We start from the raw sequence: 144,179 nt of genomic DNA on the forward strand, positions 1-144,179 counted from the left end.
TATGTCTTATGAGTAAACTTAGCACGGAGGTTTGAATGGTGCAGCCATAATTGTCCTACCTTGTAATGTTACGAAGGTAAAAAGAGACATAAGCCTTTAAATGTCATAATGTGTCTTTTTTTTTATCAGGTCTTGTTGCAACCTTATGGAGGTGCCCACTCCATGGACACCCGACATTTGTCTCCTTTTTTGTCAAGGAATTTGTCGCCTTTATCCCCATTAGCCTCATCCTTCAGAGTGACCACAGCTGACAAACTTTTTTCCGTTCTTTGGCTCTCCTGAAAAGTTGCAAAAATGGCATATGTCGCACTTTTATTTATGATAGCCGAATGCTTTAGTGGTTTTGGGCTGTTATTAAGTTAAGCTGAGAAGATCTATGGAAGCATTCCTTATATTTCAAGCTATGAGGTTGCAATTCCATTGGGTTTATTGTACCAGCCATTGTCATAGAAATCTTTCTTACTTCTCAGCAAAATCATTTAAAAATAACTGCCGGCGAGCGTTGAGAAGCGATGCGAGCGGTAGATTTTTTACCTAACGTTGGTGCAAATTAATCTCTTATGGTACGATTTTGTTTGAAAAAGTGGTATACATCCTCTTAAAGCGTTGGTAACGCTGGTGGGTTCGATAATTTCTCGTCATTCGCCTGCTGATTCCTTTTGTCGACAGATCGTATGTTGTGACTCTTGTCGAGGAAGTTTGCCTAACCAGCCTAAAAAGGCCGTTCCTACCAAGGCTTTCTGTATCCAGGAGTGATAAGCTCTAAGTCCATGAAAGAGGACAGGTTGTAGGTGACTTTCTTGCGTTATATTAACCTTTTCGTCGGTAAATGTTTCCTTCTGTTTATTTCATAATCCAATATTGACATTTCTCCCAAAGAATCTCAGTCTGTCATACGATTTGAAAGTTAAGCACGGTCCAAAGCACCACGTCTTCCTGGCAACCGTTTTCTTAGATTGGATGCCGATAACTAGAAAAGCAAAGCTAGAACAAATTTAATTTCTCCTTTCATAAACACGAGGAGGCGAAAGCCTTGCTCCCAGTATTAAAGACTACATCTTTAACTTTGATCTTGATTTAGTTCAGAAAGCATGCAACGAATACGCAAGTCCTTGTTGACAGAAAGAGGAAATTGTTTCTAATTTTCAATCACATTATTAAAAGAAAATTTTTGAATCTCTAGGAACTTGTTTTTTCCAGTTTTTAAATCCTAAGCTGTTAACAAAGCTTAGGGTTTATAGTTTTTTAATCCCAGAATTTATAGTTTATTTTTAAATTACAGAAATGAGAATTAATTATTTTTTTCAATAGCTGCTCTTCCATTAGGATGAAACAAATTACGTCTTTTAATAAAGTTTCAAAAGAAATAATCATTGGGAAGCAATATTTTTAAAGGTTAAAATTATCAAGCATATTATTTTTTGGGAAGTCTGCCGTAGTTATTGGAGCTCTAGTACGAAGGGTATTTGAAACACGTGGTAATGCTAATTGTTAGGAATAAATAAAAGCTAAATATGGAACCTATTTTTTTAAGTGCTATTAATTACAAAAAAAAGTTCCGAAAAAAAAGTCTTTAAAAAAAGTAAAGACCATATTAAACTTAAGACCAGCAGATAAAACTACCTTTTAAAATTAAAACAGACAACGACCAGAAATTACTAATAAAGAACAAATGAGACCCAAAACGAACAGTAATTAAATAAACAATCATAGCAAAAAAACATACAACAAGTACAAATATAAATGAATATGTAAATCTTACAACGATTAATGCTTAAATTGAATATGCAAAGAAAGCTTAAAACGAAAAAAAAATTCTATTGAAGTTTAAATGAAACCCAAAACGAACAGAGATTAAATAAACAATCAATGCAAACATACATACAATAGATACTCATTTAAATGAATTAATAAATCTTAAAAAGAGTGGAAATTAAATTGAATATGCATATCAAGCTTAAAACGAGCAAAAAGCACTACAAACAAGAGTTTGGGTATCGCCTCCTTCTCTCACTGTAAAAGTCTAAAACCTACTAAAAGTCTAAAGAATTAGGCAAGTTTTTCAATTTTATAATGATAAATATGAAGGTCAAATGTCCTCGATATTTGCACCCTGGTGAGTCTGAAAGGACCCCCTGCAGATTATGCTTTGTCCTTTATAAATTCGGGTGACAGATAGTCCATATTATGTTTAAGATTAGGCTTATGGTCTGACGAAAAACATTTTTGGGAGCGCTGTGAGGGGATTTTTGAACCGTGACTGGGCCTTGGGAATCAATTTATTCATGATCAAACATCCCCCCAACCCTACTCCTTATTTTTAAAGAATCACATATGTAAACTAAAAGTAAATCTAAAAAAATACAATCTTGTTCTGTCCTTCTTTACTTAGCTACCACTTTGTCTATTCACAGAACTGTAGTGTGCTCAATTTTGGGGTTAACCTACTACAACATAAAATTTTAGTCATTATAAATCCAAATGTGGTAAATCATTCTAATGATTAAACTTATGAATAAAAAAAATGCGGAAAAAGAGCTTCTCTTGGCATGTCCCATCAATAGTTCTACAGTTTTCTGGAAAAATACGTGAAATGTTGACAGTATTGAATAATTTGAGCTTTAAGCACAAGAAGGAGCTAACAAGCTCCCTCTCATTCGGATTATGTTTAGAGGATAACAGTGATAAAACTCATGTATGCAAGACGCAGAAATTTACAGAAGAAAGAAAAGATCTGCCCTGACACTGAAAACAAGGAGATATGAAAACAAGAAACTAAATCTTAGAAATAACAATATTTTTCTATATAATAAGACATGGTAGTACCAATCAATTTAGCCAAATACTAGGCTAAAATCTAAAAGTTTCATCCGCATATGAATAAGATACAAGACGAGTATTTCCAAGAGTTTTTTTCTCAATGAAAGGTTGATAAGCCAATAAGCTAAAAAAAAACTTTAGAAAAATGACTTAACTGTATTTTTAGGGACCCATTGGGGTTTGGGCAGGTATAGGTCCCCTTTGATTCATCATGTTTTCTCTTCATTTGATGCTATAATCTCTTATAAGAGGAAATACTATTGAAGCTTCTTAAGTCTTCGTCTTTCTTTGGTTTTTAAATTTAATATTGGAAACTACTGTCTCTTACAAGAGAGTCTGTTTTTCTTTGCTCCCATCTATCGTTTCCCCAATCCACTCTTTTCACCATAAATTCATGTGTATTTTATCATTAGTGAGATATGTCAGAGAGTCTACTTAGAAAGTTAAATGATGTCTAATCCAGTTGAGAAGTTATTGTAAGAAACCTGTTCTGATAGTACATTAAGCTGTTATTCCAACCTAAATCATGCAGATTTTTAAGTTCTGAGGAGTTTGACTTTCATGAGACGGTAATGGACATTTTCTAAAAAGCCTTCACTGCTTTAGAATGTCAGGTTTACTGCCATACGTATATATACTTTATGTAAGAGTGGTTAAAAACAAAAAGTCATTTTCACAGCTTAAATGCCATTTTGACGAAAAGAAGAATAAACGCATTCATCATACGTTTTGGTTTCTGTGGATTTTTTATCTTTCTGAAGAAGAACCTAAAAAGAACAAAGTAAAATATTATGAAATGTCAGGTAATAAATTGTATTTTAAGTAAATTGTTCTAAGCTGGAAGTTGTTACCATCCTAAGAACTAATGATGTAAAGTCACAAAAATTAACCTTTATTTTTGCAAATAAGTATCCATGGTTACTTTATCCTTAAACCCAGGGACCAGGGGCGCCAATTAGGGGGGCAGGGGGGGGCCTGCCCCCCCCCCTAGACTTTGAAAATTATCTTCTTATTTATATTTCACAGCTATTTTCTATTTTAGCTATGTGCTATATTAAACCAGCAACTGGTCCAATAAATACAACCAACAAACTGGTGCCCTAATTCTATCATTAGGAGACAATCTTGTTTTGAAATGTCAAATGTCTAAGAGCGCGTCTCCATTCACGCATCTACACTATTATATACCTGAGTAGTCATTCAAAACTAAGCTTCATGTGGTCCAGGGTTGCCACCGTCAGTAGGATTTTACTAGATCTAGTAAAAACAAAAAATCTAGTAAATTTAGAAGATCTAGTAAATTTCACGAAATCTAGTAAAAACTAGTAAAAAGTCACGATTTATAGTAAACAAAACATTCTTTTATTTTCCATGAATTCAGGGAAAAAAATTATCGTAAGCATATGACAATTTACAATTTTTGCTTGTCTGTTTTACAATTTTGAATTGTGCTTGTCTGTCTCGGAGAAAGACAAGCACTCACCTTTTTTCATAAACAAACACTTCACTTCCGGCGTCTAAAGGTCGACAAAATCAGCTGTCTGTGTATCAAATCTTATCAACTATTGGAATCTATTGGAATCAAAACAAAAGCCAGCCACCCAAGGTGATTAGGTGAATTTCTTCAGTTTGAAAATTTTTATTGAGGAAAAAGAAGCCTGCTGAGAGAAATTAAAAGTAAGTACTTATATATATATATATATATATATATATATATATATATATATATATATATATATATATATATATATATATATATATATATATATATATATATATATATATATATATATATATATATATATATATATATATATATATATATATATATATATATATATATATTTATATATATATATATATATATATATATATATATATATATATATATATATATATATATATATATATATATATATATATTTTTTTTTTTATATATATATATATATATATATATATATATATATATATATATATATATATATATATATATATATATATATATATATATATATATATATATATTATTTCATATAGCTTTATTTCATTTTTTAAGGATAATTTAGACGAGGTTCCGTGCGCGCACGTAAACTCGTCTAAATTAACCTTAAAAAATGAAATAAAGCTATGTCGACTTTGCATGGTTATTGTATATTGAGCAACCTCCACTGTCTCTGATTGGTCCCTAAAAATGGGTGTTGTCTAAAAAACCAGTCTGGCTGAAAAAATGGAGTTTTCGTACTGCTCACTTTTTGCAATGTGTAGGAACCCGTGGGGGGATCCCCGCTCGTTTGGAAAGGTGCCAAGGAAAGGCATGCAAATAGTATGTAGATTCAAAACGTGTTCAATCACGTTTCTTGAATGAAGTATCTGTACTGTATATTCAAGAGGTGAAATCAATAAAGAATTTGTTACTTACTTACAAATATTTTTATAATTTCTTGAATGAAATTTTCGTATTGCGTATCCAAGAGATGCCTACTAGAAAGAGATTGTTACTTACTGAGAATTTTTTCATAATTTCTTGAATTAAATTTCTACATCGTGTAGCTAGGTGAAAATTGTTTGTGATAAAGAGAAAAAAGTTACTTACTTGCGATTTTTTCATAATTTCTTGAATGAAGTATCTGTACTGTATATCCAAGAGGTGAAATCAATAAAGAGTTTGTTACTTACTTACAAATATTTTCATAATTTCTTGAATGAATTTTGCTCTATGTTTGTCCCTGAGACACGATGTGGCTTTCCCACTATTACTCTATGGCCGGTTATCGACACTACCTAGTGTATTGCATGTATTAAATCAGTATTTTTTACATAGTGGAACGATAAACACATAACTAATATCTCTAAAAGAGTCAATATGAAGCATTTTAAGAAAGTGTGTTCACATGATAATGTTATTGTAGCATTGAATGCTGACAAGGAGAAGTATTTAAACTATGAAATAAGTACAAGTGGTAGTACTATCGGAAACGTATGCGTGCGTTGTCATGACAGTAAGGAATTGAATTTCTTTGGAGTACCAAAAAAATTCAACTTTTATGAGGGTGGATATGCGAGATTAAGATCTCCGGAGATGATTACACTCAAAGAGAGTGCCAACATAAAAAATAATAGTTGATAAAGAGGGGCATCTTCTTGCTCGTGCTTGTGGTAACATGTTACCCAGTGTTAAACCATATCGTCAGCTTTCGGGTATTAGCATTCAACTGAAAGCAAAGACGAAAAGAAACGTCTACTCTTCTACTAATATCATAAACCAAATCCTTTCTACGTACTGGAACAATTACCTGTGTAAAAAATAGTGTAATAATAGACAGTGACATTTCTAGAAAAATAAAGATGACATTGGTGGAAAGTATCAATAAGGAATATAAAGATTAATCAATGAAAAGAAAAGTACCAGCAAACATTGCTGCCACTGATCAAACCGTCAATGAATTAAATAATACCAAAGACAAAAAGTATATTGACCCTGTCGATGACACACCTATATGTGTATGAGTCAAAATGGAATAATGATTATTCTACTGATTACGAACTAAGAGAAGACAATAGCTATACTATCAAGAGAGTACATGGTGAAGCATTTTATGGAACAGATTCAAAATGTCCAAAGTTGTTCAATTCTACATGACATTATTTCATTAAAAATATATTATACCTTACATTGTCACGTGTTCATTATTTTTAGAGTAAGCTAGCATATCGAACTTTTAGAATGTCTATTTAAACATCGGAGATGTAAGAAAAGGAATTTACATACATCATATATTGGATAGATAGGTTAACATAGAGAAAATCTAGGTATAAGAATGAATAAATTCTCTATCGACATCTATTGACAGATAGTTGGGATAGCATTGACAAAATCAAAGTATCTTAAGTAGCAAACTCTTTCTTGAATTCAACTCATGGGATTTCTCGAATTAAATATCAAAACAATAAAGAGTTTATTACTTACTTGCGATTTTATCATGATTTCTCGAATTAAATATCTGTATTGTGTCCAGGAAGCGAATTCAAGAAAGCGATTGTTACTGACAATTTCTTCACAATTTAATGAAAAGAATAGAACTATTCTAAAGAATAAAGACGGGTTAAGCTTAAAGATATTTATTGCTTAAACGTATTAACAGATTTTTTTTTTTTGAGAAAAAAAAAACACAACAACAAATGTTTACATAAGAAATAGTACTTAGAGTTCACTCTTAAACATCCACAAACGATGGTCTCATGATATAGAATAGTTTTTACCATGTCTTATGGATTTATCACGATCATGCATGTTCTTAGGTATCCACTGTCCAAAGAACCTAACCTCGTCTTCAGGACGCTGATAACCCCCTTCAAATTTAGGACACTTAAACTCTTCTAGATTGAAAAGTGGAATCCTAGGATCAGACTTTTGAATTAAAACTTTATCTGTAGGTACATTGCCCTTTACGTAGAGTGCTTCAACCCCGAAAAAGCTGCAAATTTCGCTTTTTGAACGAACACCATGTAAAGAAAAAATCACACGGAATAAAACGACAGAGCCCCTCAAACCCCGTAAAGCTATTTTAAAAGGTATAACAATTATTTATTTAACAGAAATCCTCGTTTTCAATTGAACGGAAAAAATATAAGAATTATTTATTTAACAGAAATCATCGCTTTTTGAACGAACACCATGTAAAGAAAAAATGGTACAGGGGCCTTGGCAAAGGTGTAATGCTTCGTAGACGTATTACCTATAGGACCGGTAGAAATGTCTTCCTATAGGACCGGTAGAAATGTCTTCCTATAGGACCGGTAGAAATATCTTCTTGCTATATGGCTGCTAGAATTCCATAGATGTATTCTACTATTATGAGTGTTGTATATTGCCTTTTTTAGTAGCTGGGAAAGGAAATGCGTTCTAGGGTTTCAAGGGGATTTTGGTCAGCAAATTCTTGACGATGTTGAATAGTTTATGGGATGACTAGTCCCAGTGGAATGTATGGGACAGGAAATGTAAGTGATTGGTTTATGAGGTTTCTAAGCAGGGTTTCTAGTTTCACCATGGAGTATGGGAGTGATTTTCTAAGTGAGTTTCTACGTGTTTGTTCAGTTCTCCTCTTTCCCATACTCCATTCAGTTCTTTTCTTCAGTGTCTGAGTGAAGTCCTTGTCAACTACACGTTTAACTGCATCTATCTTAAACTACTGTACATAAACTTAGTACAATAAAACACATAGTTTATAGTGGAAGAGACTCTTCTGCCTCCTCCACGAAAACCCATAACTCTGAATGATTCGGCAACGCTTACCAAAACACTTATCAAAGTAAACCCGATATCAGCAGAGAGCAAGGTTTACATCGTAATCAAACTATGAGTAAAAAGCGATAACAAACTTTGAATTTTTTTTCGGTGAAAATGCGGAAGAAAAATGAAGAAACTTTAGTGCAAGAAACTGGCAATAGTGTCAGCGCCCAAAGTGTCGGGTTAGTTGAGATAAATTCCCCCACCTGTGGCAGAATTTCGGAAACAAGCGGAACAATAAATGCCTCAGGTCCACATGAAACTTCGGTCTGCATCGCCTAACCCCTTGCGAGTTCCAGTAGCAGTCAAGAAGCTCTCTCAGATATCTCTAGGATGCGTCACGACAAACCAGCTCAACCTATTCTTGAGAGATATCCGACTTCCACTTCTAACGGAAGGAAATTCAGGGCACATTACTATAAGACTTATGAATGGATTGAATAGTCAAAAACTTGAATTCCGTGTTTTGTTTTGCTTGCCGCCATTTTTCTATGGGGAATCTAAAGGCGGGAGAAACTGCTGGAAAAAGGGCTTTCTTTGAGTCAGGATTTTGCAAGTGGAAAGACAGTTTTGCTCCATTAAAGCAACATGATGGTTCTGAAAGACATAGGCATTGTATGTCAGCATGGAGGAAATTTAAGATAATGAGTAATGATACTTCGAAATCTATAGCGAATGCCTTAATTCAATCCAGATCTCAAGAGGTTCAGGAAAATAGAGATCATGTGAAGTACATTTTTCGCGCTATTTGCTTTCTTGGCCGCCAGGGTCTTGCTTTGATGGGTCATAACGAATCACAAACATCTGCAAACCGGGGTAATTCGGTTCAATTTATGGAGGAAATGTCTAAGGGCGATTAAAAGCTGAAGGTCAGGTTACAGCGCCTATATGGTCACTATTGCAGTCATCAGTACCAAATTGACGTAGTTACACTAATAGGAAATGCCTTGCGCCAAGACATTATTTCAGAAGTAAAATCAGCAAATTACTTTGCTATTCTTGTCGACGAGCCAAAAGACGTCTCTAGAGAAGAACAATTAGCGATCCTACTCAGGTACATATCAAATGGAAAAGTAGTGGAGCGACCAATCGGCTGCTATCACATGCACAAGTTAGACGCCGAGAGTTTATCCACCTCGATTTGTGAAACTATAGAAAAGCTTGGTGTAGATTCGATGCTGAGTATTGCCCAATGTTATGACGGCGCATCCGTTATGAGTGGGGAATTTAACGGAGTTCAAGCAAAGCATAGGGAGAAGGTGCCTCATGCAGTTTATGTACACTGTCACGCCCACAGATTAAACTTGATTTTGACTGACTGCCTAAAAAATATCAGCGAACTTTCTGAATTTTTCTCTGTGGTGCAAAGACTTTACGCAATTATATCATGCAGCAATACTTGTCACGAGCTATTTGTGGAATCCCAGCGTATTAGCGGGCAAAATATCTTGGAGCTTGAGAGGACCGTTCACACTCGCTGGTTTTACGCAGTCCGCTCTATTTCGAAGGTGAGGGCCAGATTTGATTGTATTGTTGCTGTGCTTGCCGCAGTCTCTGATAGTTCCAAAGGCAAGGCAGCATGTGAAGCAAAAGGACTACTGGACAAAATCAACTCTGCCTCTTTTGTTTCTACTTTGCACATAATGGAAAAAGTATTAGTCATTGTAAATTGTTTGTCAGAGCAACTTCAATCCGGAAGTTTGTTGATTTATAAGGCACTTGCACTGAATTGGTACACATGAGACACTCCAAAAGCTGAGAAATGATAACGAATGGAACAACTTAAGCAAAAACATATCTGAATTCTTGGCTTTAAACGATATCCAGGAATCAAAATCTCCACAATCTAAAACCATTACTCGAAGCAAGAGAGGTCAAGCCATTTCCATTCGTCTCAAAGACTTTCTTTCAAACTCAACAACCGGTAAACGCAACGCCAGTCAGCCAGTTGAATCTGACTGTGGTAAACTTCTGTACTTTGAAGTAATAGACCATTTCACGAGTGAGATGGACCAACGTTTCATGCAAAATATGCCTCTGCTCGACGCTTTGTCTGCCTTCGACCCCTCAAATTCCGATTTTCTCGAATTTTCGAAATTGGAAAGAGTCATATATCAAGAGAATCTCAGTGTCGATGACCATGCCATAGAATCCCAGCTTTCTCTTGCAAATCTGCATCTGTCAAAAAGTGATATTCCAAAAATAGTTCTCCTTCGAGCTATCGAAATCTTATCCGACCTCCCAGTTGTCTATTCTGCAGTGCTAAAACTAATGAAGCTAGTTGCTACTTTGCCTGTGACCACTGCCAGTAATGAACGATTCTTCTCGGCATTAGGGCGTGTGAAAGACTATCTGCGGTCGACGATGGGAAACGACAGACTCAGTGATTTCATGATAATGGCCATTGAAAAAGAGGAGATAAAGAAACTGGATTCGGATAGATTAGTCGACGATTTTGCCAAGCAGTGACCTCGCCGCTACCCCCTGTTTTAGGTATGTTTGCTCAATGTCGTTCTTTTTTTGCATATTAATTTTAAAAAAAATCGAAAAAAATCCTTGCCCCCCCCCCTACATTTTCGTAAATTGGCGCCACTGACAGAGACATGGGCGCCCATAAAGGGGTGGGGGCGCCAGCCCTCCTTGGCTGAATGACGGTGTCATATATTTGTATTAGTTTAAAAAGTTTCCACAGCATAAGTTTTCAAAGAAAAACAAAGAGCTTTATTAAGCCAGAAATGGGCAGAAATAAAATCGAATAATCTTCCAAGCGTAAAACTACCACAAATCACTATCAACAATTAAATGAAACTAAAAACGAACAGAAATTATAATAAATAGCCAAGTCAAACTCAAAACGAGCAAGAATTAATATTACTAGGGCCGACGACCCCCATGCCTTCTCAAGACCAGAACATAAATTAGGCTTTAATGAAAAAAAAACCGTGGATTGTCAGTTGAATTTACCTATATTGATATTTATTCCTTAAAGTAAAAAAGGGGTAAAACGAAGTGAGTAACAAATTTTTTTTTACTCATTTAAGTAAAAAAAAAGTTTAAACATTTAAACATATTATGTTTTCAGTAAAGCGCAAATTATGTTCTGGTCTTAAGAAGGCATGGGGGTTATCAGCCCTACTAATGTTAGTTTCTGCTCGTTTCGAGTTTGACTCGGCTATTTATTCTAATTTCGGATCATTTTAAGTTCCATTTATTTATTGATAGTGATTTGTGGTAGTTTTACGCTTGGATGATGACTTGACTTCAATTCTGTCCATTTTTGGCTTAATGGAGCTCTTTAGTTTTCTTTGAAAAACTTGTTTTGTGGAAAGTTTTTTTAGATGAATTTCTGTTCGTTTTTTATTGACAAAGTCATTTTCATAAAAACATTATAATATTTTACATCTTTTCGTTTTTTTTCTATAAGAATTCATAGTTTGGGATAATCGTGGTGGGTTTGACATGCCCAATATCATTAAAGACATAGTTGCTGGACCGTTCTACTATGCTGAACAAAATAGTTGTCTGAAAATTTTTACTAGATATTTTTGGAAAATAAATCGACTTAAATCTCTTTTTACTCTTAGAAAGGACCCTAGAACTTTAATTTTGAATCGAATTAGCTTCTTTAAATGTTTCAAAGATATTTATAGCTATTATAGAGTGGTGCTGCCTATGATATTGCTTATATGCCTTTTTGAAAACCTGCATGTACAGTTTTTTCGTTTAATTGGAACGCCCCTTAAATACTTCCTAGAAGTTTTATTACGATACCCTAAGTTTTATTATTTACAGTGACTGTATTTGTAGTACAAAAAATATGCACGTATTACCGTTTGGCTAGTTCAAACTCCTCCACAACTTGTTCATAAAGATCTAACTTAATAATATAAATTGTTCTTGAGATATTGCTTTGTCACTACTTTGAAAATTCACATGCTCATAGTTTGTTTTGTTTTAGTTCAACGTCCGCCTAAATATTTCTTATATTTGATTACTGAAGACATTGTTATATTCTCTTTGGACTATTGGCTACAAAATGACTGTCTCACAATTTTGATCGAATGTGTTTGGGGAAAAGAAGATATCAGGGAGAGGGGGAGGGGGCTATTTTCTCTCCATCACGCTTGACTCTTAAAATGGAACTAGAAGTATGCATTTCCAATCAAATGAGCCTCCACTAAAGTTCACAAGACCACCTCTTCATAAAAACCTTACACCTCCCCGGGGTATAACTTAAAATCCTTATCCCCATACTTTGGGTGTTTGTGTCAACCCCAAATACCTTGTTATGAGATCTTTGGACTAGTTTTGAACAAATGGCTATCTTAAAATTTCTATCCGATGCATTGGGGGAAAATATGGCGTGGGGGTATAGCTGCCCTCTGATAAACATGATTTTTAAAAATGGCTCTTCAATTTCCAATTTCCAATCCAATGAGCCCCCTCCAAAGTTTATACGACCACTGTTTCCATAAAAACTTTAAATTCCCTCGGGGCATACCTTACAACCCTTGCCTTGAGGACTGAAGGGGGGTTCTCATCCTCAAAGACATAATTTCTGGACTTTTAAACTAAGTCAAACAAAATAACTATCGCGAAATTTTGACTGGAAGTGTTTGGAGAAATGGAGGGCGAGAAATATAGCGTGGGGGTATAGCTGCCCTCTGATAAACATGATTCTTAAAAATGGCTCTTCAATTTCCAATTTCCAATCCAATGAGCCCCCCCCCCAAGTTTATACGACCACTGTTTCCATAAAAACCTTAAATTCCCTCGGGGCATACCTTACAACCCTTGCCTTGAGAACTGAAGGGGGGTTCTCATCCTCAAAGACATAATTTCTGGACTTTTCTACTAAGTCAAACAAAATAACTATCTCGAAATTTTGACTGGAAGTGTTTGGAGAAATGGAGGGCGTGGGGGGGAGGGGCTGCCCTCTAATCACTCTTGAGTATTAAAGAAGGCACTAGCCCTTTGAATTACCAACCGAATGAGCCCTTTTCGAGGTTTCAACGACAACAAATGGCCGTCTCAAGATTTCTGTCAGATGCTTTTCTGGAAAATACGACGTATGTGTGTGGGGGGGGGGGATATTTGTCTTCTGATCACTGACTCTTAAAAACAGCTCTATAACTTTTGATTACCAATCCAATGAGCCCTTTTTGAAGTTTATACGACCACCATTTCTATAAAAACCATATATACCCCCAGGGCGTAACTTATAACCCATGACCAGACGGCTATATGGGGGTGGGGTATCCTTAAAGACATAATTTCTGGTTCTTTTAACTCCACTAAACAAAATGGCTATCTCAAAAAATTATGATTGAATGTTTTTGAGGAAATGATTGGTATATGCAGGGGGGGGGGGCTGGATGACCTCCAATCACTTTTACTGTTAAAAAGGCCGGTAGAACTTCTGATTACCAATCAAATGACCCTCTCTGAGGTTTATACGACCACCCTTTCTATAAAAAACCTTATATCCACACAGGGCATAACTTACAACCCTTGCGCTGAGGGTTATGGGGGGAGGGGGTGTCATTCCAAAAGTCATAATTTCCGGACCTTGAAACTACACTGAACGAAATGGCTATCTCAAAATTTTTATTCTGTGTTTGGGGAAGTGACTGACGTGGGGAAGAGGGAGCTGGTTGCCCTCCATGAGCGTTTTTGAAGTTCCTATGATATTTCTTTCTATAAAAAGTGCCTGGTCTAAAAAAAACAATATATTGTGCCCACATCGCTCTTTACTTAGGCAGCACTATAACGCTACCTTAGATATTTTGCCTTGATGTTTCAATTATACAGCACTGGAAGTGCCAATCAGACAAGTTAAGCCCCCCCCCTAAAATTCAGTCTATGGGTGCCCATGTACAGAGAGACACTATTATGCCGTTTAATTCATGAATTTTCTTAAGATACCAGAATCAGCAAGCTGTTATGCCGATTTCAGACATCTTGAGTTGCCAAATTACCAGCTTTTGTCTTGATTTTAGATCACAAGTAGCATTGATCTTGGTGCTGAAATCACTACTTTAGTGAGAACCTCCAGGACTCTCGGGCCAGTGGTGGATTCAAGATTTTTTTTTAGGGGGCGGGGGGGCAAAATAGGTTGATCCGATAAACTTGCGTTAGAAGCAAGTTTAATTAACGCAAACTTGCGTTAATTAAGTAAACTACACTACTTTAGACTTTGTTAGGGTGCGTGCGCCTCCCTCGCTCCCCATGGATCCGCCACTGTCTCGGGCCTATTGACTTGCATAGCTCAGCATTCTTTTTGGTTGAAAGTAGATTTCCCTACGGGGAAATCTGGGGAAATCCAAACCAATCCCTACGTGGATTAGTTGCACCAATTTTATTTTATTGGTGGTGGTTTTATTGGTTTTTAGTTTTAGTTTGTTTTTTTATCTTGTTCTTCTTGTGTTTCTCTTGTGCTGAAGACGCCTTGTTTTGATACAGGCGAAATATCCGCGTTGTTTTAAATTTTTCGTCTTTTCTCTCCACTGGCCTCAGTCTGGTTTTTTTTTTTTTTTTATTGAGTTTCTTTCTCTCTGTTGGTTTTTGTTCTTTTTGGTTTCACCTCTTTTTGGGGCCGTTTCCTTTTGTGTTAAAACCATACACATTGGCATATGCTAAAAAAATTGTACTGTTAAATTTAAAGTTAGTAAATACTAGGAACAATCATAAACAGTGTTTTTAGACAAGCGGGGTTAAAATTCGTATTTTTGGAGTTGTGGTTTCTTCTGACACGAATCAGTCGTATTGATTGCTCTGCGCAAGAATTTTAAAATAAACAATTTGTCCAAAAAAATCCAAAGTTCCTTCAGAAGAGAGGCTACATCAGGGACTTTGATCGTGGTCTAATGTCTAGAGTTATCATACGCATGTTTAAAAGGTCACGTAAGTAAAATTGTTCTGCACAATTTCCAGAATTAACAGGAACTTTTTTAACACACGTACGAAGTTCTTTTGTATAGGTTAAGAGTAAGATTTAATTTGTTGAAAATAAACGTTTTCAATACAAGGATAGATTTTTTTTTTAGAAAATTTTAAACATTTGTCAAAGATTTGAAGTCTTTTTGTACCAATTAAAGTTTTTTTTTTTAAGTTTCGGTATTTTAGCAGTTCGACAGACTCGTATATTTGTATACTTCGGTGACTTTTTAGATTTGAATGGTTGACAGTATTTGAATATCAGAAATACAACTAATAGTTTTGACATATTTCCCTCGCTTGACAAGCAAACCAAGATAAAAGCAAGCAGACTTGTGGAAATACTTTTCGATTGACAGGAAAAGTCAAATAGACGGGTGACAAATAATATACTGGATATATTTTCCTAGAGAATTCAGGCTGAACATATCCTGGGGATATCGTACGCTAGTTTGCACGAGCTATAAAAAAACATTATTCGTGACTTATCAACCCGTGATCCCAACAATCAATATTTTTTTTTGCTGAGGGATATCCTAGAACCAACTTAAGATTTTGGCCGAGGAATCAGAGTGGACTATCGCTATCTACTTCGTGCCTTAGAGTTTCACAATTCCTTGAGAATCTAGCTCTATGTTTGTACTAAGTGATTTTCCTTCGTATGTTGTGACTTTCAAATTCAGTGCTGCAACTAGACCCGGCACCATGCCGGCACATTGACCGAACGCCGCCAACGAAAGGCCCGGTTGACCACCGCCGATGCGTCGCAATGCCGCCGACGCGCCGCACGCGCGCCGCCGGTACGGCGTTCTATCGGCGGCGTTCGGCTTACTCTGAATAAACCTTACGGCAATTCTTTATTGCGTCTACCGCGAAGTCGGAGCTTTTCTTTTCTCGTGTGGTTAAGTATTTCGATTTCCTGATTAGGAATCAAGCAGGGATTGTACTATCCCCGAATTTTCAGGGGTTTCCCCAAAAATCTGTGTCACCCCGAAATTTTTTTTTCCGAATCCCCGAAAATCACCCAATCACGGTGCCACCCCTAGTGATTTATCACTAGTGACTATCCCTGCCAAATATTACTTTGTATACCATAATAATTCTTCACTACTCTCTTGTTCGTTAATTTTCGCCTCTTGTGTTACTTTGCATATAAACCAGACAGATGCAATTGCAATATACACGATTCTTCATGTGTTGACAAAAGTAACGTCTTTATGAAATTAAATAAAAAAAAAACAAGTTTTTTTAACCGAAAGTAAGGAGCAACATTAAAACTTAAAAAGAACAGCAATTATTCCGTATATGAAAGGGGCTGTCCCCTCCTCAACGCCTCGCTTTTTACGCTAAAGTTTTTTATTGTTTTAAAAAGTAGAGTGGTGAAAAAGAAGCTAACTTTATCATAAAGAGCGAGGCTTTGAGGAATTGACAGCCCCGGTCATATATGGAATAATTGCTGTTCGTTTTAAGCATTAATGTTATTCCTTACTCCCAGTTAAAAAACTTTTTTTTTTTTGTTTAATTTCTGAACATTTTTCAACTAATGCAGGTTCGATTTTGATTCACCGTGCATGACAAATTAAAACACAATTTGCGTATTAATTTTGGCAGATTTATTCCGGATATAAAGAGTCCCCCCCTCCTTAATACCTTGCTCTTTGCGCTAAACCTGTTAGCACTTTTAAAAAAGCTTCCTATTCTAATCGAACAGCCCCTGTGTTTCAATTTTAGTAAACAGTCATACTTTAGCGTAAAGAAAAAGGTATTGAGGAGGGGGCAACCCTTCATATATGGCATAATTTCTGTTTGTTTTCCAAATTATTCCGGTAAATCTGGCTCACCCTCTATGAAATATACCCCTCCCCCTAAAGGAAAACTCCTCCATGGAAATTTCATTAAATGTAAAGTGCACTCCCCCCTCCGTCATATTCCCTCCAGACAGTTCCTTCCTCACTGAGAATCCCCCCCCCCCTCTCTCCATGATTCACCGATTCACCCTGAAAATTTCTCGTTAAAATTTTTTAATCGGAATAAGACTTCAATCTCTAATTGGTTTCTCGATCACTCCAGAAATGCCCCCTTCCATGGAAATTATTTCCCAGAAAACAAAACGCGCGGAAAAAAGCCCTCAGATAATCCCCTCGGAAAATCCTCCATATAAAAAATTTGGCAAAGCGAATGTAGCACAATTAAAAAGAATTTCGTATAGTAATTCTGTCAAAACCACCCAGTGCAACATTACCCCTAGAATATTCACTCGTCAGAAATTTCCTTCTCAAAGGAAAATTTTCCCCTTAGAAATCCACCCCAAGCACACCCCGCCCCCCCCAAAAAAAAAAGGTGGTATGCTTCCCAATAATAAATACTATTTGTAAACAATGGGCAAAGTTCACAACTTGCAGCCCTTCCCCCGGGGACTGTGGCGGGTCATTTTACACCTAAAGACATTGCTATTAGATTTTCCGACTGTTCTGACCAAAATAGCTATCTCAAAATTTTGATCCGGTGACGTTGGGAAACATATGAGCGTGGGAGGGGGCCTAGGTGCCCTTAAATTTTTGGGTCACTTAAAAAAGGCCCTAGGACTTGTGATTTCCTTTTGAATGAGCCATCTCGTGATATTTTAGGACCACTGGGTCAATACAATCACCCCTGGGAAGAAAAAAAACAAATAAACACGCAGCCGTGAACCATCAGATCACAGTGTGATTTTCATTAAGATTCTGTGACTTTTTGGGGATATTTTCCCCCTTTTGGGAAAATAAGGCAAATATTCTGAGGCTCGTAACTTATGATGGGTAACACCATACAGTGGGTAACACTTAACTTGATGAAATTTATATATTTTAAATCAGCATAAAAATCCAATTCTTTTTATGTATCTATCGGTATCAAAATTGGTATCCATTTTTTAGAGTCTCGGTTACTATTGAGATGGCTTGCTCCTTACATTAAGCTCGTTACAATGAACTGTTTGATGAGATTAAACCATTTCAAATGCAGTTTCCCAATTGCTATAAGATTGTTACATCTTTCGTAGCCAAGAATTTTATTCTTAAGTTGAACGGAACGCATACACTATACAGGTTCAGTTGGATTTTGAAATTAAACTTGTTTTCTTTTACTATTTTTAGATACATTTTATTAATGTTCAATACACAATTATTGAAAGCCTGATAGATCAAAGAAAATACAATCTTCTTTCTGAAAAATTTTTATCCCCGCCCCCCCAAAAAAAAAGCCTTCTATTGAGACAAAATTTAGCTATAAACTATATATAAGGTTGGGGAATTGAAGATTGAAACGGAAGTGGCCCCAAAATATGATTTATAAAAAAATGTATGTTATTGCCTATAGGGGGGGGGGAATATGGGGCTATCATTTTTAAATGATAATACCTTATTTTTTTAATTGAAAGCAGGGATGCCAAAAAGCTAATTATTTGTTTCATTTAAAGCGGAGACGGAAGAAAATGATATCAAATTCCCAGGTAAACCATAGAAACATTTTGATAGACCCAGGGAACCCCATTGGGACTTGATCTTTGTCTAGGGTATTTTTGGATTTCTCATAGGCTATTGGCCTAATTTGGCCTTTGTGTGTGCTCCCTTTTAATTAGATTCCTTGGATCTTATTGAATGCCATGGCCAATCTATTATCTATTATTTCAACTATTATGCAAGGGTTCTGAAACGCCACAGCAATTTCATTTCTACCAGATTTCTACTTCTCTTGTTGAATAACGAAGAAGACCAGCGCCCAGCCAGCGATTTGCGAAGTTTTTAACTCATGAATAGGCCCGAATCTGTGGTAAATTAAAGTTGGGATTTAAGAAACCTGATGAAAGCATTAATGTTTGCGGTTAAAATTGTTCGCACCGGCGGCACGCCGCCGACATCTCACCGGCAGTGGCACGAAAAAATCATCGGCGGCGCGCCGGGGGCGCGCCGGCGCTGTTATTTTTTGCCCCGCCGCCGCCAGCCATCCCTTATCGGCGCGGCACCGGGGTCTAGCTGCAACTACAAATCTTCCTGGAAATTATCATTGTTACCTGTTTAAAAAAAAGGAATGCTTTTAATGAGATTTCCCTGTCGGTTGAGTTTAGTTCAATAATAGGCACTTACAGGCATTGTGAATAATTGCTAAATTCTGGAGAAGTGCTTCAAAATTGGCTTCGAGGAAATTTAATCTGCGGATATCCTTTGATAACTTAGCCTATATAAACTCTCTACTAACCTTTTTTTTTTAATGACAACGCCCATTCAATTCTGCATGAGCACTCTTAGTTGTATATTGATTTAGGATTTAAGATTTTTGAGCGCCCATAATGCAGTTCTTCAGATTTTGCATCGGGGAGCTACCAAATGTTTTATTTAATGGAAAAGACATTGGAGCCTTAGAAATCCTCCAAGTCTTAGACAAAATAAAATCTTCGACCTTGGAGATAATTTGCACGTATACTGTCACGATAATAGTGGAAACCCAAAGTAAATTTCTGAAGTGGCCGTAGTGTTATGCAGTGCTCCCTCGGCGTCAATAAAGTTAATAAACCTGCTCACCAAATTAATAAACCGTATTCCTCGCTTAACTTTGTTGGCTTTATTGCTGTTGGAAAAAAATGGACTATGTCATTGATATAAGTTATTTGCATAGGATGGTATATTTGCAAAAATATGTATTTTTTGTTATCTAACTTAAAAATGTAATTATAGATATAGGCAAATTTTTAATTTATTAAATCGATACTTATTTGTAGTTTTGTCTATTGTTTTTATTTCATTATTTTATACCTTATAGATATCGCTTCTTGGAAATAATTCCACCACTTTTTCATCCTGGCCTCACCATCAGACAGTCCAACAGCTGACTTAAATTTCGAACTTGAAGAAATTTACGAGGGCCTTCAAAAATGGACTAACCTTCGAAATAACCGATTTGCTACTCGACTTGATGATCTTTGTAAGCAGACCAGTTTTACGAAGAGAGAAATAAGGATTTTATATCGGGGCTTTAAACAGGTAAATTTATCTTTGTTTTGTCTTTTTTATAAACCACAAAATATAGTAATTAAATTGCAGCTGTACAAAAAAAGAACATAATTAAGTCTTTAAAAAATGGATGCTCATTTTCTATCTACTATGGTAATATGGTAAAACTTTCAGAGAATGGGTGAAGGAGGCGTTTTATGACATCAAAGCACACTGTGTGAATGCAAGTTGTCAAAACAATATCTTAGGAACGGCTTAGAATATTAAGTTGTTACTTTCAGGGTATGTGAAGGGGATTGTTGAACTAACCTAAAGGTACTATATGCATTTTACTGCTACTGCTTCTTCTACTGCTACTCCCAATACAACTACTTAGGTTAAGGGTATTAAGGAGAAATATTTCTGAAAATATTTAGGGGAAATTTGAATTAAATCAAAATACACTATGTGCATGCAGGTATTAAACTATATCAGACGGTTTAGGTATATGCAAGTTGCCAAAATTTCATAGATTCAGTGCCTAAGGAATAGAACAGGGTATTAAGTTTTTTTCAGGGATTGTTCAGGGATTGTAAAATTAAATCAAAAGATTGTATGATTATGCAGATTGACAAGAAGGTGTATTTGCAATATCCCAGTAAGAGCTATGGATGTTATGTTGCAACTTTTAGACCAAATTATTGGAAACTCTTAATTAAATCATAACATACATTATGTCCAACCAAGTTTGTCATAAGGACGTATCTGCATTATATTAGGAACGGATAAATGTACTAAGTTGAAGCTTTCATGTCATGTTGAGCGGGGGGGGGGTGTAACTAATTATAGATGTTAAAAGGGTTCATCTGAGATTTGTCTGGAATGGCTAAGTACATTAAGATGAAGCTTTCAGGGGCATTGGGATGTATATTGAACAAAATCAAAACGCAGTATGTGCATGCAGGTTGCCAAAGATCGTACACGCGATATCTCAGGAACGCCTGAGGGTACTAAATTGAACCTTTCAGGGCCAGTACAACAACTACTGCTACTTCTAATACAACTACTACTAATACAAATACCACTTATGGTACTTCTTCTATTTTTTAGAGAAATATATATTTATAAAACCAAAGAAAACAAAAACAGTAATAACAGCCACCCCGAGAAGTAAAAAAAACTTGTCCGAGGGGGTGGCAAAAATACATTAGAAAATAATACAGGACAAAGAAAAAAAAATTTAACCCATAGTAGACCTAATCGACACCAAAAACCTTTCAATAAACAGATTCAACGATACTATTAAAATTATACCCCGAGAGGCCACAATAAGGTACTCAATTATTTATTTACACCCCCCCCCCCCAAAAAAAATAATTATAGTTCGTATTTAGTAAAAAGGTTTTCTTTTATATTTCTCTTGAAAAAAAAAATATTACTATTATTTTTAAAACTCTGGTGTTGATGATTCCAACTTCTAATCCCCCTATGAATCACAGAAAACCTCGACCGGGTCAAAACAATATTCCTTGATCTCTCCAGAAGATCGAGTGTCATAACTATGGATTATGGATCTTAAATTAACTGAACTGTCAAAACATGAAAGATTTGTGCCATCATGTAGCCTAAAAATAAACAAAAGTGTATATAGCTCTCGTAGTCCAGAAGCTGGCAGTGTCCTTATACACTGGTAGACGTTCCGCACCGAATACCTGGGTTGTAAACCAACTAACAAACGAACAACATTATTTTGAAGAAATCGTATGGGCCGGACAACGGAAGCAAATTTACCAAGCCAAACGCTATTACAATACAGAATGTATGGATGGACAAGGGGAAAATAAAGTAGGCGTAGGACATGGGTAGGGAAAAAATGCTAAAGTTTTCTCATTATACCTAGGTTGTGAGACAAAATTTTGCTCACAGAATGTGCATGACAGTTGAATGATAAAATCTCATCAATATAAACCCCAAGGTACTTAAGCGATACAGCACGCTTTAGAACTCCACAATGTGTTTCAATTTCATAAATCCAAGGATAAAAAACAGGACATCGGGAAATTGACGAATTTTGACTTACCAAGATTAATCTTAATCCCATTTACCCTCAACGAAGAAAGTAACCTATCCACATTATCGTTCGTCGATGTCAAGAGTAATTCTTCTGTCTTTGCAGTGCTGATGGCGACAGTGTTATCTGCAAATAATAACATAGTTTGATTCCGGAGAATTTTAGTCATATAACGCTAAAACAACAATTATGGAAATAATTAGGCACATCATTAGTAAACGAAAGGAAAAGAATCGGGCCAATAAAAGATCCCTTTGAGACACCACGAATGACTGAGCGCAAATCAGATTTTAGATAATTCATTTCTAGAAACTAGCACTGGTTACTGAGGAAACTCCGTATAAGATGAAGAGCTTTACCTCGAATCCCACAAACTTTGCACTTTTCCACTCAAGAAATGTGGTTAACCGAGAACTAAAACATTTTTCAATAAGACGAGAAATAGCTGGCAAAACTGATATTGGGCGATAATTTCCAAGAGTAGACCATGGTCAACTGTATTAAAAGCCTTTATTAGGTCTAGAAATACTTGACCAACATTAAACCCTCTGTCTAAAGCCATATTAATAATACTTGTCAAAAATATCAATGCGTCCTCCGTCTTCCTATTTTTCCAGTATCCAAACTGATTATTATTCAGAAGATTAAACTTCTTAGGAAATGTGGTTAACCGAGAACTAAAACATTTTTCAATAAGACGAGAAATAGCTGGCAAAACTGATATTGGGCGATAATTTCCAAGAGTAGACCATGGTCAACTGTATTAAAAGCCTTTATTAGGTCTAGAAATACTGCACTAACCTTAAATCCTCTGTCTAAAGCCATATTAATAATACTTGTCAAAAATATCAATGCATCCTCCATCTTTCTATTCTTCCGGAATCTAAACTGATTAATATTCAAAAGATTAAACTTCTCAAGAAATGTGGTTAACCGAGAACTAAAACATTTTTCAATAAAACGAGAAATAACTGGCAAAACTGATATTAGGCGATAATTACCAAGATCATTTCTGTCACCACCTCTATAAACCGGTGTCACTCTTGCACATTTTATACAATCTGTAAACTTACCATGTCATAAACAATCATTAATTAATGATGTTAGAATGCTAGATATAGATAGAAAAATACGTTACAGAATTTTAAAACTAATCAAGTTACTACCAGACGAACTATTATTCATGGCATATATGGTATCTCTTAGCTCGTCCACGGTAATCCTCTTTAAATGCAACGATACATCGATAGGGGGCGGTAAAGTAGATCCAAAAGGTGGATTTTCCGGTAATGGGAAAATGGTAGTAGAAATGACCCTATAACTCCGAACAGCACACCATATATGGGCATAGAGTCCCTAGGGAGAACACGTTGTTAATGGGGTCAATGACCTCTTTTTCCAAGGTCGATGTTGTTGTTGTTGTAAGTGCACGCTCTCAGCGAATGCTATGCCGTCCAGGAATTTGGAACACCTGTGCTGTCGACCTCAATTCACTTATCGTGAATCAATAATTCCCCTTAAAAACAAAAAATTAATTCCCTTTTCTTGACAGATCAATCAACCAATGACATCATCTGTCAGACTTTAAAAATTTTTGCCTAGAAACGATTCTCCAGGAATATATCCAAGTCATTAATGTCTTTGCCTCGGAAACAACTCTTTTGGTCGAACTCCAAAGGATATTAATAAACATTGCCATGGAAACAATTCTTCGAGAAACATCTTAGCGATGAATTGTTTTAGCGCGGGGAGCAGGTTTCCAAATAATTTGCAATAAATGAGCGGAGAGATGCCAAAAACCAAAGGAACACGCTGAAATTACGTTTAGGGATTATTCGGGCAAAACTTTTTTAGACAGGTTATGGAATTATTTCGACGAAACAGTTAGAGACATTTTAAAAGAAGATTTTAGGAAAGGTTTTAGAAGAGGATTTGAGGGTGAAACTCTGCGGTCGTTATAATACACAAGTTTCATTTGAACAGTGTCGTGAGGTCCTCTACCCCAACCCCAAAGGGTTCCGATCCCCACCCCCCCCACCCCCAAGGAACCGCGCGGTCCACAAAGGTCCCCCAACCTCCCAAAGAGCCCCAGCCCCCCCAACGCCCTCCTCAGACCCTCAAAGGCCCTCCCCTGGTCCTCAAGGGCCCCCAGACCCCCAAAGGTCCCCGGACCCCAAACGCTCTCTTCAGACCCTCAAAGGCCCTCCCCTGGTCCTCAAAGGGCCCCCGGACCCCAAAGGGCCCCCCGGACCCCAAATGCCCTCCCCCAGTCCTCAAAGGTCCCCCGGGACCGAGAAGCGCCGCGGGCCAGGAAAGCACCGCACGGGGATGCGCCGCAGGGGATGCGCCGCGGGTCGGCGGAAGCGCCGCAGGGGATGCGCCGCAGGGAGGTGCCGCAGGGATGTGCCGCAGGGATGCGCCGCAGGGATGCGCCGCAAAAAGTAAACTAAAAAGTAAAAATTTCGAAATGTTATCCCCCACAATCTCTCCTCAGCCCCCCACAGGCCTTATCCTAGTCCTCAAACGACCCCCGGGCTCCCAAAGAGCCAACAGGCCTCCAAGGGTCCCCCGGGCCACCAAAGGGTCTCCCCTGGTCCCCAAAGATCCACTGGGCTCCCAAAGACCACCCAATCCTCAGGGGCCCCGGATCCCCAAACGCCCTCCCTGGGCCCCAAAGGCCCTCCCCCGGTCCCCATACATGCACACAAAAACTTACACACACACAAAAACTTACACACACACACAAAAACTTACACACACACACGAAAACTTACACACACACACGAAAACTTACACACACACGCCAAAACTTACACACACACACACACAAAAACTTACACACACACACACACAAAAACTTACACATGCACACGAAAACTTACATGCACACAAAAACTTACATACACACAAAAACTTACACACACACACAAAACTTACACACACACACGAAAACTCACACACACACTCCAAAACTTACACACACACAAAAACTTACACACACACACACACACAAAAACTTACACATGAACACACAAAAAAACTCACACACACACGCACAAAAACTTACACACACACACACACACACACACAAACTAATAAACAAAAAAAAAAAAATAAAATACACACACACAAAAACTTACACACACACACACACACACAAACTTACACACACACACACAAAAAACTAAAATACCAACATAAATGATTAGACACACAAAAACTTACACACACACACACAAAAACTTAGACCCACACGCAAAAACTTACATGCACACAAAAACTTACATGCACACAAAAACTTACACACACACAAAAACTTACACACACGCACAAAAACTTACACACACACACAAAAACTTACACACACACACACATGAAAACTACACACATACACACAAAACTTACACACACACGCCAAAACTACACACACACACACACAAACTTACACACACACACACACACAAAACTTACACATGCACACGAAAACTTACATGCACACAAAAACTTACATGCACACAAAAACTTACACACACACACACACACAAAACTAACACACCCACACACACGAAAACTAACACACACACCCCAAAACAAACACACACACAAAAACTTACACACACACACACACAAAAACTTACACATGAACACAAAAACTCACACACACACGCACAAAAACTACACACACACACACACACACACAAAACTTACACACACACACACACACGAAAACTAACACACACACGCCAAAACTTACACACACAAAAACTTACACACACACACACACACACACACAAAAACTTACACATGAAAACTAACACGAAAATTCACACAAAAACTTACATGCTCACAAAAACTTACACACACACACACACACACACAAAACTTACACAAACAAAAATACTAAAACTCACACACGCACGACAAAACAAACACACACACAAACACCTACACACACACACACAAAATCTAACACATTAACGCAAAAAAAACTCACATACACACCCACAAAAACTTACACACACACACACAAAACTTACACACACACATAAGAAAACTTACACACACACGCCAAAACTTACACACACAAAAACTAACACATGCACACGAAAACTTACACACACACACATGAAAACTTACACACAAACGCCAAAACTAACACACAAACACACAAAAACTTACACACACACAAACAAAAAAACAATTACACAAGAAAACGAAAAAAAACAAGCACATACACACATAAAGTAAAAACCACAATTAAAAAAACAAACACACACAAAACTTAAACACAAACAAACACACACGAAAACAAACACACACACGCCAAAACTTACACACACACAAAAACAAACACACACACACAAACACACAAAAAATAATACACAAGAAAACAAAAAAAACTCAAAACAACAAGAAAAATAAAATACACACACACACACAAACAAAACTACAAACAAAACACAAGAAAACTTAACAACATAAGAAAAAAATAACAAACAAAAAAACATACACACACACACACACACACACACACAAACACACACACAATAAAAAAATTAAACACACAAAAACTTACTCACACACACACACACACACACACAAACTTACACAAACACACAAAAAACTTATATCCACACGCAAAAGCTTAGAAACACAAAACTTACACACACACACAAAGACTTACACCCACACGCAGAACTTACATGCACACAGAAACTTATATGCACACAAAAACTTACACACACACAAAAACACACACACGCACAAAACAAACACACACACAAACAAACACACACACACACGAACACACACACACGCCAAAACTTACACACACACAAAAACAAACACACACACACACACACACAAACACACATGCACACGAAAACTTACATGCACATAAAAACTTATACACACACACACGAAGACTACACACACACGTCAGAACACACACACAAAGCAGACACACACAAAACTTACGCACACACACACACAAAAACTTACACCCACACGCAAAGACTTACACACACACACACAAAACTTACACACACAAAACACACACACACACACACAAACACACACCCACCCACAAAAACTTACACACACACACAAAATACACACACACACACACGAAAACAAACGCACACACAAAAACTTACACACACGCACAAAAACATACGCACACACACAAAAACTTACACACACACACACACGAAAACTAACGTACACACACAAAAACATACACACACACACACAAAAACTAACACACACACAAAAAAAAACAAACACACAAACACAAAAACTTCCACATGCACACGAAAACTTACATTCACATAAAAACTTACATTCACACAAAAACTTACACACACTCTCAAAAACTTACACTCACACACAAAAACTTACACAAACACACAAGAAAACTTACACACACACACAAAAACTTACACAAACACTCCAAAACAAACACACACAAAAAAAATTACACACACACACACACACACACACACACACACACAAACACTCACACACACACACACACACACACACACACACACACACACACACACACACACACACACAGAAACATACACATGCACACAAAAACATACACACACAATTAGACAAAAAAGTACGATGTCACAATGACATAAAGAAATTTAAAGTTCAATTCTAAATTTTTCGGTGGAAGATAGAAAAAGCAATACCATACTTGTGAATATTTTCCCGGAAAATAAAAATTTCTAGTTCAATTTAAAATTTTCTCAACGAAGTCAAGGAAAGTTCAAGTTCTCTTCTGAATTTTCTCAATGAAAAAAAAATAAGTTATTGATCATTTCTATTCGCACAAAATAATATAAAAATTTCCACTTCAGTTCAGATTTTTCTCAAAGAGATGAAAAAATTTAAAGTTCTGTTCCAAATATTTTCCCGGGAGAAGAAAAGTTCAACTTCGATTATAAATTTTCCCAATGAAAATGAAATAAGTTATTTATCAATTCTATTTTCCCAAAATAATATAAAAATTTTCCACTTCAGTTCAGGTTTTTTTCAAACAGATGAAAAAATTTAAAATGCTGTTCCAAATTTTTTATAGAAGTTAAAAAAGTCCAAGTTCTCTTCTGAATTTTACCAAAGAATAAAATTCAATTCTAATTTCACCAGAGAAAATAAAAAGCTTCCGCGTCAGTTTTAAGCTCGACAAGACATAAAAATTTTTAAGTTCACTTCTAAATTTTTCCATAGAAGATAGGAAAAGTTATCCTATGATTGTGATTATTTTCCATGAAGATAAAAAGTTTCACTTTAATTCTAAATTTTCTTAAATTCAATTCCGACCTTTCTCAAAGAGATGAAAAAATTTAAAGTTCTGTTCTAAATATTTTCCCGAGAGAAGAAAAGTTCAACTTCAATTCTGAATTTTCTCAATGAAAATGAAATAAGTTTTTGATCATTTCTATTTTCCCAAAATAAATATAAAAATTTTCCACTTCCGTTCAGATTTTTCTCAAAGAGATGAAGAAATACAAAATGCTGTTCCAAATTTTTCATAGAAGTTAAAAAAGTTCAAGTTCTCTTCAGAATTTTACAAAAGAACACAATTCAATTCTAATTTCACCAGAGAAAACAAAATCTTCCACTTCAGTTCTTTATTTCACAAAGACATAAAGAAATGACGCGGGGCTTCCGCGTCAGTTTTAAGTTCACCAAGACATAAAAAATTTTAAGTTCACTTCTAAATTTTTCCGTAGAAGATAGGAAAAGTTATCCTATGATTGTGATTATTTTCCATGAAGATAAAAAGTTTCACTATAATTCTAAATTTTCTTAAATTCAATTCCGACCTTTCTCAAAGAGATGAAAAAATTTAAAGTTCTGTTCAAAATATTTTCCCGGGAGAAGAAAAGTTTCCCGGAAAATAAAAATTTCTAGTTCAATTTAAAATTTTCTCAACGAAGTCAAGGAAAGTTCAAGTTCTCTTCTGAATTTTATCAATGAAAAAGAAATAAGTTATTGATCATTTCTATTCGCACAAAATAATATAAAAATTTCCACTTCAGTTCAGATTTTTCTCAAAGAGATGAAAAAATTTAAAGTTTTGTTCCAAATATTTTCCCGAGAGAAGAAAAGTTCAACTTCAATTCTGAATTTTCTCAATGAAAATGAAATAAGTTTTTGATCATTTCTATTTTCCCAAAATAATATAAAAATTTTCCACTTCAGTTCAGGTTTTTTTCAAACAGATGAAAAAATTTAAAATACTGTTCCAAATTTTTCATAGAAGTTAAAAAAGTCCAAGTTCTCTTCTGAATTTTACCAGAGAATACAATTAAATTCTAATTTCACCAAAGAAAATAAAAAGCTTCCGCGTCAGTTTTAAGTTCACCAAGACGTAAAAAATTTTAAGTTCACTTCTAAATTTTTCCATAGAAGATAGGAAAAGTTATCCTATGATTGTGATTATTTTCCATGAAGATAAGAAGTTTCACTTTAATTCTAAATTTTCTTAAATTCAATTCCAACCTTTCTCAAAGAGATGAAAAAATTTAAAGTTCTGTTCTAAATATTTTCCCGAGAGAAGAAAAGTTCAACCTCAATTCTGAATTTTTTCAATGAAAATGAAATAAGTTTTTGATCATTTATATTTTCCCAAAATAAATATAAAAATCTTCCACTTCAGTTCAGATTTTTCTCAGAGATGAAGAAATACAAAATCCTGTTCCAAATTTTTCATAGAAGGTAAAAAAGTTCAAGTTCTGTTCAGAATTTTACCAAAGAACACAATTCAATTCTAATTTCACCAGAAAAAACAAAATCTTCCACTTCAGTTCTATATTTCACAAAGACATAAAGAAATCTAAAGTTCAATTCTAAATTTTTCGGTGAGAGATAGAAAAATTAATACCATACTTGTGAATATTTTCAAAGAAGATAAATACCATACATGTGAATATTTTCCCGGAAGATAAAAAGTTCTAGTTCAATTTAAAATTTTCACAATGAAGTGAAGAAAAGTTCAAGTTCTCTTCTGAATTTTCTTAAAGAAGTGAAAAAAGTTAGCTAAATTCTGAATTTTACCAATGAAAATGAAAAGCTCCCACTTCAGTTCTTAATTTCTCAAAGACATAAAACAATCAAAGTTCTCTTCTAATTTTTCCAAGAAAATAAAAAGGTTCCATTTCACTTCAGGTTTTTTCTCAAAGAGATGAAAAATTTAAAGTTCTATTCTAATTTTAAATTAAATTTTAGCTCCTTTGTCTTATGGATTTACCCCTCAAATTTCTAAATTAGAAAATGAGGGACTCGTTCTATTATTAAAGACAATCGTTCAAACTCGTTCATCTAACATCCAAAACAACAGGTTAGGTTAGGTATAAATAAATATTAATAAATAAATAGAAACATTTCTACATGTTTGAGTTAGGTTAGGTTAACTTGTCATGAGCGCTCATGATAAGTTAACCTAACCTTTCCCGGCGAGTATGGTTAGGTTAGGTTAGGCTAGATTAAGTTAGGTTAGATTAGGTTAGGTTAGGTTAGGTTAGCCCACATACGCATCACTTAGGTTAGATTCGATTAGGCGATAGACAGGCAAAAAGTTAGGTATATGATTAGGTTAGGTTAGGTTAGATTAAGTTAGGTTAGGTTAAGTTAGGTTAGGCTAGGTTAGCCTACGTACGCGCGCGTACGTAGGCTAACCTAGCCTAACTTAACCTAACTTAATCTAACCTAACCTAATCATATACCTAACGTTTTGCCTGTCTCTCACCTAACCTAAGCTAACCTATGTGACGCGTACGTGGGCTAACCTAACCTAACCTAATCTAACCTAACTTAATCTAGCCTAACCTAACCTAACCATACTCGCCGGGAAAGGTTAGGTTAACTTATCATGATCGCTCAGGACAAGTTAACCTAACCTAACTTAAACATGTAGAAATGTTTCTATTTATTTATTAATATTTATTTATACCTAACCTAACCTATTGTTTTGGAGGTTAGATGAACGAGTTTGAACGATTGTCTTTAATAATAGAACGAGTCCCTCATTTTCTAATTTAGAAATTTGAGGAGTAAATCCATAAGACAAAGGAGCTAAAATTTAATTTAAAATTAGAATAGAACTTTAAATTTTTCATCTCTTTGAGAAAAAAACCTCAAGTGAAATGGAACCTTTTATTTTCTTGGAAAAATTAGAAGAGAACTTTGATTGTTTTATGTCTTTGAGAAATTAAGAACTGAAAGTGGGAGCTTTTCATTTTCATTGGTAAAATTCAGAATTGAGCTAACTTTTTTCACTTCTTCAAGAAAATTCAGAAGAGAACTTGAACTTTTCTTCACTTCATTATGAAAATTTTAAATTGAACTAGAACTTTTTATCTTCCAGGAAAATATTCACATGTATGGTATTTATCTTCTTTGAAAATATTCACAAGTATGGTATTAATTTTTCTATCTCTCACCGAAAAATTTAGAATTGAACTTTAGATTTCTTTATGTCTTTGTGAAATAAAGAACTGAAGTGGAAGATTTTGTTTTCTCTGGTGAAATTAGAATTGAATTGTGTTCTTTGGTAAAATTCTGAAGAGAACTTGAACTTTTTAACTTCTATGAAAAATTTGGAACAATATTTTGTATTTCTTCATCTCTTTGAGAAAAATCTGAACTGAAGTGGAAAATTTTTATATTTATTTTGGGAAAATAGAAATGATCAAAAACTTATTTCATTTTCATTGAGAAAATTCAGAATTGAAGTTGAACTTTTCTTCTCTCGGGAAAATATTTAGAACAGAACTTTAAATTTTTCATCTCTTTGAGAAAGGTCGGAATTGAATTTAAGAAAATTTAGAATTAAAGTGAAACTTTTTATCTTCATGGAAAATAATCACAATCATAGGATAACTTTTCCTATCTTCTATGGAAAAATTTAGAAGTGAACTTAAAAATTTTTATGTCTTGGTGAACTTAAAACTGACGCGGAAGCTTTTTATTTTCTCTGGTGAAATTATAATTTAATTGTTTTCTTTGGTAAAATTCAGAAGAGAACTTGAACTTTTTTAACTTCTATGAAAAATTTGGAACAGTATTTTAAATTTTTTCATCTGTTTGAAAAAACCTGAACTGAAGTGGAAAATTTTTATATTATTTTGGGAAAATAGAATTGATCAATAACTTATTTCATTTTCATTGGGAAAATTTAGAATCGAAGTTGAACTTTTCTTCTCCCGGGAAAATATTTGGAACAAAACTTTAAATTTTTTCATCTCTTTGAGAAAAATCTGAACTGAAGTGGAAATTTTTATATTATTTTGTGCGAATAGAAATGATCAATAACTTATTTCTTTTTCATTGAGAAAATTCAGAAGAGAACTTGAACTTTCCTTGACTTCGTTGAGAAAATTTTAAATTGAACTAGAAATTTTTATTTTCCGGAAACTTTTCTTCTCCCGGAAAATATTTAGAACAGAACTTTAAATTTTTTCATCTCTTTGAGAAGGTCGGAATTGAATTTAAGAAAATTTAGAATTATAGTGAAACTTTTATCTTCATGGAAAATAATCACAATCATAGGATAACTTTTCCTATCTTCTACGGAAAAATTTAGAAGTGAACTTAAAATTTTTTATATCTTGGTGAACTTAAAACTGACGCGGAAGCTTTTTATTTTCTCTGGTGAAATTAGAATTGAATCGCGTTCTTTGATAAAATTAAGAAGAGAACTTGAACTTTTTTAACTTCTATGAAAAATTTGGAACAGTATTTTAAATTTTTGAATCTGTTTGAGAAAAACATTAACTGAAGTTGAAAATTTTTATGTTATTTTGTGAAAATATAAGCGATCAATAACATATTTATTTTTCATTGTGATTATTTTAAATCAAAGTTGAGCATATCCTCTCCAGTGACCGTATTTTTAACAGAAATTAAAATTTTTTCATCTCTTTGAGTAGTATCTGAACTGTCGTGGAAATTTTTATATTATTTTGTGTGAATAGAAGTTATGAATAACTTATTTCTTTTTCATTGAGAAAATTCAGAAGAGAACTTAAACTTTCCATGACTTCGTTGAGAAAATTTTAAATTGAACTAGAAATTTTTATTTTCCGGGAAAATATTCAAAAGTATGGTATTGCTTTTTCTATCTTCCACCGAAAAATTTAGAATTGAACTTTAAATTTCTTTATGTCATTGTGACATCGTAATTTTTTGTCTTATTGTGTTTGTTTGTTTTTGTGTGTTTGTGTTTGTTTTTTTGTTTTTTTGTGTGTGTTTTTTTGTTTTTTTGTGCGTTTTTTCGTTTTTGTGTTTGTGTGTGTTTGTGTGTGTTTTTTTGTGTGTGTGTGTGTGTGTGTGTGTGTGTGTGTGTGTGTGTGTGTGTGTGTGTGTGTGTGTGTGTGTGTGTGTGTGTGTGTGTGTGTGTGTGTGTGTGTGTGTGTGTGTGTGTGTGTGTGTGTGTGTGTGTGTGTGTGTGTGTGTGTGTGTGTGTGTGTGTGTGTGTGTGTGTGTGTGTGTGTGTGTGTGTGTGTGTGTGTGTGTGTGTGTGTGTGTGTGTGTGTGTGTGTGTGTGTGTGTGTGTGTGTGTGTGTGTGTGTGTGTGTGTGTGTGTGTGTGTGTGTGTGTGTGTGTGTGTGTGTGTGTGTGTGTGTGTGTGTGTGTGTGTGTGTGTGTGTGTGTGTGTGTGTGTGTGTGTGTGTGTGTGTGTGTGTGTGTGTGTGTGTGTGTGTGTGTGTGTGTGTGTGTGTGTGTGTGTGTGTGTGTGTGTGTGTGTGTGTGTGTGTGTGTGTGTGTGTGTGTGTGTGTGTGTGTGTGTGTGTGTGTGTGTGTGTGTGTGTGTGTGTGTGTGTGTGTGTGTGTGTGTGTGTGTGTGTGTGTGTGTGTGTGTGTGTGTGTGTGTGTGTGTGTGTGTGTGTGTGTGTGTGTGTGTGTGTGTGTGTGTGTGTGTGTGTGTGTGTGTGTGTGTGTGTGTGTGTGTGTGTGTGTGTGTGTGTGTGTGTGTGTGTGTGTGTGTGTGTGTGTGTGTGTGTGTGTGTGTGTGTGTGTGTGTGTATGTTTGTGTGTTTTTTTGTTTTTGTGTGTATATTTGTTTGTGTGTATGTGTGTGTGTTTTTGTGTGTTTTTGTTTTTTTGTGTTTTTTTTTTTGTTTGTTTTAGTTTGTTTTTTTTTTTTTTTTTTTGATTTTTGGTGTTTTTTTTTTTTTTTGTGTGTGTGTTTTTTTTTGTGTGTGTTTTTGTTTTTGTGTGTGTGTGTTTGTAAGTTTGCTTGTGTGTGTGTGTTTGTTTTTTTGTGTGTGTAAGTTTTTGTGTGTGTGTGTGTAAGTTTTTGATTGTGTGTGTAAGTTTTTTTGTATGTGTGTGTGTGTAAGTTTTTGTGTGTCTCAGATTTTGTGTTTGTAATTTTTGACGTGTGTGTGTAAGTTTTCGTGTGTGTGTGTATAAGTTTTTATGTGCATGTAAGTTTTAGTGTGCATGTGTTAGTTTTTTTGTGTGTGTGTGTGTGTAAGTTTTTTTGTGTGTGTGAAAGTTTTTGAGTGTGTGTGTTAGTTTTCGTGTGTGTGTGTGTGTAAGTTTTTGTGTGTGTGTGTAAGTTTTTGTGAGTGTGTGTAAGTTTTTGTGTGTGTGTTAGTTTTTGTGTGCATGTAAGTTTTTGTGTGCATGTTAGTTTTTGCGTGTGGGTGTTAGTTTTTGTGTCTGTGTGTTTGTTTTTGTGTGTCTAATATTTTGCGTGTTGATTTTTTTTTTTTGTGTTTGTGTGTAAGTTTGTGTTTGTGTTTGTGTTTGTGTGTGTAAGTTTTTGTGTGAGAAAGTTTTTTGTGTGTGTGTGTGTGTAAGTTTTTGTGTGAGTGTGTGTGTGTAAGTTTTGTGTGTGTAAGTTTTGGCGTGTGTGTGTAAGTTTTCGTTTTTGTTTGTGTAAGTTTTGTGTGTGTGTGTGTGTGTGTGTGTGTGTAAGTTTTTGTGTGTGTGTGTGTGAGTTTTTTGTGTTCATGTGTAAGTTTTTTTTTTGTGTGTGTGTGTGTAAGTTTTTGTGTGTGTGTAATTTTTGAAGTGTGTGTGTGAGTTTTCGGGTGTTTGTGTGTGTGTGTAGTTTGTGTGTGTGTGTGTGTGTAAGTTTTTGTGTGCATGTAAGTTTTTGTGTGCTTGTAAGTTTTCGTGTGCATGTGTAAGTTTTTGTGTGTGTGTGTGTGTGTAATTTTGTGTTTGTGTGTGTATGTTTTTGCATCTGTGTGTAAGTTTTAATGTGTGTGTGTAAGTTTTCGTTTGCATATGTAAGTTTTTGTGTGTGTAAGTTTTGGAGTGTGTGTGTAAGTTTTCGTATTTGTGTGTGTAAGTTTTGTGTGTGTGTGTGTGTGTGTGTGTGTGTGTGTGTAAGTTTTTGTTCGTGTGTGTGTGAGTTTTTTTGGTGTTCTTGTGTTAGTTTTTGTGTGTGTGTGTGTGTGTTTTAGTTTTTGTGTGTGTGTAAGTTTTGGCATGTGTGTGTGAGTTTTCTTATGTTTGTGTGTGTAAGTTTTGTGTGTGTGTGTGTGTAAGTTTTTGTGTGCATGTAAGTTTTTGTGTGCATGTTAGTTTTGGTGTGCTTGTGTAAGTTTTTGTGTGTGTGTGTGTGTGTGTGTCAGTTTTTGTTTGTGTTAGTTTTTTAGTGTGTGTGTGAGTTTTAGTGTGTGTGTGTGTTTGTGTATGTTTTTGTGTGTGTGTGTGTGAGTTTTTTGTGTTCATGTGTAAGTTTTGTGTGTGTGTGTGTGTGTGTGTGTATGTTTTTCTGTTTGTGTTAGTTTTTGCGTGTGTGTGTGAGTTTTCGTGTGTGTGTGTGTGTGTAAGTTTTGTGTGTGTGTGTGTAAGTTTTTGTGTGCATGTAAGTTTTTGTGTGCATGTAAGTTTTCGTGTGCTTGTGAAAGTTTTTGTGTGTGTGTGTGTGTGTGTAAGTTTTTGTGTGTGTGTGTGTGTCAGTTTTGGTGTGTGTGTGTAAGTTTTGGCGTGTGTGTGTAAGTTTTCATGTGTGTGTGTGTGTAAGTTTTTGTGTGTGTGTGTAAGTTTTTGTGCGTGTGTGTAAGTTTTTGTGTGTGTGTAAGTTTTTGTGTGCATGTAAGTTTTTGTGTGATTGTAAGTTTTTGCGTGTGGGTCTAAGTTTTTTTGTGTGTGTGTGTGTAAGTTTTTGTGTGTCTAAGATTTTGTGTGTGGATGTCAGTTTTTTGTGTGTGTGTGTATAAGTTTGTGTGTGTGTGTGTGTGTGTGTGTGTGTTATTTTGTGTGTTTTTTATTTTTTGCGTGTGTGTTTTAGTTTTCGTGTGTTTGTGTGTTTTTTTTTTTTGTGTGTGTGTGTGTGTGTGTGTAAGTTTTTGTGCGTGTGTGAGTGAGTTTTTTTGTGTTCATGTGTTAGTTTGTGTGTGTGTGTGTGTGTGTAAGTTTTTGTGTGTGTGTAAGTTTTGGCGTGTGTGTGTGAGTTGTCGTGTGTGTGTGTGTGTTAGTTTTGTGTGTGTGTGTGTGTGTTAGTTTTTGTTTGATTGTAAGTTTTTGTGTTGTTTTATGTTTTAGTTTTCATGTGTTATTGTTTGTGTGTGTGTGTGTGTGTGTGTATGTTTGTGTGTGTCTGTGTGTGAGTTTTGGCGTGTGTGTGTAAGTTTTCGTGTGTGTGTGTAAGTTTTCGTGTGTGTGTGTAAGTTTTTTTGTGTGTGTGTAAGTTTTTGTGTGTGTGTAAGTTTTTGTGTGCATGTATGGGGACCGGGGGAGGGCCTTTGGGGCCCAGAGAGGGCGTTTGGGGATCCGGGGCCCTTGAGGATTGGGTGGTCTTTTGGGAGCCCAGTGGACCTTTGGGGACCGAGGGAGGACCTTTGGGGGCTCGGGGGACCCTTGGGGGCCGGTTGGCCCTTTGGGAGCCCGGGGGATCTTTGAGGACCAGGGGAGGGCCTTTGGGGGTCTGAGGAGGGCGTTTGGGGGATAACATTTCGAAATTTTTACTTTTTAGTTTACTTTTTGCGGCGCATCCCTGCGGCGCATCCCTGCGGCGCATCCCTGCGGCGCATCCCTGCGGCGCCTCCCTGCGGGGCCTCCCCTGCGGTACTCCCCCCGACCCGCGGCGCATCCCCCTTTGGCGCAGCCCCAGGCGGTGCTTTCCGGGCCCATGGCAGTTCTCGGTCCGGGGGGACCTGTGCGGACGGGGGGTGGACCTTTGGGGTCCGGGGGGCCCGTTGGGGGTCCGGGGGCCCGTTGTGGACCAGGGGAGGGCCTTTGCGGGTCTGTGGAGCGCGTTTGGGGTCCGGGGGACCTTTGGGGGGGGGGGGGCCCTTTGCGGCCCTGGGGTGGGCCTTTGAGGGTCGGAGGCGGGCGTTTGGGGGGCTGGGGCTCTTTGGGAGCTTGGGGGACCTTTGCGGACCGAGCGCTTCCTTGGGGGTTGGGGTGGTGGGGATCGGAACCCTTTGGGGTTGGGGTAGAGGACCTCACGACACTGTTCAAATGAAACTTGTGTATTATAACGACCACAGAGTTTCACCCTCAAATCCTCTTCTAAAACCTTTCCTAAAATCTTCTTTTAAAATGTCTCTAACTGTTTCGTCGAAATAATTCCATAACCTGTCTAAAACAGTTTCGCCCAAATAATCCCTAAACGTAATTTCAGCGTGTTTCTTTTGTTTTTGGCATCTCTACGCTAACGCATTTCAAATTATTTGGAAACCTGATTCCCGCGCTAAAACAATTCATCGCTAAGATGTTTCTTGGAGAATTGTTTCCATGGCAATGTTTATTAATATCCTTTGGAGTTCGACCAAAAGAGCTGTTTCCGAGGCAAAGACATTAATGACTTGGATCTATTCCTGGAGAATCGTTTCTAGGCGAAAATTTTTAAAGTCTGACAGATGATGTCATTGGTTGATTGATCTGTCAAGAAAGGGGAATTAATTTGTTGTTTCTAAGGGGAATTATTGATTCACGATAGGTGAATTGAGGTCGAAAGCACAGGTGTTCCAAATTCCTGGACGGCATAGCATTCGCTGAGAGCGTGCACTTACAACAACAACAAAATCGACCTTGGAAAAAGAGGTCATTGACCCCATTAACAACGTGTTCTCCCTAGGGACTCTATGCCCATATATGGTGTGCTGTTCGGAGTTATAGGGTCATTTCTACTAATGGTATTGGCTATTTTTTAACCTATTGAAATAAAATGATTCTGAAACTCATTACAAATCGTAAAACCGTCTGCAGCTATGGCCTCATTTACTATCACTTCAGATGGTAGTATATTAGGACTCTGACCTATAACGTCACGGATTATTTGCCAGGTCTTCAATGGGTTTCCTTCAGTTTCTTTAAATTTCAAGCCACAATACGTATTCTTTTAAGCCTCACGGAGAAGATTATTCAAACCATTACGAAAAACACGGTATTGTTCTATATACGACGGTATACGAGTACCAAACGTGGCTGTTGAAATAACACGAGGCTGTAGACTAAGCCTTGAATGGGATGATATGTATGCTAGATATGTGATATCATTGAGCAAATTTAAAATGGAGGAGCAATTATGTTAGATGATGATTTTCTAGAGCTGTCTATTCAAAGGAAGGTATTTTCTCAGGGAATGCTTATCGATATAATGAAAACTGATTCTCCGTCATTAGACTATTGCATGAAGCTTCTGCGTCACGGAACAACGGCATTCACACAATTTATTGACATATTAATCACGACACGGCAAAATGATATTGTGGATATGCTTTTAAACACTAGTTTAGAAATTTAGGACTTTTTTTCACGAGAAAGATGGTGTTCAAGGATGATTTACTCCTCTCTCTCTCTCTCTCTATCCCACCCAATTTGTTGATCGTAACTCAGTTTAAATTTGGCGATGAGAGTGTCAACACATGAAAAAAATGTTCCATACATGTCCACTATGCATGTATACACGCGGCAGTTGCTCATCATGTGAGAATTGTACAATGATTGATGAGTATGATGAAAAGTGCAGATTATGCAACCCGTGTAAATTTCATAGAGGATATGCTGTACAAATTAAAGGTTGTAATTCCTGTCTTGAAGGGGTGTGTGACTCTCATCCTAGAGGGCACCTAAGCTTGAATTGCCACTATGATAAATGTAATCAGTGGGAGAATACATATTCTGGTATGATTGGAAAGAATACTAAGCGTGATTTTAGTTTATTGCTAAGAGACTGGTATCGTTGTGGTTTTAGATTTTTCTGGGAGGAAGAGCCGGGTCAGCGATTCAACTGTTGGAACAACAAAATAATTTGGTTTCTACGTCATCGTTGTGAAGACAATGGCTACTATAATTATAAGCCCACTGATTTGTATTTGGCTGTGACGGAATGTGATTCGCCACTTGAGGACACTGTTTATGACATTGCTTCAAATAAGGAAATTGAAACATGTGAATTCTACAAAATGAATGAGAATAGTATCATTGACTATACAAAGAGATATGACAAGCGTGAATTCACACTCTAATGTAGAAAATGCGACCCTGATTTTGCAACACATCAGGATCAGTATACTGTGAATTCAGATAATCTACCTGCATTAGTTATTCTCGACAAATACCTATACCTAGTAGAAGATGAAATCTAAAGAGTATTAAAAGTCGTTTTTATCATGTTCATACAATTTTCATTTATTAATAAACAATTACACATACATTTTTAGAACATTTTATTCGTAAGGCACTAAAATCAATATTAAACACGCTTGTAAATATATTTTCCACTAGAAAGTCGTTCAATCAAGGTAAGTCAACGTAAATGTTGAGAAACGGCTTGTAGGTATAGCCAGGACATCTGAACATGAAAAAGAGTAGAGCATGAAAGCCACATGTCTTAGTCGTTAAATCCTGTACTCTCCTTCCATTTTGAATGATATTTTTTCAATTGCTCTCAACAAAGTTGCTGATGTATGGAGTATAGAATTTACATGAAAGGTCAAGAGGATCAAAAAATTCATCATTCTTCCATGTTTGAAGAATGTAAAACCAATGACCAGTCTTAAAAGTTGATGGACTTCTATTAACAATGTTAGGGTATTGTTAACAATTGGAATTTTTATAATGAAGTCCGATGGTATGCAATAGGACTTGTACTGGGACATGTATGGATCCATACTAAATACGTTGATTATTTGGTTTGTATTCATGGTGCTAGGTCTAGTAGAACACTGCCGTCGGGTGTGATTTCCCATTAGGTTTCAAATTGACTCAATGATGTTAGCGTGATACTCTCAGTATAAGCATCGGCAAATGTGCACTCTAAACGTACATTCCCTGTTCGTACTATGCTCACATCCTGGGTTTCCGACAAGTCCAAAACAATTACGCCATGATTTTTTGAAAACATTGAATCGGTTATTCCATTTTCAAATAGTTGGGAGTCATGATCTAGGGATTGCATGGTCAACTCGTACAGAGTTCTATAGGATTTTTTGTCAAAGGATAGAGTGTACAGTGGAATATCGTTCACTTTGCACACAAGGCTAGATAGACCGAAAAAATTAAAATCGTGGGGGATGCTGTCCAGGATCCAACGGCACTGCTACTCTTTACAAGGGTCCAAGTGAGTTTTGATGGGATTTCTCCAATGATAAATGATGAATCGGTATAACTACGAGCGCCGGTGGCAATGTGACGTTGATTAGTGATTGTACGTGAGACGATAAGTTAAATGTTGGTGTCAGTGTATCTTAGCTTTTAACCAGCCAATGTAAATGAACTCACGACCTATTATTTTTGAATATGGAGAATAGTCAAAGGGACTATAACATTGGACTCGGGTTCGGATGCAAGTATCTCTCTCGAAAAAAAATTCAAGGGGGCCAGTTGCAACTTTATGTCAATCTTGACATCGAGGTGTAACCATTGGGATATATTGAATATCTTATTATTTAATTTTCCAACTAAATGATACTCCTGGGTCACTGCAGTAGTCAAATCACCGTCAGTATAAACACCTGATCGATATTCATAGCCCAATGACTGTCCTCTCAACTCCTTATATGCCTTTGGTGTCATCATCATAAATTGTATGTAGCTTGCATAGTTGGATAAGTTATTGCTAGTGCTCACCAATGTTCCATTAATAAATACATTAATTTGTTTGAACAGGTTGTGTAGAATAAAGTTTTCGTAGGAGAGACCTTTGGCAGAATTTTGAGTTGTATTATCTGACTTTTTCTTCACTGCAACATTTAAATCAATAAATGTTGATGACAAATCAATGAAATAGTCTTCATTGGAAAATATTTTATAAAGTGTATATTTTCCGAGAGGGGTTGCTGGGGGTGAAATTGTTCATAGTAGCCATACTTGACACTGACATCAACATTTTCAGCATTGAACAGATTCAATGAGGAACTGATTGATGGATGTGATTCCTTGTGAGGGATATAAGTCATCTTAAGAAAAGAAATCCTTCTTTGATCTAACGATCTTTTTCTTTTTCTGCTTATTGGTCTTCGTCGTTTTATTCCTCGAAGTCCTTGTTGTTGTCCTTCGCTTCCCGCCTGGGTAGAGACTAATGAGTGAATGACGCGCACGCATCCTTTTCAACCCCTTCACATTTTGCTGAGATTTTCATTGCTCACCAACGGCTCTTGCTGAAGGTCTAGTATTTTCCTTAACACTCTCCTTGAAATTCTTACCCGACCCCCAGCCCTGTAGTGTTGAGGCAGCAAAATTTGATGCAGCAGGTACAAGATATTTTCTGGCAAGGGGTATTGCAGAACGAAATAACCTAGCAAACCAGCTACCAAGACCATAGCCAGACATTGTAGTACACCCCTTGTAGTAGTCTAATCCATTGCCTGATTGACGTGGACTCAGAGCACCAACATAGCAATTAATACCGGGACAGACAAATGTCCATTGTCCATTGTTCATTTTAGGAGGCGGTGTCGCCAACAATGGGTCAAAAATGACATGTAATCACTGCTAAGCCTTTTGTTATTGCTAGAGGATCACCCAATTCACTTCTTAGTGCTAACTGACAGAGTTCCAAATACGAAGTGTTTACAGGAACATACTGAAGATGCTTTATATTATTGCGATGAACAAGTTCATGAGTTGTTTTTCGTTCAAGAAAACGTAGGAGGGGAACATTTGAATTACCAACTCTCGATGTTTCCACAAAGGATGCATAGAGAAATATGCAAGAGTCCGAGGCGAAACCAGGTGGATAATCAGCAAAAATAACTTGATCCATCCCGTAAACAGTGCCAGTGTTTATCCCATTGATTATATTCTGTTTAAAGCCAAGAATGTCTCTCAAATTATAATTGAGATGAATTATTTCAGTGTCAACAGGGGAGGTAATGTAAATCCTTTACTGTTCCAATGAATAATTAAAATGGAACATTCCATTCCTAGGACATGAGATTTTTCTATCGATTGTACGACACAAATCGGTCATACAATAATATTCAATATATTTTAATATCACGTGTGAATATTCGCTAGATATAAGTGCTTCAACCCATTCATAGCCGACAAAGAGTGACCACTCGAATGATATAACTTTTATATCATACACACGATTCTTTTTCAGGATGTCATTCATAGGTATTTTTGAGAATACAATCGACAAGAGCCACTTCATACTTTCCATCATCGAATTTGATGGCGGGGGAGAGTTTCGTCCAAAAAGCACTTGTTTTATTCATGTCATTGTAGAGAGGATCAGAAACGTTGGACATAAATGATACATAGAAATCATTGGGCATTGTCAATATCTTCAACACTGATCCAAGAATCAAAATCAGAGTTGTATCCTGGCCACTGAACAAGTAACTGTTTCCTACCCCTGTGAGTACGAGTATTTAATATCTTTTCAATTTGATAGATTTCACTATTATTTTTAGCTTTTTGTAGTTCATAGTCATAAAAGCCGCCGAGAATTTCTTCATCTTTGGTATCGCGCAAACGATAAGTTATGGGTTTAGTGTCTAGGATTTTTGCCACTTTTAAAAAGTTCTGTGGACACCAAGTAATTACCCTTTTTAAACATATTAGTTGTTCTTTTACTTTCAACAGTATCACCAACATCGAATTTATTGTTCTTCTTGACACTTTTTTCATTGGAATATTGTTTAAGAAAGGTGTCAATTGTATCATGATCAGAATGATGAACTTCCGTTGGGGTTGAATTGGACAATAATCGATGAGGTCGTTGATTATAAATCAACAATATCTTGAAATTAAAAGTCGAATAGTTCTTATCAATCGTTCGGCCAATGCAGCCTTTTTAGGTTTATGACTATGATATAGCAATGTATTATATTTTGCTAGTACTTTTGCAACATGGGGATTAAAAAATTCACTACCACGATCCGTTTGAATTTTTTATACGAATCCTGTTCGAGAATACTTTCAACGGCCTGAGCAACTTCAACACCTCTCTTCGAGCACAATGGAATGGCATATGCATAGCGACTAAAACACTGATTGCATGTAGAATGTAATTGTACGGTGTATTGTGACGTCTTTGAATCTCATCTAGAGTTAAGAGATCTGCTTGCATTATATGCAATGAAAAAAGGCTTTAGTTTTTCGATGAGCGAAGTGCATCAAGATGCACTTCGCCGAGTGGACAAACAAAAGCCCTATCGTGCGAAGGCCAGTGGTATTGATCACAAAAAATAACCATCTCTTCAAGATTCTTCTTCTTCTGCTGCTGCTGCTGTAACACAACTAAATAAGGAGGAATTGGATTCAATTGTGTCGAGCATTGGAAATTTAATGCCCCGCTAATATCGTGAACAAAGTAAACGACTCATAACATATCTCATGGAAAGCGGTCAAGATCAAATTCAAGTTGATAGCAATGGGAAGGGGATTATAATTAAGGGCAAGAGCTACAATCTATTTGATATAATCTATGATATGGTTACAAATCGTAAAGGACTATTATCATTAGACGCTCATCTATACAACTTTCTAAATACATTAAACTTCCCAAAAGCCTTATTAGCAATAGGATTATTCTAAAAAAACTAAATGAATATGCACCCTCAACACCATTAAAATATGAACAGAGAAGAAGAAGAAGAAGAAGAAGATTTTAAATCAATCCTGGAAAATACTAGCACACCTAGTGGAAACTTGACAATGGTGAGGAGGAGTAGCACACCACTGATAGCTAGACAAAAGCGAAGACGTATCAAGTCAACGTCTACACAACCACCGCCAACCACTAGTATACAAAAGGGTACCGGACGTTACACTACGTGTTTACGTTCAAAATGGTTGAAGTTCAGAAACATGTTTATGAAAATATTGGTGAATTGGGAAGTTTAAGTTCCCCCACCACTCTTTCCAAAGTCACTGGTGTTCGCACTAAAAGTGTACTGGACTATCTACAAGATGAATCAAATTACACTCTGCCTAGAAAGCATAGGCGTCGTGGTAATCATTATCGATAAACTAAAGCCTTTTTCCCATTGCATATAATGCAAGCAGATCTCTTAACTCTAGATGAGATTCATATGCGTCACAATTCACCCTAAAAATATATTCCAATTGGAATCAGTGTCTATAGTCACTATGCATATGCCATTCCATTGCGCTCGAAGAGAGGTGTTGAAGTTGCTCAGGCCGTTGAAAGTATTCTCGAACAGGATTCGTTTAAAAAAAAATTCAAACGGATCGTGGTAGTGAATTTGTTAATCCCCATGTTGCAAAAGTACTAGCGAAATATAATACATTGCTCTATCATAGTCTTAGTCCTATAAAGGCCGAATCGTCAGAACGATTGATAAGAAGTATCCGACTTCTAATTTAAAGATATTATAAATTGAAAAATGCACCTGCTTTTATTCATGATTTAGATAAAATAACGTTTATTTATAATCAACGTCCCCATCGATCATTGTTCAACTCAACCCCAACAGAAGTTCGTCATTCTGATCATGATACAATTGACACCTTTCTTAAACATTATTCCAATGAAACGATTGTCAAGAAGAAAAAATTTAATGTTGGTGATACTGTTCGAATTAATAGAACAACTAATGTTTTTGAAAAGGGTAATTACTTATGGTCCACAGAACTTTTTAAAAGTGGCAAAAATCCTAGACACTAAACCCATAACTTATCGTTTGCGCGATACCAAAGATGAAGAAGTTCTCGGCGGCTTTTATGACTAAGAACTACAAAAAGTTAAAAATAATAGTGAAATCTATGAAATTGAAAAGATATTAAAGACTCGTACTCACAGTGGTACGAAACAGTTACTTGTTCGGTGGCTAGGATACAACTCTGATTTTGATTCTTGGATCAGTGCCGAAGATACTGACAATGCCCAATGATTTCTATGTAACATTTATGTCCAACGTTTCCGATCCTCTCTACAATGAGTTGATTAAAATAAGTGATTTTTGGACAAAACTCTCCCCCACCATCAAATTCGATGACGGAAAGTATGAAGTTGCTCTTGTCAATTGTACTCTGAAAGATACCTATGATATCCTGAAAAAGGATCGTGTGTATGATATAAAAGTTATTCCAGTTGACTGGACACTCTTTGTCGAGTATGAATGGGTTGAAGCACTTAAATCTAGCGAATATTCACATGTAAAATTGTATTATATTGAATATTATGGTATGACAGATTTGCGTCGTACAATCAATAGAAAAATCTGATATCGTAGGAATGGTACATTCCATTGTAATTATTCAATGGAAAACGATAGGATTTACATTACCTCACCTGTTGACACTGAAATAATTCATCTCAATGATAATCTGAGAGACGTTCTTGGCTTTCAACAGAACAAGATCAATGGGAAAAACGCTGGCACTGTTTACGGGATGGATCAAGTTATTTTTGCTGATTATCCACCTGGTTTCGCCTCAGACTCTTGCTTATTTCTCTATGCATCCTTTGTGGAAACATCGAGAGTTGATAATTCAAATATCCCCCTCCTACGTGTTCTTGAACGAAAAACAACTCATGAACTTGTTCATCACTATAATATAAAGCATCTTCAGTATGTTTCTGTAAAAACTTCGTATTTGGAACTCTGTCAGTTAACACTAAGAAGTTAATTGGGTGATCCTCAAGCAGTAACAAAAGGCTTAGCAGTGATTACATGTCATTTTTGACCCATTGTTGGCAACACCTACTCCTAAAATGAACAATAGAAGAATTCCATTTGTCTGTCCCGATATCAATTGCTATGTTGGTGCTCTGAGTCCACGTCAAATAGACAATGGATTGGACTACTAAATGGGGCGTAATACAATGTCTGGCTATGGTCTTGGTAGCTGGTTTGCTAGGCTATTTCGTTCTGCACTACCCCTTGCCAGAAAATATCTTGTACCTACTGCATCAAATTTTGCTGCCTCAAAACTACAGGATTGGGGTCGGGTAAGAATTTCAAGGAGAGTGCTACGGAAAATATTAGATCTTCAGCAAGAGCCGTTGGTGAGAAATTAAAATCTCAGCAAACCGGGAAGGGACTGAAAATGGCATGGTCGTGTCATTCACTAATCAGTCTCTACCAAGTCGTGAAGTGATAGGATGTCAAAAGCGACATTGAGCAATAAAACGAAAAATACAAGCAAGAAGAAAAAGAAAAATATTGTTGGATCAAAGAAGAATTTATTCTCTTAAGATGACCTATCTCCCTCAAAAGGAATCACATCCGTCAATCAGTTCCTCATTGAATCTGTTCAATGCTAAAAATGTTGATGTCAGTGTCAAGTATGGCTACTATGAACAATTTCATCCCCAGAAACCCCTCTCGGAAAATATACACTTTCAAATATTTTCCAATGAAGACTATTTCACTGATTTGTCATCAACATTAATTGATTTAAATGTTGCAGTGAAGAAAAAGTCAGGTAATACAACTCCAACTGCTGCCAATGGTCTCTCCTACGCAAAACTGTATTCTACAGAACCTGTTCAAACAAATTACTGTATTTATTAATGGAACATTGGTGAGTACTAGCAATAACTTATCCAACCATGCAAGCTACATACAATTTATGATGATGACACCAAAGGCATATAAGGCGTTGAGAGGACAGTCATTGGGCTATGAATATCGATCAAGTGTTGATACTGACGGTGAGTTGCCTACTGCAGTGACCCAGGAGTATAATTTAGTTGGAAAATTAAATCATGAGATATTCAATATATCCCAATGGTTACCCCCCAATGTCAAGATTGACATAAAGTTGCAACTGGCCCCATCGAATTTCATTTTGCGGAAAACACTTTCTGCAGCATTTTATGCAAATGTCATGATCACATCGGCAATTCTCCACGTCCAAAAACAACAGGTTATGAGCTCTGTTGCATTGGCAGTGGAAAAGCTAAGATCCAATGGCAACGACATTAAACTTCTTGTCCTCCATACAATCACCAATCAACCGGCTCACCGTCACATTGCCACTGGGTCTCGTAGTTATACCGATTCATCATTTATCAATGGAGAAATCCCATCAAAACTAGCTTTGGCCTTTGTGAAGAGTGGCAGTGCCGTTGGATCCAGGACTGCATCCCCCAATGATTTTAATTTTTTCTATCTATCTAGCCTTGTTTGCAAAGTGAGTGGTATTCCACTGTACACTCTATCATTTGACAAAAAATCCAATAGAACTCTGTACGAGTTGACCATGCAGTCCCTAGATCATGACTCCCAACTATTTGAAAATGGAATAACCGATTCAATGTTTTCAAAAAACCATGGCGTAATTGTTTTGGACTTGTTGGGGACCCAGGATATGAGCATAGTACGAACAGGGAATGTACGTTTAGAGTGCACATTTGCCGATGCTTTGACAGAGAGTATCACGCTAATATCATTGAGTCAATTTGAAACCTATTGGGAAATCACACCCGACGGCAGTGTTCTACTAGATCTAGCACCATGAACACAAACCAAATAATCAACGTATTTAGTATGGATCCTTACATGTCCTATTGCATACCATCGGACTTCATTGAAAAATTCCAAGTGTTAACAATACCCTAATCATTGTTAATAGCAATCCATCGACTTTGAAGACAGGTCATTGGCTCTGCATCTTTCAAACAGCGAACAATATTGAATTTTTTTTATCCTCTTGGCTTATCGTATAAATTCTAAACTCCATACATCAGTTACTTTATTGAAAGCAATGGGAAACCTATTATTCAAAATCAAAGGAGAGTACAGGATTTAACGACTAAGACATGTGGCTATCATGCTCTACTCTTTTTCATGTTCAGCTGTCGTGGTTATACCTACAAACAGTTTCTCAACATTTACGTTGACTTACCTCGATTGAAGACTTTCTAGTGGAAAATATACCTACAAACTTTTTTAGTATTGACTTTAGTGCACTAATAATAAAATTTTCTAAAACTGTATGTGAATTTTTTTATTAATAAATGAAAAAAATGTATAAAAATGATAAAAACGACTTTTCTACTGTTAAGATTTCATCTTCTACTAAGTACAGATATTTGTCGATAACAACTAATTTAGGTAGATTACCTGACTTCACGGTATATTGATTCTAATGTACTACAATATCAGGGTCGCATTTTCTACAATAGTGTGAACTTCACTCTTGTCATATCTTTTTGTATAGTCAATTATACTATTCTCATTCATTTTGAAGAATTCACATGTTTCAATTTGCTTATTTGAAGCAATGTCATAAACAGTGTCCTCAAGTGGTGAATCACATTCCGTCACAGCCAAATACAAATCAGTTGGCTTATAATCATAGTAGTTATTGTCTTCACAACGATGACGTAGAAACCAAATTCTTTTGTTGTTCCAACAGTTGAATCGCTGACCCGGCTCCTCCTCCCAGAACAATCTAAAACGACGAAGATACCAATCTCTTAACAATAAACTAAAATCACGCTTAGGATTCTTTCCAATCATACCAGGATATGTATTATCCCTCTGATTAAATTTATCATAGTGACAATTCGAGTATAGGTGCCCTCTAGGATGAGAGTCACACACCTCTTCAAGAGAGGAATTACAACCTTTAATTTGTACAGCATATCCTCTATACAATTTACACGGGTTGCATAATCTGCAGTTTTCATCATACTCATCAATCATTGTACAATTCTCACATGATGACCACCTGCCCAGTGTGTACATGCATAGCGGACATGTATGGAACATTTTTTCATGTGTTGACACTCTCACTGCCAAAATGAAACTGAGCTACTATTAACAAATCGAGTGGGATAGAGAGAGAGAGAGAGGAGTAAATCATCCTGTAACACCATCTTTCTCATGAGAAAAAAGTCCTAAATTTCTAAACTAGTGTTTAAAAGCATATCCACAATATCATTTTGCTGTGTCGTGATTAATATGTCAATAAATTGTGTAAATGCCGTTGGTCTACAACGTAAAAGCTTCATGCAATAGTCTAATGACGGAGAACCAGTTTTTATTGTATCAACAAGCTTTCCCTGAGAAAATATCTTCCTTTGAATAGACAGTTCTAGAAAATCATCATCTAGAATCAAATGTTTTTCCATAAACACAAGATTCCCCAAGATTTGCTCTTTCTCAAATCTATCCATTTTTAGAGTCCTAACGCTATCACAAACACCTTCAGACTAACCAGATTTTTTTCTACTCTAAAAAAATACACGCTAGTCTACTTAGAAAGAAAACTATCTTTGACTTAGAAACAGTTTTATTGAACATAAGTACTACAATAATAATCACTGATTCAATTTGTTTTCATCAATATATTTCACTAGTGCATCTAATGCTGCCTGAAGTCTAATGCATCTAATGTGCATCTAATGCTGCCTGAGTGTGCATTTATATGCACAATATTCAGTTTCGCAGCAAAATATAATTGCTCCTCCATTTTAAATTTGCTCAATGATATCACATATGTAGCATACATATCATCCCATTCAAGGCTTAGTCTACAGCCTCGTGTTATTTCCAAAGCCACGTTTGGTACTCGTATATCTTTGCTGCTGCTGCTACCTGCTCCACCATCAACCGTTAATAGTGTAAATGCTCCACTCATTTTCTCTACTAATATCGTCTCAAATAAACTATTCTCTCTGAATTCAATTCTCTTACTAATATGAATTGGAATGAAAATCAATCCTTTTATTCGAATCCAATTACTAATCAAGTTATCGTATATGGAGTAACCTCCGCTCTCTCTGATTGGCCCTAAAAAATGGGTATTGCCTCAAAAACCAGTCTGCTTGCATTATACAATCTCAACTATAGTTTCAAAACATGTTTGATCACTTTGCTTGGAAAGGTACCAAGTAACATAAACCCTTAAAAGTATAACATAGGTGTGAGGGGGTACTTATTCTCTTTGAAAAGTTGTAGAGCCTTATGCAAATAGCACAATAAGGAACATAGTGCCATAGAATAGCATGGGAGGGAACATAGTGCTATAGAATTTAATAGATGCATTCTACTGCCGTATTTCCCGCCATTATTTAAAAAACAATCAAAAACTAAATAAGAAAAAACAAGTGTTTTTTTCATCTGAAAGTAAGAAGCAGCAATAAAACTTAAAACGAACAGAAATTATTACGCATATGAGGGGTTCTCCCTCCTCAATACCTTATTGTATAGGCTAAAATTTGGCTTTTTGTTCCAAATATTTAAGAGTGACTCCTGAAACGCAAGGGTCTATTAATTAGAATAATAAGCTTTTTTTAAAGTCCTAAAAAAAATTTAGCGTAAAGAGCGAGGTATTGAGGAGGGGTCAGCCCCCCTGACATAAATAATAATTTCGGTTTGTTTTAAGTTTTAATGTTGCTACGTACTTTCAGTTGAAGAAATTTGTTTTGTTTTTTTATTTAATCAACGTACCAGATTCACCAATTCATTGAGATAGAATATCAACAGAGTTTAACTATGATCAACATTAAGTCGAGATTATCGAATTTCATCATTCAACAATCAGATGTTTAGGCCTACTGTTTATGAATATGCTTCTTTTTCAATCACAAATAGATTCAGAGGCTAGAACTAACAATATAATAGTAGTCAACCCTCTGATACAGAAATTGGTAATAGTGTAAGAATCCCTGAGCCTATAAACCGTTTATTACCCCTTATACTCCCAATGGTGACTAATTTCGGTGTCTCCCAGTAGCCTATTGTATGAACCTACCAGATGAACTGGTTAAAAGCTCAAAAACCTCAATAAAAGTAAATTAGTAACTAGATGGGACGGAAAGTGGAAATCATTAAAAAACTTATGCTCCTGATGCATCTCTGTCTTAAAAAAGAAAACACTGGCAGTTAACGTGAAAGATTCAGAATTTTGATAAAGAGGGAGAGAATTTTAGCCATGGAAGAAGACAAATAAGCAAGATATTTCTCCAATTGTGGAAAAGTTGTCAATAACGACACCATCATACCTTAGGGTATGATGTTTTAAAAGAGTTTTACTAATCGAACATATTTTAAAACTAAAGGTTGCACTAATTCAAAAACGACATATTACTAAGGAACGACCAAATTATCCGCTGCTATCATATAAACTTATGCATGAGGCAGTTAACATTTTCTGTGTAGGCTATATTCTTCAAAAATCAAATAGGCAAATTCAGGTCAATATTTTAGCCTAGTTTTCTTATCAATAACCGAAACTTTCCTCCAGTTGAGTCTCCACATGGCTTGAACCTTACCCTAGGTAAAATTATCAATATTATTTTCATGAAAAATAAAAATATTCAGTTATTTTACCTTGTGGGAACAGGCCAAGTGTCTCTCAATCTATCTCACTTGGGGTCTTTTGACCTATTTAGCAGCTTATCTTTAATTTATGCAAGAGTATAAAGGTGATTTCCGCCCTTAGTATAAGGTGTATAAGGTATTCCAGCTTTCATTTTTATTTATATTTCTTAAAATATTGTTATTAAAATTGATAATAAATAAAATGATATTAATCAGGAAATATGTCAAGGAAAATAGTTCTCTTTTTTTTCCCTCTTTAATTGAATTTGCTCCACTTTTAACACGAAAAACTAAAGTGAAAAAACAAAACAAAAAGAAAGTGAAAAAAAACGCAATTTAAAGAAAATGACCTTTCCATTATATTATGTTGATTTTCGTTAGAAATGCTCCGAACAAAAGAATCTTATAAAGGTGTCTCTTGAGCTGAGTTTTTGTAGATTATTTATGTCTTCCTTTTCCAGGAATGCCCCCAAGGGCTTGTCCAAGAAGACACATTCAAGGAGATTTACTCAAAGTTTTTTCCCCATGGAGGTAAGTACGTTATCTAATTGCGGATCTCAACACAAATAGGGTTATTTAAGAAAGTTGACTCAATGGTTAGGAAGCTTTGTAATTAAATTAATAAAGATAAGCTGGTCTAAGTGCTGTAACTAATTTAATTTTTCCAGAATGTTAAAACTTGTCTTAGTGGATTAGTTTGACAGGATTAATAAGAGTGGTAGAACTTTCCAAATATTTTAATTATTTGAAGAAACAGAACTTGTTATTTTTTCAGTATTCAAAGCACAGTTTATAGAATTATCCAGTAAGTTTATCGCAGATCATTTCTGGTCTTCATTCTCGGTACGAACAAAAAGCTCCTTCCACTTATTTCTACATTAGCGGGTTAGTCTGTTTCCGTCAATCAATGAGAAATGGTTACAAAGTGCATTATTCGTAATAGCGGGTTTCCACTTGTTTCGTGTCCAAGAGAAATCTGACTTGTCTATCCGTGAAAAGAACTAATGCCGCTTATGTTTATATCTGCAAGAACGTTCTCTGGAGCACTCGCACCTTGGTCCGGGTTTTTATAATGGGTGAGATAGGGTATGATCATACTGCTAATTCTATAAACTGTGATTCAAAGTTACAGTACCTAAGGGAGTTCTTAGATATAAAAAATGGTAATTTTTATCAAGAAAAGAACTTCAGTTTACACTTTGAACAGTGTGTTTTCCAACAGCAATAGCAAAAAATAAGTCACTCACAATGGTGCTTCACAAATAAGAGCTACTATTGATTCTAAAGTTTACAAGAAATGGAAATGAAAATTCTTGTCCCATTGTTCATGTGTTGCCACGTAAGTGTGATTTATCTTGGTGAATTTGGGTGTTAGAGGCTAACTTTGGATGAAGAGAATTTAAGGTAAAAGAGTGGTTTTGGAGCCATAAAAGCGTTTTTATGAAATTTCACAATTTTGGTGTCAAGACTGAAAGCACAGGATGTTTGACCCTCAACTTCCCTTGTAATTTATGATTGTAAGACCATGAGACGGAGATCAGCGCCACCGGTAGGGACTATAAAATCCAGTGTTGTCTCCTTTACATTTACCTTACACCTCCGAAAAATAAAATATAAAAAAAAATTTTTTTCGCTATGAATAGGAACTTGCAGAAACATAAAAGTCAGAAGATGAAAAAAGGAGAAAAAACGGTGGTTGTAACCCCCCTAAGTAGCTCCAAATGAGGTGAGCACATTTTTGTGAAAAAAGTGGGCACAAGTTTTCCTAGAAATGGGCCCTAAGAATTGATGCTAAGAAAAACGGTCATAATTTTCAGATTTATTTGAAAATTTGATGCGTTTTTACTCAAGAGCTCAGATGTAATAGAAAATATTGTAAAAATTAGTTTGCCTGGAATAGGGGCCCAAAAAACATAAAACTCTTCAGACATTAGAACTTTTAATTTTACAAACACTATAGAAATATCTCGGTTCTGTTTATTTGAACCAGTTTTGTAGATAAATGTTGTGTTAACTGCTCGCTAAATGTTGTGTTAAAGATCGCGAATGCGTGTTTATTTGTTGTTGTTTTTTCCAGGGGTGATCGTATCAATCCAGTGGTCCTAGAATATTGTGAGAGGGCTCATTTGAACGGAAATTAGAAGTTCTAGTACCCTTTTTAAGCAACAAAAAAGTTGGAGGGCAACTAGGCCCCCTTCCATGCTCATTTTTTCCCCAAAGTCACCTGACCTAAATTTTGAGATAGGATTTTGTTCAGCATACTCGAAAATCTAATAAATATGTCTTTGAGGAATGATTTCATCCCCCTCAGTTCCCAGAGGAAGGGCTGCAAGTTGTGAACTTTGCCCACAGTTTACATATAGTAATGGTTATTGGGAATTATACAGACGTTTTCATGAGGGATTTCTTCTCGTGGGGGGGGGGGGGTCGGAGTGGGGGGTTACGTGGAAGAACAATTCTATGGAGGATGTTTTTATGGGGGGAAGCGACATTTCAATCAAGGGGGCACCGGATTTCCCAGCATTATTTAAAAAAAACGATCAGAAATTAAATTTTAAAAACAAGTTTTTTCAACTGAAAGTAAGGAGCAACATCAAAACTTAAAATGAAGAGAAATTATTACGTATTTGAGGGGGTTCTTCCTCTAGTCAATACCTCACTCTTTACGCTAAAGTTCGAACTTCGTTCGAATCACAAACTCCTGAATCACAAAGGTCGTTTAATTAAAATAGACAGCTCTTCTGAAAGTACTAAAAAAAACTTTAGCGTAAAGAGCGAGGTATTGACTAGGGGTCAAATCCCCTCATAAACGTAATAATTTCTGATCGTTTTAAGTTTTAATGCTTCTCCTTACTTTCAGTTGAAAAAACTTGTTTTGTTTTAATTTAATTACAATAAGTAACCAAGCAGTGGCGGATCCAGGGGGCGAGGGGGCGCCCGCCCCCCTAGCGTCGTCTAAAGTTGTGTAATTTACTTAATTAACTCAAGCTTGCGTTAATTGAACTTGCTCCTGACGCAAGTTTATCGAATCAACCTGTTTTGCGCCCCCCTAAAAAAATTTTTACCGAATCAACCTATCCCCCCCCCTAAAAAAATCCTGGGTCCGCCCCTGTAACCGAGTCAAACTTAAAGCGAGCAGATATTAACATCACTAGGGCTGATCACAACATATTTTGCACTTTACTGAAAAAAAACAACAAATGAATGTGGATTGACTGTCTAATATACAGATAGGCTATTGATTTTTATTCCTTTAAGTCTTAATAATTTTTTATTCATTAACGTTAGAAAAGTGAAACCAATTAAAATATATTTTGTTTTCAGTAAAGTGCAAATTATATTCTTGTTTTGTAGAATGCATGGGGGATGTCAGTCTACTCATGTTAATTTCTGCTCGTTTTGTGTTTGACCAAATTATTTATTGTAAATTCCGTCCGTTTTGGTTTTCATTTATATATTGATGGTGATGTGTGGTAGTTTTACGTTTGGAAGATTATTTGACTTTATTTCTGCTTATTTTTGTTTTCATGGAGCTCTTTACTATTCTTTTAAATACTTATTTTGCGGAGTTTTTTTTCTAAATTAATAAAGTATTAAAAGCCGCTACTCTAGCTATATACATTTCCTACGTACTATACGTACTATTTCCTACGATCTTTATTTTAATATAGTAAATTGAGAAAACAACAAAGTATCGTTACCATTTTTTATTGATAAACAATGAAGAAAACATATGCAGTTTCAGATGTGAATGCATTCATTTAGTATAGAATTCAATAACATTGTGTCAATGTATGAGTTTATCTTTAGTTTTTAGTAAATTAATACAGTAGTTGAAATACAGTAAAAAAATTTAAAAAAAGCAGATACGAAGGCTTTCATTTCAGAAAAATTACATCTGGTTTTGGAACTCAATATGTATCTATTTCCTTGTATTTCAAGTTAAGGATGAACAAAATGAGGGTAGGGAAGTGGTAGTTCCGCTCTACTACGGTGTAATTTTATCATTCTGCTCTTTGTGCACTTGTATAAAAAAAAAACTTGTTCCTTTTGTTTGGTTAATATCAAGAGATTGAAAGCCCTGAAACCCATATAGGCCGGTGGTATCTCTCTAAGAGCCCTGACCAAGCAAATCTGTCCCTATTTTCCCCATCATAAAATTCTTTTATATAATCGCTACGGATTATAATTCATAGCGCCTTTTGTCTCATACTTTAATGATTAATCACGACTTTGCACACCTCTGGCTGTTCTTTGGGTTTTGTTTTGTTTGTGTTTTTTTTTTTTTTTTTTTTTGCTGCTGTTCTTTGGTGTTGGATAATCATGTATGCTTTTAATCAAGTGTGTATTTCTAGTGGTATAAATAAAACACAGTTTGTTCCTACTTTATATTCTTCTAATATTTTGTCTGTCTTACTCTATTGCAGTTTTTCCTTTCTTTTTTTAGTTTTCCCTTTTTACTACTAATATTGCACTTTTGATATTTTTGATACCGTGATAATCAGTTTGTACTGTTCCTTTCTAGTTTCAACTATGTACGCTCATTTCGTATTCCGTGCTTTTGACACAAATAGTTCTGGAACCATCAGCTTTCGGGTAAGTTTAAGTTCGGCTACTAATTTTCTATTAGCTAGCCAACTACTACAATTTTCTTCTGTTTATTCTTTTGACCAATTTAAATTTTCAAATTATTAATGAAATCAATAAAAAAAAACGAGAACAAAATCTCAAGGAGTTCTAATACCTACATAGCGTTCGCTAAACTCTGAAGTTTGACTTTTTTCTTGAAAATTTGTGTGATACTTCCTACGTGAAAAGAAACTATACCGTCGTAAAAATGCTATTTTTAGTGTAACCAGAAACGTTCCGGGGGCATTGAAAAGAAATTTTTGATCATAAAACTAGGATTTTCCTCATAAGCCTGATAAAAGGGTTCACAGCCACAAATCTTAGTGATTTGAAATGCTTGGTATTCTTAACATGAGGACGTGTTTGCGTCTTAAATATCTTTTTTGGCTCTCTAACTTTTGTTCAAAGTTTTATATACATAAAGCAAACTAATGAATCAATAAGAATAACAAAACCGTCCCTAGCTTCAAACTTATCATATCCTCGACCCCGAGGAAATCACTGCTATTCTTGTTTTTTCTTTAGTGACCTTTTCAGGGTTCTGGATGAAATTTGTATTCAAGACTTACAGTTGTTTGCTTTTTGTTTTGTTTTTTTTATAATGACGCTGGTTGGCTTTTATTTTAAATTGGATTCAAACAAGATTTTAAATAAAAGGGGATCTTCGATTATTTATTGGCTTTTCGCCAACAAGCTAGAGTGTAAATTCATAATTTGGATTATAAATATGCCGATCCACTGCCAATCAAAATCAGAAAAATGCTGTTCCCCTGAGAACAAGGATCATGAGCTTATAATCTAGATTGTCATTTCAACTTTTTGGCTTGAAAAAAAATTATGAATTTAGGAAGGGGATTTTGACAGGTCGTGTAGTGGGTTGAAAAATCTTTCTGTGCTTCAGTTTATAATTCGAGAATCCAGTTTTTCGAACCAGTTTCATAAATTGCTTTGTTCCATGGATAATTCTGAGTTTTATTTCGTGAATATCGTTTTTAAGTGGGAAAAGTCCTAGTTTTTATTTTCACAGCTCAAAATTCCCTTGGTACGAGCCAGCCATTCGGAAACAAAGGTATAACGACAGAAAGGTTTTATGATCTTCTCCTTTAATCTTCTCCCGTGGTTACATCCACACTCATGAAAAAGTAAAAGCCATCAATTCGCTGGATAGCTTTCATGGCTCAATCAGACAGTGCTAAGAGAAAGAGTTTTCTTGTATATTTCATATGCACAGTTAAAGGTAGAATGTTGCTTAACCGGTCACTCGTAGAAGAATAACTCGACTCAGCAATTCTATGACTTTAGTTTTAGCTTAGTTTTGGCTGAAATTCCAAACAACTTTTATTTTTTAGAATAGCTAAAGGCGTTCCCAAAGCTAAACCGAAATTTTCCGCTGTCTTAATAATTTGCGTTCAATAGATTGAAGATTAAGTTCCACTTCATTAAAAGACACTAAATTCTATGTCATAGTACAAAGACGAATATGGTATTTTGATTTGGAAAAATTTATTAGGAGATGAAAAGAGGTTCAACAGCTTAAGGGGTGCTTTAGGTATGTTATTTTGTTTAAGAAACAAAAGACTGTTAAATCTGATTATTTTCAGAGAAAGAATAGGATTAAGGTGATGACAGTAGGTGGAGTTTCGGCCACAGTGGTTACCTTAGGCTCTGAATAAGAAAATATTTTTTTGTAAGCAGGAAATATAGAACCAAAATTATACACTGGGATCCAAGACGGTGGTGGATCCAGGGGGGAGGGGCAAGTGCCCCCTCGCTTAGTCTAAAGTAGTGTAATTTACTTAATTAACTCAAGTTTGCGTTAATTAAACTGGCTCCTAACGCAAGTTAATTGGATAAACCTATTTTATTCCCTCCCCCCTAAAAAAAATCCTGGATACCCGTGATCCAAGTAAGAGGCTTTTTCTGATTTTTAGTCGCCCCCCCTTCCCATAGCAAAATTCCTAACACCAGGATATTTGTTTTTGCCTTTTTGCTTCCGTTTCTTTGGCGTACAATAGGAACTAAGGTCAAACTTATGCCTTTTTTATGCTCTGTATCTGATCTTTCCTTTGTAAAAAGGAGAGGTATGATTTTTTAAGGTCCCTTGTCATTAGCCTGATTAATGGGTGGGCTAGCAAAATTCCTTCATCCACACCTGATGACCAGCTAAAATTAGTATTTAGCGTGTTCGTGTTCTATTAAACCTGTGTTGGGGCTACATTCTTGCCATTCGCATTAGAGCAGCTTCTTAAGCCTCAATTGATTTTTATATATATTACTAGCTAGAGTTTTGTTTTTTATAAAGGGAGATTCTACTCCTTTTCGATACATTATAGAGCCTTTTATGCGAAAAGCTATTGCCATATGAGTTTTTAGGTTCGGCAAAATTTAGATTTCTTACGCAAAAAATAGACTTTGAATTTGGACTGCGGATCTAGAGGGCTATTGAGTGCGTTTAAAAATCTTTCTGCTCCACAATTTAGATTTCTGTCCGGGGATGGTAGGATGGGTTTGAGTATCTTTCTGTTCAACAGGCAGATTTAGATTGCTAGCCAAGTAAATTTCCGTAATATTCGGAAAAAAATTGTTCTGGCTAAAACGGGCATTTTTTTTTAATTCCTCTTCTTTTCCCGCAAAAGGACTCTATAGGCTATTCCCCACTTGAAAAAAATTCATACGTTTACCTTTGTAAGCACTTCATCATTTTTCTAATTTTTTTTTTTTTAAATTAAAGTTGAGACATCTAGAGGATACATATGTGGCTAAAAAGTTGATTAAATATTCTGCGAAGTTAACTAATAATGACTTTTTTATAACCCTTACACAATTTTTAATCCCTTCTTTTCTTTAAGAAATTTAACATATAAAATTGATTCTTCCATTTGTAATATGCCTTAGTTGAGGTGAAAATTTCAACTGTAGAACCGAGCAACAAAAATTTTCGATTTTAGTTTTTAAACGGTCTAAATTCACCAAAAATATTCTGAATTTTACATCAAGGGGATTTTACTTCATCGTTATCGAATCTAAACAAATTGAGCTGAAAATTTTCAAAGGGTGTTTTCGGACCATGGACTTTACTTAACTACAGTAGTAGTATGTTACCTTATACTTTGCTGGGGCCCCCGTACCAAACAGGTTTTTCTGGTAGTCCTATTCTACAGGTCATTACACCTTTCAAAGAGACGGGTTTTCTATTGTGACATTGATTTTTTGGAGGTCAAACTCATGGATACATGTTTATTTATTTTATTTTTTTTTAACTGGTATTTTTTCAATGAAGTCCATAGCACTTTGCAGAAACCCGTGAATGTAGGACTGAAAGTCCAATTCCTAATCAAGTTAGTGTGACCGCCATTTTTGATCTGGTTAAGTGGGTATAATCTGGTTTGGTTTGTTATTGCGAAAGGATTACTCAATTTACATCTTAGTTTTAACTGGGCAATGACTAAAGGAACATTTGAAGGTGGAGAAAAAAAAGGGGTAATTAGCGATTGGATAATTTTAACAAGAAATGACCGAAAAGTGTTTTAGAGGAGATGGAATGAATGTGTACTGTATAATACACAAGTGATGATTTGCACAGTGTTGTCAATTTTAAATAGTTTAGAAATAAAAAAAATTAACATGAAATGGCTGAAAAGTGTTTTGAGGGAGTTGAGTTGCACGAGGGTTGACTTGCACGAGGGTTCAGTTACATACGGAATCAGTTACACGGGGATTAGTTAAATGGGGTCGACTAGCACGGAGGTTCAGTTGTACGGGGTTTCGGTTATACAGGGGTTCAGTTACATGGGGGGTTCAGTTGCACGGGGGGTATCCCTTTTTCGAAAATCAGGCTCCCTGTTTTCAAAATCCCTTTTTCTTCTGAGGCTTGGAGCATTTGGTGGCTAGATATTAAACGTAATGAAATTTGTATAATTGCAATCTGCATAAAAACCCAATTCTTGTTAATTGTTATCAAAATTCCATTTTTGAGTTTTGGTTACAATTGAGCTAAGTTGCTCCTTCATTACAATTTAACACTGTGAACTATTTGATAGACTTTATTGGCCTAACGTCCTATATTTAATTCCCCTTGGAACACTCTGCTATTTTTAAAGAATGAGTCGCGCTGTTAAAGTTTAGTATTTCTGATTACAGTTGACCTAAGAACTATCTTCTAAAAGTTTCTGTTTGAGGGAAGCTTTTGACTCCTTTACGTGTACGTAAAGGACTGAAATCCCATTATAGGAACTAGAACTTTTTATCTTCCGGTAAAATATTCACTATTCTTGTATTACTTTTTCTATCTTAAAATTAAAAATTTATAATTGAACTTTAAATTTATTTATGTCTTTGTGAAATAAAGAACTTAAATGAAAGATTTTTATTTTCTCTGGATAAATTAGAATTGAATTGTGTTCTTTGGTAAAATTCAGTAGGGAACTTGAACTTTCCTTAACTTCGTTGAGAAAATTTTAAATTGAACTTTAAATTTTTTCATCTCTTTGAGAAAAGTCGGAACTGAATTTAAGAAAATTTAGAATTAAAGTGAAACTTTCTATCTTCATAGAAAATAATCACAATAATAGTATAACTTTTCCTATCTTCTATGGAAAAATTAGAACTGAACTTTAAATTTTTTATGTGTTGGTGAACTTAAAACTGACGTGGAAGCTTCACCTACGAAATACTAAAAAACCTTAGCTCAGAAAAGTCTGAAATATCCAACTACTCATCCCAAACTAGAATTTCCAGTCAAATGAGCCCTCTTAGGATATTTTGGTACCACTAGGTCGATAGACCAAAAATATTTAAATTCTTGATTATGTAATTCAGTCACTTTTACAGAAACTGTACATTTTTGTTACCAAATTCTGGTCTAGATTTCATTTTTACAGAAACTGTACATTTTTCTTACTAAATTCTGGTCTAGATTTACCTTTGATTAGGGAAGCTGTAAGAAAACTTGCTAGCTTAAAGTTCTTTGGTAAAATTCAGTAGGGAACTTGAACTTTTCTTCACTTCATTGAGAAAATTTAAAATTGAACTAGAACTTTTTATCTTCCGTGAAAATATTCACAAGTATGGTATTACTTTTTCTATCTTCCACTGAAAAATTTAGAATTGAACTTTAAATTTCTTTATGTCTTTGTGAAATAATGAACAAAAGTGGAAGATTTTTATTTTCTCTGGATAAATTAGAATTGAATTGTGTTCTTTGGTAAAATTCAGTAGGGAACTTGAACTTTCCTTGACTTTGTTGAGAAAATTTTAAATTGAAATTTAAATTTTTTCATCTCTTTGAGAAAAGTCGGAACTGAATTTAAGAAAATTTAGAATTAAAGTGAAACTTTCTATCTTCATAGAAAATAATCACAATAATAGTATAACTTTTCCTATCTTCTATGGAAAAATTAGAACTGAACTTTAAATTTTTTATGTGTTGGTGAACTTAAAACTGACATGGAAGCTTCACCTACAAAATACTAAGAAACCTTAGCTCAGAAAAGTCTGAAATATCCAACTACTCATCCCAAACTATAATTTCCAGTCAAATGAGCCCTCTTAGGATATTTTAGTACCACTAGGTCGATAGACCAAAAATATTTTGAATACACACACTCAAAAACTCACACATACACACACACACAGAAACTTACACACACACATAAAAACTTACACACACACACACACACACACACACAAAAACTTACACACACACACAAAAACTTACACAAACACAAAAACATCTTTGCTAGAAAACTACTCTACGTGAACCTAGATCAACCCAAGAAAAAATTTTTTGTCACTCTAATAAGTTTATCGCTAGACATAGCTTTACAGAAAATTTAAGTTTGAACAATTATTCGTTATTATTTCACCTCATGTTTTATTTAGTCTAGTAGCTCTTTACTTTTAGTTGAAAAATGTCCTCTTGTGGGTTGTGGAAAAAAAAAGAAAGTTTTTTGTCACTCTAATAAGTCTATCGCGTAAGGAACAACACCGCTGAATCTGAAGGTCTGATTTACATTCAGATTTATTGACTTTTTTGGGGGGGGTGTTTCTCCCTTTTTCGAAAATCAGGCTCCCTGTTTTCAAAATCCCTTTTTCTTCTGAGGCTTGGAGCATTTGGTGGCTAGATATTAAACGTAATGAAATTTATATAATTGCAATCTGCATAAAAACGAACTTGAACTTTCCTTGACTTCGTTGAGAAAATTTTAAATTGAACTTTAAATTTTTTCATCTCTTTGAGAAAAAGTCGGAACTGAATTTAAGAAAATTTAGAATTAAAGTGAAACTTTCTATCTTCATAGAAAATAATCACAATAATAGTATAACTTTTCCTATCTTCTATGGAAAAATTAGAACTGAACTTTAAATTTTTTATGTGTTGGTGAACTTAAAACTGACGTGGAAGCTTCACCTACGAAATACTAAGAAACCTTAGCTCAGAAAAGTCTGAAATATCCAACTACTCATCTCAAACTAGAATTTCCAGTCAAATGAGCCCTCTTGGGATATTTTGGTACCACTAGGTCGATAGACCAAAAATATTTAAATTCTTGATTATGTAATTCAGTCACTTTTACAGAAACTGTACATTTTTGTTACCAAATTCTGGTCTAGATTTCATTTTTACAGAAACTGTACATTTTTATTACCAAATTCTGGTCTATATTTACCTTTGATTAGGGAAGCTGTAAGAAAACTTGCTAGTTCGAAGTTCTTTAGTAAAATTCAGTAGGGAACTTGAACTTTTCTTCACTTCATTGAGAAAATTTAAAATTGAACTACAACTTTTTATCTTACGTGAAAATATTCACAAGTATGGTATTACTTTTTTTATCTTCCACTGAAAAATTTAGAATTGAACTTTAAATTTATATATGTCTTTGTGAAATAAAGAACTTAAGTGGAAGATTTTTATTTTCTCTGGATAAATTAGAATTGAATTGTGTTCTTTGGTAAAATTCGGTAGGGAACTTGAACTTTCCTTAACTTCGTTGAGAAAATTTTAAATTGAACTTTAAATTTTTTCATCTCTTTGAGAAAAGTTGGAACTGAATTTAAGAAAATTTAGAATTAAAGTGAAACTTTCTATCTTCATAGAAAAAAATCACAATAATAGTATAACTTTTCCTATCTTCCATGGAAAAATTAGAACTGAACTTTAAATTTTTTATGTGTTGGTGAACTTAAAACTGACGTGGAAGCTTCACCTACGAAATACTAAGAAACCTTAGCTCAGAAAAGTCTGAAATATCCAACTAATCATCCCAAACTATAATTTCCAGTCAAATGAGCCCTCTTAGGATATTTTGGTACAACTAGGTCAATAGATAAAAAATATTTTGAATACACAAAAGAAAAAACTCATACTTACACACACACAGAAAGTTACACACACACATAAAAACTCACACATGCACGCACACACAAACACACACACACACAAAAAAAACTTACATACACACACAAAAACTTACACACAAACAAAAACATCTTTGTTAGAAAACTACTCTACGTGAACCTAGATCAACCCAAGAAAAAAGTTTTTGTCACTCTAATAAGTTTATCGCTAGACATAGCTTGACAGAAAATTTAAGTTTGAACAATTATTCGTTATTATTTCACCTCATGTTTGATTTAGTCTAGTAGCTCTTTACTTTTAGTTGAAAAATGTCCTCTTGTGGGTTGTGGAAAAAAAAAGAAAGTTTTTTGTCACTCTAATAAGTCTATCGCGTAAGGAACAACACCGCTGAATCTGAAAGTTTGATTTACATTCAGATTAATTGACTTTTTTTGGGGGGGGGGAGTTTTCCCCCATTTTTGAAAAACAGGCACCATGTTTTCAAAATACCTTTTTCTTCTGTGGCTTGGAGCATTTGGTGGCTAGATATTAAACGTAATGAAATTTATATAATTGTAATCTGCATAAAAACGAACTTGAACTTTCCTTGACTTCGTTGAGAAAATTTTAAATTGAACTTTAAATTTTTTCATCTCTTTGAGAAAAGTCGGAACTGAATTTAAGAAAATTTAGAATTAAAGTGAAACTTTCTATCTTCATAGAAAATAATCACAATAATAGTATAACTTTTCCTATCTTCTATGGAAAAAATAGAACTGAACTTTAAATTTTTTATGTGTTGGTGAACTTAAAACTGACGTGGAAGCTTCACCTACGAAATACTAAGATACCTTAGCTCAGAAAAGTCTGAAATATCCAACTACTTATCCCAAACTAGAATTTCCAGTCAAATGAGCCCTCTTAGGATATTTTGGTACCACTAGGTCGATAGACCAAAAATATTTTAAATACACACACGCAAAAACTCACACATACACACACACAGAAACTTACACACACACATAAAAACTTACACACACACACACACACACACACACACACAACAACAAACACACACACACAAAAACTTACACAAACACAAAAACATCTTTGCTAGAAAACTACTCTACGTGAACCTAGATCAACCGAAGAAAAAAGTTTTTGTCACTCTAATAAGTTTATCGCTAGACATAGCTTTACAGAAAATTTAAGTTTGAACAATTATTCGTTATTATTTCACCTAATGTTTGATTTAGTCTAGTAGCTCTTTACTTTTAGTTGAAAAATGTCCTCTTGTGGGTTGTGGAAAAAAGAAGTTTTTTGTCACTCTAATAAGTCTATCGCGTAAGGAACAACACCGCCGAATCTGAAGGTCTGATTTACATTCAGATTTATTGAATTTTTTTTAGGGGGGGGGGGCGTGGTTATCCCATTTTAGAAAATAAGGCTTCCTGTTTTAAAAATACCATTTTATTATGAGGCGTGGTGCATTTGGTGGCTAGATATTAAAAGTAATTAAATTTATATAATTGCAATCTGCATAAAAACCCAATTCTTGTCAATTGTTATCAAAATTCCATTTTTGAGTTTTGGTTACAATTCAGCTAAGTCGCTACTTCATTACAATTTAACACTATGAACTATTTGATAAAACTTATTGGGCTAACGTCCTATTTTTAATTAATCCTGTAGCAAGCCGGAGTTTTTGAAGCACGATTCACGCTATTAAAGCTTAGTATTTCTGAGTCCAGTTGATAAGTGCACCATCTTAGAAAATTCTCTTTTTGGGGGACGCCTTTGGTTCCTTTAGGTGTACGTAAAGGACTGAAATACCCTTACACGCGTCTTGTTTTCTTCGATATATTTGCTTACTTGGTTATTCAGCGTAAGCAGCGAATTTATGGCAAATCCAGGGAAGAATTTTTTTTTGAAACGCTTTCTGGGTTTCATTACGAAAGTGACGTTCCTCGCAAAAACATAAGTTGTTATCACAAAAGGATTTTTGTTCTTAATTACAAAAAAAAACAAAAAAAACACGTTTTCCACAAAATAAGTTTTTCAAAGAAAAGTAAAGAACTCCATTAAACAAAAAATTAGCAAAAATAACATCAAATAATCTACCAAACGTGAAACTGCCACAAATCAGCATCGATAAATAAATGAAACCCAAAATGAACAGAAATTACAATAATTAACCGAGTCAAACTCAAAACGAGCAGAAATCACTCTAATAAGTCTATTGCGTAAGGAACAACATCGCTGAATCTGAAGGTCTGATTTACATTCAGATTTATTGACTTTTGGGGGTGTTTCTCCCTTTTTAGAAAATCAGGCTCCCTGTTTTCAAAATCCCTTTTTCTTCTGAGGCTTGGAGCATTTGGTGGCTAGATATTAAACGTAATGAAATTTGTATAATTGCAATCTGCATAAAAACCCAATTCTTGTTAATTGTTATCAAAATTCCATTTTTGAGCTTTGGTTACAATTGAGCTAAGTCGCTCCTTCATTACAATTTAACATAATGAACTATTTGATAAAACTTATTGGGCTAACGTCCTATTTTTAATTAATCCTGTGGCAAGCCGGAATTTTTGAAGCACGATTCACTCTATTAAAGCTTAGTATATTTGAGTATTATTACGAGAATCCTACGGGAGAGGAATCTATATCTTGGGGATTAAAAGAAATTAGAACTTCTTCTTATCAGATTCAAACGCTTAATAGCCCAAGCTTATGTGACTCAAATTTCTCTATAGAGTGCTAACGTGTATCTGTTGAAATAATTCAAGTCCAGTTTCAGAATTCCTATCAAGTCGAACAGTAAAGAAAAAACAAAAAGAAAAAAAAACCCCTAATTTTAGACATTTTTTTGGGAAAGAAGGTAAAAGTAAAGTGTAACTCGTATAAATGAATCATGAAACGAACAAACATTTTAATAATTAACCAAGTCAATCTTAAAAGTATCAGAAATTTTCATAAGCTGGACACTTAACTCCATAAGCCTTCACAAGACACATACAAACTTTGCACTTTACGGAAAAAATACAAATGGTTTTACTTTTACACCTTTAATAATTCAAATGACATTAGTATTTTGATTACTAGAGGTTTTATTGACGTTACGTGCCTATTAATTGGAATTTAACACCTAAACGCACTTGCAAAATCACTGCACTAGTGTTTTGGATTTGCCAAGATTTAAATGTTAAGAGTGATAACATTTTTGTGTTTGTGCTAACGAACTGTAAGTAAGGAGCGACACGACTCAATAGTAACCGAAACTCCAAAAACCTTATTTTCGTAAATAGTAACCTTAATAAACTAAAGTTTATTAAAAACTTTATTTCATTTTTTAAGGTTAATTTAGACGAGGTTACATGGCCCGCCATGTAACCTCGTCTAAATTAACCTTAAAAAATGAAATAAAGTTATGTCGACTTTGTATATTTTATTCAACTGCACGCGCGCGTACATAGGCTATCCTAACCTAAGATCCCACATACACATCGCAGCCAAGCGTGGTGAACTTTGTCTAGCATATCACAACTGTGCAACGCGCGGTGGAAATGTGCCAAATGTGGTTGGAACTGTACAGATTGCGTGGTGCTCCAAGATGCACACTAGGTAGTGCATGCTAAGCGAGGGCGAACTTTGTTTTGTGTGTGTGTGTGTGTAAAACCTATAATTTTCACCTTTTTCTTCATTAAGTATCAATTACTTCAAGAAATTAATTCCACATTTTTGCAGATAGGAGTTTGAAACTTTCGAAGTAGGGATATTGGTTTTTAGAGTTTCGGTTACTATTGAGTCGTGTCGCTCCTTACTTACAGTTCGTTAGCACAAACACAAAAATGTTATCACTCTTAACATTTAAATCTTGGCAAATCCGAAACACTAGTGCAGTGATTTTGCAAGTGCGTTTAGGCGTTAAATTCCAATTAATAGGCACGTAACGTCAATAAAACCTCTAGTAATCAAAATGTTAATGTCATTTGAATTATCAAAGGTGTAAAAGTAAAACCATTTGTATTTTTTCAGTAAAGTGCAAATTTTGTTCGTGTCCTGGGAAGGCATATGGAGTTTAGCGTCCAACTTATGTTAATTTCTGCTCGTTTTGAGATTGACTTGGTTAATTATTATAGTTTTTGTTCGCTTCAGGTTTCATTTATACGAGTTGCACTTTACTTTCACCTTGTTTCCCAAAAAACTGTTTAAAATTAGGGTTTTTTGTTTTTTTTTTTTTTTGTTTTTGCTTTACTGTTCGACTTGATAGGAATTCTGAAACTGGACTTGAATTATTTCAACAGATACACTTTAGCACTCTATAGAGAAATTTGAGTCATATAAGCTTGGGCTATTAAGCGTTTGAATCTGATAAGAAGAGGTTTTAATTACTTTTAATCCCCAAGATATAGATTCCTCTCACGTAGGATTCTCGTAATAATGCTCAGATATACTAAGCTTTAATAGCGTGAATCGTGCTTCAAAAACTCCGGCTTGCTACAGGACTAATTAAAAATAGGACGTTAGCCCAATATGTTTTATCAAATAGTTCATAGTGTTAAATTGTAATGAAGGAGCGACTTAGCTCAATTGTAACCAAAACTCAAAAATGGAATTTTGATAACAATTAACAAGAATTGGGTTTTTATGCAGATTGCAATTATATAAATTTCATTACGTTTAATATCTAGCCACCAAATGCTCCAAACCTCAGAAATAAAAGGGATTTTGAAAACAGGGAGCCTGATTTTCGAAAAAAGGAGAAACATCCTCCAAAAAGTCAATAAATCTGATTGTAAATCAGACTTTCAGATTCAGCGATGTTGTTCCTTACGCGATAGACTTATTAGAGTTATTTCTGCTCGTTTTGAGTTTGAGTTGGTTAATTATTGTAATTTCTGTTCATTTTGGGTTTCATTTATTTATCGATGCTTATTTTTGGCAGTTTCACGATTGGTAGATTATTTGATGTTATTTTTGCTAATTTTTTGTTTAATGGAGTTCTTTACTTTTCTTTAAAAAACTTATTTTGTGGAAAACGTGTTTTTTTCTAATTAAGAACGAAAATCCTTTTGTGGGAACAACTTATGTTTTTGCGAGGAACGTCACTTTTGTAATGAAACCCAGAAAGCGTTTCAAAAAAAAATTCTTCCCTGGATTTGCCATAAATTCGCTGCTTACGCTGAATAACCAAGTAAGCAAATATATCGAAGAAAAGAAGACGCCTGTAAGGGGATTTCAGTCCTTTACGTACACGTAAAGGAACCCAAAGCTTCCCCCAAAAAGAGAATTTTCTAAAATGGTGCACATTTCAACTGGACTCAGAAATACTAAGCTTTAATAGCGTGAATCGTGCTTCAAAAATTCCGGATTGTTACAAGATTAATTAAAAATAGGACGTTAGCCCAATAAGTTTTATCAAATAGTTCACAGTGTTAAATTGTAGTGAAGGAGTGACCTAGCTCAATTGTAACCAAAACTCAAAAATGGAATTTGATAACAATTTACAAGAATTGGGTTTTTATGCAGATTGCAATTATACAAATTTCATTATGTTTAATATCTAGCCACCAAATGATCCAAGCCTGAGAAGAAAAAGGGATTTTGAAAACAGGGAGCCTGATTTTCGAAAAAGGGATACCCCTCGTGCAACTGAACCCCCCATGTAACTAAATCCCTGTTTAACCGAAACCCCGTACAACTGAACCTCCTTGCTAGTCGATCCCATTTAACTAATCCTCATGTAGCTCAACCCGCATGTAACTGAACCCTCGTGCAAGTCAACCGTCGTACACCTCAACTCCCTCAACTCACTTTTCAGCCATTTCATGTTATTTTTTTTTTATTTCTAAACTATTTAAAATTGACAACACTTTTCAAATAATCACTTGTGTATTATACAATACACATTCATCCCATCTCCTCCAAAACACTTTTCGGTCATTTCTTGTTAAAATTCCAATCGCTAATTACCCCTTTTTTTCTCCACCTTCAAATGCTCCTTTAGTCATTGCCCAGTTAACACTAAGATGTAAATTGAGTAATCCTCTCGCAATCACAAACCAAACCAGATTATACCCACTTAACCAGATCGAAAATGGCGGTCACACTAACTTGATTAGTAGTTGGACTTTCAGTCCTACATTCACGGGTTTCTGCAAAGTGCTATGGACTTCATTGAAAAAATACCAGTTTAAAAAAAAAAATAAAATAAACATGTATCCATGAGTTTGACCTCCAAAAAATCGATGTCACAATAGAAAACCCGTCTCTTTGAAAGGTGTAATGCCCTGTAGAATAGGACTACCAGAAAAACCTGTTTGGTACAGGGGCCCCAGCAAAGTATAAGGTAACATACTACTTACAGTTGAACTATAGACAACTCTAAATGTTTTACACTCCTTAGCCTCATTTACTCTGACTATTAATACCCTTGGCCTCTAATTGATTTTTTCATAACTACTGTCACCAAATTGAGTTGGCGCATGGTCACTTAAGGATACTGAGAATGTCGTTTATGACCTTCGGTCAGTGATAGGATTTTTGGAAAGGACTCAATTTAAGTCCTTAAAATATTTTTTAGATTAGTATAAAATTAATAGGTAATTATGGTAAATCTTATGAAGATAAATATTGTATTATTCGGAAAGCTCAGTGAGTAATGATTTTAAACTATAAAAGTGTTCCAAGCATGGCCGTCACTTCTGGAGGGGGTAGGGGGACCCTCTCCTGATAATTTTGTTTACTCGGTGAAAAAAAAACTGAGTCGGTAAAATCGTGGCGCTTCGCGCCACGATTTTTCTGACGCCACCAATGTTTTTTATCTTAAATAAAGACCATGAAAATACGAACATGTAATCTACCGAAATCTCGAACTTGGTCGGTAAACGTACTAGTTTTACCGACACCAGACGTGGTTTTACAGATGGTGCCAGAATTTTCCATTTGGTTAAATAAAGAGAATGAAAATAGTGACATAACATATTCTGAGATCTCAATCTCGGTAGGTAAATACAGCGGTTTTACAAACTCGTTCAGTGATTTTATATATCGTATTCAAAACAGACATTATGCTAATAACTGATAAGAAAAAACAGTCGGTAAAAATAACCAATCATGGTTTGTTTACACATTGCGGAAATCCATGCGGAAATCCGTCCGCTTCTGTTCGAACTATGGCTAAAATAAAACTGCGTTTTAAGACAATGATTTTAAATTATTTCAAAGAAGTGACCTCTTTTCTTACCCCCTTCTGAGAGCTGTAGAACATTAGAGACCCAAACGACCTCATTTTTCTTATTTTTTTTATAGCCAGGATGTACAGAATCATAGAAGCTGGGGTAGCCTTGAACCAAAGTTATAAGATCGTGTAGTTTTTGATAATCCATACTCATGATTTTATTCATTTAAAAATCTTGCCAAGATTCCGTCCTGATTTGACCAAACGTTGCAGTAAGCTAGAGATTCTTTCTAGCACAAAAACGGACGGAATTTCCGCACGGATTGCTAAATCCGCATGAATTTCCGCAATGTGTAAACGAACCATCAGTCGGTAAAATCCCTCACTTTGGCATGTTAATTGTCGCGTCAAGTGTAGTCAACTACCGTAGTTCAGAGTCCGAATGCACTCTCAAGTGTTTTACACTAAATATACATCTGTAAAAAATTAAAATTTCAGAACATGCCGAAGGTTTCTTTTTCTTGTAAAATTCATGTCTTTTATTGGCTGCGAAAATTTTTATAGAAATTACATGTATTATGTTGAACTGAAAAGGTCACTGCTGTAATGCCAAACGAAAGAAAGTTTATGTCAATAAGCTTGGTTTTCACGTGAGGATCATTTTAATGTTTCTTAGTGGTTTTAAATTATTCCTAAATAATGTATTAATTTTCTTACTACCAAATGATTCATTGCCTACTGCAGCCCCCTAAGATACATCTTATTTCGATAGTGGTTTTGGATCAACCAACATTGACTACAAGTTGTGGTATGTAGGAATTATATTGACTGTTTATTGGTGTTTAATCATGTATACAAAAAAAGTTATAATTCCCACGTTGACTTTATACTGGCAAGACCAAACAGCTTTGAGAGTTTAGATAGTTAGATAGATATTTTTATTCACACGAAAGCCCAATTGTGACTGGGCAAAAAGATGATTTTAAGAAAACAACAATTATCCAATATTTTCAGATTTACACCATCCTAGTTAGTTATTGTCATCAAATAATATAAAGTTTTATCGAAGAGTGTACTTATTTATTGTTAATACAGACTGAAATCTCTACCAAATGTCAAGTCAAGGATCTAATCACCATGAATAAAGGGTAGCATTGGTCGTGCAATCCACTTAACTAGCTGATAATGCTACAGCACACACGTTAGATGACTTGAAAAGCAGCCCACTTCATCATTTTTCGATATTCTTCTTTTTTTCTTGGGAAAGACAAACAGGAAGCTATTATTGTTCCTCAGAAGTAATTAATAGTTTAACTCATGGAAGTGAGGTGCAAAGCTTCAATAAAAACTGGAAAAAGATTCGAACTACCATTAGTAATGGGTTTAGTCGTGATCAAATTTCTTATAGTTTAAAGAACTGATTAAATCGGAATTCTAAATTCCCTCGAGTTTATTTCATATCCGTCTGGGGAAGGTCTTTTCCCCACACCATAGGGTGAAGCCCCGACGATCCCTCTTTATAAAAAAGTGTCGAAAGTAGTCTGTGACCACTACCGACCATTCAGTTTGATAAGCCATATCGCTAAAATACTGACAAGGCCAAGCTAGGGTGATTCTGAGCAATATGCTTAGCAGCCATCCCAGAATACCAAGGGGGTTTTAGACCGAATAGGTGGACCAGATTTTCACAGGCTGTCCTATTATGGAAAAATATCTTGAACAAGACCGTAGTATCTACCGCTTCTTCATAGATTTCAAGCTGGCATTTGACCTCGTCTGGAGAGAAGGTCTATGAGACATTCTCCCTCACTTTGGAATTCCAACTAATTTGGTTTTCCTGATAAGGAACATGTACATGAATTTCAGAAGCCGTGCTTTGGCAGGAGTAGGCCTTTCCGAAAGATTTGAAACATCGACGAGGGGTATACAAGATTGCTGGCTATCGAGCAAGATTGCTGGCTATCGTCAAAGAAAAGGTCAGAAGAGTCAGTTCCATTTTGCTTAATTTGAAGCCTTGTTAACTCATCCTTGTCGTTTAATTTTGCTGAACAACCGTAAATAACGTGAATTTTTAATTACAGCCTAAAATGTTCTTTAAAAAAAGCAGGAATAGCAGCTTCTAGAGGATCAAATACCCAATGAAATCTAAGCCATAGCTAAGCCACAATATCTTGAGATGTGTATTATGAGGATGCATAGCTTTGAACAGTTCTACTCGAGTGACGCTGCTGTCACACTTACAGATTGGGAAAGGGCTCAGCGAAACAGAGATTTCGAACTTTAATGAACTTCTTTCAGCTGCAACAGAAGTTTTACCGACAGAGAGTGACAACTTCGGCCCAAAAGAGCCAAAATACTATCAAACAAAAGTTATCATACAACCACTGCAGTGAAAGTTGGGAGTCCGAGCCTTGGCAGATTGTATTTTCAGGCATGAATTTGCTTACCTTTTCTTTGGCAGCAATCAGAAGAGAGGAAAGTATATTTCCTGCTTATGACTTCTCCTATTTTTGAGAATATATCTAGTTTCAATGTTGAAAGAGAAACTGAGGTGTGATGGTAGCCTTCTTATTATTGGGGACAAATTTGGAGTGAAATGTGAGAAGATTGCTTTATATCTATTTTACAGTATTTCCTAGTGTATTTCCTAGCATTGGAAAATAAGGAAGAAGAAGATCAATTGAAGTTTTTTTTATCTTTCTAGGAAACTAGAAATGACAGTTACAGCCTCGCGACTAAAGAAAAAGGAGGTTTGTACCCCCCTCTCTCCATTTGAAGGAAAGGCTATACTCGCAAGAGGAAATAGAAAGTGAACAGAAATCAAATATATCTCTTTTTTTCAGTAGCCTACTGTTGACATAATGATGAACCTTAAATCATTGAGTAAGCAAAAATTATCTTAAACTGATCGTTTAGACTTTAAATGGCTAGTGATTACGTTGGAGAAGATAGCACTGCCACCCCGTCAATCCTCACTCGTAACGGAAAAGTATTGACAGTGGACTCATGTAGCAGCGCATATATTTAATTCAACTGTACTCGAGAATAGATTTTATGTTCTGATAACCAATGAAATAATCGGAATGATAAATTGCAAATATGTGTTACGTTTTCGTAGATCTAGTTGAGATTGGGGGGGGGAAAACTTCATTAAAAATTTCTGGATCTTGGGGATCCTGGTAGTTTGCAATCCAGGTCACCGTTGTTACCTGGTCCTTCGGAAGTCAACCTATCTTTTTTTTTATCTTTGTTTAAAGTTTAAACCTGCTATCCTTGTTCTAAGTAAACGTAACTTTAACCTAATGTGCTGTCTTTTTTACGACTGTGCTGTATTTCAGGATATTTTAATGACTTTATCCGTCCTGCTCAGAGGAAGTGATAGAGATCGACTGAAATGGGCCTTCAAGCTGTATGATCTTAACGGGGATGGTCAGATTTCTAAAAATGAGATGGTTTCAATTATTACGTCCATTTATGACCTTTTAGGAAAAACTGTAAGTCAGCATTGCCATAGCTTTGTATTCTACGTTTTCATTTTACTAATTTATGAGCAGTGAAGCCATATGTTATTGCAAATATTAAACAAGAACTTAACCACAAAGTGCTTATAGTTTATTTTCCTACGAAGAATCAATTTTGTCAAAGTCTTCTAAAATCTTAGAACTCTCAGATGCATAATTTTGTTCTGTACACATTCCTAGCTAAGCAGACATTTCTGTCAGACAATTCCAAAAAAAAAACAATAAGCAGACCTTATTAACAGATGAGGTAAATGTTCTTTAAAAACTGAAGTTTAATCTACCCCAAATTTAAAAAAGTGGATCAACCCAAAGCATTTTTATTCTTTTTTTGTAAGACGAATTGACTTGTAAGCATAAAGTTATCTTTAACGAAACATACTTCAAATAAACACACTTTGGCAGGTCAGGCCCATGTTTTTATATGTTCCCCAATAAATAGGGTTGACCACAAATAATGTGTTAAAATGCCTCCCTCCTAGCACTTCTGCTGAACCTTAGGAAAGCTGTAACTTATTTTCAGAAAATTACAAGTTATGCCCCTTTCTTTTTGGACGAAGATTTGAGTATATATAATTTCATGAATACAAAACTGACTCAAACACATTCAGTATGTTTCATTAAGCTCATAATAGTAGAAACTTTTGAAAAAAAGAAATTTTTTCTAGATGGCTGAAAAGCTGCAGCTAAATACATGTGAAATAAACTGTTGAAAAACTACAGCTTTTTCCTTAACTCGAGCTACAGTCATCATTTTTTTTTTCAAGTTTTGGAGCGGTTTTCTATGGAAACGCTGCCTATATTGGTTCAAATTGGGACAATATCACATCTTCGTTTAGATTTCTTGCCTCATGGGAGGTGCGAAAATCTTGGACGGGACAAAATTGGACACTATCAAACCATCTAAATTGTACAGAAATTTAGCGGGGGATTACCAGGATGGAGATTTTATATCGGGATTGAACGGATTGGTCGCTACCGTATTCAGATCATATAACTTAACCATGGGACGTGTTAGGTTAGCATTAGCAGCAATAGTGGCAGGATATTCCCCATGGTCGCATCAAGGATTCTCAAACAGGGTTTCCCGACAGCCTAGAGTTCCGTAGAAGGTCCTAAATGTATGAAGCTACCCGAAAGATAGGAAGATTAGTAGTTCGTTTGGTTGGGAATCAGGAGAAAAACTGGTCTGTGTTTTACCCATTTCCTATAGATCATTTTGGGGGATTTTGTCCTAAGGAGCAAAACCATGGCTATGGGAGGACATGATATTAACTGCAATGGTAAAAGCCTCATTATGTGAATGATCTGAGAGCTCAAAAGGAAAATTTCAAGGAGCCTGAATGAATTTTCAAATTTTTTGAAAATTCAGCTACAAGAATCTGTTGAAAATCATATTTAGGAAGGTTAAGTGACTTAAATGTGGAATAGCAGAAGATTAAGAGGGGATGGTGGGTGCCTCAAAAGTATGCCAAGTGGGTAAGTTCAATTACTTAGGTAGCAGTAGTAGTCAGGTTAGTGGATGCCGTTAAGGCGTGAAACATAGAATAGTCAAGGCAGAGGAAGTTTTTGCGCAGTTGAATAAGACTCTGAAGACTAAGAATAAAAATCTTAGAAAAAGATTAGGCGGCCAGAAGCAATGGTAATGAGAGTTGTCAAATAATGATCTGAAATGTGGGCGCTTGGAAAAGTTAAGGAGGAAATACTAGACGGTTTCCATAAAAATTGTCTAAAGATGGTAATCATAACTCATAAGCTGTATAAAACGCATGGTTCCATCCCACTGTCCAGAGCTGCCACGAGAAATTTTTAATATGGTCTTGTAACGCTTTAGGAGTAAGGAGGATAGGTTGCCAAAAATGCTGCTTTTGTGTAATCCAACTCAAGGTAAAAGAGGAGCAGTGTGTCTTCAAAGAGAGTACATTAAAAAGTTTAAAAGAAATAATGATTCCACAAAGGTAGTAAAGAGTTAAATTATGAACAGGGCGGGTGAAGGAGGTTTATTTGCAACTGTGTTAGTCGTAGAACGACTTGACTCTGCATTGAGTTGCATTTAGGAGACCTTCATCAAAGCTGCTCTGTCAGCTGAATTTCATAGCTGTTTATAATTTATAAAACTTCGGACTAAAGAAATTCTAGATAAAAAAAAGGGTAAACGGTAATATTTAGAGAATAAAAAAAAAAAAGATAGCTCTGTTGGAACTTAATCCTTAAGGCAGTGTCTTTAGTAAAAGAAGTTATCTAAACTGGAAAGCTTTTAAAATGAAAATTTTCAACATTTTTAATTTACGGGGAAACCAGAGTCCATAATTTATTTTTCTTCAGCATTGTGTTCCCTTTAGCGTATAGAGGGGGTGCTTTAGGAAAGTGCGAACATTTTTTTCGATCACTTCAATAGTTTTACCTTCAAGTCTTTGAGCTAAAGGGGATCCAAAACAGAGCAAATATATTGCTTCGCTCAAAAAGGTGGCCCCAAAAAGGACAAAACACTTTTTTTTTACGAAAAGGTAGAGGGACATTAATATACAGAAAGACTATTCTGTGGGCACTGAACTTTTGAAGAGAGGGTCTAAAAGAAGGCCAAATGAACTTTTTTTTTTCAAAGGTTGAAACTTATATTCTCGAGTTCTTGGGCTAGAGGGAGCACAATGCTCCAGAAAAAAAGAAGAATTTTGGGACTTTCTTGCGTTATGTTTACTTCAAAATTCTGAACGAGTAAGCACGCAAAAGACGGAAAGTATGCGCAATAATGTGAATGAACTACCTGCTGAGCCGCTGACAGTTAAAGCAAAGGAAAATGAAGGTGTTGAGATGTTTATATATCTTCAGAATCTAGTGAGCACCGATGGAAGGCCTGAGCATGAAATTGACGCACGTATCGCGTACATAGGAAGCGCCATTGATAAGTTAAGCAACGTTTGGTGAAGTGCCAATTTCTCTTTGAAGCTGAAAATTAACCCTTTGAAAATTTTTGTGTTATTTTAGATAGTCCAAATGTCAAATAACTATGGTTCCACGTTTGACAAGCCTGTTGAATTGTTAATTTTAGTTCTATGAGTATTGTGTTCTCAATATGGAAAAATTAATTTGTGACGCAATTTGACTTGTCGATGTCGATTCTATCTAATTACTCTTTCAGTGTTGATCTATCTATATCCTGTCTCAATTATTGTTATTACTACAAACTCGTGGCAGCGTTAAGCAATCTGAGCGTTAAGTAGCGTTCACACTACAAAACACCCCTCCTCCATCACGCACTACTTAAAGTATCTCCTTTGCTCATCTACCATGAAATTTTATTTTAAAACAAAGAGTTTTGGTCATTGCATTTGTATCCTCATTCCAGCCAAAAGTTAAAATGTTTTAAAATTCCTAAATAATACTGAACCCACAAAAACTGTTTGTTTGTTGTGGCTTTGGTAATCTGATATAAACCAACTAGTATATTTGATTCTCTTTACCTTATGCTGCATTTGGCTATGACGTTTTTTCCTTTTCAATGTTTTATTTATTCCCCGTTTTAAGACATCAACAATAACAAATCTATTTAGAAAAAGGCGATGTTTGATTTTTAACATTTTTTACGTTTTGAGAAGCCAGAAGAAATGGGAAGAAGTAAAATAAAAATATTTAATCGTTTTAAATAAGAGGAATTTATGTATACAAAAAAATATCCTGAAAATTTCACTTCTCTTTCTAAATGTTATCACACACTTAGTAGAGAGCAACCCATGTCCCGTGGTTAGCCAAGTCAATGGGTTTAGGTAAAAGGACAAAGATTATCCAGATCCACTGAAGGCGCAAAGGCCGTCGAACCGACGTTCAAGCTGGCGGACCTTTTTTACCGGGAGAGGAAGCAAAAAAAATTTAGTTTACCTTACAATTGCGTCTGAAATGCGTCAAAAACTCTTTTTTTCTGTATGGTTTGAAAATTAAACTCTTAAGTTCCTAGACTAAGGGGACACTTATGCACAAAAATATGTTTGGGACAAGGGCCCTCAAGAATGAGCAAATGTTTTTTGGTCACCTTGAAACCTATGGCTTAAATTCTTTGGGCCAATCGGACCAACGAAACAAAATTTTATCTTACCCTAAAATGAGAACCTAAAAGGGCCAACACATGTTTCGGCAGGCTTACAAATTACATTTGTAATTTTGGAGGCCAAAACTACTGCCCTCTTAAGCCCTCTTAATGCTTCAACTTAATAGGCTTGACCATTCCTGGGATATTGCAGATACGTCCTTTTGAAAATCTCATGCACAGAGTGTGTTTTGACTTAGTTGGACATTCCCCCTGAACATTCTCTGGAAGTTTCATCTTCCTACCCATTAGCCTCATTAGTAGTAGTCGCAGTAATAATAGCAGAAGTAGCAGCAGCACCAGTAGTAGCCGTATGCACAGAGTGCCTTTCGGTCGGTTAATAATCCCTCTCAACAAGCCCTAAAATTTCAATTTAATACTCTAAGAACACCTGAGAAATCGATCAAGCATCCTTTTGGCAACCTGAATGCACACAGCGTATTTTGATTTAGTTCAACATCTCCCTAAATATTCGCTGAAACTTTCAGCATAATGTCCTTAGCCTCAGTAGAAGAAGTAGTCGTAGCAGACGTAATAGTTGCAATAGTGCTAATATGACCGTAGTGTCTTTGGGTTAGTTTAACATCCCCCTCTACATGCCCTGCAAATTTCGACTTAATACCCAAGCAGTTCCAAAAAAATTGCTTCTATGCCCTTTTGAAAACCTGCATGCATATAGTTCTTTTTACTTAGTTGAAACTCCCTCTAAATATTTCCAGAAAGTTTTACGTTAATACTATTAGTCTCACTAGTTGCAGTAATCGTAGTAGTAGTGGTGGTAGTAGTATGCATATAGTGCCTATTGGTTAGTCCGAGGCGAATCTGGCATAAGCCCTTTTTAGGATTGTATAAAAATGATGTCATTTCATTTGTTGATAGATAAGTCTATCTATCATCTATCCATACGTCGTTCCTAGGGCAGAACTAAGGTAGATAGTCATAGAACTGAGAGATGAAAGATTGGATTGATTTTAGGTTGAAACGCGACGGACAATGTCCACTAGACTTGTATGCAAAATCTGGGACTGAATTTGCTTGGACCTAGAGGTGGCGAACAAGTGAAACCAAAGCCTACAAAGGTTTGGCCGCTTGTAGTCTAAAGGGGGAAAACCGTGTCATAGGATTTACACATGACCAACAAGTCCCCTGGACTCGCAGCATTATAGTTATAATAAAAGTTTTAGCATACAATTTCAGGTGAATGGGGTGTGGATCACCATTCACATGAACTGAAGATAGACGTAATTTCTGTCTGAAGTCATCTTGATTCCATGCTATAGACATTCTTGGATACAAAAGTAGAATGGCCCCTATTGATCCGGTACGAACCACGTGGTTTATGGTCCTAATATGGGCATAGAGTCATTAGGGAGAACACGTGGTTAATTAAAGTGATTGGGAATTTAGAACACCAGTGCTGTCAGTCATTAATCAGATTGTTTCCGGGCAAAGTTAAATAATATCTGACAGGTACTGTCAACATTTCTCCAGGAATAGATCCAAGTCATTAATGTTCCTTGCCCTGGAAACAATTCTACTGGTCGAACTCCAAAGATATTAATAACCAACCGCCCTGGAAACAATTCTCCAAGAAACATCTTAGAGATGAATTGTTTTAGCGCGGGAATCAGGTTTCTTAGTAATTTGAAATGTGACAGCGCAGAGATGTCAATAACAAAGGAACACGCTGAAATTACGTTTAGGGGTTATTTGGGCGAAACCGTTTTAGACATTTTATGGAATTATTTCGGCGAAACAGTTAGAGACATTTTAAAAGATGATTTAAAAGATGATTTTAGAAGAGGATTTGAGGGTGAAATTCTGTGGTCGTTATAATACACAAGTTCCATTTGAACAGTGTAGCGAGGTCCTCTACCCCAACCCCAAAGACCCCCGGAACCCCTCCCCATCCCCATTTTTTTTTTAATAATTTTTGAATTTTTTAACATGGTATTTTTTTTAACTTTTTTATGTATCTTAAAATGACATGAAATATGCTTACGGCTCTACCAATCGTACTCTCTGCTTGTTCATAGGCACGACGCGGCTTTCCCATTGGTACTCTATGACAGGTTATCGACACTACCTAGTTTAATGCGTGCATTAAATCAGTATTTCTTACGCAGTGGAAGGATAAACACATAATTCATATCTGTAAAAAGTGAAGATGAATTATTTGACGAAAGTATGTGCACATGAAAAAATCATCGTCGTGTTGAATGCTGACAAGGAGGAATACCTGAACTATCAAACGAGTGCAAGTGGTAACACTATTGGAAATGTATGCATGCATTGTCATGACAGCGAGAAGTTAGATTCCTTTGGAATACCCAATAATTTCCATCATGCAAACGGTGGATATGCGATAGTAACATTACCAGAGAAAGTAGAACTCAAAGAGAATGCCAACGTAAAAATAATAGTTGATGAAGAGGGACAACTTCTAGCTAATGGTTCTGATAGCATGTTAGCAGTTGATAGATCTTGTCGATATCTTTCTGGTGTTAGCATTCGAAAGAAAGCAAAGGGAAAAAGAAGGCATGCATACAGCTGCACCAACATCATAAATCATATCTTGTCAATGTGTCAAAACTGCTATCTATGTAAAAATAATGTGACAATAGACAGTGAAATCGTAGGCAGAATAAAAAGGACATTAGCAGACAATATCATCAATGAATATAAAGATGAATTGACGGAAAGTGAAGCGCAAGTGTACTAATAATGTATAATAATGTATTTAACATATTTTTATATTAATATTCTACATGTCATTATTTCATTAAAAATATCTTATGCATTATTTTGTTAAGTGTTCATTATTTTTTGGGTATGCTAGAACGTCAAACGTTCAGAATATCTATTAAAAGGGGCAGAGATGTAAGAAAAAGAATTTTTAGAGATAAAGATACTACTAGCAGGCTCAATTTTTCATAGAACATAGGAAAGTTCATGATCTCTTCTGAATTTTACTAAAGAACAGCATTCAATTCTAATATCTCCAGAGAAAACAAAAATCTTCCACTTCAGTTCTTTATTTCACAAAAGACATAAAGAAATTTAAAGTTCAATTCTAAATTTTTCGGTGGAAGATAGAAAAAGTAATACCATACTTATGAATATTTTCACGGAAGATAAAAAGTTCTAGTTCAATTTAAAATTTTCTCAACGAAGTGAAGAAAAGTTCAAGTTCTCTACTTAACTTTACCAAAGAACACAATTCAATTCTAATTTCTCCAGAGAAAATAAAAATCTTCCACTTCAGTTCTTTATTTCACAAAGACATAAAGAAATTTAAAGTTAAATTCTAAATTTTTCGGTGGAAGATAGAAAAAGTAATACCATACTTGTGAATATTTTCCCGGAAGATAAAAAGTTCTAGTTCAATTTAAAATTTTCTCAATGAATTGAAGAAAAGTTTAAGTTATCTTCTGAATTTTACCAAAGAAGACATTTCAATCCTAATTTCTCCAGAGAAAACAAAAATCTTCCACTTAAGTTCTCTATTTCACAAAGACATAAAGAAATTTAAAGTTCAATTCTAAATTTTTCGGTGGAAGATAGAAAAAGTAATAGCATACTTATGAATATTTTCACGGAAGATAAAAAGTTCTAGTTCAATTTAAAATTTCCTCAACGAAGTGAAGAAAAGTTCAAGTTCTCTTCTGAACTTTACCAAAGAACACAATTCAATTCTAATTTCTCCAGAGAAAATAAAAATCTTCCACTTAAGTTCTTTATTTCACAAAGACATAAAGAAATTTAAAGTTCAATTCTAAATTTTTCGGTGGAAGATTGAAAAAGTAATGCCATACTTGTGAATATTTTCCCGGAAGATAAAAAGTTCTAGTTCAATTTAAAATTTTCTCAATGAAGTGAAGAAAAGTTCAAGTTCTCTTCTGAATTTTACCAAAGAACACACTTCAATTCTAATTTCTACAGAGAAAATAAAAATCCTCCACTTAAGTTCTTTATTTCACAAAGACATAAAGAAATTTAAAGTTTAATTCTAAATGTTTCGGTGGAAGATGGAAAAAGTAATACCATACTTGTAAATATTTTCACGGAAGATAAAAAGTTCTAGTTCAATTTAAAATTTTCTCAACGAAGTGAAGAAAAGTTCAAGTTCTCTGCTGAATTTTACCACAGAACACAATTGAATTTGAATTTATTCAGAGAAAATAAAAATATTCCACCTAAGTTCTTTATTTCAGAAAGACATAAAGAAATTTAAAGTTAAATTCTAATTTTTCGATGTAATATAGAAAAAGTAATACCATACTTGTGAATATTTTCACGGAAGATACTTGTGAATATTTTCACGGAAGATAAAAAGTTCTAGTTCAATTTAAAATTTTCTCAACGAAGTGAAGTAAAGTTCAAGTTCTCTTCTGAACTTTACCAAAGAACACAATTCAATTATAATTTCTCCAGAGAAAATAAAAATCTTCCACTTAAGTTCTTTATTTCACAAAGACATAAAGAAATTTAAAGTTCAATTATAATTTTTCGGTGGAAGATAGAAAAAGTAATACCATACTTGTGAATATTTTCACGGAAGATACTTCCGTATCTTCCGTGAAAATATTCACGAAGAAAAATTCACGGAAGATACTTCCGTATCTTCCGTGAAAATATTCCGAAGAAAAATTCAAGGAATTTTCTTGAAAAGTCAAGAAAATTCCTTGACTTTTTATCACGGAAGATAAAAAGTTCTAGTTCAATTTAAAATTTTCTCAACGAAGTCAAGGAAAGTTCAAGTTCTCTTCTGAATTTTCTCAATGAAAAAGAAATTAGTCATTGATCATTCCTATTTTTCCAAATAATATAAAAATTTTCCACTTTAGTTCAGATCTGTCTCGAAGAGATGAAAAATTTAAAATACTGTTCTAAATTTTTCACTGAAGATAAAACAGTCCAAGTTCTCTTCTGAATTTTACCAAAGAACACAATTCAATTCTAATTTCTCCTGAGAAAACAAAAATCTTCCACTTCAGTTTTTTATTTCACAAAGACATAAAGAAATTTGAAGTTAAATTCTAAATTTTTCGGTGGAAGATAGAAAAAGTAATACCATACTTGTGAATCTTTTCACGGAAGATAAAAAGTTCTAGTTCAATTTAAAATTTTCTCAACGAAGTGAAGAAAAGTTCAAGTTCTCTACTGAATTTTACCAAAGAACACAATTCAATTCTAATTTATCCAGAGAAAATAAAAATCTTCCACTTAAGTTCTTTATTTTACAAAGACATAAAGAAATTTAAAGTTCAATTCTAAATTTTTCAGTGGAAGATAGAAAAAGTAATACCATACTTGTGAATATGTTCCCGGAAAATAAAAAGTTCTAGTTCAATTTAAAATTTTCTCAACGAAGTGAAGAAGAATTTAAGTTCTCTTCTGAATTTTACCAAAGAACACAATTCAATTCTAATTTCACCAGAGAAAATAAAAATCTTCCACTTCAGTTCTTTATTTCACAAAGACATAAAGAAATTTAAAGCTCAATTCTAAATTTTTCGGTGGAAGATAGAAAAAGTAATACCATACTTGTGAATATTTTCACGGATGATAAAAAGTTCTAGTTCAATTTTAAATTTTCTCAACGAAGTGAAGAAAAGTTCAAGTTCTCTACTGAATTTTACCAAAGAAAACAATTCAATTCTAATTTCTCCAGAGAAAACAAAAATCTTCCACTTAAGTTCTGTATTTCACAAAGACATAAAGAAATTTAAAGTTCAATTCTAAATTTTTCGGTGGAAGATAGAAAAAGTAATACCATACTTGTGAATATTTTCCCGGAAGATAAAAAGTTCTAGCTCAATTTAAAATTTTCTCAACGAAGTGAAGAAAAATTCAAGTTCTCTTCTGAATTTTACCAAAGAACACAATTCAATTCTAATTTCACCAATGAAAATAAAAATCTTCCACTTAAGTTCCTTATTTCACAAAGACATAAAGAAATTTAAAGTTCAATTCTAAATTTTTCGGTGGAAGATAGAAAAAGTAATACCATACTTGTGAATATTTTCTCGAAGAGATGAAAAGTTTAAAATACTGTTCCAAATTTTTCACAGAAGATAAAAAAGTTCAAGTTCTCTTCGGAATTTTACCAAAGAACACAATTCAATTCTAATTTCTCCAGAGAAAACAAAAATCTTCCACTTCAGTTCTTTATTTCACAAGGACATAAAGAAATTTAGAGTTCAATTCTAAATTTTTTGGTGGAAGATAGAAAAAGTAATGCCATACTTTTGAATATTTTCCCGGAAGATAAAAAGTTCTAGTTTAATTTAAAATTTTCTCAATGAATTGAAGAAAAGTTTAAGTTCTCTTCTGAATTTTACCAAAGAAGACATTTCAATTCTAATTTCTCCAGAGAAAACAAAAATCTTCCAATTCAGTTCTTTATTTCACAAAGACATAAAGAAATTTAAAGTTCAATTCTAAATTTTTCGGTGGAAGATAGAAAAAGTCACACCATATATGTGAATATTTTCCCGGAAGATAAAAAGTTCTAGTTCAATTTAAAATTTCCTCAACGAAGTGAAGAAAAGTTCAAGTTCTCTACTGAATTTTACCAAAGAACACAATTCAATTCTAATGTCTCCAGAGAAAATAAAAAACTTCCACTTAAGTTCTTTATTTCACAAAGACATAAAGAAATTTAAAGTTCAATTCTAAATTTTTCGGTGGAAGATTGAAAAAGTAATGCCATACTTGTGAATATTTTCCCGGAAGATAAAAAGTTCTAGTTCAATTTAAAATTTTCTCAACGAAGTGAAGAAAAGTTCAAGTTCTCTACTGAATTTTACCAAAGAACACAATTCAATTCTAATTTCTACAGAGAAAATAAAAATCTTCCACTTAAGTTCTTTATTTCACAAAGACATAAAGAAATTTAAAGTTTAATTCTAAATTTTTCGGTGGAAGATGGAAAAAGTAATACCATACTTGTAAATATTTTCACGGAAGATAAAAAGTTCTAGTTCAATTTTAAATTTCTCAACGAAGTGAAGAAAAGTTCAAGTTCTCAACTGAATTTTACCAAAGAACACAACTGAATTTTAATTTCTTCAGAGAAAATAAAAATCTTCCACCTAAGTTTCTTATTTCAGAAATACATAAAGAAATTTAAAGTTAAATTCTAATTTTTCGATGTAAGATAGAAAAAGTAATACCGTACTTGTGAATATTTTCACGGAAGATACTTGTGAATATTTTCACGGAAGATAAAAAGTTCTAGTTCAATTTAAAATTTTCTCAACGAAGTCAAGGAAAGTTCAAGTTCTCTTCTGAATTTTACCAAAGAACACAATTCAATTCTAATTTCCCCAGAGAAAATAAAAATCTTCCACTTAAGTTCTTTATTTCACAAAGACATAAAGAAATTTAAAGTTCAATTCTAATTTTTCGGTGGAAGATAGAAAAAGTAATACCATACTTGTGAATATTTTCACGGAAGATACTTGTGAATATTTTCACGGAAGATAAAAAGTTCTAGTTCAATTTAAAATTTTCTCAACGAAGTCAAGGAAAGTTCAAGTTCTCTTCTGAATTTTCTCAATGAAAAAGAAATTAGTCATTGATCATTTCTATTTTTCCAAATAATATAAAAATTTTCCACTTTAGTTCAAATCTGTCTCGAAGAGATGAAAAATTTAAAATACCGTTTTAAATTTTTCACTGAAGATAAAAAAGTCCAAGTTCTCTTCGGAATTTTACCAAAGAACAAAATTCAATTCTAATTTCTCCAGAGAAAACAAAAATCTTCCACTTCAGTTCTTTATTTCACAAAGACATAAAGAAATTTAGAGTTCAATTCTAAATTTTTAGGTGGAAGATAGAAAAAGTAATACCATACTTGTGAATATTTTCACGGAAGATAAAAAGTTCTAGTTCGATTTAAAATTTTCTCAACGAAGTGAAGAGAAGTTCAAGTTCTCTACTGAATTTTACCAAAGAACACAATTCAATTCTAATTTATCCAGAGAAAATAAAAATCTTCCACTTAAGTTCTTTATTTTACAAAGACATAAAGAAATTTAAAGTTCAATTCTAAATTTTTCAGTGGAAGATAGAAAAAGTAATACCATACTTGTGAATATGTTCCCAGACGATAAAAAGTTCTAGTTCAGTTTAAAATTTTCTCAACGAAGTGAAGAAGAATTTAAGTTCTCTTCTGAATTTTACCAAAGAACACAATTCAATTCTAATTTCACCAGAGACAATAAAATTCTTCCACTTAAGTTCTTTATTTCACAAAGAAATAAAGAAATTTAAAGTTCAATTCTAAATTTTTCGACGGAAGATAAAAAAATTAATACCATACGTGTGAATATTTTCCCGGAAGATAAAAGGTTCTAGTTCAAATTAAAAATTTCTCAAGGAAGTGAAGAAAAGTTCAAGTTCTCTACTGAATTTTACCAAAGAAAACAATTCAATTCTAATTTCTCCAGAGAAAACAAAAATCTTCCACTTAAGTTCTTTATTTCACAAAGACATAAAGAAATTTATAGTTCAATTCTAAATTTTTCGGTGGAAGATAGAAAAAGTAATACCATACTTGTGAATATTTTCCCGGAAGATAAAAAGTTCTAGCTCAATTTAAAATTTTCTCAACGAAGTGAAGAAAAATTCAAGTTCTCTTCTGAATTTTACCAAAGAACACAATTCAATTCTAATTTCACCAATGAAAATAAAAATCTTCCACTTAAGTTCCTTATTTCACAAAGACATAAAGAAATTTAAAGTTCAATTCTAAATTTTTCGGTGGAAGATAGAAAAAGTAATACCATACTTGTGAATATTTTCTCGAAGAGATGAAAAGTTTAAAATACTGTTCCAAATTTTTCACAGAAGATAAAAAAGTTCAAGTTCTCTTCGGAATTTTACCAAAGAACACAATTCAATTCTAATTTCTCCAGAGAAAACAAAAATCTTCCACTTCAGTTCTTTATTTCACAAGGACATAAAGAAATTTAGAGTTCAATTCTAAATTTTTGGGTGGAAGATAGAAAAAGTAATGCCATACTTTTGAATATTTTCCCGGAAGATAAAAAGTTCTAGTTCAATTTAAAATTTTCTCAACGAAGTGAAGAAAAATTTAAGTTCTCTTCTGAATTTTACCAAAGAACACAATTCAATTCTAATGTCACCAGAGAAAAGAAAAATCTTCCACTTAAGTTCTTGATTTCACAAAGACATAAAGAAATTTAAAGTTCAATTCTAAATTTTTCGGTGGAAGATAGAAAAAGTAATACCATACATGTGAATATTTTCCCGGAAGATAAAAAGTTTCTAGTTCAATTTTAAATTTTCTCAACGAAGTGAAGAAAAGTTCAAGTTCTCTTCTGAATTTTACCAAAGAACATAATTTAATTCTAATTTCACCAGAGAAAATAAAAATCTTCCACTTCAGTTCTCTATTTCACAAAGACATAAAGAAATTTAAAGTTCAATTCTAAATTTTTTGGTGGAAGATAGAAAAAGTAATATACTTGTGAATATTTTCCCGGAAGATAAAAAGTTCTAGTTTAATTTAAAATTTTCTCAATGAAGTGAAGAAAAGTTCAAGTTCTCTTCTGAATTTTACCAAAGAACACACTTCAATTCTAATTTCACCAGAGAAAATAAAAATCTTCCACTTCAGTTCTTTATTTCACAAAGACAAAGAAATTTAAAGTTCAATTATAAATTTTTCGGTGGAAGATGGAAACATAATACCATACTTGTAAATATTTTCACGGAAGATAAAAAGTTCTAGTTCAATTTAAAATTTCTCAACGAAGTGAAGAAAAGTTCATGTTCTTTGCTGAATTTTACCAAAGAACACAATTCAATTCTAATTTCTACAGAGAAAATAAAAATCTTCCACTTAAGTTCTTTATTTCACAAAGACATAAAGAAATTTAAAGTTCAATTCTAATTTTTCGATGGAAGATAGAAAAAGTAATATCATACTTGTGAATATTTTCACGGAAGATACTTGTGAATATTTTCACGGAAGATAAAAAGTTCTAGTTTAATTTAAAATTTTCTCAACGAAGTGAAGAAAAGTTCAAGTTCTCAACTGAATTTTACCAAAGAACACAATTCAATTCTAATTTATCAAGAGAAAATAAAAATCTTCCACTTAAGTTCTTTATTTCACAAAGACATAAAGAAATTTAAAGTTCAATTCTAATTTTTCGGTGGAAGATAGAAAAAGTAATACCATACTTGTGAATATTTTCACGGAAGATACTTCTGAATATTTTCACGGAAGATAAAAAGTTCTAGTTCAATTTAAAATTTTCTCAACGAAGTCAAGGAAAGTTCAAGTTCTCTTCTGAATTTTCTCAATGAAAAAGAAATTTGTCATTGATCATTTCTATTTTTCCAAATAATATAAAAATTTTCCACTTTAGTTCAGATCTGTCTCGAAGAGATGAAAAATTTAAAATACTGTTCCAAATTATTCACAGAAGATAAAAAAGTTCAAGTTCTCTTTGGAATTTTACCAAAGAACACAATTCTATTCTAATTTATCCAGAGAAAACAAAAATCTTCCACTTCAGTTTTTTATTTCACAAAGACATAAAGAAATTTAGAGTTCAATTCGAAATTTTTAGGTGGAAGATAGAAAAAGTAATACCATAAGTGTGAATATTTTCACGGAATATAAAAGGTTCTAGTTCAATTTAAAATTTTCTCAACGAAGTGAAGAAAAGTTCAAGTTCTCTACTGAATTTTACCAAAGAACCCAATTCAATTCTAATTTATCCAGAGAAAATAAAAATCTTCCACTTAAGTTCTTTATTTTACAAAGACATAAAGAAATTTAAAGTTCAATTCTAAATTTTTCAGTGGAAGATAGAAAAAGTAATACCATACTTGTGAATATTTTCCCGGAAGATAAAAAGTTCTAGTTCAATTTAAAATTTTCTCAACGAAGTGAAGAAGAATTTAAGTTCTCTTCTGAATTTTACCAAAGAACACAATTCAATTCTAATTTCACCAGAGAAAATAAAAATCTTCCACTTCAGTTCTTTATTTCAAAAAGACATAAAGAAATTTAGAGTTCAATTCTAAATTTTTCGGTGGAAGATAGAAAAAGTAATACCATACTTGTGAATATTTTCACGGAAGATAAAAAGTTCTAGTTCAATTTTAAATTTTCTCCGCGAAGTGAAGAAAATTTCAAGTTCTCTACTGAATTTTACCAAAGAAAACAATTCAATTCTAATTTCTCCAGAGAAAACAAAAATCTTCCACTTAAGTTCTTTATTTCACAATGACACAAAGAAATTTAAAGTTCAATTCTAAATTTTTCGGTGGAAGATAGAAAAATTAATACCATACTTGTGAATATTTTCCCGGAAGATAAAAAGTTCTAGCTCAATTTAAAATTTTCTCAACGAAGTGAAGAAGAATTCAAGTTCTCTTCTGAATTTTACTAAAGAACACACTTCAATTATAATTTCACCAAAGAAAATAAAAATCTTCCACTTAAGTTCCTTATTTCACAAAGACATAAAGAAATTTAAAGTTCAATTCTAAATTTTTCGGTGGAAGATAGAAAAAGTAATACCATACTTGTGAATATTTTCACAAAGAGATGAAAAATTTAAAATACTGTTCCAAATTTTTCACAGAAGATAAAAACGTTCAAGTTCTCTTCGGAATTTTACCAAAGAACACAATTCAATTCTAATTTCTCCAGAGAACACAAAAATCTTCCACTTCAGTTCTTTATTTTACAAAGACATAAAGAAATTTAGAGTTCAATTCTAAATTTTTCGGTGGAAGATAGAAAAAGTAATACCATACTTTTGAATATTTTCCCGGAACATAAAAAGTTCTAGTTCAATTTAAAATTTTCTCAACGAAGTGAAGAAAAATTCAAGTTCTCATCTGAATTTTTCCAAAGAACACAATTCAATTCTAATTTCACCAGAGAAAATAAAAATCTTCCACTTAAGTTCTTGATTTCACAAAGACATAAAGAAATTTAAAGTTCAATTCTAAATTTTTCGGTGGAAGATAGAAAAAGTAATACCATACTTGTGAATATTTTCCCGGAATATAAATAGTTCTAGTTCAATTTTAAATTTTCTCAACGAAGTTAAAAAAAGTTCAAGTTCTCTTCGGAATTTTACTAGAGAATACACTTCAATTATAAGTTCTACAGAGAAAATAAAAATGTTCCACCTAAGTTTTTTATTCCACAAAGACATAAAGAAATTCTAAGTTCAATTCCAAATTTTTCAGTAGAATATAGCAAAATTAATACCATACTTGTGAATATTTTCACGAAGAGATGAAAAATTTTAAATACTGTTCCAAATTTTTCACAGAAGATAAAAAAGTTCAAGTTCTCTTCGGAATAACACTTTTTCTGTTCGAAATAGCATGTTTTCTAGCAAAGATACCAAATTTTTTCATAGAAGTAACATTTTTTGATTGTGATAACAACTTTTCTGTCAGAAGTAGCAAGTTTTGCTTAACACTAACATACATTCTCATCAAAGTAATGATATTTTACTTTAATACTGACATACTTTTACTGAACACACACAAATTTTTCTTAGAAATAATATTTTTCGTCAATGATAACACTTTTTCTGTTCGAACTAGTAAGTTTTCTACCAAAGATACCAAATTTTTTCTTAGAAGTAACATTTTTTGATTGTGATAGCAACTTTTCTGTCAGAAGTAGCAAGTTTTGCTTAACGCTAACAAACATTCTCATCAAAGTAACAAAATTTTACCCTAATACTAACATACTTTTACTGAACAAACAAAAATTTCTCTTAGAAATAATATTTTTCATCAATGATAACACTTTTTTCTGTTCGAACTAGCAAAGATACCAAATTTTTCCATAGAAGTAACATTTTTTGATTGTGATAACAACTTTTCTGTCAGAAGTAGCAAGTTTTGCTTAACACTAACAAACATTCTCATCAAAGTAACGATATTTTACTGTAATACTAACATACTTTTACTGAACACACACAAATTTTTCTCAGAAATAATATTTTTCGTCAATGATAACACTTTTTCTGTTCGAACTAGCAAGTTTTCTACCAAAGATAGCAAATTTTTTCGTAGACGTACCATTTTTTAATTGTGATAACAACTTTTCTGTCAGAAGTAGCAAGTTTTGCTTAACGCTAACAATCCTTCTCATCAAAGTAATGATATTTTACCTTAATACTAACAAACTTTTACTGAACAAACAAAAATTTCTCTTAGAAATAATATTTTTCGTCAATGATAACACTTTTTCTGTTCGAACTAGCAAGCTTTCTACCAAAGATACCAAATTTGTTCTTAGAAGTAACATTTTTGATTGTAATAGCTACTTTTCTTTCAGAAGTAGCAAGTTTTTCTTAACACTAACAAACATTCTCATCAAAGTAATGATATTTTACCTTAATACTAACATACTTTTACTGAACACACACAAATTTCTCTTAGAAATAATACTTTTCGTCAGTGATAAAACTTTTTCTGTTCGAACTAGCAAATTTTCTACCAAAGATACCAAAATTTTTCGTAGAAGCAAAATTTTTTGATTGTGATAACAACTTTTCTGTCAGAAGTAGCAAGTTTTGATTAATACTAACAAACCTTCTCATCAAAGTAACGACATTTTACCTTAATACTAACATACCATTACTGAACACGCACACAAAGTTCTCTTAGAAATAATATTTTTCATTTCTATGTCTGAATATATTTGCTTACATGTCTGGGTTGGTGTTTGGTTAGGTTAGGTTAGCTAAGTTAGGTTAGGTTAGCTACGTTAGGTTAGGTTAGCTAGTAAACATTTCTCTTGTTTAAGTTAGGTTAGGTTAACTTATCATGAGCGCTCATGATAAGCTAACCTAGCCTAACTAAAGCATGGTACAAAGTCGACATGGGTGGATTTTCCGGCGAGTATGGTTAGGTTAGGTTAGGTTAGATCAAGTTAGGTTAGGTTAAGCTAGGTTAAGTTAGGTTAGCCTACGTACGCACGCGGACGTAGGCTAACCTAACCTAACTTAACCTAACCTAACTTGATCTAGCCTAACCTAACCTAACCATACTCGCCGGAAAATCCCCCCAGGTCGACTTTGTACCATGCTTTAGTTAGGCTAGGTTAGCTTATCATGAGCACTCATGATAAGTTAACCTAACCTAACCTAACTTAAACTTGGAGAAATGTTTACTAGCTAACCTAACCTAACTTAGCTAACCTAACCTAACTTAGCTAACCGAACCTAACCTAACCAAACACAAACCCAGACATGTAAGCAAATAGATTCAGACATAGAAATGAAAAATATTGTTACTAAGAGAACTTTGTGTGTGTTTCCAGTAAAAGTTTATTAGTATTAGGGTAAAATGTCGTTACTTTGATGAGAAGGTTTGTTAGTGTTAAGCAAAACTTGCTACTTCTGAAAGAAGAGTTGTTATCACAGTCATAAAAAATGTTAATTATACGAAAAATTTTTTTATCTTTGATAGAAAATTTGCTAGTTTGAACAGAAAAAGTGTTATCACTGACGAAAAGTATTATTTCTAAGAGAAATATGTGTGTGTTCAGTAAAAGTATGTTAGTATTAAGGTAAAATATCATTACTTTGATGAGAATGTTTGTTAGAGTTAAGAAAAACTTGCTACTTCTGACAGAAAAGTTGCTATTACAATCAAAAATGTTACTTCTAAGAACAAATTATGTATCTTTGGTAGAAAGCTTGCTAGTTCGAAGAGAAAAAGTGTTATCACTGACGAAAAATATTATTTCTAAGAGAAATTTGTGTTTGTTCAGTAAAAGTATGTTAGTATTATGGTAGAATATCATTACTTTGATGAGAAAGATTATTAGTGTTAAGAAAATCTAGCTACTTCTGACAGAAAAGTTGTTATCACAATCAAAAAATTGTACGTCTAAGAAAAAATTTGGTATATTTGGTAGAAAACTTGCTAGTTCGAACAGAAAAAGTGTTATCATTGACGAAAAATATTATTTCCAAGAAAAATTTGTGTGTTTTCAGTAAAAGTATGTTAGTATTAGGGTAAAATGTTGTTACTTTGATGAGAAGGTTTGTTAGTGTTAAGCAAAACTTGCTAATTCTGACAGAAAAGTTGTTATCACAATCAAAAAAATGTTACTTCTATGAAAAAATTTGGTATCTTTGCTAGAAAACATGCTAGTTCGAACTGAAAAAGTGTTATCAGTGATGAAAAATATTATTTCTAAGAGAAATTTTTGTTTGTTCAGTAAAAGTATGTTAGTATTAGGGTAAAATATCATTACTTTGATGAGAAGGTTTGTTAGTGTTAAGCAAAACTTGCTACTTCTGACAGAAAAGTTGTTATCACAATAAAAAAATATAACTTCTAAGAAAAAATTTGGTATCTTTTCTAGAAAACTTGCTAGTTCGAACAGAAAAAGTGTTATCACTGACGAAAAATATTATTTCTAAGAGAAATTTGTGTGTTTTCAGTAAAAGTATGTTAGTATTAAGGTAAAATATCATTACTTTGATGAGAATGTTTGTTTTGTTAAGCAAAACTTGCTACTTCTGACAGAAAAGTTGTTATCACAATCAAAAAATGGTACGTCTACGAAAAAATTTGCTATCTTTGGTAGAAAACTTGCTAGTTCGAACAGAAAAAGTGTTATCATTGACGAAAAATATTATTTCTGAGAAAAATTTGTGTGTGTTCAGTAAAAGTATGTTAGTATTAAAGTAAAATATAGTTACTTTGATGAGAATGTTTGTTAGTGTTAAGCAAAACTTGCTACTTCTGACAGAAAAGTTGTTATCACAATCAAAAAATGTTACTTCTATGGAAAAATTTGGTATCTTTGCTAGAAAACTTGCTAGTTCGAACAGAAAAAGTGTTATAATTGATGAAAAATATTATTTCTTAGATAATTTTTTGTTTGTTCAGTAAAAGTATGTTAGTATTAGTGTAAAATTTTGTTACTTTGATGAGAATGTTTGTTAGTTTTAAGCAAAACTTGCTACTTCTGACATAAAAGTTGTTATCACAATCAAAAAATGTTACTTCTAAGAAAAAATTTTGTGTCTTTGGCAGAAAACTTGCTGGTTCGAAAAGAAAAAGTGTTATCACTGACGAAAAATATTATTTCTAAGAGAAATTTGTGTGTGTTAAGTAAAAGTATGTTAGTATTAAAGTAAAATATCGTTACTTTGATGAGAATGTATGTTAGTGTTAAGCAAAACTTGCTACTTCTGACAGAAAAGTTGTTATCACAATCAAAAAATGTTACTTCTATGAAAAAATTTGGTATCTTTACTAGAAAACATGCTAGTTCGAACAGAAAAAGTGTTATTCCGAAGAGAACTTGAACTTTTTTATCTTCTGTGAAAAATTTGGAACAGTATTTAGAATTTTTCATGTCTTCGAGAAAATATTCACAAGTATGGTATTACTTTTTCTGTCTTCCACTGAAAAATTTAGAATTGAACTTTCAATTTCTTTATATCTTTGTGAAATAAAAAACTGAAGTGGAAGATTTTTATTTTCTCTGGTGAAATTAGAATTTAAGTGTGTTCTTTGGTAAAATTCAGAAGAGAACTTGAACTTTTCTTCACTTCGTTGAGAAAATTTTAAACTGAACTAGAACTTTTTATATTCCGTGAAATTATTCACAAGTATGGTATTTCTTTTTCTATCTTCTAACGAAAAATTTAGAATTGAAGTTTAAATTTCTTTATGTCTTTTGTGAAATAAAGAACTTAAGTGGAAGATTTGATTTTCTCTAGTGAAATTAGAATTGAATTGTGTTCTTTGGTAAAATTCAGAAGAGAACTTGAATTTTTCTTCACATCGTTGAGAAAATTTTAAATTGAAGTATTTTAAATTTTTCATCTCTTCGAGAAAATATTCACAAGTATGGTATTACTTTTTCTATCTTCCACCGAAAAATTTAGAATCGAACTTGAAATTTCTTTATGTCTTTGTGAAATAAAGAACTTAAGTGGAAGATTTTGATTTTCTTTTGTGACATTAGAATTGAATTGTGTTCTTTGGTAAAATTCAGTAGAGAACCTGAAATACCCTTCTCTTCGTTGATAAAATTGTAATTCGAACTAGAACTTTTCATATTCCGGTAAAATATTCAAATTCATGGTATTTATTTTTCTATCTTCAACCTAAAAATTTAAAATTTAACTTTAAATTTCTTTATGTATTTGTTAAATAAAGAACTGAAGTGGAAGATTTTTATTTTCTCTGGTGAAATTAGAATTGAATTGTGTTCTTTGGTAAAATTCAGAAGAAAACTTAAATTCTTCTTCATTTCGCTGAGAAAATTTTAAATTGAACTAGAACTTTTTATCTTCCGGGAAAATATTCACAAGTATGGTATTACTTCTTCTATCTTCCACCGAAAAATTTAGAAATGAACTTTAAATTTCTTTATGTCATTGTGAAATAAAGAAATTAAGTGGAAGATTTTTATTTTCTCTGGAGAAATTAGAATTGAAATATGTTTTTTGGTAAAGTTCACTAGAGAACTTGAACTTTTTTCACTACGTTGAGGAAATTTTAAATTGAACTAGAACTTTTTATCTTCCATGAAAATATTCATAAGTATGGTATTACTTTTTCTATCTTCCACCGAAAAATTTAGAATTGAACTTTAAATTTCTTTATGTCTTTGTGAAATAAAGGACTGAGGTGGAAGATTTTTGTTTTCTCTGGAGAAATTAGAATTGAATTGTGTTCTTTGATAAAATTCAGAAGAGAACTTGAACTTTTCTTCACTTCGTTGAGAAAATTTTTAATTGAACTAGAACTTTTTATCTTCCTGGAAAATATTCACAAGTATGGTATTACTTTTTCTATCTTACACCGAAAAATTTAGAATTGAACTTTAAATTTCTTTATGTCTTTGTGAAATAAAGAACTGAAGTGGAAGATTTTTGTTTTCTCTGGAGAAATTAGAATTGAATTTTGTTCTTTGGTAAAGTTAAGTAGAGAACTTGAACTTTTCTTCACTTCGTTGAGAAAATTTTAAATTGAACTAGAACTTTTTATCTTCCGTGAAAATATTCATAAGTATGGTATTACTTTTTCTATCTTCCACCGAAAAATTTAGAATTGAACTTTAAATTTCTTTATGTCTTTTGTGAAATAAAGAACTGAAGTGGAAGATTTTTGTTTTCTCTGGAGAAATTAGAATTGAATTCTGTTCTTTGGTAAAATTCAGAAGAGATCTTGAACTTTTCTATCTTCTATGAAAAATTGAGCCTGCTAGTAGCACCTTTATCTCTAAAAATTCTTTTTCTTACATCTTTGACCATTTTAATAGATATTCTGAACGTTTGACGTTCTAGCATACCCTAAAAATAATGAACACTTAACAAAATAATGCATAAGTTATTTTTAAAGAAATAACGACATGTAGAATATTAATATAAAAATACGTTAAATACATTATTATACATTATTAGTACACTTGCGCTTCACTTTCCGTCAATTCATCGTTATATTCATTGATGATATTGTCTGCTAATGTCCTTTTTATTCTGCCTACGATTTCACTGTCTATTGCCACATTATTTTTACATAGATAGCAGTTTTGACACATTGACAAGATATGATTTATGATGTTGGTGCAGCTGTATGCTTGCCTTCTTTTTCCCTTTGCTTTCATTCGAATGCTAACACCGGAAAGATATCGATAAGATCTATCAACGGCTAACATGCTACCAGAACCATTAGCTAGAAGTTGTCCCTCTTCATCAACTCTTATTTTTACGTTGGCATTCTCTTTGAGTACTACTTTCTCTGGTAATGTTACACTGGCATATCCACCGTTTGCATGATGGAAATTCTTGGGTACTCCAAAGGAATCTAACTTCTCGCTGTCATGACAACGCATGCATACATTTCCAATAGTGTTACCAATTGCACTCGTTTCATAGTTCAGGTATTTCTCCTTGTCAGCATTCAACACGACGATGATTTTATCATGTGCACATACTTTCGTCGAATAATTCATCTTCACTTTTTACAGATATGAATTGTGTGTTTATCCTTTCACTGCGTAAAAAATACTGATTTAATGCACGCATTAAACTAGGTAGTGTCGATAACCTGTCATAGAGTACCAATGGGAAAGCCGCGTCGTGCCTATGAGCAAGCACAGAGTACGATTGGTAGAGCCGTAAGCATATTTCATGTCATTTTAAGATACGTAAAAAAGTTAAAAAAAATACCATGTTAAAAAAATTCAAAAATTATTTTAAAAAAAATGGGGATGGGGAGGGGTTCCGGGGGTCTTTGGGGGCTCGAGGGGCATTAGGAGGACCGGGGGCCTTTGGGGTTGGGGTAGAGGACCTCACCACACTGTTCAAATGGAACTTGTGTATTATAACGACCACAGAGTTTCACCCTCAAATCCTCTTCTAAAATCATCTTTTAAATCATCTTTTAAAATATCTCTAACTGTTTCGCCGAAATAATTCCATAAAATGTCTAAAACGGTTTCGCCCAAATAACCCCTAAACGTAATTTCAGCGTGTTCCTTTGTTATTGACATCTCTGCGCTGTCACATTTCAAATTACTAAGAAATCAGATTCCCGCGCTAAAACAATTCATCTCTAAGATGTTTCTTGGAGAATTGTTTCCATGGCGGTTGGTTATTAATATCTTTGGAGTTCGACCAGTAGAATTGTTTCCAGGGCAAGGAACATTAATGACTTGGATCTATTCCTGGAGAAATGTTGACAGTACCTGTCAGACATTATTAAACTTTGCCCGGAAACAATTTGATTAATGACTGACAGCACTGGTGTTCCAAATTCCCAATCACTTTAAATAACCACGTGTTCTCCCTTCTGACTCTGACTCTGACCTAATGACTCTCCCTAATGACTCATATTAGGACCATAAACCACGTGGTTCGTACCGGATCAATAGGGGCCATTCTACTTACAAACATATCTGATTTCACTATTTTATTAAAATAATATAATTATGTTATATTTTGGTTTAACTGCTTGTAAAGAATTTGAATCAGAGGAAAATCCCTGAAAATTTCAAGCCACTGGACATCCAAGATAGAATTTATAAATCTTATTAAACCAACAAAATCCGTCAACAATTGGCAATCTGAATAATTCATGGGCTTTGTCCCAGTGGCTGTGGAATCTTACTTATCTCCAAAGGCATTTTTATTGGACCTTTCGACTGTATTGGACAAAATGGATAAATAAAAATTCTGATTGGATATTTTGAAGGGTTATGGGTGTAGCGAAAAGGTCACGAAAGGGGCTAGTTGTCCTCCGATAATTTTGACTTCCGAAGGACACTATAGCCTATCGTTCATTTTCCAATCGAAGATGCCCTCTCTGAGTATTCTACAGCCAACCCTTCCATACGAAGTGGCTGATGAATAAATAATGTATGGACGGACAACGGTCACAACCAAAGCGACGCTAGAGTGCTACGTTTCAGCTGTATTTTATAACAAATTAAGGTTAGTGAATCTTCTGGGGAACCACTGACCTAATGCGAACGGCCAACTTGGCCTATTGGTAAATCTAGCTCATGTTATAGAAAAATATACAAGAGATTTACTTTACGTCAGCTTTGTTCAAACTAAAACTTTAACTAAACTAAAAACTTTAACTGAACTAAACTTTAACTAAAACAGCAATATTAACATTGTTACGTGGGTGCCTGAAAAAAGGCAGAGCAGACATGTCTCTGCCCTCAGGGAGAAATGGATAAAAAAGTAATACCATTTTTGTAAAAAAAATTAAAATTTTGAGCAAAAATTACCTTTCAAGCCTTTCCGTCTGCCCTTGCATATGTGTCCAACCTAGCCAACTACAGATACTTTTATGCTGCACGCGTGTGATACTGACAACAATAACAGGAGAATAATTGCTGGTGTTACTATCCTGAAAATTTTCGAAGGGATGTGCACGTTTTAAGATCTTATATGATGCAACGATTAGGAATCTTTTTATATTGAACATACCTTGAATTTTTTGGAAATCATTTAATTAAACTGTTTTAAAGATGTAATATTAATGTCAATTGCATCAGACCGGGTCAGACCCTTTAGATAACATCCCTGTGTGAGTCTCAGTTGAAAGTGAAAATATATTATATGATGCATCCTACTGAAAAATGAAAAAAAGTATGTAAGTAGTTACACTCTGAAAAATATTGAAGAGTCATGTCTTCCAGGAAGACTCAGGAAGATTTATGCTCAGCTAAGTCTGTATTATTTGTGCAAATATAACAACCTAACGAAGCGATCCTTATGCTTATAAAAGGTCGAACGTGAATTTCCCAATGAGTACTTCCTATCTTGATGATATCTTTAGTGCATATACTCCACAGATCTTCAAAGCATTCTTGCCACTGAGGAAAGTTGCAAGTTTAAACTTTAGGGAACTAAGTGCGAGCGAAATCATAACTAGAGTTGTGGGAGACCTAAAGTACTAAACAAAATTGTGCTGGAGATTAATTTGTAAGTTTTTGCTTCAAATCACCGATCACATAAATTGCAGAGGAGCAATAAAAATTGCAACGACTAAACCAATGAAGATGAGGATAGAGAGAATGTGCTTTAGGGGAGTTGTAGTCGTGTTGCTTACAACTGATGAAATTGGTTTGATATATATAAACCAGGTCTAAAGATGAAATGTAGACATAGGGAGGTAGACCTGATTAGACCTCAAGGGGGGAAGGCTTCAAAAAGGTGCCAAAAATCAGCGAATTATTTGAAAATCAAAAGAGATTATGTGTAGGCTACTTAAATGTATTAAGTATGCATGTCCAGACCATTTAAAACAGCTTCGGCTCAATTTGAACGTTGTAGGGGTTAGGTTTAGGTTTCGCAGATGATTTGAGTATCCTGGACATAAGTATCACTGGGAAGAATAAATTTTTGGGCTTTTGAAAGTTCTGGGTCTTAGAACAGGTTTGAAAATTTAAGTTAAGAAGACTTAGTCACTTAAATTAGGGATAAACAAGGATGAACAGTTGATGTTTGGTAACAATGAAATTTTCCAAGTGGATAGCTTCACTTACCGAGGCAGCATTATTAGTAAAGATAATGGATACAGGAATATGTAAAAGGTAGAATAGCCGAAGTTCTGGGTGTTTTGTTGCAGTTGAAAAAGCTTGGAAGGTGGAGAAAAAAAAACTTATAACAAGGACTGGGCACTAGAAGGCAAGGTAATGACAGTGGTTAAGTATGGCTCTGAAACAAGGGCACTTTTAAAATCTGAAGATGGTATTGCAGATGTTTTTTACAGCAATTGTTGAAGTCCAAATTTAGGCAATTATCTGAACGACTGTATACAAGCCCATAAGCTGTTCAAAAATTTGTTTCGGGATATTATCAAAGAAGGCTTAAGATGGTTTGGTTATATTTAAAAAATGAAGTATGGCAGTTTCCGGAGAGTCTGGCTTTTGTTTTTGGGCGGCAATCCAGCTAAAGTAATAAGAAAAAAAGTCCTTGTATTGGGTAAAACGGATCAGAAGGGAAGTAGGAACTTTAAGGGTAGAAGTGAAGATTGAGGCTCTGAACAGAGTTGGGTGTAGCACGAGGCCGCTGTGTTAGCCTCAGGCAGCTTGGTGTTGCAATGAGTTGTTAGTAATAGTAGAGGTTGTTTGTGTGAAATTTGTTAGGTGCTATTGAGTCACTATTCACTCTCACGAATAAAAGTCAAAAGGTGGTCTTATCACGACACGACATGATTTATAGTTTTATCTCATTGTTTTTTAAATCATTCCAGTATAAGGATTTCCACGTGAGTGTGTGCTGGGGGGAGGGGGGAGTAATGAGCAGTGGAAATGCATGTACTGATTTGTCCAGGGTCCTTAAATTTGAAAAAAAATCTATAAAATAGACAATTTATGTGGGAAAAGTAAGGAATTATTTTAAAAAATCCTGCTATTTCAAAGTTTAAGGGCGAGGGAGAGACAAGCCCACTCTCTTGTGCACATACCTGTCACTGAGTAACCTTTTTGCTTTTGCCTCTCCTGTCCCATGGTTTTGGATTCCCTTTATGTTTGTGCTTTTTCTTTGCCAATGTACTTCATTAGGAGGGGCTGTGTTGTCATAACCGGTGTGTGTTTTGTTTTTTGTTGTTTTCTTTATTATAAACATTTGTCCTCTCTGTCTTTTTTTTACTGATTTTGTTCATGACCTTTTGTTTTGAGTGGGTGAAGTTACTTTGTATCCTGTTGTTTTCAGTAGAAAGTATTAGCAAAAAAATAAATAAATATAATTAATCCTCCCTTTGTCAATAGTTTTTCTTATTTTCTTATTACATCACCCTGGAAACATCTAAATCGAACAAAAACACGAACTATAATGTTCCAATAACAATATCAGCCGTAAGATGTCACATGTGATTCTCTTTTTGTTCTGAAAAGTAATCTCTCTCTTTCACCGATTCTTTTTATTGCAAGTCTCTGGTATTAACGAAGGAAATTACAAAAAAGTAACCTGACGTAAGCAATAAATCGAGTCAATCGGTAGAGCAGAAACGACAGAATTCCCAGATTTTCATAGTCCAAGGGAAAATTATTGAATATTGAGGTCAATTTATTCCATCACTTTTTCAGCCTTATTTGGAAAGCTTATGCATAGCTAGAGATATTGAAAGCGCAAGGTATGATACACTCGCAAAACGTTCGTGGTATAAACGTTGAGTAAGGATCAATAGTCAATCCTAAACTCATCAATAGCTTTAAAAAACAACCAAAGCTTTAAAAAAGAGAAATCCAACAAAAATAACATATATAAGGGATGCATCCAATTTTTATACTGATCCGAAGTATGCGAAAGTTGCTAATTTTTAAGTTACTAATAAAGTTTATTAACATAAATATTTGCGTAATTTTAGGAAATCAATGCCTGAACAAGAATGCCTTCAAAAAGTGCTGCAATATTGATAATAGTTATACAGTCAAATTTAATTTTTCGAGAACTCCAGAGTGCAGGTTTCAATCCTTTAGCTACCAATTCCGAATTACAAAATTTTTGTGAGAAAGATAATCATGGATGCATGTGTTTTTTTTTTTTCTTTATTTGTTGCTCTTGGGATCACCGTACCAAGCCAGTGGCTGTAGAATATTGAGAGAGGACTAAGCATCGGCACTGTTTCTGTTTTTCAGAAAAACAAAAACGGAAAAAAAAGAGATGAAAAAAAAACAGAAATAGGTCCGTCAAAAGACAGGTGACCTGTTTCTACTTTCTGTTCTGTTTTTTTTTTGAAAAACAGAAAACAGCTATTTTTATTAAAAAAAACGGCTGTTTTAACAACTGTTTTTTTCGTTCATCTTCATCTTTTTCAAGATGTTGCACCCTGCCATCTATACTGGGCGAATTATATGCTGTAATTCCCAAGCTTGCAGAAAGAAACTCCCTTGAAACCATCCCAAATCCATTGATTCATCTTATTTTTAATCAACTACGTGCGCATACAATAAGACCCTGACTGCACAGGCTATTCTAAAACATATTAGAGGACTTGTGCATAGCACGATTTCGTTCTTACCACCTCAAGATGTTGAACAACAGAGTATGAAATAAAAGAAACAAAATTTTCTTTCAAATACAAAAGCTCAACAGCTTTTAATATAAAGGAAAACAAACTGAATTTCGAACTTTGAACTTGTCACTAAGAAACATTCTTGTTTCGATTGTTCCATCAATTGTTTTCCATCAATTGCACTTTGGATTGCTTCCACAATCCATGCTAAAATACAAATTTCTTTGGTTTTTGGGGTGGGGATTGTATACCTTCGGTTAGGGGGTTTTCGACGATGGCGATTTCAAAGGTATACTTTTTATTTCAATCCAATGCCATTTTTTAGAGGTTTTGGGCTTTTTTTTATAAGGGAAATTTGTTTTTGTGCTAAGATTAACATAGAAGTTTAATGGAGGTAATAATTAACATTGCAGAATCAGCATCAAATAATTTTTTCATAGAATGGTTTTCTAAAAACGTATTTTTTTTTATTTTCGATTACTATAGGCCGAAATTTGCTCTTTACTAGGTTGCAGCTACTTATGCATCCATGGTGTCTAAAATTCATTGAATGCAAACACTGATAAATCACTAGAGATAAATCACCACCTTTTCCACTGACTTTCCCAACCTTACTTATTTAGTTCTAAGATGTAAGGTAACAGTACTCCAAGCTTCTGGCTCTGTTTTGTACCAGCTTTAAAGTTAATATTGAGCAACAAGTTCTCAATCTGAGGAGGAGGTCTTGTAGTTAGACTAAAGCTTATTCTTAAATGAAAAAATCATTAGTTACAAGAGCTAGATAAATAAAATAAAAACTATGTCCCTCGTACTGCCTTCAGAGTCAGATGTAGTTTCAGCCCACTCATTACATGCACTCTTCATCCAAATTGTAAGGGTCATCCATATCAGACACGGCATTAGCAATATCCTCATCCATGACATCGGGTAGATCATCTTCGTCTGCATCAATATCCTGCTCTCTACTTGAGCCTTCTTCCAGTTCATCCTCATTGTCATGAGATTCACATTCAACAACTAACTCTATACCAATTTTTCCCCTGAGCTTGAGAGCATTGGCTACACAAAGGTGAAGTTGGTGACCAAAGCATGAAGACCTTTCAATTCGCCCAAGGTAAACGCAATATACCGCAAATAGCGTAAACGCAAGCACTTGGCTAAACAAAACAAAAACAACAGAAAACAGGTAAAAAAAAACAGAAACGGAAAAAACAGGGTAACAAAAACAGAACAAAAACAGAAACAGATCCGACATAAACAGATATCCTGTTTCTGTTTTCTGTTCTGTTTTTTTTTTTTTTTTTTAAACAGAAAAAGGTTAGAAAAAAAAAGAAACAAAAATAAAAATGTAAACAGTGCTGATGCTTAGAGAGGACTTGATCAAACGAAAATGTTGATTTCTATCTTTTTTTCTTTTCATCTTGATGCAACTACCTGTTTCCTTTTTGTAAATATTTTAACTAAAACTTTCATATAAAAGTTTCATGCAAAAAACTTGTTTCGTAACAAATTTATCAAATGTATTAATATTAGAATCGAGGATTGAACATTTAATCATGAAGTATACACATATCATTCACACGAAATTATTTTGTTGTTGCGCTGTTGGTAATGTTATGAAAAATAAAAGTACGCTGCTCGAAATACAAATCGTTTTCAGTAAAAGACAATTAACGGTCTGGCCTTAGGGGATGATTGCCCAGTCCTATTGTGACAGTTTTTCTTCGATTTTAAGTTTGGCATTTCAATTTCTGTTAGTTTATGTATTCATTTACTCATCCATAGGTGAATAGATAAAATAGAATTATTGTCTGTAAGAGGATAGATAATTTATGACCCATTTGGGTTTCATTTATTCATCTGTAATAATTTCTGTTCGTTTTAAGTTAGAATTATTATGCGCCTTTATTTATGCTCGTTTTAGGTTTTAATGTGGCTCTTTACTCTTCTTTGACAAACGTTATTTATTTATTTTTTTGAACTTGAGAACTTTAATTTAAACTTTTAATGCTTTAGAACTCAAACTTTTAACAGTTTTAAATTTAATTTCATTTCTTAAATTAACTCATGTTCAATTTTTAATTGACTCAGCTTTACTATTGATTAATTATGAAAATACCTGCAGAGGTTTTTCCATTTCTAACGGTTCGTGGTAACGAACTCGGCCCAATAGTGGCCTAACTGAAAATGAAATTGTGACGACAATTGATGCAACAAATGAATTGCTCTTAATGCTGACTCCAAATATGTAAAACCCATTAGGTTTAATGTTACCCATCGAAAATTATGTACCTATGAAAATTTGCCTAATTTTCAAAAAAGGAAGGAAACATCCTTCCCCCTTCCAAAAAAAGTGATCTTAATGAAAATCACACCATCGGATTCACCGTATCAAAAACACTACTGTAGAGGTTTCAAGCTCCTATCTACAAAAATATGGAATTTTGAATTATTTTGCCACAAGAAGGATCACAAATACGTGTTTACTTGTTTGTTGGGTTTTTTTTTTAACCAAGGGCGATCTTATTGAAACAATGTTCCTTATCCACCCTTCCGCGTCCCTTTTTTCTTTAAAGGAATCCGATCAAAAATTTTCGAAAGCCATTTGATTTAGTATAGATGAAAGGCCCTACAACTCATAAAGGTCCTATTTTTTAGAGGCGGGAATGTCTGCGGGGGATTTTTCATGGAGAGAAGTTTCCAAGGTGAGAGGGAATTTGTTTGGGGGAATTTACCAGATGAAATTCTACAGGGGGGAGAGGAGGTGTCCAGGTATGATTTGAAAAACGGTCAGAAATTAAGTAAAAAACCGAATTTTTTTTTTTAGCTAAAAGTCACAAGCAACATTGAAACTTAAAATGAACATACATTATTCAGTATATTAGGGGGGCTACCGCTTCTTCAACCCTCGCTCTTTACACAAAAGCTTGAGTTTTGTCAAAATTCCTTAAGTAAGACTGCTCAAACACAAAGGCCGTTTGAATGAATCTGGAAAAAGAAGTATTTTTAAAGAACTTAAATACTTTAGCGTAAAGAGTAATAATTAATTGAGGGACACCCCCCCCCCTTTTACACGGAATATTTCTTGTTAATTTTAAATTTAAATTTTACTCCTTACCTTTAGTTGAAAAAAATATAATTCTATTTCTATGGAAGAAATAATATATTGAATTATAATTTAAATTGTAGGCAAATTTGATTACTCAGTCAAATTGTTCAGCCAGCCATAGCTTTGCGCAAGGATTTCTTAAAAATAATTTTACAATAAAATTCAGGTTGATGATGGTCTTCATCCTGTTGACAACTTTTAATATACACGTGTTTTAATTTATCATTTTGTTAAAAAAAAAAATCATATTCTATTTTGTTGTAGCTGTTTGTTGGTTTAAATACATGCATCATGTATGCATTAAATAAATAGAATGCATCCTTTAAGACCGGAAAAGAGACCTATAGTATTGTCGTAAAAAAAAAAAAAAAAAAAAAAATCAGACGTCACGAATAATATAACTGGATTTGTTTCCTTAAATTATTTGAAGATTTCTTTTGCCATGTCTTCATGCGCTGAAATTTTGAAGTGGATCAGCCAAATAAATAAAAAATATTTTTCCTGCTAGCTATCAATGCAACACAATTATCCTAAAATTCGTTGTTCTCATCAGAGTCTTCTTGGGCCCCTGAAAGTTTAATGCATAATGAAAAAAAGAAATAATGTTGGACACATTTTTGGTCGCGTATCGGTGCAACTCAGCTTTTTTTCAAAATACTATATGTAGGGCAATAAACTTTTACCTGTAGACTTGGATATGCTTTACAAGGAACAGTTTTTAAGTTTCAAGCCCCGTTCAGCGAAAAAAAGTTTTTGGGTCACTTTTCGGGGATTATATTTTGTCTTTTTTTTCTTTTGTATTCTTGGCCTTCTTGACTCAAGGACTTAAGGATTTAAGTTTTTTATCCCACGAGAAAAAAAAGTGATTCAACCTTCCTGGGCCCAATTCTTGGGAGACGGGTCTTTTAAACTGAGTTCTACATTAAGCTCCAATTGGTCCTGGGACTCACGGCTTAAGTTTCAAACAGGAGAAAGACACTAACTTTTTGGTCCATTTTCCGGCTCCCCAGAACCCTTTTTTCTCCCTACAAAATCTTTGGTACCCTTGACCCAGGAAGCGACTCATGAAAGTTGCTTGGGAGAAAAACTTTTATTACTTATGGTCCCCATATTGTGGGGCCCATGTCCCGATTGACATTTTTTTTTCTTTTTTTGTACATTTGATCTTCATGGCTTTTTTTCTTTTTGATCTTCATTGTTTCCAATTTCATAACACATGGTCCGAAATAATTTTTTTTTTTTTTTATTATGATAGGGTCCACTTGACCTAAGGATTCAGGCAAATCGACCCAAAAACTTATGGGCGTAAGTTTTAAGCCGTTTGGAAAAATACATTTTTCGCCCTTTGTTGGGCCCTGTTTTGAGTAGAACCGACATTTGTTGTTATATTCATACTTCTGCATTGGGGTCGTTGGCCCAAGAACTTAGGGATATAAATTTTAAGCTAATCGAACAGATTTTGTGCCCTTTTTCATGCCCTTTTTTCAGGGAAATCGTAGCCTCATACAAGTATTTTTCTTGGCCCAGTGACTTAAGTTTTGAAATACTACTACTGCTACTTAAAACGGACTGTAGCACCAAGCCGCCAGAGGCCAACACAGCTACGCGCGCTTCTCCTCCATCCCAATCTATTTAAAGCTTCTCTCTTTACACCCTCCCAATAAGTTCTGATTTCCGTCAAATCCTTACTCGCAACCTTCTGCCACCCAATTCGAGGATGACCTGCTTTTTGTTTGGCCCTCGATGGTTGGCTAAAAAGGACGATCTTTGGCAATCTTTCATCCTTCATCCGCAAAACATGTCCTAGCCATCCCAACCTTTCTCTCATTGTAGCCCTACAAAACATAAAAAAAAACACATCTTTTGCGCACCTTACTGTTTAAAATACAGTTAGCTAGACGGGTACCCAAAAGAATACACAGATAATTTCCCTGGAAAACATCTAGTGAATCCTTCTCCTTCTTTCGGAGGGCCCAAGTTCTAGAATTAGACTTGACCATTGTCATTACTCTAGCTTCAAACATCTTAGTTCTCAGACTTATCTTCCTATTCTTCCAAACTTTGTTTCAACTGTGACAAATACACCCTGGGCCTTTGCTATTCTAATTTTAACATCTTCACTGCATCCGCCATCTTTACTAAAAATACTAACTAGGTAAGTGAAGCTATCCACTAGATTGATCCTCTCATTATCCAACATCACTTTCACTTATTCCCAGTCTAAGCGACTTAATACTCTTCACGTTAGTTTTTAAGCCTATTCTTGCGCCCTGAGCTCTCAGAGCCTCCAAAAAATCATTCAGTTTGCTAACATTTTCAACTAGGATGATCGGATCTTCAGCATACTCAAAGTCTACGAGAGTTTTACTTCTCAATTGGATTCCATGATTTCCCATAGGCTTTGCCGTGTTCATTGAGACAAAATCCATCAAAATGATACATACAAATGTGGATAGACCGCCATCCCGCATAACTCCTGATTCAGTACAAGACCAGCTACTAACCTCATTTCCTACCTTAACCGCAGCAGTGTTATTCTCATATGTAGCACCAATCATTTTAATGTATTTATCTGGCATACCACACAAGGATAGAACCTTTGCTAAAGCTCTTCTGTCGGCAGAATACAAGACGCTTGCTTATACTCTATGTAGCTAAGGACTAAAGGGGTTTGATGACTCCTCCTCCCAAACACCCTTCACCTTTAAACAAAATTCTTGTTCCTCTTAGCTTAGAGAGCGATCCTGGAGAGTTTTGATCAAATCGGAAATCCAAGATCAAACATGCCCCCCTTTTTTTACTACAAAGCCTATCTGCAAACATTTTGCAAATCTCAAAATTTAAGGGCTTTTTCCGAGGATTTCTGGGGTTCATTTCATCTCTGGATGTATATTTATTGCATCTTTCAACTGTTCTGAACAAAACGACTATCTCAAAAATTTTGATCCGATATTATGGAAAAGTTATGTGGGGGAGTAAGAAAAGAAAACACACAAGAGGGGGACTGGTTTTTATTTCAAACTGTTAGTTCTTTTTCTTGCGATCGGTTTCAAACTAAAAAAAAAAAAAAAAAGATCTAAATTAACCCATTAAGTCTTAAATATTGGTTTCAGCCAATATTTACAATGACAAGATTCAAAGTTGACATAATGATTTGATGATCTCAACCTCAATTCACTTTTTTTTTATAAACTTGTTTTATGTATTGTAAACTTGTATTGTTAGCAAAAACTTCCATAGGTTCTAGCTTTAGATAAAAATCATAATGTAACGAAGTCTTGGATTATTTAGTTTTATTTCAGTCAGCAAGTGAAAGGATTGCAAGAGCGCATGCAGATTCTGTGTTTCAAAAATTGGATCTTAATCGTGATGGAACGATAACCCTGGAAGAGTTCCTGCAAGGTTGTCTTCAAGTATGTTCTCCATCACCTTATTTACCTGAAATTACCACATTATTTAGGCTTATGTATTAACAGTTTTTTCAGCGTACAGTTGTTTTTCTAGGATATAATTGATAATTGAAATGTCATATTCTGAAAAGATCTATTTCTAATCAAAATATCATTATGAATGATTTTATTCAGTGACTAAACCCGTACAGAGTATTTCACTACCTAAATTATCATTTTATGTTAATTTTACCGTGAATGTCCGACATCTGGTTAATGTCGAAAGTCACCGGTCAATGTCCGAAATTCCTTTTTCTCTGCTTGGATTCAATTAGTTTTGTGAATCAGTTTTTTCAGTCCTATGCAAGCTATGAGTTTAGTTCATAAGTTTAAGTTCATAGGTTTATTATTCCACATTCACAAACAAATAGATAATTAAACAATACTTTCGTAAATGGTAAAAGGTAATGTTATGTTAGATTATGTTAGGTTAGGTTAAATCTGGTTTTAAACATAAGAAATAGGTTCAAACCCTAACCTAAGGTAACCTAACCCAATCTAATCAAACCTTATCTAGCCTAACCTATCATCGCCAAACCTTGCATTAAATTGAAAAAGTTGACTAGCAACGTTGACCAGATCCAAGGAGAAAAGAAGTATTTCGGACATTTACCGGTGAACAAACAGCAATTATTTTCTACTAAACATTTCACCAGACTAAATTTGTGAACTGTAGATTTATTTTTCCAAAACAAAGCCATACAAAAGGGTTTCTCATGTTAGATGGATTAAATGTTTAGATCCATTCTCTCAACTAGTATTCAGGAACTCAGGAGCCTTTTTGAATTTGGGTAGGAACTGACAATCATGGGCAACATTTACCTAAAAAAAATAGTGTCGTTTTCCTATAAAAAAAAGAAGCTAAACAGTGAAATTTGATCGTGAAATCACAAACAGTAAAAAAATAGAAAAATCAATAATTAATCAATGTAGCAGCTAAGTGATCACCTATGCTTTGAAAACAATCTTAAAAATGTGTAATTTACCGTTTTTACACACTTTCTTATCAAAAAAGGGTAAATAAACCATTCTGATGACAACTAAAAAAAGGAATGGTAAGTTGAATAAGGGAAGTTTAGCTCCAAAGAGCTCCACTTTTAAAGTGTCAACAGACAACTTTGACCATTTCTTAGTAGGAAAATGCAGTTCATCACCAGGTCACCTTCACTGGTGGCATTCCATTTTAATTTACATTGGTTTTTGAATGAGAAAGACATCCTATGGTGGCTGTTATAATCTTGGGAACGACTGATATCGAAAATATAATTCTGAAGTGGTTTCTTAAGTGACGAAAGCTGCTGTTCAAACATTGTTTTAGTTTTTCAGTCTTTTGACCATTGTGAATAGAATCGTCTAGTATAAATTTCACAATTTCAGACTTGTTAATTTTTTCGTTTTACCTGAGCCCTGAGATGCATACATACATCCAAAGTATTGCTAACTAATAAGTCTAGTCATCATTAATTTAGCAAAATACTAAGCTAAAAGGCATTCCCTTGTACCTTTGTGGCATATTGAGGTTTGAAAGCATCCGATATTTTCGGTAAATAGATGGCTATGTTTAGAGAGTGATGGACATCAATATTTCGCACGTGGAGGGACACATCTTTAAGATGAGCAACAAAACGGTGGACGACAAGCAGGATGCCCTTGAATGGGGTAAGAAGAAGCCATGCGAAAGGATTTCAAGGAACTATAAAATTATTTGGAGGGGGAAAGAGAGAACCTCTAATCATATTGGCGGTGAACAGAGCGGTGTACAGATGTGTTGGCATCAGGCAGCTTTGCATCACGATGAGTAGTCAAAAACGGATATAATTTGGGTTATAGTTTGTTTTGCGAATTCAGCATATACGTCCAACCTAAGTCTATTTTAATAAAATGCAAGCCATTTATATTGAATAAAAAGCCATTGAATAAAATAATTACACTTGTTTCTATTGAAATTAATAAAACATCCTTCTCCAAAACGTTAATTGACTTAAATGTAACTATCTAATGCACCTGGTGTCAAACGTTACCACATCTGGTGCAAAAACAAAACAAATCGTACCTAGAATTCCTTCTTATTGTAAAAGTATGGCTGCTTTCGTCTGTCCAAACTAGATAAAAAAAAAGAACTATCTAACTGAAATAACAGGAGTTTCGAGGAGAAGTGAAAATGAGAGTTTAATAGATGCAGAAAAGGCTTGGCCGTTAGTTAGGTGCCGATCTTTAAATAATGGCGTACGGCCGTCATCTCATTGTAAAAGATACGAACAATAAAAACAGAACACGGCAAAATTTATGGCTGAAACACAATAAAGCAAATACCTACTCTCAGTAATTGGGATGGATATGGAATCGTCGAAATATCAGTTCCAACTTAGCATGATATTTAAGATACATCTTCGACAAATTTATAAATTTAGAGATCTGTAATAACATTTCTCTGTAAAAGGTCAAATACAACAGTTTTTTTAGTCATTGAAACCAGCTTCTAGAGAAGGGAGGGAGTGGCAAAATATGTTCAATAGCTTAATGCATCATATTCGATTCCTTTTAGTATCGCTGACCCCCCCCCCCCCCTAAAAAAAGGCAAAATATAAAGTCGTTCTCTTAATGGCCTCCTTTAATTTATAACTATGCCGCTGGATCCGTTTGACCAGCAGATCAAAAACATTTCCTTAATTATTGATAGAAATTGTGTTCAGTATCAGAAAACTTTTAAAATTCAAGCAAAAAATGTTTTATTCGCGTCTTCGTGAAAAGTGAAGCTGTGTATTAAACAATAAAAATTTGTGTTTTGTTCGGTGGATATTTTGATAAACAAGACTTAGTTTTTGCGTCAAAATGATGGATTGAAAATACAACCTCCCTGCTGCCTTTTTTTTCAAGAGAAAAAGACCACTACAGTTTTTGTCAGTGTTTTACTAGCATTTGAAGTGCAAAGATGAACGGAAAGGTAATTGTATGTAACAATTACCACCCATAGATAATTGTTGCTGATTAGTCTTGACACAGATTTATCACACTCCATTGTTGGATTTGTATTACCGGAAAAAAAAAAACTAGTCCAATTTTTACAGGGAATTCTTTGTTCTTAAGGATTTTCAGCGCTTCCAAAATATAGAAATATATGCTCCAGTGGAATAGTACACGAAGCTAACAACATCAGCCTCTATAAAACGTCTACTTTGCCAACGATCCTTTCCAAAATAAAGGTCTTTTACGAATTAGGTGTGCAAAGACGAATATTTGATAACCTTCACACACAGAAAACGCAATAAAAAACATTGTCCTTTTTGGGGGAAATTTCAAATAGAGTTACGGTGCATCCGTTTCGTCGAATCTGTCTTGTGTTTGTATAAAATAACACAAGGACGATTTCTTCAAGGTTAAAGTAAAAACCAAACACAAGTGAATTACTGAAAATCAAGCTGCTAGCGTAAAAAGAAAGAAGATCTGTGAGATTGCCCCAGTAGCAGGATTCCAAATTTCTTCCATGTTTCAGTTAAAGGAAACCACTGACCCTATCGAACCCTTTCATGTTAGGAATTACGGTCAAGCGTTGGTTTGGGAATAGTTTTTCAATCTAACGTAAGAAAAAGACACGACCGCAGGCGTATGTTACTTCAGAATGTAAAGATGATCTCATCGATCGATTATCTTTGATTTTTGGAACTTTGGTTTACTATTCTTTTTTTGCCAGTTTCCTTTTGGGACCTCCAAAATTTGGAGATAGTGGAAGCACTGATCAGCTTGCATATGCTATTATTCACCTAGTAAATAGTGCCCCCCCCCCCATTCTCTCAAAAATCATAATAGGATATAATTCGTCCTTTAGCAAATTAAATAAAAAAACAAGTTTTTTTAACTGAAAGTAAGGAGCGACATTAAAACTTAAAACGAACAGAAATTATTCCATATATGAAACGGGCTAAATGCCTCGCCCTTTACGATAAATTTTTTGTTGTTTTAAAAAATAGAGTTGTGAGAAATAGTCAAACATTAGCGTAAAGAGCGAGGCATTGAGGAGGGGACAGCCCTATTCATATACAGAATAATTTCTGTTCGTTTTAAATTTTAATGTCGCTCCTTTTCTTCAGCTAAAAAAAACTTGTTTTTTTTTATTTAATTTCTGAACGTTTTTGAATTGTTGCAGCTTCTAATTTTGGCTCACCGTACATGAATAACTAAAACAAAAATTTACATATTATTTTTACTTTTTTGTTGGTTAAATGGCTTTCCCGGTAGTTGTTTAATTTTATTTACGAACGTTTTTATTAGTAATAAATATACGTAACTTACGAAGAAACTTACGTAATGAACTTCTATATTCGTATATTTTTATTACGTATCGCCTCCTAGTCAATACCTCGCTGTTTACGCTAAATTTCAAATTTTTTTCCAATTCTTTAAGAATGACCCCTTAATCACAAAGGCCATTAATTAAAATAAATAGCTCTTATGAAAGTACTAAAAAAACTTTAGCGTAAAGAGCGAAGTATTGACAAGGCGGCGAACCGAATCATATACGTAATAATTTCTGTTCGTTTTAAGTTTTGATGTTGCTCCTTACTTTCAGTTGAAAAACTTGTTTTTTGTATTTAATTTCTGATCTTTTTTTAAATAATGCTGGGAAATTTGGTGTTCCTTCATAGCAATGTCCCTTCCCCCATGAAAACTTCCTCCATAGGAAGATCCTCCCACGTAATTCCGATCGACCCCCTCCCCACTACCAGAAAAAATCCCCCCTGAAAATCTCTGTATACTTCCCAATAACCAATACTATAGTAACATTGTAACATATAGTAACATATGTAAACATTAGGCAAAGTTCATAACTTGCAGCCCTTCCCTCGGGGACTGTGGGGGATTAATCATCCTCAAACACATAGTTATTATATTTTTCGACCATGCTGAACAAAATGGCTATCTCAAAATGTTGGTCGGGTGACTTTGGGAAAACAGTGAGCGTGAGAGGGGGCCTATTTGCCCTTTTATTTTTTGGTTACTTAAAAACGGCACTAGAAATTTTAATTTCCGTTCGAATAACCATTCCCGCGATATTCTAGGACCACTGGGTCGATAATATCACCCCTTAAAAAAAAAAAAAAACACAAACAAATCAACACGTAACCGTGATCTTTCTTCTGGCAAAAAACACAAAATTCCACATTTCTGCAGATAGGAGCTTGAAACCTCTGCTGTATGGTTCTCTAATACGCTGAATCTGATGTTGTGGTTTTCATTTAGGTTCTATGACTTTTAGGGAGTCTTTCCCCTTTTTTCGAAAATAAGGCAAATTTTCTCAGGCGCGTAACTTTTGATGGGTAAGACTAAACTAGATGAATCACATATATTAGAAATCATCATAAAAATCTGGCTCTTTTGATGTATCTATTGTTATCAAAATTCCGTTTTTTAGAGCTTCGGTTACTATTGAGCTGGGTCGTTCCTTACTTACAGTTCATTACCACGAACTGTTTGAAAATTCAAAAAACAAAACACCATGGTTTTCAAGTCATAAATTAGTTTTATACAAATAGGAATAATATTTCACAATGCTTTGTGGGGCTAAGGTAAGAGGCAGCTTTCCTCTAATGTTTACTAGTTTTGCTCGTTTTAAACACTTTTTAACTGTTATAGAAATTACACGAAGATAATATAATATGAAAACGTGATCTGATAATACCTTTTAATTATCATTTAATGTTGTTGGTTTTACTTCATAAGATTAGTCTACTGCACAAGATACTACCCAGCTTGAGCCTGCATTGCTTTAATGCTTTATTAATTTTAAATGATATTTTGTGTTTGAATTTATTATTATGCTATCTTAAGTATTATTCTTTTTTAGGATTCAACAATAGCGGATTCGTTAAAGCTGTTCATGAGTTCGTGACTGTTCTTTGTTTAGAAATGATGTCCTACAAAATGCAAATAGTTAAATTTAAGTTTTATGATTGTTATAAAGTTTTTATATAAAAAATGAAGTATTTAAACATTTGTTTTAATTTGAATTTTCTTTTAAGGAACGACTAATTCATTACTTTTATTAGCATTAATGAAATTAAAATTCATGAAGGATCGTTTAAAGAGTAAAAAGTAAGAGGTAAGTTATTACTTTATTTTAGTCCGTGACACAAACAGACTTTGGCTCTAAGGAGTGATTTTTCACAAACCAAAGGTTCTGAAAAACTCTCCCAAAAACAAATTTCCTAACAGTAGGATTCGGGTCTACCTCAACACTCTGAACAATAGTTTCGAAATAACGATATTTTATGTAGAATTTTTTAAAGTTTTCCATAAAAAAATAAAACAACTAGAAAAAAAGGCTAAGAATTTGATATTATTAAAAAGAATACTTTACAAATTGACAAGTTCATCCATGCTTGAAAATTATTTCTCCTCGGCGGTATATTCTACTATTCCTCAGAAGATACACTTCTTATTATTCTATTTGTAATTAACTGCATGTGGCCTTTCTGGCTTTCCTTCCAGTCATGGGCGTAGGGAGGGGGGGGCAGCTCCCCCCCCCTAGACCTTCAAATTTACATTAGATATGGCTGAAAAAGCAGATGGTTTGGAAAAAGCAGTTGATAAAGCTCCATCACACTATCGACTGCCCCCCCCCCCTAGACAATATGCTGTCTAATGCTGCCTACACCCATGCTTCTAGCATGGGCACCCATAAGCTGAATTCCAGGGGGGGCAAAACATTTAAGTGAAACTATTCCAATTCTAACGACCCTCATACCTCACTAAGCATATTTTCCACCTCGAATCATCATTTTTTTATGAGAATATATTATTTAGCACAAAACCAATGATGAAGGATGGAATCCAAGCCTTTCAATCCAAATGTTTTTTTTTTTTGCTTAGTAATGCATAGATAAACTCGAGAACAACATCTAAAGATAATCTGAAAGCTCTTAAAAATCTGAAAGGGAACTCAAACCTTTCATTATTTCTATTTGTCAGGGTCTTAAACCCTTATTAATGAATCGAAGATAAGCGGAATTATAGGCGTAAACTGTGTGAGACTAAGAGAGTTCACATCCCATTCTATTCCTTATGGACCATCCCTTGTTGTTTTTACAGTAAAGAGCAGGATAAGTTCCCGAGAATATAGAAGTTAATTTAAATTCTCCATCAATAAAATACATTTTCGCTCGAAGTTTAGTTTCACTTCTCTTTCTCACATGAATGATAAGTGACAACAAGTTTCTTGAGTAAAACTTTTCCAAGTTCTGATCGATCCTATCGTTCTAAAACTTTTCCAATTACAATCAGCGATATAAAATAAAAAAAAATACGAAGAAAAAATATAAATAAACCAAACGCAAGGCAAAATACAGGCAGGGGAATCAAATAAAGCAGGTGTATATTTCATGAAGAAGAAACAAAGATCTGTATCTTTTTTAACAATCATTTTGAAAAAAAAATTCCGAAAAAGAAGTTTTTTCAAATAAAAGTAAAGGCTATTTAAAACTTAAGATCAGTAGATAAAAATACCTTTTAAAATTAAAAATAAAACGACCAGAAATTACTATTAAAGAATAAATGAAACCCAAAAAAAAACATACAATAAGTAATAATATGAATGAATAAATTAATCTTAAAGCTAGTAATGCTTAAATTGAATATGGAAATCAAGCTTAAAACGAAAAAAATATTTTGATATTGAAGCATAAATAAAACCCAAAACGAACAGAAATTAAATAAACAATCAATACAAACAAACATACATTAGATACCAATATAAATTAATAAATAAACCTTAAAACGAGTAAAACTTAAGGTGAATATGCAAATCAAGCTTGAAACGAACAAAAATAATTACAAACACGAGTTTGGGTATCGCCTCCTTCTCTCACTGTAAAAGTATAAAACCTACTGCGTTATTGGCACTTTAGTGAAAGCGAATAGTATTACAAGTATTTTCTTTTGTACTTAATATTGAAAATAAGCATTAAAATTACAGTAACATTTTGAACTGATGAGCTTTCAGCAATTAATATCATTATATATCAAATATTAGGTCTTTCTAAAATTGTTCAACCCGAATATATTTTCACTACAACAAGAGTTTGGATACTGCCCCCTTCCTTAACTGTAAAAACATAAAGTCCACTGCATCACTAGAGTTTCACTGAAAACGAATTATGTTACAAATATTTACTTTTCCAGTTCTTACAGCTTTGAAAATGAAAATTAAATTACAGTGAAATAAAATCTCGAACTGATGGATTTTTCAATAATTAATATCAATCTATATAAAATATTCAATCTGATTTTGTTTATACTTTCCGAGACTGTTCAAGACGCATATAGTTTTCAGTAAAGCGCCAATGACGCAGTAGGTTTTAGACTTTTACAGTGAGAGATGGAGGCGATACCAAAACTCGTGTTAGTAATGATTTTTGTTCGTTTCAAGCTTGATTTACATATTCAATTGAAGTTTCACTCGTATTAAGATTTATTTATCCATTTATGTTGGTATCTAATGTATGTTTGTTTGCTTTGATTGCTTATTTAATTTCTATTCGTTTTGGGTTTTATTTATACTTCAATAGTAAAATGTTTTTTTTCGTTTTAAGCTTGATTTACATATTCCATTTAAGAATTATTTGCTTTCAAATTTATTTATTCATTTTATTATTACTTGTTGTATGTTTTTTTTGCTGATTGTTTATTTAATTTCTTTTCGTTTTAGGTTTCATTTATTCTTTAATAGTAATTTCTGGTCGTTTTGAGTTTGAATTTTAACAGGTATTTGTATCCACTTAGCTTAAGTTTAAAATGGTTCTCGTTGCTAGCCGAAAAACTTATCTTATGAAGTTTTTTTTAATTAATTTTTGTTCGCTTTTGACCCCAGAAAAATCAAAGTTTTTAAAAACTACTTTTTTAAAAATCAATCTTTTTTTCAAAACCAGATGTTCATTAAAGTTCAAAATTGGTATTAAAGTAACAATATCAAAGTGAAAAAATGGGTTCGTGTCAACCTCAGAGTTTTTACTATCTGATGTTTGAACTATTTTTAACTAAATGGCTATCTCAAAATTTTTATCAGATGGGTCTGGTGGGAAAAGGGCGTAGGGGGGGTGTGTAATTACTCTTTGATCTTTTTTGACTCGTTTATACGAGCATCCCTTCTATAAGAACCAAGCACCACAATTTCGCGAAAAAAGATCAATGATACAGTTGAAAATTGAATGTTTTGGGTATAAAATGTTGGATGTTAAGGAAATTAAACTGTTTCCAGAATTAAGACTATGTTTATAACTTAATTTACTCAAGTTTTTGGTTTTTATTTTGTTTTCTTGCGCCACAACCGAGCGCAATTAATTTTTTTAAAAGATAGCGCGAATAAAGTGCAAGCAAGAATCTGACTTTACACACGTTCCAATATACGCAAGCTAAACACAAAATGTGTCTATTAAATAACAGGGCTGGAAGGATAGCCCAATTTGCTAAACAATTCGACGTGTCTAAGACCAAACCGTGTGTCTGATACATTAAAAAAACAGTTTTATAGTTATCTAAAGAGCTTCTTGCGAGTCCTGTCCTTATCTACTAGTTACATTTGCAAAAGCATCTTTATCTCACAGAGAACACCGATGACAGATCTAATATGATTGCAGTAAGATATTTTAGTACATCTAGCACAAAGGACACATTTCACAGCTTTATATACTATCCACCCTAATTGCACCATAATTTTCAACTAGAGTAGATTTGTCCTTATTTAAACCATACACAAGCTGTGCCTGTGAAAATGTTAAGCAAATATTTTTGATTCTCTAATAAAATTACTAAAACATGTGGTAGACCTTTGGTTCTGGGCATGAGGACGTCAAAATAAATGCTCACATCTTTCAACATACGGTCATTATTTATGTATTTCATGTTGTAGGTTCAAACATTTTTCGGGATCCTTTTTTTTCCTATGAATGTTACAATGTCAATCAACCCCCATAACTACTTTTACTCTCATTATATAATATTTCTTTGGATAAGACATGTACAAAAGCGACTTATACTGATCACCTTCAACTTCTTCCTCGCCTCAAATTAAAATATGTATCATTAGAAAATTCATGCACCTGACTTAATATTAATACAGTTCTTTTGGAACAGCCTTATTAACCCAAACGAACAGAAATTACAATAAATTCTAGAGTCAAACTCAAAACGAGCAGAAATTAACATAAGTTGGGCTCAGAACCCCTATGCCTTCCCAAGGCCAGAACAAAATTTGCACCTTACTGAAAAAAATATAAATTTTCTTACTTTTATAACTTTAATAAATCAAATAATGTTAACATTTTGATTACTAAATATCACTATATGTATATTAAACTGACAATTTCGTTTGTATTTTTATCAGTAAAGTGCAAATTTTGTTCTGGCCTTGGGAAGGCATAGGGGTTTTGAGCCCAACTTATGTTAATTTCTGCTCGTTTTAAGTTTGACTCGGTTATTTTTTGTAATTTCTGTTCGTTTTGTATTTCATTTATTTATTGATGCGGCTTCGTGGTAGTTTCACGCTTGGTAGATTATTTGATTTTATTTTTGCTCATTTTTTGTTTAATGGAATTCTTTCCTTTTCTTGAAAAACTTATTTCGTGGAAAAAGTTTTTTTAATTAATATCTGTTCGTTTTATATTGACATAGTCTTTTCAGGTCAATTTCCAATCAAATGAGCCCTTTTGAAGTTTCTAGGACAACGCTTTCAATAAAGACCTGATGTGCCCCCAGGGCATAACTTACAACCCTTGCCCTGAGGGCTGGGGGGGCTGTCATCCTCAAAGACCTAATTTCCAAAACTTTCTACTACGTTGAACACAATGGCTATATGAAAATTTTGATTGGATGTGTTTGGGGGAAAGGTGGGCGTGAGAGGGTGGTTAGTTAACCTTCAATCACTTTCAACTATTAATTTTGATTGGATGTGTTTGGGGGAAAGATGGGCGTGAGAGGGTGGTTAGTTAACCTCCAATCACTTTCGACTGTTAAAAAGGGCACTAGCCCACTCAATTTCCAATTTAACGAGCCCCTTTTGAAGTTTCTACGACAACTTTATCTATAAAAACCTTATATGCCCCCAGGACATAACTTACAACCTTTGCCCTGGGGGGTTTGTCATCCTTAAATACATAATTTCCAGAACTTTCGACTATGTTGAACGAAATGGACATCTCAAAATTTTGATTGGATGTGTTTGTGGAAATGGCAGGCGTGAGAGGGGGGTTAGGTGCCCTTCAATCACTTTCGACTATTACAAAGGGAACTAGCCCTTTCAATTTTCAATTGAATGAGCCCTTTTTGATGTTTTTACAACATCACTTTCTATAAAAAAAAACCTTGCATGCTCCCAGGGCATAAATTACGACCCCTGCCCTGAGGGCTGTGGGGGGAGGGGTTGTCATCCTTAAAGACCTAATTTCCAAAACTTTCAACTACGTTGAATAAAATGGCTATCTAAAGTATTGATTGGATGTTTTTGGGGAAAAGATGGGCGTTAGAGGGGGTTAGTTGCCCTCAAATCACTTTCGACTATTGATAAGGGCACTAGCCCTTTGAATTTCCAATCGACTGAGCCCTTTTTCAAGTTTCTACGACAAAGATTTCAATAAAAGCCTTATATGCCCCAAGGGCATAACGTATAACCCTTGCCCTGAAGACTGTGAGGGGAGTGTCCTGCTCAAAGCTATAATTTCCTGAGCTTTAAACTGAGTGGAACAAATTGGCTATCTCAAAATTTTGATTGGATATATTTAAGGAAATAGAGTGCCTTCCAATCATTTTCAACTATTAAAAAGGACACTAGACATTTCAATATATAATCAAATAAGCCCTTTTTGAAGTTTCTAGGACAACGCTTTCTATAAGAAACTTAAATGCCCCCACGGCAAAACTTAAAACCCTCGCCATGAGGGCTGTGGGGGAGTGTCCTCCTCAAAAACACAATTTCTATCTGGAAACCAACAACGCTGAACAAAATGGCTATCTCCAAATTTGGATTGGATGTGTTTGGAGAAAAGTTGGGCGTGAGAGGGGAGTTAGTTGCCCTCAGATCACTTTAGACTATTAAAAAGAGCACTAGACCTTCGAATTTCTAATCGAATGAGCCCTTTTTTCAAGTTTTTACGGCAAAGATTTCAATAAAAACTTGTATGCCCCTAGGGTATAACTTATAACCCTTGCCCTGAAGACTGTGGAGGGAGTGTCCTGCTTAAAGGTATAATTTCCTGAACTTTAAACGGCGTGGAACAAAATGGCTTTATCAAAATTTTGATTGGATGTGTTTGGGGAAATGGTGGACGCGGAAGGGGTGTTAGTTGCCTTCCAATTACTTTCGACTATTAAAAGGGATCTAGCCATTTCAATTTCTAATCGAATGAGCCTTTTTAGAAGTTTCTACGACAGAGCGTTCTATAAAAACCTTTTATGCCCCCAGGGCATAACTTACAACCCTTGCCCTGAGGGCTGTGAGGGGCGTTGTCATCCTCACAAACCAAAGTTACATAACTTAAAACTACGTTGAATAAAATGGCTATCTCAAAATCTTGATTGGATGTGTTTTGGGAAATGGTGGACGCGGAAGGGGTGTTAGTTGCTTTCCAATTACTTTCGACTATTAAAAGGGAACTAGCCATTTCAATTTCCAATCTAATGAGCCGTTTTAGAAGTTTCTACGACAAAACGTTCTATAAAAACCTTATATGCCCCCAGGGCATAACTTACAACCCTTGCCCTGAGGGCTGTGAGGGGATTGTCATCCTAAAAGACCAAATTTACATAACTTAAAACTACGTAGAATAAAATGGCTATCTCAAAATTTTGATTGGATGTGTTTGGGGACAGGGTAGGCGTGAGAGGGGTATTAGTTGCCATCCAATCACTTTCAACTATTAAAAAGAGCACTAGCCCTTTGAATTTCCAATCGAATGAGCCTTTTTTGAAGTTCCTACGGCAATGCTTTATATAAAAAACCTGACATATTCCCCAAGGGCATAGCTTACAACCCTTGCCCTGAGGGTTGTGGGGGAGTGTCCTCCTCAAAAACAAAATTTCTATTAGCAAATCAACTACGCTGAACAAAATGGCTGGATCAAAATTTTGATTGGATGTGTTTCGGGAAATGGTGGGCGTGGAAGGGGTGTTAGTTGCCTTCCAATTACTTTCGACTATTAAAAGGGAGCTAGCCATTTCAATTTCTAATCGAATGAGCCTTTTTAGAAGTTTCTACGACAGACCGTTCTATAAAAACCTTATATGCCCCCAGGGCATAACTTACAACCCTTGCCCTGAGGGCTGTGAGGGGGCTGTCATCCTCAAAGACCAAATTTACATAACTTAAAACTACGTTGAATAAAATGGCTATCTCAAAATTTTGATTGGATGTGTTTGGGGAAATGGTGGACGCGGAAGGGGTGTTAGTTGCCTTCCAATTACTTTCGACTATTAAAAGGGAACTAGCCATTTCAATTTCTAATCGAATGAGCCTTTTTAGAAGTTTCTACGACAGAGCGTTCTATAAAAACCTTTTATGCCCCCAGGGCATAACTTACAACCCTTGCCCTGAGGGCTGTGAGGGGATTGTCATCCTAAAAGACCAAATTTACATAACTTAAAACTACGTAGAATAAAATGGCTATCTCAAAATTTTGATTGTATGTGTTTGGGGAAATGGTAGGCGTGAGAGGGGGGTTAGTTGCCCTCCAATCACTTTCGACTATTAAAAAGGGCAATATCCCTTTGAATTTCCAATCGAATGAACCATTTTTGAAGTTTCTACGACAACGCCTTCTATAAAAAACCTTAAATGCCCCCCAGGGCATAATTTACAACCCTTGCCCTGAAGATTGTGGGGGAGTGTCCTCCTCAAAAACATAATTTCTATTTGCAAATCCATTACGCTGAACAAAATGGCTGGATCAAAATTTTGATTGGATGTGTTTTGGGAAATGGTGGGCGTGTAAGGGGTGTTAGTTGCCTTCAAATCACTTTCTACTATTAAAAAGGGCACAAGCCACTCTAATTTTCCAATTGAATGAGCCCTTTTATAAGTTTCTACGACAACTTCTTCGTTACGAAGTGCCCTGCTCTAAAGGAAAAAAATAATAAATAATAATTTCCAAAAACATATTTTCAATCTGGAAATCAACTACGCTGAACAAAATGGCTATCTCAAAATTTTGATTGGATGTGTTTGGGGAAATGATGGGCGGGGGGGGGGGCTAGTTGCCCTCCAGTCACTTTCAACTACTAAAATCAGCCGTAGGTCTTTGAGTTTTCAGTCAAATAAGCCTGTTGTAACTTTTCGACGACAACGCTTTTTATAAAACCTAATATGGCTCCCAGTATACAACTTAAAACACTAGGCCTGAGGGCTTTGGGGCATTGTCCTCTTGTAACACATATTTTCTATTTGGAAATCAACTACGCTGAACAAAATGGCTGGATCAAAATTTTGATTGGATGTGTTTCCCGAAAGGATGGGTGTTGAAGGGGTGGTATCTGCCTTCCAATCACTTTCGACTATTAAAAAGGGCACAAGCCACTCCAATTTCCGATTGAATAAGCCCTTTTCGAAGTTTCTACGACAACTTCTTCGTTACGAACTGCCCTGCTCTAAAGGAAAAAAAAATAATAAATAATACATTGTGCCAACATCGTTCTTATATGCAATCAGGGCATAACTTAAAACCTTGCCCCGAGTGTTGTGGGGGAGTGCCCTCCTCAAGAACATATTTTCTATCTGGAAATCAACTACGCTGAACACAATGGCAATCTCAAAATTTTGATTGGATGTGTTTGGGGGAATGATGGGTGTGGGCGGGGGGGGCGAGTTGCCCTCCTATCACTTTCGACTATTGAAACGGGCACTAGCCCTTTGAATTTCCAATCAAATGAGCCTTTTTTGAAGTTTCTACGACAACGCCTTCTATAAAAACCTTATATGCCCCCAGGGCATAATTTACAACCCTTGCCCTGAACGCTGTGGGGGAGTGTCCTGCTCAAAAACATAATTTCTATGTGGAAATCGACAGTATTGAACAAAATAGATACTTCAAGATTTTGATGGGAAGTTACTGGGTCATTGCGGATCGTGGGAAAATTGTCAGTCGGCTTCCAGTTACTTTTGAATGCGACAGAGGACATAAGTCACTCCAATTATTGATTGAATAAGCCCATTTTAAAATTTCTGCTACAACTGAGGTAGTACGATGGGCCTTGGTCTAAAGGAAAAAAAATAATGAATAATACATTGTGCCAATATCGATCTTATATGCCCTCAGGGCATAACTTAAAACCCTTGACCGAGGGTTGTGGGGGAGTGTCCTCCTCAAAAACATATTTTCTATCTGGAAATCAACTACGCTGAACAAAATCGCTATCTCAAAATTTTGATTGAATGTGTTTGGGGGACCGATGGGCGCGGTGCGCTCAGTTGCCCTTCAATCACTTTCGACTATTAAAAAGGGCACTAGCCACTCCAATTTCCAATCGAATGAGCCCTTTTCGAAGTTTCTACGACAACTCCTTTGATACGAAGTGCCCGGGTAGGGAAAAAAAAAAATATTGTGCCAACATTGTTCTTTACTTAGGCAGCGCTATTGCGCTGCCTATGATTCTTCGATTTTTTTTTCTCTCAATATGTTAATTTGGAAACTAGCATAATCAAGGATATTTAAACACTCGTAACCTCTTTCATTTTACCAAATAGACATTATTTAGCCCTGTTTGCTAAAAAAAATTACGTTAAATAAAACACCAATAGTGGAAAAGTAACTGAATTGGTAGTATTACCAAAATTTTTAATTGATGATTTTAAGGGCGTCGAAATATACGATATAGAAAAAGAACAATTAACATAACACCATTAGAAAGCATTTACTACAAAAAAGAGAAAAAAGCAAAACTAAAATGATTCATCAGTGAGATTGCTTGAAAGCTGACTAGAGTATTCATCACTGTTTGACACACCCGTCCTAGCAGCTTTGGCAGCTTCACGAAGCTTTTCTAGAAAATCCGGAAGCCCTGAAAGAGTAAAACAGACAAAGTTACAAACATCCAAATACTAGATTTTCTACACTATGAGGGAACAGCCCCATCCGCATCCGCCTTCTGAAAGCACTTCCTTTAGCGAATTCCAGTCGCGAGAAATAATTAGTTCACTACTCTCACCAAGACAAACAAATGCGTAAATAGTGATTGTAAAAGAAAACGCACACTTTTCTCACTTTGTTTTTAACACAAACTTTTAGAGCAACCTGCTTAAGTTCCTGCTGAGGATAATTATGACAAAGAAGTAACAGATTATTATAAATAGCAGCTAGAACAGGAAACAATCTCCCCCCTTTTATTGTCTTACAGTGGCGAAAGGTTTATCACACTGGTTCACTAATGATTCTTATGAAATTTAAACTTCCTTGAAATGCTTTTTTACACTCTTTTGTTAAGTAGCTTACGTTACGGAATGACAATGCGAAGGAACTATCAACCAGCATTAATGGTACTGCCATGGATGAAAACATGGAGGAATATAAAAGAATTATGCAATTTTTTCTTTGTTCATATGAAGATATATATTTATATTGATTAACGTGAATATTTTTTAAACGCATCCACATACACAGTAAAATACCAATAGATGTTCAAACATGTTCCCATAATTTGGCATGGTTAGGGGGATGTGCATAATTTCGCTAAAATTTTGAATAAGCATAATCAAAATAATCCAACAAAAACAACCCAAAATTTCTTTTTGATAAATAGTTAACATATATCCTAAACTAAAAAAAACAACAAAAAACTGCGCGTAGTTTCGCATTCCTTCATACATTTAATATACTACTGCTACTACTAACGCACTGCAATACCATGCCGCCGGAGAAAACACAGCTTTGTACGCTCCTGCTCCGCCCCAATCTATTTAAAGCCTCCCTTTTGAAACCCTCCCAAGAAATTCTCATTTCTCGTAAATCTTTTCTTGCGACATCCTCCCACCTCATTCAGGGACGACCTGCTTTTTGTTTGGCCCCAGACGGTTGGCCAAAAAGGACAATCTTTGGCAATCTGTTATCCTTCATCCGTAACAATCCGTAGGCAATTTCTCTGGAAAACATCAAGCAAATCCTCCTCCGGTTTGTCCGAGCGCCCACGCTTCAGAATCATACTTGACCACTGCCATCACTGTAGCTTCCAATATTCTAAACTTGGTTAGCAGACTTATCTTCCAATTCTTCCAAACTTTTTTCAACTGTGAAAAAAAAACCTGGACCTTTGCTATTCTAATTTTAACATATTCGCTGCACCCACGGTCCTTATTGATAATAGTAACTAGGTAATTGAAGCTGTCCACTTGATCGAGCTAACCATTATCCACCATCATTTCTTCACCTTCACTTATTTCTAGTCTTAATGACTTGGTCTTCTTCACATTAATCTTCAAACCTATTCTTGCACGCTTAACTCTCAAAACCTCTAAAAGTTCATTCAGTCTGCTCACACTTCCATCAGAGATGCTTAAATCATCAGTAAAATCTAAGAATGGGAAAGTTTTACTCCCTCATTTTATTCCGTGTTCTCCCATGGTCCTTGCTGTGCTCCTTAGGATAAAATTCATCAAAATGATCCACAAATAGGGATAGAGTAAAACCCTGCTTAACTCCTAATTTAATACGAAATCAGCTACTAACCTCATTTCCTACCTTAACTGCGGCAATGTTATTCACGTACATAGTACTAATCACCTTAATGTATTTATATGGTATACCACACAAGTACAGGACCTTCGCTAAAGCTCTTCTATCGACATAATGAAATGCTTGCTATAAATCTGAGCAATATAGATTCATGTATAAATATGAATCTATAAAACTGAGGAATAAAGACGTTTGATGACTCACGCACTTCTCAATTATTAATCCAAGAGTGAAAGCTAGGTCGACGCATCATCTACCCTTCTTAAAACCGTACTGTTCTTCTCTTAAAACTTTATCTAATGCATCTCTAAGTCTAGAAAGTATCATCATTCTAAGTAATTCGCTTCAAACAGAAACCAGGCTAATCCTTTAATAATTACCACACTCATTCTTATTACCTTTGTTATAGAGGGGTTAAATTAGAGTTTACCTTAGAGTTTACCATAATCGCTAGGTATCGCTTTTTGAAAAATCATATTCATAACCTTCAGTAACTTACCTCTAACCTCAAGCCCATACTTAAAAAACTAATTTACAACACAATCAGCACCTGGGACCTTATTATTTCTTAATCCTTTTAGTGCTGCCACTAATTCTTCATCACAAAATAAATCTTCCTTCAAACCCAAAATGTCACAAACTATATCAGTATTTACTATATTTTTCCTGTAAGTCTATCACAATTTAGCACATTCTCCAAATGTTCTGCCCATCTCTCTTTAAATCTTTCGTTCTCACTAATTGTTCCTATCTTTAACTGGGACAGGTCCAGATTGACTATTCCCTTTCAATTTATTAACATGCTAGTACAATATTTTACAATTATACCGTCTGGCTGCATTTTCTAGATCTTCGGCGATTTTATCCATGACCTCCAGTTGACAATTTCTTAATTCACATTAAAAGCTCTCTCCACCTTCTTTACATTCTTTTTATTTCCATATGATCTACCACTCAAATAATTCTTGTACAGGCCCTTCCTCCTCTCTATTAAACATAAAACATTTTGAATAATATTCCTAGCTGCACTTCTAACTTTGTTCCCTAAGACACCATCAGCGACTCCACAAACTATTTTCCTAAAATTATTCCATTCATCATCTAAATTGTCAAATTTTAAACTCTGGAGTTTAGTATCTTACTGTTCCTGGAAGGTTTCTCTCAAATTCTCATCCTGGATTCTACGAACATCAAAACTTCCCTGATGGTAGTTACCCTTCCCAAATTTCAGCTTTAAATTGACTTTAGACACTACTAGACCCTAGACACGAATAACAGCACTCCTATATACCCTAGTATCATTGTATCGATCACCAGTCTTCGGTTTACAATAACATAATCAATAAGGTTTGCTATCTTACCATTATGTGAATACCATAATAACTTATGGGCCATTTCATGGCCAAACACTGTATTCGTTATAACTAGATTTTTATACCTACAAGATTGCAGTAGTTTGAAACCATTACTGTTTTCTTTTCCTGAACCAAATTTATCTAGGCTAGGATATAATCTCTTAATTTCTACCGACATGGGCATTAAAATCTCCAAATGAGAATAACATATTTCTAACTGGGACCCTGTCTATTTGTTCGTGTAGCTGTAAGTAAAATTCATCTGAGTCACTACTATCTCCATCAGTCGGTTTTACAGGGTATGATACCCTGCACTTCTTAGTCATAAAATGAGCGATTAGCATCCTATTATTAATACCTTCCCAACCTACGAAAGACTTGGCACCTACCTTATTCATCATAAGCCCTAATCAACGCTTACACCCCCATCCTTCCTGCCTGAGTAGCAAATAAATTCTATATCACCTAATTTCATATTTCCTACCCCTGAGATATATGTTTCTGAAACTTCTAATAAGTCCAGTTCGAAGTCTGAACTAGTCAGTCAAAATATCGATATGACAGTTGTTTTTAACGTCATAACATTCCAAGTTGCAATTTTAATATTTTTTAAATCATTGAAATTATAATGGACGCAGGAAAAGCAATGGTCCCAGAACCAGTGCAGGTAGGAGACTAACACATTTTCTGAAGTAAACACGAAGCGCGTAAGTCGGCTTAAAACCAGACAGCAAGAAGTCCCTGGGACCTCCAGGTGAATGGAGGCTTTGTATAATCCTGGGCCCATCTTGCTCACAACATGGTTTTCCACCTTTGGCGATGCTCTTCTATCAAAAAGAGTCGAAATCCTGTACAAACAATCTCAAGACTATTACCTCCAACTTATTATATGTTCATATAAAAATATTATGCTACTATGGGGAGGCAACCCATAATATATAACTTAGCTAGGAATAGGTTTTTCGTTCCAAAAAAGCCAACCAAAACAAACCAAACCCTGAAGAATTGTCCATTCATCAAATCCAGTGGAATCAAATATTTGTTGAACGAGTAACTTGAGCAACTTCTTACTTCATTTTATTATATTGCAAGATAGGGCTTTAATATAATAAAATTAAAAATATAAAAGATCCAGACATTTTGAAACCGTGCAGTTATAACAGATATAACATGTATCTCATACTTCCAGTAGATTAAGTATCAAATAACAAAAAAAAAATAAACAGAAAAGCACTAGGATAGAGTGGCTTTGTTTATTGCTTTAACGAGAATATTACATGAGAAATAATGAGAATATCTTTGTTAAATGTGGAAATTCGAATGAAGATCATTTAGGGAGATAACAAACCCACCGGGAAATCTTTAATTAATTATTTCCCATTTCCATTTTACAAGGATATTAAGAAAAGAAACACGTATGTTTCATTCTAATGCCTTAGCTAAAATAACATTTCATTGTAAAAGTTTTTTTTCAAGATTTCCACACAAATGAAATCATATTTCACTTAGGACAAAAAAAAAAAAACTGGAGTTGGAAAACACATCAAATATATTGATTTTTGAATTGATGTCACCTGAATCTCAAGCCAAATTTAGTGGCACCAGGACTAATTCCCCCCCCCCCGGCTGTATGCGATTAGACTGAAGGACACCCAATGAAAATATTGGAAAGATAAAATCTTAAAAAGCCTAAAACGTATAAGCTTAAAATATGTATTTTTGACGCTCCAAACTCCGTTCCCGGAATGAGCTGGCTGAAAATATATCTGGGGGAGGATATTATTACAGAAAAATTCAAACATGCTTAATAAAGTTTTGAACTGATAATACTTCTGGATTATAATATTGTTGAAAAATACGAACTGTTCCCAGAGATAAAGGAAACTTGAATAGAAAACGTTCATTTTTTGAAAAAAAAAAAAAAATCTGGAACAGTGAAAGCATTTCATGCAGTCAAGAATGGGAGGAACAAAGCAAAAAATCAGTATTTTGTCTAACCTAGACAGTATTCTGAAGAGCATCATAGGCAGCGCAATAGCGCTGCCTAAGTAAAGAACGATGTGGGCACGGTGTATTTTTTTTCTCCATACCCGGGCACTTCGTATCGAAGGAGTTGTCGTAGAAACTTCTAAAAGGGCTAATTCTTTTGTAAATTGGATAGGCTTGTGCCCTTTTTAATAGTCAAATGTGTTTAGAGGGCACCTAGCCCCCCCCCCCCCCCACGCCCATCATTCCCCTAAACACATCCAATCAAAATTTTGAGATAGCCATTTTGTTCAGCGTAGTTGATTTCCAGACAGAAAATGTGTTTTTGAGGAGGACACTCTCCCACAACCCTCGGGGCAAGGGTTTTAAGTTATGCCCTGAGGGCATATAAGAATGATGTCGGCAGATTGTATCATTTATTATTTTTTCCTTTAGAGCAGGGCGCTTCGTATTGAAGTTGTCGTAGAAACTTCGAAAAGGGCTCATTCAATTGAAAATTGGAGTGGCTTGTGCCCTTTTAAATAGTCAACAGTGATTGGAAGGCAACTAACACCCCTTCCACGCCCACCATTTCCCGAAACATATCCATTCAAAAATTTTGAGATAGCCATTTTGTTCATCGTAGTTGATTTCCAGATAGAAATTATATTTTTGAGGAGGAAACTCTCCCACGGCCTTCGGGCCAAGGGTTGTAAGTTATGCCTTGGGGGCATATAAGGTGTTTATAGAAGGCGTTGTTGTAGAAACTTCGAAAAGGGCTCATTCGATTGGAAATTAGAGTGGCTAGTGCCCTTTTTAATAGTCGAAAGTGATTGAAGGGCAACTAGCCCCCCCCACGCCCATCATTCCACCAAACAAGTCCAATCAAAATTTTGATACAACCATTTTTTTCAGCGTAGTTGATTTCCAGATAAAAATGTGTTTTTGAGGAGGAATCTCCCCCAAAACCCTCGGGGCAAGGGTTTTAAGTCATGCCCTGAGGGCATTTAAGAACAATGTTGGCACAATTTGTTATTTATTATTTTTTTCCTTTAGAGCAGGGCACTTCGTATCGAAGAAGTTGTCGTAGAAACTTCAAAAAGGGCTCATTCAATTGGAAATTGCAGTGGCTTGTGCCCTTTTTAATAATCAAAAGTGATTGGAAGGCAACTAACACCCCTTCCACGCCCACCATTTCCAGAAACACATCCAATCAAAATTTTGAAATAGCCATTTTGTTAAGCGTAGTTTATTTCCAGATAGAAATTATGTTTTTGAGGAGGATACTCCCCCACAGCCTTCAGGACAAGGGTTGTAAGTTATGCTCTGGGGGCATATAGGTTTTTATAGAAGGCGTTGTCGTAGAAACTTAAACAAAGGCTCATTCGATTGGAAATTCAAAGGGCTAGTGCCCTTTTTAATAGTCGAAAGTGATTGGAGGGCAGCTAGCACCCCTCACGCCCATTATTCCCCCAAACACATCCAATCAAAATTTTGATATAGCCATTTTATTCAGCGTAGTTGATTTACAGATAGAAAATATGTTTTTGAGGAGGGCACTCCCCCACAACCTTCGGGACAAGGGTTTTAAGTTATGCCCTGAGGGCATATAAGAACGATGTTGGCACAATGTATTATTTATTATATTTTTCCTTTAGAGCAGGGCACTTCGTATCGAAGAAGTTGTCGTAGAAACTTCGAAAAGGGTTCATTCAATTAGAAATTGGAGTGACTTGTGCCCTTCTTAATGGTCGAAAGTAATTAAAAGGCAACTAACACCCCTTCCATGCCCACCATTTCTCGAAACACATCCAATCAAAATTTTGAAATAGGCATTTGTTCAGCGTAGTTGATTTCCAGATAGAAATTATGTTTTTGAGGAAGACACTCCCCCAGAGCCTTCAGGGCAATGGTTGTAAGTTATGCCCTGGGGGCATACAAGGTTTTTATAGAAGACGTTGTCGTAGAACTTCAAAATAGGCTCATTCGATTGGAATTTCAAAGGGCTAGTGCCCTTTATAATAGTCGAAAGTGATTGGAGGGCAACTAATCCCCCTCTCTTTCCCACTTTTTCCCCAAACACATCCAATCAAAATTTTGAGATAGCCATTTTATTCAACGCATTTTTAAGTTCTGTAATTAGGTCTTTGAGGAAGATAACCACCCAACAGCCCTCAGGACAAGGATTGTAAGTTATGCCCTGGGGGCATATAAGGTTTTTCTAGAACGCGTTGTCGTAGAAACTTTTAAAAGGGCTCATTCGATTCGAAACTGAAACGGCTAGTGCTCTTTTTAATAGTTGAAAGCAATTAATAGTTGGAAGGCAACTAACACCCCTTCCACGCCCACAATTACCCCAAACACATCGAATCAAAATTTTGAGATAGCTATTTTGTTCCACGTAGTTTAAAGTTCAGGAAATTGTATCTTTGAGCAGGACACTCCCCCCAGAGTCTTCAGGGCAATGGTTATAAGTCATGCTCTAGGGGCATATGAGTTTTTATTGAAATCTTTGTCGTAAAAACTTGAAAACGGGCTCATTCGATTGAAAATTCAAAGGTCTAGTGCCCTTTTTAATAGTCGAAAGTGATTTGAGGGCAACTAACTCCCTTCTCTCGCCCACCTTTTCCCAAAACACAACCAATAAAATTTTTTATATTGCCATTTTGTTCAGCGTTGTTGATTTCCAGATAGAAATTATGTTTTTGAGGAAGAAACTCCACCACAGCCCTCAGGGCAAGGGTTGTAAGTTATGCCCTCGGGTCACATAAGGTTTTTATAGAACGCGTTGTCGTAGAAACTTCAAAAAGGGCTCATTCGATTGGAAATCGAAATGACTAGTGCCCTTTTTAATAGTCGAAAGTGATTGGAAGGCAACTAACACCCCTCCCAAGCCCACCATTTCCCCAAACATATCCAATCAAAACTTTGAGATAGCCATTTTGTTCCACGCAGTGTAAAGTTCAAGAAATTATACCTTTGAGCAGACACTCTCCCCAGTCTTCAGGGTAAGGGTTATAAGCTATGCCCTGGGGACATGTAAGGTTTTTATTGAAATCTTTGTCATAGAAACATGAAAAAGCGATCTTTCAAATGTAAATTCAAAGATTTAGTTCCTTTATTAGCATATAAAAGCTGTGGAGCGGCAACTTGCCCCCCTCTCACGTACACCTCGTCCCCAAACACATCCAACCAAAATTTTTAGATAGCCATTCTGTTTCACGTAATTTAAAATTCCGGAAATTATATCTTTGAGCAGGACAGTCTCCCCACAGTCTTCAGGGCACGGGGTATAAGTTATGTCCTGGGGACATGTAAGGTTTTTATTGAAAGCTTTGTCGTAGAAACTTCAAAAAGAGCTCTTTCGATTGGAAATTCAAAGGGCTAGTGCCCTTTTTAATAGTCGACAGTAATTTGAGGGCAACTAACCCGCCGCTCACGCCCAATTTTTCCCCAAACACATCCAATCAAAATTTTTAGATAGGCATTTTATTCAACGTATTTGAAAGTTTTGGAAATTAGGTCTTAAAGGATGACAACCCCCCCCCCCCCCACCCCAAAAAAAACCATCAGGGCAACGGTTGTAAGTTATGCCCTGGGGGCATGTAAGGTTTTTATAGAAAGCGATGTTGTAAAAACACCAAAAAGGGCTCATTCAATTAGAAATTGAAAGGACTAGTGCCCTTTTAATAGTCGAAAGTGATTTGAGGGCAAAAAACCCCCTCTCACGCCCACCATTTCCCCAAACACATTCAATCAAAATTTTGAGATATCTATTTTGTTCAACGTAGTCGAAAGTTCTGGAAATTAGGTCTTTTAGGATGATAACCTCCTCAGAGCCCTCAGTGCAAGGGTTTTAAGTTACGCCCTGGGGGCAAATAAGGTCCATATAGAAGGGTGTCGTAGAAATTTCAAAAAGGGCTCATTTGTTTGGAAATTGAAATTGCCCTTTTTAATAGTTGAAATTGAGCGGAGAGTAATTGACCCCTCTACCACGCCCACCATTTCCCCAAACACATTCAATCAAAGTTTAGAGATAGCCATTTTGTTCAACGTAGTTGAAAGTTCTGGAAATAATTTATTTAAGGATTACATACCCCCCAGAGCAAAGGTTGTAAGTTATACCCAGAGGCATGTACGGTTTTTATAGTTAGAGTTGTCGTAAAAACTTCAAAAGGGGCTCATTCAATTAGGAATTGAGAGGGCTAGTACCCTTTTTAATAGTCGAAAGTGATTAAAGGGAAACTAACCACCCTCTCACGCGCACCATTCCCCAAAACACATCCAATGAAAATTTTCAGATAGCCATTGTGTTTAACGTAGTAGAAAGTTCTGAAAATTAGGTCTTTGAGGGTGACAACTCTCTCCCCCCCAGCCCTCAGGGCAAAGGTTGCAAGTTATGCCCTGGGGGCATATAAGGTTTTTATTGAAAGCGTTGTCGTAGAAACTTCAAAAGGGCTCATTGATTGGAAATTGAAAGGGCTAGTGCCTTTTTTAATAGTTGAAAGTGATGGGAGAGCGACTAACGCCCTTCTCACGCCCACCATTTTCCCAAACACATCCATTCAAAATTATGAGATAGCCATTTTGTTTAACGTAGTTGAAAATTCTGGAAATTATTTCTTTGAGGATGACAACCACCATCACAGCCCTTTGGGTAAGGGTTGTAATTTATGCCCTGGGGACACATAAGATGTGTATAGCAAGCGTTATCGTAGATACTCAAAAAGGGCTCATTCGATTTGAAATCGAAAGGCCTAGTGCCCTTTTTAATAGTCCAAAGTGACTGGAAGACTTGAAATTTTTATAGTAAAGATTGATGTGAGTAAAATGTATGATTTTTTGTTGTTGATGTTGTTTAGACCAGGGCACTTCATATCGAAGGAGTCATAGGAATTTCGAAAAGGGCTCATTTGATTGAAAATAGAAAGGGCTGGTGCCCTTTTAATAGTCGAAAGTGATTGGAGGGCAACTATTACCCCTCCCACGCCCACCCTCCCATTTGCCGTTATGTTTAAAAACTAAATGTTGCCTTAAGATTAAATCAAAATGCACTGTGTTAAAGCTAATTCCCAATAAGGCATCTCAGCAGTATCCCAAGAACGACTGAGGTTATTATGTTCAAACTTTCGGGGCTACTTCTGCTCTTAAAATTTAACCAAGTCAAAATAGCGTAAGTGTATCCAAGCTATCAAAGAAAGTAAGCAAATTTTTTTGCGAATGGTATCAAGTTTTCCATTTCGGGTCAACTAGAGGAGGTATGAAACGAAATTAAACACTACTATTTGTGTCTAGATTTTTGAAAGGGTGTATGTTGTTAAAAATTGCTGAAAAATTTTCTCCACCATATAAATAGTAGGTAAAACAATAAAGTCTTAAAAAAACGAAAAGATTTTGAGTGCTATGCTCTACCTCTATGAAAAGACAATTTCAATATAAAACGAACCGAAGGTCATTTTAAAAAAATTTAAAGAAAACACGCTTTTCAAAGAAAAGTAAAGAACTCTGTTAAACAAAAAATGAGCAAAAACAAAATAAAATAATCTACCAAGCTTGAAACTACCGCAAATAAGCATCGATAAATAAATGAAACCCAAAACGAACAGAAATTACAATAAATAACTGAGTCAAACTCAAAACGAGCAGAAATTAATATAAGTTGGCCTCAAAACCCCTATACCTTCCCAAGGCCAGAACATAATTTGCACTTTACTGAAAAAAAATAAAAATGAATGTGCATTGTCAGTTTAACATACATACACTGATATTTAGTAATCAAAAGGTTAATATGATTTGATTTATTAAAGTTATAAAAGTAAGAACATTTATATTTTTTTCAGCAAAGTGCAAATTATGTTCTGGCCTTGGGAAGGCATAGGGGTTTTGAGCCCAAATCATGTTAATTTCTGCTCGTTTTGAGTTTTACTCGGTTATTTATTATAACTTCTGTTCGTTTTGGGTTTCATTTATTTATCGATGCTTGTTTGCGGTAGTTTCACGCTTCGTAGATTATTTGATTTTATTTTTGCTCATTTTTTGTTTAATGGAGTTCTTTACTTGTCTTTGAAAAACTTATTTTGTGGGAATTTTTTTTTAATTAATTGCTAAATAAACCTAACTTTTCTAAAATTAGAGGCTAGATGATGCAAAATATGTTGGTCAAAAACTTTGAAAAAAAGCCACAGTTTATCTTTACAGATAATTATTATCTACGTTTTAATTAATTTTGTTTTCTGTGACCATACGAACGAGAATGTTCTAATGATAAGGCCTACAATTTAAGAATTATATTTACAAGGTACAAATCTTTACAATAATTCACTAGATATTATATATATTGAATTTTTTTTTAGGGTGTTTAAAGTCAACTAGAACCACCCCTGGCTAATGTCTCTTGGAAGCCCCCTGCATTATTAAATACTTTAGTTTTTCCATTTGACAATAAGAGGCAACTACTTGAATATTAGGAATTGCTGGAAATGGAATAAATATTCGTTATTCATTTTTTTCCAAGATATCCCCTTTTTGATTGCAGTGTAAAGCAAGCAAAATTTAAAAAAAAGGCGACACAAGCTGGACTCGATACAAGTTGGACATAATCAGCGACATTTAAAAAAAAACAAGAAGAAATACACATTTATTTTATTGTGCTTTAAAAGTTAGAAATAAAAAAACAATGCAGCTTCCACCCTGGAACATACCCATTTTAAATATCTTCGGTTAAAAAATCTTCGGTAGCAGAGACGCAAGCTTATTCAAATAGTTTTCCTACGAAAAATATATACCTCCATAAATATCAAGGAGAGTATAACGAATAAGGTTTAAAGCTTGTAAATTTTTTCTTGACAAAAAGATTTCTAAGTTTGAGACCCCAGATCTTCGGATGGATTGATTTTTAGGGAATCCATTTTTGAATATCTCTTCATTAGGGTGCCTTCAGCCAAGAAATTTTAAATCTTGGACAGGTATTTTTTTTTTGCTAGCCTCTGCCCCTTCCCCGAATAATCCCCAGATTTGTTCATTCACAATTGAAGAAAAAGATCAAAAATCCAATTGTTTATGATAGTTATTTTTGTATCGTTATAACAAGTAAATTAGATTAAAAGTAAAACTTTTCAGTAAAATAAAGAGGAATATCAGAACTTAAAACAAAAAGAAACTACCTGGAAAAGAGCTCTTGGCCCATAAAGGGCAAATGTAGCAACATCAAAACCCACTTATAATTTTTTTTTTAGAATAGCTTTGCACAAGCTGATAATTTACACAAAAAGTGAGCGAACTCGACACACGCTGAATCATACTAAATAATTGAGATACTGAATTCTGAACAAATTTAAAAATGAAGATGCTTATTTCAGCTTCACAACAGCTTACATATAGTCAAGTCACTATCGAACTTAATATGAACAAAATACAAAAAAAGAAATTTCCGTTAAAATTGTATAACTAAAATATAAAGAAAGAAATTTTTGTTAAAATTGATACAGGATATTCTTCTCCGTAGTCAATTTACATTACACAGTGAAGCGGCGCCTACACAAGCCGTTATTAATATAACTTCATAGACATTATTGACGAAGGGCCCTTCTTAAACACCCTACTGTTGCCAATGTTTAATTTGAATTTCGTAGCTGTTGATGCAAGGCTTTCAACAGGCTAGAGATAGAACTTCACTTGCATGAACAAGGTATCAAAGTAAAAAAAGCACTTCAAAATTTCCTTAGACGCATTGTTGACAGGTATGTTTCAAACTGTTTGAGATCAACGAAACAGAATGCCGGAAATGCCTCCAGTTTCCAACGCCAAAAAAAAAATAAAAATCCATAAATGTTTCAGACCGTATCCATAATCAATCGAATTGGTATTGATAATATGGCCAGTGAAAATACCGTTTATACCCAAAGCGACAAAGAGAAAAAAATATATAAAAAAGACAGAAAACCTAATTTTCAACATTAGAAAATTGGCTTTTATCTCTATATTCTTTTACTTTTAAACAAAGACGTGGGTTACTGTCCACTGTGAGCACATTCGATTTAAAATTAAAAAAAAACTTCTCATCTTAATACCTCAGATTGTATTCTGAGGGATATTACTTTTCTTTCTTTTTCCTCAGTAAGTAGAAAAAGCTTAATATCTTAGCTGAAAGGCTAACATACTTAAAGCCTAAACAGAAAATCCATCAAGATCTAAATAAAGTGCAAGCTATCTTTCTCCAAATTAAAGATCATATGTCCTTTTTCTGTTAATAGAGACGTAATTGAAGAGAAGATAATTTAGATGATACCAATCTATTGACAATTACCCAACCTGACTAAGTAGCTCTATTTCAACTCAATTCTGGCGGAAACCTGATGTATAATATACGTATTAAACGTGTATAATAGGTATTCATGACTAATAAATTATTCTGAATATTACTGTGGCAGGCTACAGTCAGCTATATAGGCAGAGGAAGGGGAGGGGGGGGGGTATAAGCCTTCCTACAAAAGTTGAGCCTACACCCTTTGCTTAGGGTTACCATAGGAGCAGTGATAGTTTTTCTTCTTACGAAGCAATGTTGTCTCGACAGAAAGTGTGAGGCAGTAGTTCTGGCAGCAAATGTAGAGGTTTTGACAGTAATTCTTCCCACAGGAGTTTTCGTTGCTATTGCAGAGATCTTGGCAACGATTCTTGTTTTGGGTATTTCAGTTATATTTGTGTGAACAATCGTCTACGACCAGGACTGCCACTGAGATTAAAACAATAGCCATAGATTCACTTTCAAAACATCCTAAGATATTAAATAAATAATATATATATATATATATATATATATATATATATATATATATATATATATATATATATATATATATATATATATATATATATATATATATATATATATATATATATATATATATATATATATATATATATATATATATATATATATATATATATATATATATATATATATATATATATATATATATATATATATATATATATATATATATATATACTAGATGTATTTTCTGAGAGAATTGTTTAAAATATATGCTTTCCCCAATATCCCATGTTTACAACTGTTGTTGAAAATCAGACAAACCGTGGGCCAGGCAGGACTTGAACATGTATGGACAAAACAGAACCTGGTTTCATACAAGTCCTGTCAGGATACTCTTGATACTATAAGCAAAATTCGTTCACAGTTATTACAGTTCACGTGATTCTTCTCGTAGCAACAGGAATGTGAAATTTAAGCGTATTTAAAGCAAAATATGAAGAAAAAAATATATAGAGTGATAAGAAAAGTATTTCCCAAAATTCCAAGTTCCAGATTGAAATCCGGAGATCTTGGATAACATTTCAACAAGTGGCAGCCTTGTTCGCAACCAAGTCGGGGATACGATCAAATAGGAGTAGGGCTCACGGCAAAGAGAAGCAATATATAATCAAAATAAGAGCGCATCAAATATTGATACAAAATAAAATATATGGGCCCCATTTCTCTGTTGCTAAATTTTGTGGTTGTACTGAAATCCTACGATACACACAACGGCTGGTTATAACACCCAAATGAAAGTTAGTTGACACATTGAATACGAAACAGAAATGTCTATTTCATATGATATCGCGTTTGGATGAACCAAGGAATATTCAACTAGTCTTCTTACTGCGAAAGCTACAAAAACTGTTATATTACTCACACAAATTTTGCGTCACTAAATTTTATTAGATATCTAATATTCGAGAAAAATAGCTTTCGAATCAGGAGCTCCAATTTTCACATATCTGCCTCTAAGTATTTACGATTTCTATACATGTCTTACCTTTTTTAAGCCGGTTCGTTGGCATTGTATTGAAAGATCTGCAAGCAACAAAAGCAAACCCGCTAACGAGAGTAAAAAAGAAAAAACCTTGTTATTCTTTTACATTACTGGGAATCGTGATCCGAATAAGCAGGACGGCTGCAAGAATATGGAACCAAAGAACATATTAAATTATAGAAGCATGTTTTCTCCTTTTTCTTCGAATTAGTCAGTTCATTTAACTCGTAAATGGTGGCACTACTGCCAAACATGGACATCACTCATTCAGATGGAAAATGATATTTGATATACCTTAAATATAACTTGAAAATTCTTTTAGAATCGTCAGTAAACCTAAAAGAATAACAGAAAATGAAAATTCAGAAAATTCAAACATTCTTATAAATTGAAATCCAGCACTGAAGCGTACATTAGTATTTTAACTTATAATGCACATAGCAGCACTTGAGAAATCACAAGGAACTAGGGCACTTATCATTTGAATTTCTTGAGCAATAGGAACTGAACAAAACAAAAAACAACAATAGCAAAGAAAAATGTAATGTATGGATAATATTTTAAGCCTGTCACCTTTTCAACCTTTATTTTATTACTGAAAATTAAACCAAAATTATTGCCGGCTTTACTGTTTTGGACTAGAGCCTATACTCGTAGATGAGGACATTGAAGTAGCCTATTGTAGAGGTGACCAACGTCAGATTAGTAGCCTACTACCCATGCAGAATGTTTTTGCAGAGAGAAAGAGGAGTAGCCTATGTTTTTGTTAAAAGAGCAGATTAAAAAAGGGTGGACAAAAAAATTCCAATGAAATCCAAAGGTTAACAGGGGAAAGATACATGTAAGTAAGTACCTGTTGTAGAACTTGATTGAGGGAACCCCTATTAAAGTACTTTTATATACATGGCACCGAAATGAAAATAAATTTACAAAGAAACATAATATAAAATAATACCTGTCGCAGCAACCCAAGAAACGATATACTGCGGTAGGGATAACCCCGGGTTGTCAAAGTAGGTAAGGGAGAATTCAATCCCTGGTTCATCAAAATCTGTGAGCGGCTTGATTACCATAACTGAGTAGTACTCGTTGACCCTGTGTATTCTCTGTTTAGGAGGCACTTTTGGATTTGGATATGACTTATTCACCACTATCATTAACTTTTGCTCATAATCAATGTGGTACCGTCGTACAAAGACATAATCTCTGTTTGCAAACATCCTCTAAAATATAACACACAAATGCAATATATCGTACATAATTATCGCAAGGCTATTACTGTCAATACAAAGGTGTTGAAAAGAGCTCTAAATTAGTTTTGTCCATTTAAAGAAAAAGAAGAAGAATGAGATAGAAAAGAAGAAATGAGGAGAGAGGAATTGAAAAAATTAACGGTATATCAGACTAAATCCATTTGGTCCACCTAGAACACTTTTTGAGCCTGGAATTCTATTCAACAGTCCATTTTTTATGCAATTTCTTTCTTTTTTAATACTTTCACTGTTCCTTTTCTCTCGAGTCTAAAATCCGTTTTCTTTTAATTCAATTTACAGTTTACCCAAATAACACTTTACAATAACAGATAACTTGTTTTCTACTTAGAAATTGCAAGATAATCTTCTCCCATTTAAAAATGCGTAACAGCAATAGGGCTCCATACCTATATTCTGAATGAAATTATTTCCATTTCCATTTCAAGAAATAATTACAGAGTTGAAGAATCATTGAAATAGAAGGAATCCTTTTCATCCTCGAACGAGCTCTCTATATCTTCCTGGCAACAATTTGAACCGATATCCCAGATTATTCAAATTTAATTCTTTTCTTGTGACAGTCTCTGTCGACAAATAATCTTTACATGAGGCCAGAATATATTTCCTTTCTCATCAATGCTGAGTGTCCCTTTTTAGTAGAAAGTAAAATTTGATTTACATCTAGAAAAATATATTGGGATTTATCAAACGAGTAGTGTTGGAATGGATGTTCGAAACTGTTTAAGACAGTTTCGAACATCCGAACATAGGATAGACAGATTTACATCTCGAACATAGGATAGACTAAAACTTAGTGTTCCGTTTGTGTCGTTCAAATTTTCAAGGCACATCGATGCGCTAGTCTTTCAACCAAGGTGTTGTTCTATTACTTTTACCTAGATTAATTGAAGATGAAAAGGTGACGTTGGGTAATGAAAAGATTGATCAGGTGGGCAGCTTCACTTACCTTGGTAGTATTATTATTAAAGATGGTGGGAGCATGGAAGATGTTAAAAATAGAATAGCCAAGGCTTAGTGTGTTTTTTCACAGTTAAAAAAAACTTTGGAAGAATAGGAAGATAAGTCTACAAACCAAGATTAGAATATTAGAAGCTACAGTGATGACAGTGGTCAAATATGGCTCTGAAGCATGGACGCTCCGAAAAGCGGATGAAGATTTGCTAGATATCTTCCATAGAAATTTCTTAAGGATTGTTCTGGGTACCCGGCTGACTGACCGTATTTCAAACAATAGGCTATACGAAAAATGTGGTTCAATACCGCTCTCCAGGGTTATAATGAAAGAAAGGTTGAGGTGATTAGGGCACGATGTGCGGGTGACAGATTGCCGAAGATTGTTCTTTTCGGCCAACCATCTAGAGCTAAAGGGACAGTAAGTGGTCCCCGTATGGGGTGGGAGGACGTCATAAAGACAGATTTAAAGGAAATGGGAGATTTGTGGGCGGTTGTGAAAAGGGAGGCTTTGAATAGATTGGGGTGGAGGAGGAGCGTGCGTAGCTGTGTTGGCCTCAGGCTGCTTGGTGCTGCGGTGAGTTGTTAGTAGTAGTAGTAGTAGATTAATTCCCCTATTACAGAGGAATTCTTTGCAATCACAATCTTGGGGAGGGGAGGGGGAATTTTCGATTGAAAACATTAACAAAAACATTTTCATGAGACAGTCAAAGGTTTAGAAGTCCTTAAGTAGTAATAAGTAAATATAAAAGAAACGAAATACCAATACTGAATTTATAATGAGCATCAACTAACTCAGATAAGCAACAACAATGAAACATAAATTAAGATGAGTAAGAAGGGACTGACATCCCCTCAGGCCCCCATCACAAATAACTGAGCATCATTTGGGCTTTGTACGAAAACTAAATGGATTTTGCAAATATAGCCAACTGAATTTCATAAAAACTTTGTTAGCCTTTTAATTTTCTATGTGTTTGAGAAAAAAGAAAGAAAAAGATACTGTTGTAAATAGGTCTCGGTTTATAAACAGAGATGATTGCTTTTCCCAAAAGGGTTCATTCTTTAATAGTTTACTAAATGTTTGAATAGAAAAGAGCAAAGTTAGAAATCAATTGTGTCTTACTTTAAATCAACTGAGTGTTTTAATGAAATACCACAATGCTTCATATTAAAGCCAACAGTACGCCTAAATCTGCTGAACCTCTAAAAGCAAAATGACTTGAGGAAACCAAACAAAGTCAACTGATCGATGGAAATCGATTTCATGTCGAGAAAACCTGGGAGACAGAAAAACGAAGGAATAACGGTATAATCAGACGGCAAACAAAGAGACGATACAAAAAACTCAGCCATAAACAACAGAAACATTGAAAATTTTGTCAGAGTATGGGTAGGATATACAAGGATATTGTTCATCCAGAGCCAATGATGGCACATAGGGCGTCGATAATTGTCAACATTTCAGTTGCCAGGTCTTTTTTTACTGGGACAGTTAGCATACCTGTCACCCATTTTGCAG

General features: G+C 34.6%; 2 protein-coding genes across 3 annotated transcripts in view; one reads left to right on the plus strand and one right to left on the minus strand.

Annotated features, from left to right (window-relative positions):
• The first annotated feature begins 20,002 nt into the window (after positions 1 to 20,002).
• LOC148953214 (A-type potassium channel modulatory protein KCNIP1-like) lies at positions 20,003 to 115,576 on the plus strand. Its single transcript, XM_089087577.1, has 6 exons — positions 20,003 to 20,061; positions 52,221 to 52,290; positions 56,285 to 56,355; positions 74,246 to 74,401; positions 109,449 to 109,559; positions 115,438 to 115,576. The coding sequence occupies exons 3-6, from the start codon at positions 56,293 to 56,295 to the stop codon at positions 115,480 to 115,482; spliced, it is 375 nt and encodes a 124-aa protein (XP_088943703.1). The 5' UTR covers positions 20,003 to 20,061; positions 52,221 to 52,290; positions 56,285 to 56,292; the 3' UTR covers positions 115,483 to 115,576.
• A 9,888-nt stretch (positions 115,577 to 125,464) lies between these two features.
• The window catches only part of LOC148953215 (stAR-related lipid transfer protein 7, mitochondrial), a 46,194-nt gene continuing 27,479 nt past the window's right edge, over positions 125,465 to 144,179 (minus strand). For both annotated transcript variants that reach the window (XM_089087578.1, XM_089087579.1), the window contains exons 6-7: positions 141,388 to 141,655; positions 125,465 to 125,630 (exon numbers count right to left, since the gene is read on the minus strand). In XM_089087578.1, the coding sequence (XP_088943704.1) occupies positions 125,512 to 125,630; positions 141,388 to 141,655 (387 nt within the window). In that variant the 3' untranslated portion in view covers positions 125,465 to 125,511. The remainder of the gene's footprint in view (positions 125,631 to 141,387; positions 141,656 to 144,179) is intronic.

The sequence above is a fragment of the Artemia sp. Qi Xiang Cuo genome, chromosome 4 (assembly GCF_049724085.1).
Source record: "Artemia sp. Qi Xiang Cuo chromosome 4, ASM4972408v1, whole genome shotgun sequence".
NCBI lineage: Eukaryota > Metazoa > Arthropoda > Branchiopoda > Anostraca > Artemiidae > Artemia > Artemia sp. Qi Xiang Cuo.

Excerpts from the sequence above, each read along its gene's own strand:
- LOC148953214 (XM_089087577.1), top strand. The coding sequence starts at position 56,293 with ATGTACGCTCATTTCGTATTCCGTGCTTTTGACACAAATAGTTCTGGA. Across the intron at positions 56,356-74,245 it reads CTGGAACCATCAGCTTTCGG|GATATTTTAATGACTTTATC; the intron begins GTAAGTTTAAGT and ends GCTGTATTTCAG. Across the intron at positions 74,402-109,448 it reads ATGACCTTTTAGGAAAAACT|TCAGCAAGTGAAAGGATTGC; the intron begins GTAAGTCAGCAT and ends GTTTTATTTCAG.